The 144179-nt window shown below is 31.3% G+C and overlaps 3 protein-coding genes across 3 annotated transcripts; all 3 read left to right on the plus strand.

The window, feature by feature from the left end:
- The first annotated feature begins 27067 nt into the window (after positions 1 to 27067).
- LOC135961258 (uncharacterized) lies at positions 27068 to 27862 on the plus strand. Its single transcript, XM_065512756.1, has one exon. It carries the CDS (start codon positions 27068 to 27070, stop codon positions 27860 to 27862), a length of 795 nt encoding a protein of 264 aa, XP_065368828.1.
- Positions 27863 to 44797: 16935 nt separating this feature from the next.
- LOC135959856 (uncharacterized) lies at positions 44798 to 109445 on the plus strand. The gene is made up of 7 exons (XM_065510952.1): positions 44798 to 45645; positions 45716 to 46559; positions 57613 to 58727; positions 106438 to 107088; positions 107151 to 107429; positions 107786 to 108661; positions 108735 to 109445. Exons 1-7 carry the CDS (start codon positions 45088 to 45090, stop codon positions 109383 to 109385), a joined length of 4974 nt encoding a protein of 1657 aa, XP_065367024.1. The 5' UTR covers positions 44798 to 45087; the 3' UTR covers positions 109386 to 109445.
- On the plus strand, positions 63537 to 65268 carry angel. The gene has a single exon (XM_065510953.1). It carries the CDS (start codon positions 63603 to 63605, stop codon positions 64722 to 64724), a length of 1122 nt encoding a protein of 373 aa, XP_065367025.1. The 5' UTR covers positions 63537 to 63602; the 3' UTR covers positions 64725 to 65268.
- Positions 109446 to 144179: the final 34734 nt, after the last annotated feature.

A 144179-nucleotide genomic window follows, 5' to 3' on the forward strand; every position in this document is an offset into this window, starting at 1 on the left:
ATTTATTTCAATTCGCCACTGCTGTCACCTTGTTAAATACGACTTGAATTACACTTTAATATTGAATTCGCCTTACTTGTGTTTTTTGACAGGTTGGGTAAAAAGCAAAAACAAAATGTATGTTGTTTTTGTATTGTTGTACTTGTTGTAGGGATGCATACACCTTATATGAATTCGCCTTGACTGTAATGAAACAGCCAAGGCGTATTAACAAGGTGAGTGCGTCCCGGCAACAAATACAACAATGCAAAAACAACAGGCAATTTGTTTTTGTTAAAATGTACGTTAAATGTCAAAATCAAGGCGAATTAAAATATTACTATGTTATTTACAATAACAAATGTAAACATAAACAATGTTTGACACATAGTGTACATAAAACCACAGCGAATTAAGAAACAGCTGATTTTATGCACTCACCTTGTTAATACGCCTTGGAAACAGCTAATTATTTTTTTTATTCAGTTTGAACCAAGGCGTATTAACAAGGTGAGTGCATAAAATCAGCTGTTTCTTAATTCGCTGTGGTTTTATGTACACTATGTGTCAAACATTGTTTATGTTTACATTTGTTATTGTAAATAACATAGTAATATTTTAATTCGCCTTGATTTTGACATTTAACGTACATTTTAACAAAAACAAATTGCCTGTTGTTTTTGCATTGTTGTATTTGTTGCCGGGACGCACTCACCTTGTTAATACGCCTTGGTTTGAACCAAGGTGCATTTAATAAGGTGCCATCGGCAGCACAGCTGATTATAGAAATAGCACGTACAAATGTCAAACTACATATATAAAAAATATTCGCCCGTACGTCCGTATGTCAAACTCTATATATAAAAAATAAGTGAATTCGCCTGAATTTATTTCAATTCGCCACTGCTGTCACCTTGTTAAATACGCCTTGGTTTGAACCAAGGCAAGGTGCATTTAATAATGTGCCATCGGCAGCACAGCTGATTATAGAAATAGCTCGCCTTGGTTCAAGGCGTATTTAACAAGGTGACAGCAGTAGCGAATTGAAATAAATACAGGCGAATTCACTTATTTTTTTTATATAGAGTTTGACATACGGGCGAATATTTTTTATATATGTAGTTTGACATTTGTGCGTGCTATTTCTATAATCAGTTGTGCTGCCGATGGCATCTTATTAAATGCATTTTGGTTTGAACCAAGGCGAATTCATTCAAGGTGCTATCCAAGGCGTATTTAACAAGGTGACAGTAGTGGCGAATTGAAATAAATACAGGCGAATTCACTTATTTTTTATATATAGAGTTTGACATACGGACGTACGAGTGAATATTTTTTATATATGTAGTTTGACATTTGTGCGACCTATTTCTATAATCAGCTGTGCTGCCGATGGCACCTTATTAAATGCACCTTGGTGCTATCAGTTCTACAAATACAACAATTGGTTTTAACAAATGTCAAAAAACAAAATTAAATTAAACAAATATGTATTAAAACTTAATGTAGTGTAGATAATTGTATAATGGGGGCTTTACTTATTTATGTAAAAAATAAATATTTTGTTAATACGATTAGAATATGTAGATATTTAAATATAAAAACAAGCTTTAACAACTGTTAGAACCAAAAAGCAAATGATCAGCTGTTTGACTGACTCCACCTTGTATAAATTCGCCTTGATTTGAACTGTCAATTCACTTCTGATTGTTGTGGCAAAAATACAACAAACCCAATAGCAAAAACAACAACAGGCAGGGTTTGTTGTATTTTTCGCCACAACAACCACAAGTGAATTGACAATTCAAACTCAATAAAAAAAATAATCAGCTGTTTCATCGCAGTGACCTTTCTAAGTGTGCCCTGACCTACCTTTTAACAAAAACAAAGTACCTGTTGTTTTTGTATTGTTGTATTTGTTGTAGTGATGCAGTCACCTTTCTAAGTGTGCCCTGATTTAGTGTATTTATTAAATTACAAATGAATATACTAGGGTTCTATACCTAAAACAAAAAGTCGACTTTTCGACTATTTTTGACTTACCATCTTTTGTAAAAAATACATGGTTTCTACATTTATTGATGCGCCTTTTGTTGTTTAGTAATAAAAATTAAATTTATCAAGGCGATAATAGTTAGAAGAATGTTGTAAGAATTTTGTGTAGAAAAAAAAAATTTATTTTATAAACATGTATTTATTACATATTTACATACATATTGTTACGAAATTGTACTTGAATTCGAATATAACGATTTTAACGGCTGATTTAAAAGTAGCATAATGCTTTCAAATAACAGTGCTGTAAAACTGTAACATATCTGTGGGCATTGTTGAGTGGAAGCTTTCAGTTGATTTGATCGTAAGTTGGCAACGCTGTATTCGATTTCGAATATTCAGTTAAAGAACATTGTAGAAAGTACACCACAGATGGCGTATGTATTAGAAACCTCTAGACAGTTAAAGAGTTTTCTAGATGGTAATGCAGTGTTATAAATAGTGGCAGAGGTTGCAGTCGTGAGTGAGTTTATCAGAGACGCTTTTCGAATAAACATCATCTAAGTGCCTTAAAGTGTGTTGTGTTTTTCAAGTAAATTCGTGTACATTATAAATTGTGTCTGTAATTCTGAGAATTTATAAACGTGTATAAAAAAACATTGAGTGGCTATTTAATTCTGTTGTTGTTGTACATTTTAAAGAAATAAAGAGTTGTTACAATTTTCAAACTACTAAACGGCTTTTATTTGCAATCAAAAGTATCCGGTTTATTTAAAGGAAATAAACCAGCGTTTTGAAAAGGTTAAAACGTAACAATATATTAGCATACACTACAAAAAAGGCAAGTGTACCAAATTGCAATAATTTTAGTATAATGTTGCAATTAAATATTTTTTTAACAATCTAAAATGTCGACTTTTATCGACTATTTTCTTTTGAGATAACATAATCGATTGTTCGACTCTTTTCCAACCAAAAAGTCGATTTCGACTTTTTGGTTGGACTTTTTCCAAGGAAAAAGTCGATTGTTCGAACAATAGAACCAATAGAAAAATATAGAACCCTAGAACAATTATTTTTATTATGGGAGGCTATGAACTAGGGTTCTATAGTTGAAAGTAGGTTCGCTCCTTTAGTACCCTCTCCGGATTATCTATGAAGGATTTAAGGTGTATAGACTTTATTAGGGAAAGCGGATGGTTGATAAGACCAGACATGCAAATTATGCCTCTTAGGGACCCAGCAACCATCCCATGATGGTTTGCGGTATTCGAATTCTTTGAATTCCCGATCCCTCTCCTCCTTCTTTTCTCTTTTTATATACACTCTATTCTTGAAATTTCACTATAACTTAATCTATAGATTTCCCTTTTCTTTAATTTCTATTTCCCTTTTCCTTCTCTCTGTCTTCAGGTATTACAAAGGGAACGATTATTGGAGCCAAGTGAGCCTTACGAGACGAAGGTTTTGGACGGCTGCCTGAATACCATACCATAATCGATTGTTCGACTTTTTTCCGACCAAAAGGTCGATTTCGACTTTTTTCAGGAATAAGTCGATTGTTCGAACAATCGACTTATAGAACCCTAGAACAATTATTTTTTATTGCCCTATGTCTCCACTTAGCAATGTTTATTGCTAAAAACAAGCAATAACGTCGGCAGAACAACAGCACAGCGATTGCTTTAGGTGGAGAAAACGTTCGTCACAAATATAAAATTTTCAACGCTAGAAGTTCTATTAAAAACTGATGTGTATTTTGCTTATATTTGGTGTTGAATGATTTTTTCACAAATTTTTTTGTTTTTTTTTTTACATTTGGTACTTAAATAAATTAAATATGTATGAATTAATCGCACTGAATCATAGAAAGAAGAAATTTTACATTATGCATTAAACATATTCAAGACAGCAGGCTACCAACTTCAATCTGTCAAAAATAAAATGCACACGTTTATATGGAGACGATTATTTTAACGACAGCACAGCTACACGGCCACACGACTACTCATGCCAAGGCGAATTCATACAAGGTGGTGGCAGTTCTACAAAAACAACAATTGGTCTTAACAAATGTCAAAAAACCAAAATGAAAAATTAAACAAATAAGTATTTAAACTTAATATAGTGTAGATAATTCGATAGTGAGGGCTTTACTTATTTATGTAAACAATTAATATTTTGTTAGTAAGCTTAGAATAGTAGATATTTAAATATAAAAACAAGCTATGAAAGTTGTTAGAACCAAAAAGCAAAAAAAAAAAATTATCAGCTGTTTGACTGACTCCACCTTGTATAAATTCGCCTTGACTCATGCGGATGTAGCCGAATTAGGCTAATTTCTATTTTTGTCAACTACAAAACAGAAATAGTGTTGCTAATATAATAAAAAAATGTAAATCAAATTAGTGCTTAAAAAAATATATTTTTTTACTTAATTAAGAGAAGTTTCTGATAACCATATTGAAATAAATTAATAAAAGGTACATAATTAATTATAACCATATATATATTTTTACTCAAAATAATTGTTTTAGTCTTAATTACTTTGGAATTTTGTACGGTTATGTTTTATTAAAGTGGTACCACTGAATTATAAATCAGCTGTTTACTTTGTAGCTGTCGTCTTTAAAATAATTCAGTAGCTGCCACACGACTACAACTGTAACCAGCAGAATTTGTGTTCGTGTAGTCGTGTAGCCTGTTGTCTTGAATGTGTTTAATGCATTAATGACAACTGAACTGACAGCTTAGCAATAATTGCTCAGGCAATCAGTAACCCCATGTCTCCACGTAGCAATATTTATTGCTAAGCTCAAGCAATAACGTCGGCAGAACAACAGCAGAGTGATTGCTGATTGCTTTAGGTGGAGAAAACGTTCGTCACAAATACAAAATTTTCAACGCGAGAAGTTCTATGAAAAACTTTAGTGTATTTGCTTATATTTTGTATTGCATGATTTTTTTCACTAATTTCTTTGTTTTTTTACTTTTGGTACTTAAATAAATTAAATATGTATAAATTAATCGCACCGAATCATAGAAAGAAGAAATTTTACATTAATGACAACTGAACTGACAGCTTATTGCTTACCCTAGGTCTCCACGTAGCAATATTTATTGCTGCAATTGTCAAATTTGATTGCGTCAATGAAATTTGCGAGTGTAGACCGCAAATTGCCATATGTAGCAATCCATTGCGCAATGATTGCTCTGCTGATTGTCTGAGCAATTATTGCTAAGCAATAAGCTGTCAGTTCAGTTGTCATTAATGTAAAATTTCTTCTTTCTATGATTCGATGCGATTAATTCATCCATATTTAATTTATTTAAGAACCAAAACAAACAAAAAAACAAAGAAATTAGTGAAAAAATCATTTAACGTAAAATAAACCACAGTTTTTCATAGAACTTCTCGCTTTGAAAATTTTGTATTTGTGACGAACGCTTTCTCCACCTAAAGCAATCAGCAATCACTCTGCTGTTGCTCTGCCGACGTTATTGCTTGAGCTTAGCAATAAAAATTGCTACGTGGAGACATAGGGTTAGCAATAATTGCTCAGGCAATCAGTAGAGCAATCATTGCGCAATGGATTGCTACGTAATCAAATTTGACAATTGCAGCAATAAATATTGCAACTTGGTGACTAGTGTCTATAAACCGGTTAACCGAAAAACCGGTTTTTCTTCGAAATCTCGGTTTTTTGCGAACCGGTTAATTTAAAATGTTGATTTTCGGTTAACCGGTTTATCCGGTTTTTATCACTCGGTTAACCGGTTTTTAAAATTTAGGTTTAAAACTAAGAAATCTCATGGTTTTGTGCATTTTTTATATTTATTGTACAAACATTATTGGTCTGATTTGAAATCTAAACTGCTGATTTACAATATAAACCTATTTAGATTGATATTTTTAAGAATTACAATGATTCTAAATAGTAGAGGACGATGAGTTTACTTAAAAACTTTTTCAGAATAAATTGCACATAATGAAACTATTGAATGAAATTAAATTCCGCAGAATTCTAGAAGTTAAGCAAAATCTTAACAATGATTCATTATAAACTTAGTGATGATTTTACCAAACGTCAAGTTGAATTTGATGTGCATACCTTCTTTCAATCAATTTGACTTCATTAGTGTGTTTTGTTCTTAAAATTTTATTTTATTATTAATTTCGTTAGCTTAGTGTACAAAGTCCTTTTCAGAAATAACAACGTTCCAAAATCCATAATTTGAAATATTTTTGAAATCTGATAATGGAGCTTTATTAATTATTTGGTGTGATTTATAATGACAAATAATCACAGCTAAGAAGAAATGCGTTTACATCTTATAGGTCCTTTTTTGGGACTTGCTACATTTTCTGTTCCATATCAGAAAAATTTAATGAATAAACCAATAATTAAAACAAGTATATTATATATTTAGTAACATATTTATACTCAATTCCATTTGACTGAGATAATAATTGTGAAATTTTTACAAAATAAAATGGACTTAGCACCTTTGTATATTTATAGTTATTTAATATTAACCATTCCTGACTAATAAAAACTAAAAATTTTAAAGCTGTATACACTTTATTGGACATTTTATGTTTTCTACATATATATGACGGTTAACCGGTTTAACCGGTTTTTTCGATGTCGGTTAACCGAAAAACCGGTTTTCTAAAAAAGCCCAATTTTCGGTTAACCGACAAACCGGTTTTTTAAAAAGTCGGTTTTTTATAAACACTAGTGGTGACCTGTAGTGCGATTTACTAACTTTTAACGAACCGACAATCGTAATGTTTATCGACATAAATAATCGCTTGCAGTAACGATAGTGTGATTCAGTAATTTATTTTTAGCGATTGTTTAAGATATGACATCTCTGTCTACAAAATATCAAAATAAGCGAAAAGCAGAAAATTTGACACACAATGAAATGATTAACCAGTGGTGTAGTGAGTACAATGTTGACTAGCAATCGGAAGGTTGTTGGTTCGACACTTGTCTGCGACTTACATTTTTTTTATTTATTTTTTTAGTAAATACATAATTTTATAAATAATTCTACTAACAAAACAACTCATTTCCGGCCAAAATGTATAGGATTACTTTTGGGACATCGCGAACAAAAATAAGAATTAGAAACTGTGTGAATATTTTTGTCCCCCTTAAAATCGAACTTCGAAACATTAGATAATTATTTTTCTGAAATGTGCTACCTTATGTTTAGTTTTTCCATATATTTCCATAAGTTATATGTAAATAAATATTTTTGTTGAAATCGGCACGAATGTTGGGGCCTTCGTTTAAAAAATATGGACGATTAAAGATAAATCTGTATGCTGTGTGAATATTTAAGTCGGCACTGTACATACTAAAAATATAAATACTATTTACGAATTACATATAGGCACAAGCTTCATGGTATAAATATTTGTCGCAGTTTTTCCAAAAATATTTTGCCTTACACAATATTTTACGTTGCAGATACACTCTAAAAAACGCATGTAAATTTACTACTATAAAGTATGTAAGTTCATGTAAAATTACAGAAATTGCGTAAATTTAGGCACAATATGCTTATCAAATATAATTAAATATTTTTGTCAGCAAATATACATACAAAATATAGTATTTTGAATTTTGGTAAACATGTTTATAATATAATAAACATTTTAAATTTATAATTACATACATTTTGTGTAAAGTATATGTTTTAGATACAAAGTGTGTAATCTTACTTACTTTAATAAAGTAACATCAAATTTGTCAAATTTTTATTTCTAAAATAATAAAAAGCTGTAAACATTTCAATATTAAAAAATCCTGTCAAAAAAATTAATAAAAAATGAAAAATAACAATTTCAATAGTGCAAAAATTAATAAATTAAATGTGAGTCATATAACAATATATCGAAACAGTTTATGCCCACATAGCAGTCGAATAATTTCTTGTGGACTCGTGTGGGTGCTAATTTAATTGCTTAATATTTACAGCTTACATACATACATGATTGTGATGGCTGAGATCTATGACGAGTCTGTTCTGCAATAATGTTTAAAAGAAATAAAGGTTTGGTTTCAATTGCGAACGGTCAAAAGATAAGATTGAGATGTCCACGGATGACACTAAGAATAAAATAATATATAATTGGCCATTTCACAAATGGTAACAAAATAACTAAAAGTAAGCCACAAATCAGTATTCCAATTCCATTACTGAGAAATATATTGCTGGACACATGTTTTTTTCTTTAACAGCTCCTCTACTACAGAAGTTCTGGTTAAATACAGAAATTGTACAAAATAGTTTTTTAAGTTCGATGTTAATGGCCGCCGCCGAATACGAATCCCCAATAATTTTAATTTGTATAGTTCTTGTTTAATTTCAATGTCCTTTAAAATTCTTGAAATAGGAATCTTATGGTTTGTTCAATATATAGGTAAATAAAACATTTTGAATGTATATATACACGTTTTGCGTATAGTTTTATGCAGTTTAACTGTAACATTACATATTTCATATGTTTTTTTAAACACATAGTAAGTAAAATCACAAAAATTTGTATGTTGCTAAACATTTTTTAAAAATATAAACAATTGTAACTTTACACACTTTGTGTTTAAATATTTGAATTACTGTTGAATGTGTATTTTTACCCCAATTATAGTAAGAGAAAAGTTACCTACTATAAATGGTGTAAATTTACAGGAAAATTTATTATGCCCAGTTTTTGACTTGTTATTTAAATACGTATTTAGTTAATTTTTACTTAAATTTAAATGGTATTTAAATACAGTTTGAGTTTTTCAGTGCTATAGAGTGATAGAAGACAAAATGAAAATTTTTCATTTTTAAAACATATGTATATTTTTGGTTAGCAAAAACAAATGAAATTGCTTGTGTATAATATACAAAAAAATTACTACAAAAACCTCATACATGCAAACAAATTGCAGCGTGAAACCCATAAACTGCAAACGATATGCGCAGTGAAAAATTCAAACAATGAAAATATGGAAGATGCTAAAAGTAGACTGCCAAACCATACGAAGTTGAAAAATGTAAAATACGAAATTGTGCGAAGATCAAAATGTTTAAAGCGAAAATGTTTATTTTTAAAATATTTCCGCCACATATATGGTTTTGTTTTGCCGCATATAGTCATTGAGTAGAAAAATGTGAAAAAAACTATGAAGTTGATTTGGGTGTACGAAATAAAAAATTGTATTGAAATTGTGTTAATAAAGAATTTTAGTGCAATAAAATATAAGTTTTATTTTTTGAGGTATGTAATTGTATGTATTGTGAAAGATAGCAATGCAATGAAAAAACATTAAATAAGATTCTGGACAAAGGTTAGCGGAGGATATTTTTGTATTTTTTGATTGATTGTTTGATTTTTTAATACGAATTCAAATGTATTCATGCTGGTGGTAATAGGAGTCCAGAAAAATTAATAAGAAAAAAAATAATTTTGTATGTAAAGCGGTTAAAAAAGGATATATAATGCAACAACAAAATGTGACAACAACAGCCAAATACCATAAATAACAGGATCAGTCATTTTATGAATAAAATCTATCATAAAGTGTTGTATATTCAAATGTTTCCTTTCGTAAAATTTGTAACAGGAGAACAAACAAAAAAATAAGCAGTGTAGAAAATAATTGTGCAAGAACAATTTTATGTGAAAGATATATGTAAATGCAAAAAAGGCACAGGTATAAGTACAACAGGAGCAAAAGGAAATTAACTGCAACTGATATAAAATTGCTGTATGTGTGTACATACAACAACAATTTATGCAAAAATCATAAACAAATACATAAATAGGTTCAATCGTGATCGTGAGTGATTTTGTAGCAGGAGAAAAAAAGATAACGAGGAATGATAGAAAATGTAAGCATCAACAAAAGAAAGGAAAAGAGTTAAGGGTGGATTAGCCGACTGTAATGTAGTGTAACCTTAACGGAACGGAACAGCTGATCCTTTCTATTGTGTGTAAAGTAGTTAAAGCAGTTATAGTGACAAAATGTAACTTAACTGTAACCACAGAATATACAGAAGTGTCAAATTTGACGTTTCAAAAACGCCAAATCAGATGTTAGGGCAGTTCTCATAAAAAGAGATAGCAATATATTTTGTACTACAATATCAGTGATGTGTTAAAGCAAAACGCTATATACAACACGAATTTGGTAGACAAAGAAATGTGAACAAAACAAACAAATAAATTTGTAAGACAATTTTTTCGTAGTCTGTGGCACCAAATTTTTTAAAATGGAAAATTATAAAAATGTGTGTATTGTTTACGTGTAAATTTAAATGCAACAAAATTCATGGTTGTTTTTTACATTTGCAAAATAAAACTCCACATGTACAATGGCAATTAAAAGTGAAATATTACAAAAATAAATGATTGCATCAAACTAAATCGGAAAGAAATTGAATTATTGCGGCAGAAAATTAAGACTAAAAAAAAAGGAAAGGGCAGTTACTAAAAATAAAACAAATATAGAACTATATTATTTTCTGTCTCGTGACGCCTCTGTATACTTTGTGACTGTAACGTCTGAACCTGTGAAAAACAGAATTTCTTTACGTTTCTACGTGACATTTACTAACGGTGTTGCCAACTTGCTGATTTTAAAAGTCTTGTATGAAAAATACTTATGCTCAGAACGCTTAACAATATTTTCAATGTTTTAAATATTTCAATGATATAAATACATAAATAAAAAACAAAATGTAAGAAAAGATAAACTCACTGTTTATTGTTGATGTTTTGTTTAAGCTTTGATATTTTTACAAATAAGGCTTGAGTGTCTGTAATTCTCATTCACTCTATAGTTTGATTTGTATAATATCTTTAGTTTTTCTAAAGCCTTTTGGGAAAAGGTTTCCTGATGATCTGGCCTAAGTAACCAGTGAAATGCGCATAGTCCACTTTTACAATGCAGAAATTGAAAGGCAGACATACGAAGCTTGATGGCGAGGCTTGATGAAGAGGTACAGTGTGTATTACTTATTATACAAATTAGTTCATACAGGCATTTATAAAATGTATACTAATAATAGTCGAAAGTAATAAGTTTGAAAATATTAAATTATTACAACTTGCCTTTATGTTCGAAATAGTGAAGGTGAAACTTTAAGCAATAGAAAAAGGTACCCTTAAAGTTAACTATTACTATTACGAACATAAAGGCAATTTAATTAATTAATTTTTAAGTTATCGGACCTTTAATAAATAAAGTCTGTAAATGAAGTCACTTCGAAGCACTTCACAATGATGATGAATAATACTATTACCAAAAAAGTTTAATATTTTTTTTTTAAAATCGCAGAAAAAAATTATAAAATCGCTTGAACAGTATTTAAAACAATTGTGTTGATAACACTTTCAAACAGCTGTTTAAATTTGTTTGTTTATGTCAAAATCATATGACACGTTTTTAATGTTCTATAATTGCACTAAAGTGTTACGTTAAGTCAACATTACGGTTACATTACATCAACGGTCGGCTAACCCAGCCTTTAAAAAGGGATAGAAAATGCAACAACCAGATTATGAAAGGACACATGCATGAAAGCAAGAATAATTTATCACTACAAATGAATACAAAGAGGTTATAAATAACAGGAGATACGAAATTCAAGAAAGTTCCTGAAAATATAATTCTGCAATGAAGAAAATTTTACTGTATACAAATATCAAGTGAGAGCGTAAATGATCGACTTTGTTTGTGCTTTTAAATCAGTGATGTTCAAAAATAAAAATGAAGAAAGTTTTGATTTAGAATTTATGTCAAATAAAACCAATTTATTGAATGTAATTTAAATTTTAAGGAAATGAAAAAATATACATTGTAAGTCCGAAATTCTCTTAAATTTTGTATTTAGTTTTGACTTTGTTTTATTGAGCTCAATTGTAATTGAAACGCGTGTGTTTGCTATGCTTCGAACAGAAACAACCAACAACAATGCCTAATAATTTTCTGAAAAAAATGACGATAGTCCGCCACATGTGTTTTCTTCGCATGCTCAGCGATGAATGCACAAAAGTCTTTAAAAGAGAATAACAAATGTGTGTAAATTTTGCAAACTATTGTTGTAAGGCGTCAGGGCTGTCAGATGTGGCGATTTCTCGCCAAACGTGGCTATTTTTCATAGCCTTCATAGCCTGTCTGTCTGTCTGTCTGTCTGTCTGTCTGTCTGTCTGTCTGTCTGTCTGTCTGTCTGTCTGTCTGTCTGTCTGTCTGTCTGTCTGTCTGTCTGTCTGTCTGTCTGTCTGTCTGTCTGTCTGTCTGTCTGTCTGTCTGTCTGTCTGTCTGTCTGTCTGTCTGTCTGTCTGTCTGTCTGTCTGTCTGTCTGTCTGTCTGTCTGTCTGTCTGTATGTCTGTCTGTATGTCTGTCTGTCTGTCTGTCTGTCTGTCTGTCTGTCTGTCTGTCTGTCTGTCTGTCTGTCTGTCTGTCTGTCTGTCTGTCTGTCTGTCTGTCTATCTGTCTGTCTGTCTGTCTGTCTGTCTGTCTGTCTGTCTGTCTGTCTGTCTGTCTGTCTGTCTGTCTGTCTGTCCGTCTGTCTGTCTGTCTGTCTGTCTGTCTGTCTGTCTGTCTGTTGAAATCAATTTTCTGAAGGCCCCAGATAACTCCGGGATCCAAATCTTCAACAATTCTGTCAGACATACTTTCGAGAATTTTGCTATTTAAAATCAGCAAAATCCGTCCATAAATAACGGAGATATGAGCAAAAATCCGAGACAACCTCTGAAAATTTCATCAAAAAACACAATTATACAACTATACGTTTGTTTGGTTGTGTGTTGGTTTTTTTGACAAAAAAGCAACAAAACGTATGTTTTTTGATGTGCATGCTTTGCGTATTTTGTTTTTTTGTGTTTTGTTTATTTTGGCGTTGTTGTTGTTTTTTATACAACTAAACGTTTGTTTGGTTGTGTGTATGTTTTTTTGACAAAAAAGAAATAAATCGTATGTTTGGATGTGCATGTTTTGAGTATTTTGTTTTTCTCTTGTGTTGTGTTTCTTTTGGCGTTGTTGTTTTTTATACAATAAAACGTATGTTTGGATGTGTGTTGGTTTCATTGGCTTGCGTATTTTGTTTTTGTTTTTTCTTTTGGTGTTTTGTTTCGTTTGGCGTTGTTGTTGTTTTTTGTGTTCTTGAATTTATGATGCTGTACGCTGAAAGTGGGCAATGTACATACATACATATATACTAATTATAAAAAATAATAATACATCCACAACAAAGGTGAAGGGTATATAAGATTCGGCATAGCCGAATATAGCACTCTTACTTGTTTCTTCTAAAATGTTTAAGCCGTCATTTTAAAATAATAATAGAAATATTGATAACTTAATATGCTCATTAAAATTGGCTATTGGTTCGACGGATTCTTTGGAATCAGGAATGTATCGATTTTGGCACAGAATTTGAAATGGAATTACAAAATATAAAAATGGAGGAATATGATGTAGAAATTTTAAAAGCAAATTGTTTTTTGTACTTAAAAAAATTCGAAAAAAATTTTTCTACAAAAAATTAAAAAACAATTTTTGCAAAAAAAAATTAAATATTTAAAATTTTTATTTTGAAGTATAATTTGGTGAAGGGTATATAAGATTCGGCATAGCCGAATATAGCTCTCTTACTTGTTAAAGTATGTATATAATGAATTTTCAATATTGAAATGAAATGGAAATTTTCGGTAGTTCAAAATTCATTAACTTTATTTTTCAATCCAAAAGTATCTGCAAGTATCTATATGAATTGCAATGGTCAAAATTAGCATATATCAATTGGACTCAGATCTTTAAAGGTGAAATTATAACAAACTTTATAGTTTACAATTATTGAGATGCAGGTGGAACGGCATTGGCCGTTCTTAATATGTTAATTTTACCAACCAGCAACGCTTGCTTTCTACGCTATATGAACTTTTAGATTCATTGATAAGAATAGTAAGTTATATGAATGTTAATAAATTTTGTTGCAATTCATTTGAACCTACAGATAAAATGTTAAAAAATTTTAATTCTAATACAATGTATACTTTTGATATCAATTTAATATAAATAACTAATGACTAGATTTAAATTAGTATGTATGTATTTTACAATAAAAAAACTCCAAAAAATTATTTTGGCGATATTTGGCGATTTTTCGTTTAGCTTTAGGCGATTGAGGTAAAAAAAAATCTGACAACCCTGTATGGCGTGAACATCGCTGTTTTAAAATTTAATTTTTTTTAACAGTAAATATTTAAAATCAAACTAAAATTTAAATATATGTAAGTATGGATGTGTGTGATGTTCATCCCATACAACAGTGATGTTCACCCCATACAACAATTGTTTAAAAAATGTACACACATTTGTTGTGCTCTTTTAAAGAGCGTAACAAATGCCTCTTTTTTTAAAGAAATTCATTGAGCATTGTTGTTGGTTGGATTTTGGATGAAGCATAGCAAACACACGCGTTTCAATTACGATTGAACACAAAAAAGACAAAGTCAAAAATAAATAAACAATTTGAGAGAATTTAGGCCGTATAATGTATATTCTTTCATTTCCTTAAAATTTATATTACATTCATTTAATAAATTGGTTATATCTGGGAAAAATTCTAAATCTAAACATTCTTTATTTTGTTCTTATTTTAAGTGTTTGACATTATGTTTGCTGGGTAGCTCTCTCACCAATACATCTTCATTTTTGAACATCACCCAGCGGGAAAAAGATGCAGTATAGAGGCCTTTCTAAAGGCCTTCTTTTGCAGACACAAGGACTTCTAGCCGCATTGTAAAATCATTTCAATTTTACACGGTGTGTCATTGCGAGCCAATGCCTTGCGCACTCGCTGCTGTTAGAGGGCTGAGAGAAGGCCTACTTAGGAAGGGCTACTAGAAGGCCTACTTTGCAAGGGCTTCTAGAAGGCCTAATTGGGAAGAGCTATTAGAAGGTCTACTTTGTACAAAAACCTGTTATTACTGATATAATGAAAGGCCTGTAGAGGAATGCCATATGGAATGCCTAGAAAGGTAGGACTACTGCAAAGCCTGCAAAGTCTTATGGAAGGGCTACATGAGAAGACCTAATAAAGTGGCTAAAAGAGAAAAAAAGCATTAGAATAAGGCATCAAAGGACAGCCTATGAAAAGTCGTACATTTTCAAGTTTTATAGAACGTCTACCATGGAAGACCTATTTTGTTTGTTTAATTTTTTGAAACATGATAATTTCTGATTACATACTAACAAAACAACAAAAATAAATAAGAAGCCACATCAAGCAATTTATTGTTGTAAATTTTGTAAAGAGAGTTAATCAAAGAGATGCAGAGTAATTTATTTTTTGATGTAGACTATTTTTATTTAACCACTTGTTATTAGAAGGGGATTCATAGGCCTTCTTGAACACCTTCTAAGAGCAGGCAGTGTGGAATGAGTATCGGATCTTTAAGAATGTGCAAGTATGCCTTTTAGAAGGCCTACAAACTGAAGTCCTATCATTTTTTCCCGCTGGGCACTGTTTTAAATCAGGGAAAGGCAACCTATACTATTGTATTAGTTATACACTCTCTCCGCTCTCACCACGAATCGGTGTTGCCAGTAAACTTTCGTCGCTTTTCCCCAATTAAAAATCTCATATTGTTCATCATACATCTTTAAATGTTGGGACATATTTTTTTTCACTGGCAACGCTGATTCTTAAATTGTCCGATAAAAAACGATACACAACCTGCTTGTTTGAGTTCTCAAGCTAGACTGATTAAAAGTTGTTTATTTCTCTACAATGCGTGTGCACACGTACGTAAGAGAATAGTAATTTTTTTTGTTTTACTTTGGTCTGAACTGTCAATTCACTTGTGGTTGTTGTGGCGAAAAATACAACAAGCCCAAAAGCAAAAACAACAACAGGCAACTTTGACAGCTCAGACCTTAAACCAAAAACAAAATTGCTTGTGGTTTTTGTAAATGTTGTATTTGTTGTAGTACTGTCGCTACTTTATTAATTTACTTTGCACTCATTCATATGTATCCATTCGTAGTATTTCTAACAGGAGAACAAAAAAACAAATAAGCAACAGAGAACAAATTATGCAACGAAGGCACAACAAATTTTTTACATAGGCAGGAGAAAAAGGAAATACAACAACAACTACTTAACTACTACCCAGTGTTGCCACCAAGACAATTATAAACTACACATGCCTCATGCCAAAATTACACATACGAGAAAAAATTACACATGCAAATAAATTTTCGTGATTTCAATAGGAGAAATTGTCTAAATTGTCATGAATATAAAAGGTTTGTCACAGTGAACTCTGGGATGTTTGGACCAAATACGTTCACTTTATTTTAAATGGACAATTTTCACTTACGGTGATTTTAATTTATCCAGGAATTGGATTTTTTAGTGAACTTTTCTAATTTAATGAATTCTTGAGATCAGTCAAATATGTCAATCCCAAATACGCCTTTAACAATTATTAATCATGTCCATTTTAATTTATTCCTAATTTATATTAAGTGCTTTGAAATCAGTTTTGTTTTCAGTTTCAAAGATAAATATTTTTTACTATTTGTTTAAAAATTATAGCTCTGATAATTTTCCTTCCCAGTAAATACTTTACCATAAAATCTTGTAACGTTTATATTTTTAAAATTTGTAGTTATAAATTTGAAATAAAGCTTCCAAAATAGTAAGTCAATTTTATTGTTTATTATTTAAAACACAAACCAGAAACCACACAGACAATAGCATAAACTCAAAACGGTTCTTACGGGTATAAAAAATAACTGGAAACAATTTGTAAATAAATTTTTCTCACACAAATTCCTACGTTCTTGTTTTTATACCCTTCAGCTTCGTGAGAAGGGTATATATAAGTTTGTCATTCCGTTTGTAATTTCTACATTTTTCATTTCCGACCCTATAAAGTATATATATTCTGGTCTGTCTGTCTGTCTGTCTGTCTGTCTGTCTGTCTGTCTGTCTGTCTGTCTGTCTGTCTGTCTGTCTGTCTGTCTGTCTGTCTGTCTGTCTGTCTGTCTGTCTGTCTGTCTGTCTGTCTGTCTGTCTGTCTGTCTGTCTGTCTGTCTGTCTGTCTGTCTGTCTGTCTGTCTGTCTGTCTGTCTGTCCGTCTGTCTGTCTGTCTGTCTGTTGAAATCAATTTTCTGAAGGCCCCAGATATCTCCGGGATCCAAATCTTCAACAATTCTGTCAGACATACTTTCGAGAATTTTGCTATTTAAAATCAGCAAAATCCGTCCATAAATAACGGAGATATGAGCAAAAATCCGAGACAACCTCTGAAAATTTCATCAAAAAACACAATTATACAACTATACGTTTGTTTGGTTGTGTGTTGGTTTTTTTGACAAAAAAGCAACAAAACGTATGTTTTTTGATGTGCATGCTTTGCGTATTTTGTTTTTTTGTGTTTTGTTTATTTTGGCGTTGTTGTTGTTTTTTATACAACTAAACGTTTGTTTGGTTGTGTGTATGTTTTTTTGACAAAAAGAAATAAATCGTATGTTTGGATGTGCATGTTTTGAGTATTTTGTTTTTCTTTTGTGTTGTGTTTCTTTTGGCGTTGTTGTTTTTTATACAATAAAACGTATGTTTGGATGTGTGTTGGTTTCATTGGCTTGCGTATTTTGTTTTTGTTTTTTCCTTTGGTGTTTTGTTTCGTTTGGCGTTGTTGTTGTTTTTTGTGTTCTTGAATTTATGATGCTGTACGCTGAAAGTGGGCAATGTACATACATACATATATACTAATTATAAAAAATAATAATACATCCACAACAAAGGTGAAGGGTATATAAGATTCGGCATAGCCGAATATAGCACTCTTACTTGTTTTTTCTTAAGATTGGCTAACGTTACCCCGAAATAACTGCAATTACCGTTACCGATATAATAGTTTATACCGTTATCTGTAAATACCGTTACCCTTATTCTATAAACAATTTAAAATTATAAAAATACAAATTTTCGATTTTGGTTATTACAAATTGTTATTGGAGAAACGTTAATTTCCAAGATAACGAAAATTAACGTTTTTCCAATAACAATTTGTAATAACTTGTAAAAATGTACATTTATTGAATAGTATTTGTTGTTTTATATTTTTACATGTTAAAAGTCTTATATGTATATAAACTAAAATTTAGTTTCTGTTACCAATATTACGCAAACAAAACTATCACAAACGCCGAAATATCCATCTGAAAAACCAAACATAGCAATCTCCAAATTACTTATCGTATTTTTCTGCAAACCTTAATGTTAATTTAGTTCAAACTTGATTCATATCTTCATCTTATATATAAATAGACCAAACGTTTTTTTGTGGTACACTTTTAAGTATGTTATTGTCCACCAATATTAATAAAACATATTGTTTTCGAATTTCGGCCACCGGGATTTCCTAGTACATATAATTCCATTATACTGAGTAACAAGCGAGTACAATATAATAAATATGAATAAATTTAGAGATACTGGATTTGTATTTATCAACTAAAATAGAGGATATAGCTACTTTCCCTCATATAAATGTACATATTTATTTCAGTCGGTTTTGAAATCTGAACAATCCATAAGTCATTCATTCAATTAAAATCCAAAATATAGACAATATATTTTGGATATAATTGGAATTTAAAATTACACATGAATTACACATTCACTCAATTACACATGGGCTACACATCCAAGTTAAAATTACACACAATAAGTAAGTAAGTAAGTAAATCATTTATTGAGTCTTTTCTTTTTCATTCTTACAGAGTGAGATACAAAATCGACATTTTAACAATATAAAATCTTAAAACTATATTTGTCTCGTTCTAATACACTTTAAAAGATAATGCAACTTGCTGAAAAATATATATGTTACTAACATTGAACTGTTAAATTGATTTGCAAACAATGCTTGCTCCCGGCATTTACAGTAACCAACAGAGAAGACTGTTAAACAAAATAAAAATTAAAACTAAATAACACTTAAAATTAAATAAAACAAAACTGTAAACAATATTGTCAAACAGTGAACATCGATATCACAGATTCTCCTCATAACCAATAACGAAATGTATTCACATACATTGTATGTGAAAACAAAATTCAAAGCATAAAAACGGAATTCAAAAATTCAATTCATTAAACAGTTAAAGTAAAAAAACAGTTCAAAAAACGAAAGTACAAACAAGTACAAAATATTTTAAATATTAAAATAAATCAGTGAATTATATAGAAAAATATATGTCATCATTGCACATCATCCTTATAATAATCGTATCATTATGTATTCATTAGATAAATAAATAAAAAAATAAAAAATAATCCGTCCTCAGCCCCTATGGGTACCTGGTATGGCCCTACAATAGAAATTCGGCAACGTGAATGGATCGGGGTCGGTATTCAACGGCTCCATAGCAATACCAATCGGCGAGAGATACTTATATCTTGTCCAGTCCGTAGACTTCTCTTTCTCATAGATGTCATTCATCAGGGCATTGTCATGAAGACCAAGATTCTCCACAAATTTCCTTTGGAGGTCGAAGGCATACCTACACAAAGGTTTGACCCCCGACTTGGTATATATATACGAGTTGGAGTATCTCTTAGTCAAGGTTTGAAAATTTCTCCCAATGCATTTACGTAATATTCCCCTCTCACATATTTCTAATTCCCTTGCGACTATAGGTGAAATAGAAAACCAGATCGGAAATGCATATATAAGGGCTGATCTGATGGCAACTTTGTACAGAAGGATCTTTGTGTTCTGGTGAAGATATGGACTATTAAATAAAGTGGAAAACATACCAGTTATACGTTTAGCTTTGGTAAGAAATATTCTTCCATGATTATTAAATTTTATCAGCTTATCAAAGTTGACGCCAAGGTACTTTATTCCAGATTTGAATGGAATTTCAACTCCGTTGAGAGAAAGATTCAGAAGTTTACTTTCTGGAACCACGTAATAAGGACATTTACCTGAAGCATTTCTTAAGCAAGTGGCCTCCGATTTTGCTGCATTTATTCTGACGCCCCACATTCCATAATAATCATTGATTGTGCCAAGGTGAAGTTTCGCGTTATGTAATGCCTGTAATGGGGATGCATGGTGTGAATATATTAGGCAGTCATCCGCATATAAGATGGCCTTTGTGTTTCCTACACAGTGAGGAAAATCGTTTAGAAAAAGATTAAACAAGTATGGTGCTAGTACACTCCCTTGGGGTACACCGCTTTTTACATTGTCAAAACCAGAAGTTGAATCGTTGATATGTACACAAAACCTGCGGTTTGTGAAATAACTTTCAAACATCTTCACAAGAAAAGGATCAACATCAAGCTCAATTAGTTTGTAGAGAATTCCCGCATGCCAAGCTGAATCAAAGGCATTTTCAATGTCTAGGGAAATGGCGACGGTACATATCCTTTCCCTCAGGTTTTGGATGACATCATTGTGGAATTTCAAAAGAGCATGTTGTGTAGAATGATGTTTTTTAAACCCAAATTGGAATGTTGACACAGGGTCAATCACAAAATCATTTTCCAGTTTATTCTTGAGAATGTGTTCAAATACTTTTCCGATATTTGACAGCAGTGATATTGGACGAAAGTCTGCAGGGTTGTGACTGCTCTCCTTCTTCTTTATTGGCAAAATCTTGGCTGATTTCCATGCTGTAGGAAAATAATAATTGTTAAGGCAATTGTTAAATATTATAGTTAATAATTTTAACGATGTGTCAGGGAGCTTTTTTAGAATAAAATTGGAGATTCCATCGATGCCGTAAGATTTTTTGTTATTTACTTTCTTTACAATTTGTTTAACGTCGTCAAGATTGGTGAAATGGTAATTGTCAGGATTTAATAATGAGTTTGAGGTTATGTCAAAAGAATAAATATGTTGTGGTAAAACTTCCAGCGTAGAGCAGATACGGGAAGAAATGTTGTTTAATGACCTTTCAGGAATGTTTTCACTGTAAACTCTGCTATAATATTCACGGAAATGATCTGCAATGCTTTCTTCATCGGAAATGGCAATGTTGTTGACAATTATTTGTTGGCAGAATGGGGACTTTTTTTTACCAATAGCCTCGTAGATTTGCTTAAAGGCAGTTGAGCCAGGTTTTATTTTTTGTAGTTTGCTACTAAATATGTTGCCTTGTTCTATATTTATAAGCTCTTTAATAATTGTTCTTAAAAGTTGGATTTGTGATGAAATAGTTTTATATTCTTGAGATACGCGATTTCCTGTACGATGGAAAATTTTCTTCAGGTCACTCTGCCATCTATGTTTAATTTTAAAAAACTTTTTAATATTCTCAGATATTGGGGCTTTGTTATGGTTCAATACAATCTTTTCGGAGTTAGCATTATGTATAGAAGTTAGAATAGAGTTGTATTGCGATATCAGGGAATCTATTTCAAAATTCTGAAGATTCATATATTTAGATGGCATGATGTCATTACAGGCAGCTTCCATATCTTGACGAAAAAGATTCCAGTTTGTATTCTTGTACGATGTATAAAAACGTGGATTATTTAATATTAAATCACAGCGTCTGAGACCCAATTCTAGTTTGACTGGAAAATGGTCTGAGAATGAGGGTAAGGTTGAAACTCTTAAGTTTTGGGAATTAGTATCAAAGAGATGAGGGCTTAACAGGAAGTGATCCAAAAAAGACGCTCCATTTGGATATGACGGTTTGTCGTGACAAATTCGAGTCACTTCAAGTGAGTGGTCTAAGAGCCAGTTATATAAACATTTTCCGTTAGCATTATCCAAAAGATCACCCCACGAGGTATTTTTTGCGTTCAGGTCACCGCCAAACACAAAACCGTCGAATCCACTGGCCACTTGTAGGATTTTTGAAAGGCCATTACTTAAAGCGTTGACTGGAAGATTTCCGGGAATATAAATTGACCCAATTAAATATTTTTTGAGGACGTTATTTGTATTGAGTTTTATTTCAATAAAATTACAAAAGAAGCCCGTATCGCCAATGCTAATACGACTATAAGCAATATTGTCCCTTATGACGATTGCGACTCCGATGGGGGAGTGGTCGTAGACAAAGTTATATCCCTTAAGATAAACTTTTCGATTTACACTTAGGCGGCATTCTTGTATGAAGCCAATGTCAATTTTGTTATAATATAGGGTGTTATATAGATTGATTTGACGATTTGTATCCACAAGTGATCTAACATTGAAAGTTAAAAAGTTAAAAAATCTATGGTCCATAAACGCTTTTAACTTTGGAAAGTAGGCTTAAAAAAACTTTTTTTGCCTCATTCTTTGACATAGTTTTGTAGTCCGAGAGAAATTTATTTATTTCATTCTCCAGTGATATTTCTTCTGGTTCCAAGAAAAGGTTGGCAAGCTTTAAAAATTCATCTATAACATGAGTTTTCTTCTTAAAGGAGTTATCAGCCTGAGTTGGTTGCGTTTTCAACATACTAGCAAATGACTTACCAGGCGAGACTAGGGATGAATTAATGACTTTGTTAACATTAGCATTTGCAGTATTTTTGGCCTCTTTGGCTTTCTGTATACGCTCCTTCTTGCCAGACAGATATTTTTTAAATGCAGGGCATCCTCGCCAGTTTGCCGGATGACCAGAATTGCCACAGTTAACACAGCACGGTTCAGAGTTCATTGAATCATTACGAGGACAAGAACCTGGTTGGTGGGATTCATTGCATTTAACACTGAATTGCAATTCCGAGAGATATGTCCCCAGTGTTGACATCGGTGACATTGGATATCCTGTTCCTTTCTCTTTGGTTTTTCCCATAAAACTGTTTGATTCATTAAATATTTAATGTTGGCTATATCCCCCAATTTCTTGCCTGGAATCAAGGATATTAGAAATAAACCAGTATCCAGGTTGTTTTTCCTTGAAAAAGAAGTTGAAAAATTTGTTACCTTGGATACTGTACCAGGAGCCTGATTATCCAGAGCTGTTTTGATATCATCTACCTCGGTTTTATAATACAAACCACGAAGAACTAAGGATATTTGTTTAAATTCCTTTGGTGTAAATGAGTATGAGTTTATTTTCTTCTCTTTTAGAACTGCCATCATTTCTGTATGAACTGAAGCATCTGACAAATACAATTTACTTTTGTGTTTGTTAACATTCTTTATTTTGAAGAATATTTTTGGTGATTTGGCATCCAGTTGTTCGCAGAGGTGTTTTACATTTACATCATAAAGAATTATTGGTGGGCAGAATGATTTACCAGGTCTTGGAGCATCCTTTGAACCAGAAGCCTTATCCTTCGCCGCATTTCTGTTGTCCGTACAATGTCCGTGGCCATTGTTCTGTAACTCCAAATTAGCTAGGCAAGAAAATTTATTCTGATTATTCGGATCAAACGTCGCAGAGATATTTCCGTTCAGACGCGATACGTCCACGTTAGCATGTGAGGATCCAGCACCATCCAATCTTGGCCTTTTACCATTATCACCAACAGGCTGTTTGAAGCTAGTCCTGTCGTCGTCAACATCCGTCTCCATTCTAGAGCAACAGACACTCTAATCTCCACACCAGTACAATATCAAATATAATCCACTTTTTTGCGCTATCCACTTGTTGAATCACAACTTTGCAAAGGGAATGTCATTACACACAATATGTGTAATTACACATGAAGTGGCAACACTGCTACTACCTCAAGTAATTTTGAAATACAACTGTTGTATGTGTGTCCTCTAGCTGCATAAAGCAACAACAACACATTCAAAAAATAGGAACAAATACAAAGCAAAGGAATTTCTAGACATGTGGTGGAGTACCGTTGCAATTAATTGCATTTTGTTGTTTCTTTACTGTTAATGTAGAAAATTAAAAAGTCAACAACTTGTGCAATCTGAAATGCAATAAAAAATGATCTGTAAAAAAAATGATCTGTAACGGTATTCAACAAAAAATAGTTCTACACAAACAATGCAATAATAATATCATCCGCAATCCTTTGCTCATAACCTTCTTGAATGTACTTTCACTGCATTCCTTTCCTTCACAATACATATTTTTGTTTAGCATTCTATACTTTTTTTTATTTTACTCCTGTTACAAACGCTCAGCCAATCATACTCATTTGCATTTCAGATTACACAAGTTGTTGTTGACTTTTTAATTTTCTTTTTTTTAACCGCTTTACATACAAAATTATTTTTTTTCTTACTAATTTTTCTGGACTCCTATTACCACCAGCATGAATACATTTGAATTCGTATTAAAAAATCAAACAATCAATCAAAAAATACAAAAATATCCTCCGCTAACCTTTGTCCAGAATCTTATTTAATGTTTTTTCATTGCATTGCTATCTTTCACAATACATACAATTACATACCTCAAAAAATAAAACTTATATTTTATTGCACTAAAATTCTTTATTAACACAATTTCAATACAATTTTTTATTTTGTACACCCAAATCAACTTCATAGTTTTTTTCACATTATTCTACTCAATGACTATATGTGGCAAAACAAAACCATATATGTGGCGGAAATATTTTAAAAATTAACATTTTCGCTTTAAACATTTTGATCTTCGCACAATTTCGTATTTTACATTTTTCAACTTCGTATGGTTTGGCAGTCTACTTTTAGCATCTTCCATATTTTCATTGTTTGAATTTTTCACTGCGCATATCGTTTGCAGTTTACGGGTTTCACGCTGCAATTTGTTTGCATGTATGATGTTTTTGTAGTAATTTTTTTGTATATTATACACAAGCAATTTCATTTGTTTTTGCTAACCAAAAATATACATATATTTAGGCAGCAAATGTTTTAAAAATGAAATATTTTCATTTTGTCTTCTAGCTGCAACGTAAAATATTGTGTAAGGCAAACTATTTTTGGAAAAACTGCGACAAATATTTATACCATGAAGCTTGTGCATATATGGCATTGGTTTATAGTTTGTATATTTTCAGTATTCAAATGTAAAAAACGTTTAACTAATTTTAAACCCTGGGTATGTTGATAGTGGCGCTAGCAACCACATGATTAACACCAACAAGCATTTGTATAACGTACACAACATAGAAGACAAGAAAGTCGTTGTTGCTAACAAGAGTGAATTGTACGTTGAATGCGCTGGCGACGTCGACTTAAGTATTTTAAGTGGATGGAGAAAGAAAGAAGTAACGGTTAAAAACGTTGAATATGTGCCGAATTTATGTGCAAATCTACTTTCTGTAAGGCAAATGACTATGGACGGTAAGACAGTTATTTTTGAAGGGGAAACTTGTAGTATATTGAACAAAGACAACAAACTTCTTACATCAGCTACAATTTACAATGAATTATACCGTATAGACAGTGAGGCACATTCAAAGGAAAGTAACGTTTTTGTTGCTAAGAAAGATCTACGTTTATGGCACAGAATAATGGGACACATTAGTGATAGCAATTTAATTGAAGTGAAGAAATCGTCTTTGGGTATTCATTTTGAGAATGAAAACAACGAGCCTTGTGTGATCTGTGTTAAGGGTAAACAAACCAGAAGACCAATTAATGACGATGGAACAAGGGCCACAAAATTATTGGAACTGGTGCACTCCGATGTTGTTGGCCCACTTGATGTGAACTCTTTTTCTGGCGCTCGATTCCTGGTTACTTTTGTGCCCGGAACAAAATGGCACAGCCGAGAGAATTAACAGAATCTTGATGGAACGAGTCCGATGTATGCTAATCGACAGCGGTTTAGACCATCGTTTTTTGGCCGAGGCTGCAAACACGGCATGTTATTTAATTAATAGGGTGCCTTGCCGTGGTGAGAATAGAAGTCCCGAAGAAATTTGGTCTGGTCGACGCCCTAACTTAAAATTTCTAAAAGTTTTTGAATGCCCTGCTCTTGTACACGTACCAAAGGAAAAACGACGTAAGCTGGATAAGAAATCGATTGAATGCATCATGATGGGGTACAGTTCCGAAAGTAAAGCCTACAGATTGTTTAATCCCGATGACTATAATATAATTATAAGCCGTGATGTGGTGTTCTTGGAAGGAAGCAAGGTAAACATGGATGAGAAAAGTGAGTTTTATTATCCAGAATTACTTCAAGAATACGATAGTGTCAATTCAGGGGAGAGAGTCATCGAAGTTGAATCGACACCTGAATGCCATCCCGTTCAAATCGAATCCAACACTGAAACAGAATGTGAATCAGATAACAGCACTTATGATGACTCTGTTGAGTGGTCGTCACCTTTAGTATCACCCCTGGAAAGTGATGGTGGTCAATGGGATCCAAACCCATATGAGGCACAAAATTCCTGTTGTGGAGAATGTTCGTCGGTCTGATCGTATTGCCAACAAAACTCAAAGATCGACAAATTTTTGTGCAATACAGTATATTTCTGATGATCCAGGTACAGTGGAGGACGCAATGTCGTCAGACAACTCATGTAAATGGAAGGCTGCAATGAAGGAGGAAATAGAATCATTAATTAACAACGAAACGTGGGTGCTAACCGACTTACCACCAGGTGAAAGGGCTATAAAATCGAAGTGGGTGTTCAAAACCAAAAGGGATGATCATGGCAATCTCATACGATGGAAAGCGAGACTGGTATCTGAATGCTTTTCACAACGTAAAGGAATCGATTATACGGAAACCTTCTCACCTGTTGTCAGATATGATTCTATTCGATATTTACTGGCGCTGGCTGTTAAGAAGGACATGTATATACATCAAATGGACGCAGTGAGCGCTTATTTAAATGGTACGCTGAAGGAGACTGTTTATATACAACAACATGAAATGTTCGACGATGGCTCCAAAAAGGTGTGCAAGCTGCAGAAGTCAATATATGGTCTGAAACAGTCAGGTCGTTTTTGGAACGAGACAATAAACAACGAATTGCTTAAAATGGGTCTTGTGAGAGGTGAGGTCGACCAATGTGTGCCACAAAGTAGGTGACGGTGAAATGTTGTATGTGGCTATTTATGTCGACGACGTCCTAATTTTCTCCAACAACCTAGAGGCGATAAAGTTACTGAAGTCAAGGCTAGCCAGCAGATTCGAAATGAAGGATATGGGAGAGGTATCGTCTGTGCTTGGCACGAAAATTACAAGAGGTAATGGCTTTATAAAAATAGATCAATCCCGCTATATATGGGATGTCTTGCAACGTTTTGGAATGGCTGAATGTAACCCAACCACGACTCCAATAGATTACAATCAAAAGTTGTCTGCTAGTATGTCTCCAGAAGATGATGAGTCTAAGCGGAACATGTCAGAAGTACCATATATGCAGGCAATTGGTTGCCTATTGTTTGCGGCCCAGATTACCCGACCCGATATTTGTTATGCGATAAATTTCCTTAGTAGATTTGGGATTAATCCTGGCAGACCACACTGGGAAGCCGTTAAACGTGTAATGAGGTACTTGAAGGGTACAATCGACAAAGGCATTGTTTACAAAAAGCAAACGGAAGACGAGATAAAAGGTTTCTGTGATGCAGACTGGGCCGGAGATGTTGACGACCGCAAATCTACAACCGGCTATGTTTTTGTGTACCAATCAGGCGCTATTTCGTGGTCAACAAGGAAGCAGAAGACAGTGGCATTATCTTCGACGGAAGCCGAATTTATGTCACTAACAGCTGCTATACAGGAATCAGTTTGGCTGAAACGTCTAGAAGCTGAACTCAACCCTGATGTCAATGAAACTATGTTGCTATATTGTGACAACAAGGGGGCCTTACAAGTCGCCCTTAATAATAATTATTCACCAAGGACGAAACATGTGGACATAAAAGCTAAGTTCATACGCCAGAAAATCGATGAGAAGGAAGTCGCTTTGGAATACCTGTACTAACGAGATGGTTGCCGATGTATTTACTAAGGCTGTTACTCCTCAGAAGTTGGACTATTTTGGAAAATGTTTTGGCATTTATTAACTAACCCACATGTTATTTTATAAGTTAAATTAATTTGAATTGAAATGTTAATTTTTGTTTTTGATCTCTTATTTTATTAATTTAAAGAGTGCATTGGAAAATGTTTTATCTTGGAAATATTTCATTCAGGGAGAGTGTTGAGAATGAACGAATATTTGTACGATATACTGTATTTCTCCTGCACTTTATTTTGCATACTTGTTATGCTACTCTATACTACTCTTTGAACTAACGACTTTACATTGTAAGATCGTTCGCAGTTTAATAAATGTATTTAAACCAACAATCTAAACATATATAGACAATTCTAAATTAGTACCCAAAATTGAAAAAGTATTTATTTTTATCAGTCCCCTCACATTTTCCGATAGATTGGGTATATACAAGTAAGAGAGCTCTATATTCGTCTGTGCCGAATCTTATATACCCTTCACCAAATTATACTTCAAAATACAAATTTTAAATATTTTTAAGTAAACATAATTTGTGTTTTTTTTTAATTTTTTGGAAAAAATATTTTTCGAATTTTTTTTTTTAAATTTAATGGTTTTTTATTTTTTTTTATTTGGTTTAAAAAATATTTTTTATATAAGAAATATTATTGAAATATGTTATATTGCGTTTTTATAGGATATTTTAGCATTTTGAGTAATAATAAATTAGAATTGTAAAATTAATATCACAATATATATGTACAAGAACTTGCAATTGTACAAATTGTAGTTTACAAGTGCAAAAAGCTACAAGTGTTGTGAAAATTTTAATTTAACACAATTCATCAGCACTTGTAAGAATTAGAAATGTAATTGTAACTTGTAGAATTGTAGTTTAGTGAAATAGGCCCCAGGACTATAATATTATGAATATGTTTTACTTAAAATTTATAACAGTAAGGAAATTGAGCACATTCGCCAAAATATGGACAAAAAATCAGTTTTTCTTGAAAATCGAAAAATTTATATCGCAGGTAAGGAAAACGTGTAAGAGGTATTGACATAATTTTTTCATATTATTATTCCCTATTATGATCTCAATAAATCCCAATGTGATGATCAAAAAATTCTGAAATTTGTAAAATTTTGAAAATGGAGATTCGAAATAGCCGTTAAAAAAATATTTTTTTTGGCCATACCTGCGAATAGGTTAACGGTATCCTACGAAGACAAAAACTCACACACAAGTAAATACGGATATATTTTAAATAAAAATTAGCTTTTATTTTAATTTTTCTCGAAATATGTTAATTTGTTTTCCTAAATTTTTTTGTTCAAGTGGCCTGAAACACGTTAATGGTCGGGCGAATTTGTTTTAACATTTTTTAAACAAATTTTGTCATTTATATCTCACTACAACGATAATTACGTACACATTTCGATTATTTTGCAGAAGTATTTATTTAGTAGCAAAATTTTTACAAAAACTGAAAAAATTGCATTTTGGCGATAATACTGTTTTTGGGTCATTTTGTCCCAAAGGAGATACAGGGTTAATTTCCAAACATTTTTTTAATTAATATTCATTAATATAAATTGTTGAGGTTGTAAGTCTAGATACTTAAGCTACGTATACACGGTTGTCATATTCTTACAATATTGTCAGAACATGCTCATAAAATGGTTAACAAAACTGAAAAAATAAATTAAAAACATAAAAAAATAATAAAAAGTGTCGTGAACATATTGAAAACGGAAAAAAATAATAAAAAATTCGTTACTGCTCTTCAATAGTTCTTGAATTTCATATATCTAAAAAAATAAATGTATGTTGTTGAAAAAAAAATTATATTATAGGTATATGTTTGTTTTGGTAATGTTTTTGACAAGTTCAGTATAGTTTTACACCAGTGATGTTCAAAAATAAAAATGAAGATGTATTGGTGAGAGAGCTACCCAGCAAACATAATGTCAAACACTTAAAATAAGAACAAAATAAAGAATGTTTAGATTTAGAAATTTTGCCAGATATAACCAATTTATTAAATGAATGTAATTCAAATTTTAAGGAAATAAAAGAATATACATTATACGGCCGAAATTCTCTCAAATTTTTTATTTATTTCTGACTTTGTTGTTTTGTGTTCAATTGTAATTGAAACGCGTGTTTGCTATGCTTCGTCCAAAAACCAACCAACAACAATGCTTAATGAATTTCTAAAAAAATGAGACATTTGTTATGCTCTTTTAAAGAGAATAAGAATATGTGTGTTGTTACTCATCGCGAAAGCACAATGAAATGATCATTGTTTTACACAAACAAAATGCCTGTTTTTCTTTTTGTTTTTGAATTGTTGTAGAGTTGCACAGACCTTATTAATAGACCTTGGCTTTACCTATCCATGTGGCCAAGAATGTTTAATTGTAATTGCCTTTATAAATGTTGTGAATTTGTTTTGTCCAGAATGTTTCATTATTTTGTTAAGTATTTTTGTTTGTTTTCTTTAGTTATTTAACTGCGTTAAGGGCACCATACACTATCAAAATGCTTGATGTCACTTTCGTGTACGTGTAATTTGATGTTTTGATGTACACTTGATTGATGACTCGTCAATCTGCATTTTACTTTTGATTTTGTGGTGTTAACACCAATAGCGGGAATTATATTTAATTTTTATTTGCACAAAAAAAATGTATTTAAAAATGTCAATATCGGATGCAACTTTAATTGCAATAACGAGAACATGTTGAGAATAAAGAAAAAATCAAAAATAATAAGCGAAATATGTAATATAAAAAATTATTCTCTTCATCCGACACACTCATCAACCTAACGCCTTGAAATATTTTTGTAAATGACTTCGTGATTGATGAAAAAACACCATACACTATCAAAAAGTGACATCAAGCATGCTAAAAATCAAAATGTTTTTGATTTTCCATCAAGCGTTGTCGGTGTCACACATACAAACACATTTTCACTAATACTACCATAGTGCTTGATGAGTATTTTGATAGTGTATGGTGCGCTTTAGCATCTAATAATTATTTGTCTGGTAAATTATGTTTATTTTGTTCTATAGTTTTGTTTATTTTGATTGTTCAATGTTTGTCATTGTTGATCTGTCAAATTGTGGAACATGAACATTGACAGGGTGATCCCAATATTATTTAAATAGCCTTGAAATTAGGGTACCAAAATACATACGATAATAGGAAGAGAATTGTGAATAAGTTAAATTGAATATATTTCTCTCTTAAAGAATGGCAACATTTCAAGGCCATGGCTAAAGGTACAATGACCCAAGTGTCCATTATTCTGTATGTTTTTTTTAATAGTATTTGTTGGTTACTGTTACTTTTCTTGTGTGAAGTTTTGAAAAGAAAAGTATAGGTAATTGAAAACATAAAGATAATTAAGGTTACAGTACACAAGTAGCAGCTACCAATAGACATTCAAATTAAAGAAAAATTTAAATTGTGATAGTGATAGTGACCAGAGATTTTTTTATTAAAAGGACATATAGCCTGCTGAGCTATCCTTAAAGCTTATAATTAAAGTCAACAGACACAAGTAAATCCAGTGAGAATTAAACTGAAGGAAATATGAAAACCAATTTATTTTAAGGAATCAATTTAGTGTTATTAAAATTAGATTTGTGCCAGGTGATTGGGAAGCCACACAGCGATGTTATAAAGGCCCAATAGAATCATCATTGAGGCCATTAAACAGTTGAAAGTCAATATTTAAAAATCGATAGAAAATTAAGGAAACAAGGAAATATTGTGGAAATAAAAGTATATAATATATTGGTAGCCCGTTGAATCAATGAGAAGATACGCTACCTACTTGTGGAAATATTGCATTCCACAATTGTGAAAGTAATTGGGAAGCCTAGATCAGAACCTAGAACATAGACCAGAACCCATACAGATAAAAATAAGATCCAATAAAAATCCCAAAAACATATATTTATAGTAAAAAAAGCATCAGGGTAGTACAAGTTAGGGTAGGTTAAGTATAGGATTTATTTAAATAGGTTTAGTTAATAGTTATTAAGAAATTTGTTTTATGTTTATTATAATTTGTTTGTAAAGCGATCTAACTAAGGAAGTTTTAGAAAATATAGCGCCTCAACATACATCCTTCAGGGAGCTCCTTTAGGGAGCTATCAGAGTGAAAATTTTGTTTGTTTCATGTATTAGTTAGGTATTTTTTTTTGTTTAGTTTTATTTACATTTAAAATAAGGTTAATATTCAGATTAGGTTAATGATAATAAAATTTAAGCCAGTTATATGAAAAACCCACAATATTATTATAGTTAGCATATAACCAAATATATAATTGGTCAATTCACAAGGTCTCTTATCAGTCATATTGTCATAATGTCTTAATATATCTCGACTCGGCAGCTCGGCTTAACCGACACTTAGGCATTCGGCGAAGGTCTCTACTGGTTGGTTACGATAACAAAATAAACATAGCATACAGAGTACTATTATTTTAGGACATTTTTTTACTTGAAAAACAATAAAAACCCATGTGAAATATTAGGACATTATGACAATATGACATGATAAGAGACCTTGTGAATTGACCAATTGTGTGGATATTTTCACTGTCTGAGAAGACAAGTGATTTTGAAAGAGACAAATAATTTAAAAAGTTTACAAAACATTTAAGCAAATTGTCAAATTTAACAAATAGGTTCAAAGACCGCTCGATTTAAACATAAACGTTTGCAAATTAGAATTTTAGAGAAAAAAGGGACAAATTTTAATATTTAAGACATTTTAGTTATAATTTTTTTTTTTTTTTCATTTATTTATTGTATCTTCATTATTTAATGAACTAACAATAAGTGGTTCAAATCTTATATCTAATAATTATTATTTAATTAGTCTAGCCAGTGCCGGACGAAAAAATTTTGTATTCATGGTTGTTTTGGTTAAATTGGCATTCTTCCTTCTAGATTAGGTCTGCTGTGTCCCTCCTTCTTAATCGAGTGTGGCCACGGTTATCTAATATGTTGCGGGCCAGCGGGTTTAGGTGGACTTCAATTTTTTTTTAAATATTTTTGTCCATTTTTCGAGATTTCAGTTTTTACAATGGGCACGTTTAGATCTTTGTGTATATTCGCGTTTTTGATATACCAGGGGGCAACTGTAATCATTCTTAGAAACTTGTTTTGGCGTCTTTGGATCTTTTCTACATTTGACGCTGAGGCCGTGCCCCATAATTGTATGCCATAACACCATATCGGTTTTATGATCATGTTATAAAGTAGAAGTTTACAATCTAAAGTAAGCGTAGAGTTTCCGCCAATAAGCCAATTAATTTGAATTGATTTCAATTTCATTTGAGTCAACATTGCATCTATATGACTTTTCCATGTAAGGCGACGATCGAGATGTATTCCGAGGTATTTCACTTCCGATTGTTGAATTATTGTTTGGTTATTGATATGAATAGGGGGGCATGATTCTCTACTCAATGTAAATGTTATGTGTGTACATTTTTGCTCGTTGACTTTAATTTTCCATTGTTTTAACCATTTTTCTAATTCAAATATGTGGTTTTGTAAGTAACGAGACGCTTGTTGAGGGTTTTCATGAATGCTTAGAATAGCAGTATCATCAGCAAATGTAGATGTATGAGTGCGATTGTTAGTTGGCATATCAGACGAATATATCAAATATAAAAAAGGTCCCAGGATACTGCCTTGGGGGACTCCAGCCTCAATGGGTTGTGCAGTACTTAAAAAGTTTCCCTCTTTAACCTTAAAAGTTCGACCAGTTAAATAGCTTTCCAACAGCTTATGTGTGTTTGCGGGTAAATTTTGTTTGTATATTAATCCAGCATGCCATACCTTATCAAACGCTTGAGAGATGTCGATGAAGAGTGCGGAACAGTATTTCTACAAGTCTATGGGTTTGTTCGATAGTACTGTGTTTTCTTCAAAATCCAAATTGATGATTCGGAATACAATTGTTTTCAGTTAACATCGGGTACAACTTGTTCATAAGTATCTTCTCAAATAGCTTTGATATATTAGACAATAGGCTGATGGGTCTGTACGATTCTACTTTTGTGTGATCTTTTCCCGGCTTGGGTATCATGGTAACAAGTGAAACCTTCCATTCTGGAGGATAATATTCAAGTCGTAATATAGCATTAAAAATAAAAAGAATTATTTTTATTGCTATCCGGGGTAGTTCCATAAGCATCTTGTTGCTGATCTTGTCGATACCAGGCGCTATCTTGGGATTTAAATCAACAATAGCATTTTCGATCTCTCGAATCTCAAAACGTAGGGGTACGGCTGCTCCAAAATGAGGTGCAACAGGTGGCAACTCAATTGCTTCGTTTGATGTGTTAAATAGTTATTCAATGATTCCATTTTTCGAAATTCCAAGAGCTTTTTAAGTCTTTTTATACAATCTTTAAGCATCGATTTTAGTTGGGGGGATCTGTGCAATTGCCACTCTCTGCGAAATCTTTTTTCATTTAAAAGCCGTTCGACATCTGCAGAATTAATTCTATTATATCTGATTTGTCGGGGGGTTTGGGTAGCATGTTGAGCAGCCAGTTTGAGATTTTTATCGAAATTGATAAGAGAGTGATCGATGTTTTCTGGTGTTCTTAGCGGTATGTTTTCCGAGCAATGTGTACTGAGATATTTTTTATATTTGAGCCAATTTATTCTTGTGCCTGCCATCGCTAAATTACCAGTCGGGGATACAATTTCTAGGGGGCTCAATAAAGTAACAATAGTCATTTCTCTAGGGATATTTTTCATCACGCTAAAATCTATAACATCCGGTATTTTTCGTGGGTCAGTAGGCCAGTAAGTAGGTTGGCCGCTCGAAAGCACATTCAAATCCATTTTAGAAATTGTATCGAACAAAACACGACCTTTAGGGGTAATAAGTCGTGATCCCCAGAATGTGTGTTTAGCATTATAATCGCCAGCAGCCAGGAAACGGGGGTCTAGTGATTTAAAAAATCTATTATATTGACTTTCTGTAATTGAAAATCTAGAGGGTGAGTATATCGATGAAATCACTAAGTTTCGATGAAAACCTTCAAGACAGATTGTAGTAGCTTGAAGATAATCTTCGCAAAAATCACACATTAAGTAGTGTTTGATTCGAGTTTTTATTAAAATTGCCGAGCCTCCGCATGCTCTACCTCTGGGATCTTTGGTGTCATATATTACATATCCATTTATTCGAAAGGAACTTCTGGACGTCAAATGAGTTTCAGAAACCAGCATTACATCAATTTGTTGGTTTCTTAAAAAATATTCGAGTTCGTTTTTGTGTTGGCGTATGTCGTTTGCATTCCAAAAATTTAAGTGTAAGTTTTATTTAATGTTTAGTTTAAGTGGTTTTATGTTAATAAATATGTATGTTTTAGAAAGAAATTTAATATAAATATGTGTTACTAATTGTTTGAAAAGTTACAGGTACAGTGGGCCGAAGAAAAAGAGAGTAAAATGGTATGGTGAGTTGTAATATCGAATGATATAGGGGTCATTTAGGAACATAAATGACTATGGTAGGGTGGGCAACGTATGTGGATGTAACATCTAATCCACTATTAAACTTCATGATGTTCTGTTTAGGTCTAGTTAGTGTAATTTTTGTTTGTGTTAGGTATTAGTGATAGGATTTGTTTTTATTTGTTTATTTGATTTTTTGTTGTTGTGACGATCTCGAGGTGATGTGGATGCGGGATGGGTTCCCACGCCAAAAAAAATGAGCTGGTCGAGGCGGCATCAAAACTCACCAAGATGGAGAAAGAGTTTCGTAACAATAAATGGCGACCAAGAGAAATTCGACAACATAGAATTCATATTCAATTCTACGAATATGTATTCAAAGTTGTAGAAAAGTACGTGTACAACAGCTAAACGTATAGCAATGGAAATTAGATTTTTTTTATATTAACAGGAAATAGCGAGAGATTTTTTTTAGTTCAAAATCGTCCTTAAAATTAACAATAATTAAGTTTGCGTATTTTGAACTAGTTAATGACGAATCATATTTTGTAGGGAAAAGTTTAGGATAGTGTAGAAGAGAAAATTGAAAGGGAAATAGATTCAAAATCGTCCTTAAGATTGATGAGAATTAAGTTTGCGCATTTTGAATCTATTATACACAATACAAATGTGCTGATTTTTGAGATTTTTTGTTTGCACTTTGTATTGGAGATGGTAAAAATAAGTCAATATTTGTCCTAAGAAATAATATATAAACTTATTTGTAAATTTTGAATTATTTTAAACCGAAAACATAAATCGAAAATTGTCCTAAAATATTTAAGTTTAGTTTACATATTTTTGATTTATGTTGATGGAAAATAAATATTTTCAGTAACATCATGGATTAAAGGAAATACGTTATATATCAACAACTCCCATTAATACTCTCTTTTTCAACTGAAATGCCACTGTTCCTGTAATTTTTTTTATATGAATTGTTTTTAGATAAAAAATTGTTGTATGTTTTATGTTATGTGTTGTGATTTGAAAATTTATAATGTTTATTTATGTTCAGATTCATTGTCAAAATTATAGTTGTGTTTTGTTAAATGTAATAAATGTAATAATAGTTTAGTGTTTGTTTAATTTATGTTTAGTAATTTTTTTATGAATTGTTTTTAGTTTAAAATTGTTGTCTGTTTTATATGTTATATCTGTGGAAATATTGTTGTGTAAAATCGTATAATTTGAAAATTTGTAATGTTTATTTATATTTAGATTCATTGTCAAAATTTTAGTTTCGTTTGTTAAATGTATTAAATGTTTTATGTAATAGTTTAGTATTTGTTTATTTTATGTTTAATGTACGTATTACTCTTTTATAAACATTTAAAAAAGAAAAAAAAAGGTAAACAAATAACTCCGATATTAAATTTTGAATATTGAAGGATAATAAGATAAAATACCAGATTTCCAAAATGCCTGTAGGAAGAACACCAATGAATGTAGGGGAGGAACCTAGGGAAATAGGGACATTTATAGATATGTCAGGAACTATTATGACACCAGATACTCACCGTTCTAGCAATAAACCGGCAGAAACACGAAAAGTAGTTCTCGGTCCACAAACCGGAGCAGTTTCAAAAACATTCATTCCTCAGAAAACATACAATTTTCCACCTCCAAACGTCCTTCAAACGCAAAAAGGCTTTTCATCGGGTAATAGTCCAAGAACTTATGCTAATAGCTGAAAATATAAAATGATACAGATCAGAACTAGAGGACAAATTGGATTTAAAAATTCAGGAAAGTTTGGAAGAAGGTTTCTCTTAGATGATTAGGGAGATACAGAAAATGAACATTGTAGGAAAAACAAGCGATGGTATAGAGTCTTTGGCTATTGAGGAGGGTGAGAAAAGATAAGGCCAAATAGAAGGAGCACCCACAAAGAGGAAGCCAGAAACTCAGTCATATCCACAAAAAAGGTTAGATTTTAGGGAATCAACTTCTAATGTGAATACACCTCTGGAAAATGTTTCCCCACAGAACCTTTATGCAACACATAAACAAATCAGAAATCTTATAGGTGTAGATAAATGGGATATAAGTTTCGACGGTAAAATAGATAAGCTATATATAGAGGATTTTATTTTTCGCATTGAATACATTGCCAAATACCATAACATCTCATGGCAAGAGTTACAAGGAGAATTTCATAAACTTCTCAAGGGAGATGGCAAGGATTGGTATTGGCTCCTAGTACAACAACGACCCATTGAATCGTAAGATGAATTAAAGAAAGCTCTTAGAGTACAATATGGTTCTGTTCGAAGCAAGTACGAAGTGCTAAGAGATTTTGAGGAACGTCGCCAACAACCAGGAGAATCAATAGACGATTACTTCCAGGCTATGAGAAGGTTAAGGGCAAGGTTAAAGGATCCTTTACCGGAATACGAGGTCATACAAATATTGAAAAGAAACTTACGTCAAAGTATTTCTCAAATAGTATATTCGGTACAAGTGTTCTCTGTAGAACATTTGCGTGATACGTGTAAGGAAGTTGAAAGGAATTATTTCCGTAAGCAAACATTCAACGTTCCACAAAACCGTTTTTTACCACCTAGGAGACAAGTTGAGGAAATGGAAATGGGAATAGAAATGGAAAAAGAAACTGAAATAGTAGAGGAAATAAAATATAAATCCGACAGTACTTACAGGAAACCTAATAACATTAATACTTACAAAACACTTTGCAGGTTGCCAGGTCATTTGTTTACTGATTGCCCTAGTGCTTAGAGAAACTTGTTTTGTTATAGTTGTGGTCTAGTGGGAGCAGTTACTCCTACCTGCCCTAAATGTACGGAAAACAAGATAGGGAGTGTGACGAAAACGGCGAAGTCACGCTCCACACAAACTTGAGCCGAACAACGAGGAATGTAGGTGTTCAATGTAGTTTTAGTGAACCTGAAGGAAACAAAACAGACGATAGGAAATTAGTTATAGCAAAGGAAAATAATATCGAATCAGTACAGGATAATAGAATCAATAGCAATATAATAGGGACTTATGACGAGCGTTTGAAAAAATATATGGAAGTTAGGAATAGAATTTTTAATGCAGATAATAATGATGCCAAGATAAAGGTATTAGTTTAGTTTTTAAGGAAAGTTTAATCAATTCTGAGGAACAAGAAGAATTTAAATGGAAATTATGGATTCCTAGTTCATTAAAATCTACATTAATAAAAGAGGCTCATGAACCAGAGGACAAGGCTCATGGGGGCATTAGCAAAACATTACAACGTTTGAGAATCAAATATTATTGGCCTAAAATGGTAACATAAGTCAAACATTTTGTTAAAAATTGTACTAATTGCAAAGAGACTAAACCAATGAACATGATATTGAAACCAGAAATAGGAAACAAGTAATAACAGATAGGCCTTTCCAGAAAATTTATATTGATTTTCTTGGTAAATGTCCAAGATCCAAAAGTAGAAATACATACATTTGTATAATAGTAGATCATATGACTAAGTTTGTGTTTCTAAAAGCCATGAAAGAAGCTACGACTGCCATCAGAGCATATCTTCAGAATGATCACAGAGAATGGGACATTAATTTACCAAATATAGAACTGTTTTAGAGAACATCTTGGCATACTGCGACTGGTTGTTGTCCTTTTTCGAGTTATTTGGACAAAATGTGTTCACATGCGGCTCAGACTACAAGTTAGCCAGACAGTTAAAATCTTTAGACGATAATGAGATCATAATCGAAAACTCCGATAGAATAAAACTGATAAGAGAAAGAATAAAGGAAAACCTAAATAACGCGTATGAAGAAAGTGCCTTAAGATATAACCGTGGAGCAAGAATGGTAAAATTTTTCCCTGGACAGGAAGTATTCAAAAGAAGCTTTATATTAAGCGACTTCAAGTAAAATATTAACGCTAAGTTTTGCAGAAAATTTTCAAAATGTAGAATTTTAAGTGTGCCCTGAGTGTGACTTTCGTTGTGGACTGCCCGGCTAACTCTTTGTACTGTCAAAAAGAAACATGAAAAACCGAAATCATGTTTGTTTTCTTACCCCCCATTCTTCTCTAACCCGTGCCCCCTAATCATCGACAAACATGAAAACAGACAAAGTAAATTAATAAAGTAGCGACAGTACTACAACAAATACAACATTTACAAAAACCACAAGCAATTTTGTTTTTGGTTTAAGGTCTGAGCCAGGGCACACTTAGAAAGGTGACTGCATCACTACAACAATACAAAAACAACAGGTACTTTGTTTTTGTTAAAAAGTAGGTGAACTGTCAAAGTTGCCTGTTGTTGTTTTTGCTTTTGGGTTTGTTGTATTTTTCGCCACAACAACCACAAGTGAATTGACAATTCAAACTTAATAAAAAAAATAATCAGCTGTTTCATCGCAGTGACCTTTCTAAGTGTGCCCTGGTCTGAGCTGTCAAAGTTGCCTGTTGTTGTTTTTGCTTTTGGGCTTGTTGTATTTTTCGCCACAACAACCACAAGTGAATTGACAGTTCAGACCAAAGTAAAAAAAATTGTCAGCTGTTCTACTGAGTCTACCAAGGCGAATTTATACAAGGTGGAGTCAAAGGTGCATTTAATAAGGTGCCATCGGCAGCACAGCTGATTATAGAAATAGCACGCACAAATGTCAAACTTCATATATAAAAAATATTCGCCCGTACGCCCGTATGTCAAACTCTATATATAAAAAATAAGTGAATTCGCCTGTATTTATTTCAATTCGCCACTGCTGTCACCTTGTTAAATACGCCTTGGTGGAGTCAGTCAAACAGCTGATAATTTTTTTTTTCGCTTTTTGGTTTTAACAACTGTCAAACCTTGTTTTTATATTTAAATATCTACATATACTAAGCTTATTAACAAAAAAATTATTGTTTACATAAATAATTAAAGCCCTCACTATTCAATTATCTACACTATATTAAGTTTAAATACTTATTTGTTTAATTTTTCATTTTGGTTTTTTGACATTTGTTAAGACCAATCGTTGTTTTTGTAGAACTGACACCACCTTGTATGAATTCGCCTTGGAGTCTACCAAGGCTTATTAACAAGGTGAGCGCATAAAATCAGCTGTTTCTTAATTCGCTGTGGTTTTATGTATACTATATGTCAAACTTTGTTTATGTTTACATTTGTTATTGTAAATAACATAGTAATATTTTAATTCGCCTTGATTTTGACATTTACCGTACATTTTAACAAAAACAAATTGCCTGTTGTTTTTGCATTGTTGTATTTGTTGCCGGGACGCACTCACCTTGTTAATACGCCTTGGAGTCTACTTTATAAATTTACTTTGAAAACAGACGTCTGGGCAAACATGAAAAAAAATCATCATGTAAATTGCGTGTTAGTTTCAGTCATTCATTTCTTGAAGGGAAGTCTAGCAAGGTTGCCAATTTAGCCATTTTCCGGCTAAATCTAGCGATTTTATTTTCATTTACCCATAAAAAAATGGCTAGATTTAATCTAGCCGGAAGATCTAGCAATTTTATTTTTTCTTAGCCTTTTTTATTTTATAATTTTCTTGAACATTTTTGAAATTTTTAAAAAAATAAAACAGTATTTTTTATTTGTTTAATTTATCAAAAAGGAAAAAAAAAACAAGTAAGAAAGTATGGTCGGTCAAGCCCGACCATATAATACCTTACACCAAGTAAATGAGTAAAAATATTTTTCTTTTAAAATATCAATAATTTATATTCGTGAGTGATTTTCGGAAGTGGGCCTTATATGGGAGCTATGACCAATTATGGACCGATCACCATAAAATTAGGTCGTGTGATTTATGTCTATATTAAAGTTAACTATGTTGAATTTTGTGTGTATACCAACATTTTTAAGCGATTTATGCACGTTAAAGTGATTTGCGGAAGCGGGTCTATATGGGAGCTATGACTAATTATGGACGGATCGTAACAAAATTTGGTGACATGAATTTTGTATATATAAAACTTATTTGGAGCGAAATTTGTGTAGATACATAGATAAATTAAACATTTATGACCGATAAAGTCCAATTTCGAGGGGACATTTGTATGGGGGCTAGGTGAAATAATGGACCGATTTCAGCCAGTTGCAATAGGCTTGGTCCTTGGGCCCAAAAAGTAATATGTACCAAATTTGATCGAAATATCTTCAAAATTGCGACCTGTACTCTGCGCACAAGGTTTACATGGACAGCCAGCCAGCCAACCAGACAGACGGACATCGTTTAATCAACTCAGAAAGTGATTCTAAGTCGATCGGTATACTTTAAGGTGGGTGTTAGACTAATATTTTTGGGCGTTACAAACATCTGCACAAACGCATAATACCCTCCCCACTATGGTGGTGTAGGGTATAAATATTGGTATTACAATGTTTATCCCCATTTCCTCAATCTCTGGTTATTTTTTATCGTGACGATATACTGACAGTTCTCATACAAAAATTCTATTAATTGGAAGCAGGGCGAACTTAGAAAGGTGACTGCATCACTACAACAATACAAAAACAACAGGTACTTTGTTTTTGTTAAAAAGTAGGTGAACTGTCAAAGTTGCCTGTTGTTGTTTTTGCTTTTGGGTTTGTTGTATTTTTCGCCACAACAACCACAAGTGAATTGACAATTCAAACAGAATAAAAAAAATAATCAGCTGTTTCATCGCAGTCACCTTTATAAGTGTACCCTGGTTCAAGGTGCATTTAATAAGGTGCCATCGGCAGCACAGCTGATTATAGAAATAGCACGCACAAATGTCAAACTACATATATAAAAAATATTCGCCCGTACGTCCGTATGTCAAACTCTATATATAAAAAATAAGTGAATTCGCCTGTATTTATTTCAATTCGCCACTGCTGTCACCTTGTTAAATACGCCTTGAAGTATATCCAAAGTAAATTAATAAAGTAGACTCAGTAGAACAGCTGACTATTTTTTTTACTTTGGTCTGAACTGTCAATTCACTTGTGGTTGTTGTGGCGAAAAATACAACAAGCCCAAAAGCAAAAACAACAACAGGCAACTTTGACAGCTCAGACCTTAAACCAAAAACAAAATTGCTTGTGGTTTTTGTAAATGTTGTATTTGTTGTAGTACTGTCGCTACTTTATTAATTTACTTTGAGTATATCGTTACGAAAAACTAAATTACGATAAGAAATTTGTTTGCTTTACCAAGTGGACATTTCGCTGTTTGTGATAGTTTGGTTTGCGTAATATTGGTAATAGAAACTAAATTTTAGTTTATATTAAAGACCAAGGTGCATTTAATAAGGTGCCATCGGCAGCACAGCTGATTATAGAAATAGCACGCACAAATGTCAAACTTCATATATAAAAAATATTCGCCCGTACGCCCGTATGTCAAACTCTATATATAAAAAATAAGTGAATTCGCCTGTATTTATTTCAATTCGCCACTGCTGTCACCTTGTTAAATACGCCTTGTTAAAGACTTTTAATTCCAACATGAAAAAATATAAAACAACAAATAGTATTCAATATGTAACTATTTTTACGAATTAGTATGCATTTTTATTGGAAAACGTTAATTTTCAAAATAACCCAAGGTTGACTATCGATTCTGAACGGTAACGCTATTTAGGATTACATATTTCGATAACGGTGATTTAGCGGTAAAAGTTTTGTTTGTCTTATTTCGGTAACGGTTATTTAGCGGTATTTCGGTAACGGTATTTTCACACTGAATTAAATTATGAAATAAATTTACAAAAATTTAAAAATAAGTTGACAATGTTGGTATTTTATTATATTTTAAATTCTGTAGATATCAATAAACAAAACTTTTAAAATCAAAATCAAAATTTTTTATTTTTATAATTTTTTATAATAATAAAGATAATGGTATAAACGATTATATGGGTAACGGAAATTGCAGTTATTTCGGGGTAACGTTAGCCAATCTTAAGAACAAATAACTGGAACGTAGGAATTTGCGTAAGAAAAAATTATTTACAAATTGTTAATAGTGATTTTTTATACTCGTAAGAACTTGCTATTGTCTGTCTGGTTTCTGGTGTGTGTTTTAAATAAAAAATAAAATTGACTTACTATTTACTATTTTGGAAGCTTTATTTCTACTTTATAACTACAAATTTTAAAAATATAAACTATACAAAAATTATACATTTATTTACTTACAAGATCTTACTGGTAAAATGTTCATTTACTTTTTCCTATTTTTGAGTATTTTTGACTTCGTCTAGATCAGGGAAGCGCGAAAAGAGAAATTGTAGTTTGTGTGCATGTATGGGTTAAAAATAAAAAATCCACAACAACATCAAGCAACAGAATGAAATATTTGTATTTTTACGCTCTATTGTTTGCAACTAAATGAGTTATTTGTGTTTTTTACGCTCTTGCTGTGTGTTTTGTTTACTGTCGGGTTGTGTACGTGTAAATTCACGAAAATTTTCGTAATTTCAACAATATGAACGCCTACCAATGGTCTAGATTAAGCCTTTTTTAAACTGAAAACAAAAGGGATTTCAAAGCATTTAATATAAATTAGCAAACAATTCAAATTCGAAAGGAAACCGTGTGCTATTTTTTAAAATATTGTTAAATTTTTAAATAAATGTAACAATTTCCAATGGAACTATCTCCGAAGGAAAATAGATTTATATTTGTTAAACGCGTATTTCGGATTGACATATTTGACTGATCTCAAGAATTCATAAAATTAGAAAAGTCACGAAAAAAAATAGAGATTAATACTTTAATACCCCTCATATATCCAATTCCTGGATAAATTAAAATCACCGCAAGTGAAAATTGTCCACCATTTTGTCCATTGACACTAAAGTGATCGTATTTGGTCCAAACATCCCAGAGTCCACTGTGTCTAACCATTTATATTCATGTACGTTTTAAAAATCTTGTATTCGAAATAGGAGAACATTTAGGCGATTTCTTTTTTTTTGTTTTATTTATTTCATTGGTAATACATGTGGCCTATTGGCCAATAAAAATAATATTACCAGTATTTATATATACTATGAGGCAAATGAAAAACTTAAAATATTTGTTTACATAACAAAGAGAGATCAATATAACATCTAAAACATTTTAACGACTCCAATACACATATGAAAATATAATCCAAATTAAAATATTGTCCAATTAATTATTGACTACAGTATTGTCAAATTGAGAAATTCAGTAAGTCTTCGTTTAAACGTTGCCAAAGATTTCTCCTATTTGCGATCACGAAAATTTATTTACATGTGTAATTTTTTATCGTATGTGTAATATAGATTTGAGGCATGTGTAGTTTATAATTTTGTTTGTGGCAACACTGCCACAGAGCCAAATAAATTTGACAGTTGTATTAAAAACCAACAACCAAAACACACAAAAATAATAAGTGGTTCTGCTGGCATTACCTTGATAAAGGCAAATTTAAGGAAAAATCAGTTTTGACAAGAAAAATGCGCCTGCATTTTGAAATTATTTGTATGTTTGCCGCATTAATTTAGTTTTGAAGATTATAATAAACGTGTGTTTTCATAATAATTATCGCTTACATGTGGATATTGTAAAATTCATTGTATGTATGTAGGTACATAACAACAATTTGAATGCAATCTTCCACGGTGAAAGTGCATAATAAACATTAAAGTATCTCAATAATTAGAAATACACATTTAAATATAATATGACAAACACAAAAACTAGAAAAACAAGTGGAACTTGTAAAGATTCGGTGCACGTCAACAACAGTACAGATTTAGGTGCTGGTGAAAACGAAGACCACACTAACGAAATCGGTGGCGGGCATTGGATGGATGTTACTGACAATGAATGTTTAGCGGGGAATGATGCAAATTACAGCAATAGTGATGAAGATACAGAAGATGCAGATGAAATTGTTAACGATGGTGATACTAGTACATCGTTTAGTTTGCAAGAGTGTATGAATGAATTTCGAGCACGTCGAATCCGACGTACATCTTTATCTCAGCATCGTCAAGAGACTGAAAAAAGTGATACAAAAAGCGGTAAAAATTGTCAAGAAACTACCGAACTAGATTTAATTAACCAAAATCTGTGCAATAAGGAACAGGAGCGTAAATGTAAACCATGCCAGAATGGATTCTGCTATTGCTTTACAAGCGATAGCGGTGATGGTGGTGCCAATTTGGGTGGTTGTCATGCATCTCGAGGCTTGCAGACTAGAAACTCTCGACGCAACCGACGGTCGGATTGCAGCCAGGTGTGTATTGTTTTATATTGCCATAAAGCAAATTTCCTATAAAACCGTTTTTAAAATTTTTGTTTTTTAGTTTTCAAATACTAACAAAAGACATACAAGAACTTTAAGATCTAAAGAAAGGGTTAAAGAAGACATTTCACTTCCTTGCAAATATCCGGAAAATAAAACAGATGTAAGCTGTGTTAAAAGTACAATGACAGCAAGAAATCAATTAACAGCTATAAGTTGCCTTGAGACTAGTACAAAGGATGCTCCTCTTATACACATAGTACAAGAACTTCGAGACAACTGTGTTATATCTAAAGTCAGAGTAAATAAGCATAAGATACAATTTCAAACTCAAAATAATAAAAGTTCGAATGTAAAAGAAACACACAGTACAGCACAGAAAAATGCTCACTATAAGGATCATACCAAATTAAACAAAGCAAATATTCACAAGAGATCATTTCACAGATCTGCGCCTGAAAAATTTACCCCAACTGCACCAACATTAGAGAAACTATCAGAGATGGAAATTCCGCAAACAACGCTTGACATTAAATCTTCCCAAAAAGAAGCAATTAAAAAATGTTCCGAATGCTGTGAAAGACGTCGAAATGTAGGGGGACAATTATTGCAGAAACGATTGTCGAACTCACAATTTAGCTATAAGCCCAGAAATATTAAACAGGCTCCACCAAAGCCACCAAGAAGTTCTCTTATTTATGACGATAAATATTGTGGATCTTCTGCCTCAACTTCTCCATCGGTGCGTGAAGCTGAACGAGTGGTAGATATTTTCTTAAAACAAAAAGGTTTTACAGCCACCGTTGATGCTACTACTAACAACGACATAAAGTCAATGAAAATCACAGAGAAAGCAAATAAAACAAAACACGTCGAATATGTTAAAAGGAAATCCTATCCAATGAGTAAGTTATGTTAAAAAATTAACTTACAATTATAGTCAGTAAAACGAACAAAAATTTTGATTTAAATTCAAATTCATCTCAGATTTTTTAAATTTATAGTATAAAATAATTTCATGCCTCTCGCTTATTTAAGGATCTAAATAAATATAAGTAAATAGTAAATGTAAATTTAAATGTTCCATAGGGTATACTTTTGTTTTAGACATACCCGAGTTAAAAAATTGCTATCTGCAATGAAAAAATTGTATATACTGTTTAGTTGACGTTAATTCGACCATTAAAATAACGCTAATTTTGAAAACAAATATTTTCAATATTTTTCATCCAACTTTTCTAGACAAAAGATTTGTCCGTTTTACTGAATCAGGATATTACACGAGTATGTGATTAGAAGTAGTAGTAATAAATTAGATTAATTTAGTTTCCTCAATTTAGTAACGTTGAATAGTAAAATTGGTGGTTGAATATTTTATTTTTAATAAATCTTATTTAATTGAATGTTAAATTATATTTGTGTTTTTTTTTGTAGTTTTGAGATTAAACTGAAAAATTAATTTTATGACAAACATTATTTTAACAGACAGTATAACATTAAGTTAACATATAACAAGACATCGTGTTAAGAGGTTTTAGAATAATAATTTTTATTAACTCGATAATAAAAAATATATAAACTCGGGTTGTCAGTTATTCGAGTTATTTTTTTTATTTTAATCGAAGAAAAGTTTATAATTTTTTATTATTCGATTAATCGATGATTAATTTTTCAAATTAAAATCCCTACATCTTTGATATTTTCGATTGTACTTTTTTCTCTGACTAACTAACATTTTACTAATATCAGAGGTTTCTCTTTGACAAGAATGTTTGCGAACGACATATTTTTTCTTAAAAGCTTCATTAAGTACACACAGTTACTAAAGTATACAGTATTGGCCATAACTAAAGCAACCCCTCAATGGATTTTTTCAAATCATAATTTTTTTGATAAAAGCGGCTTTTTGGGATGTATTTTGTATATATTTTACTAACTAATATTGTTAATTTTAATATAATAATTATTTATGCTTAAGGTCTTTTTTATAAAAATATTTAATTCTTATTTTGAAATAACAAAAACAACATTTTTTTTCCTGAAGATGCTACACATTGATGTAGCGAAATATTGAAATAAAAATTAAATATTTTTATAAAAAAGACCTTAAGCATAAATAATTATTATATTAAAATAAATTTAAAAGGTCAAATAAAATTAAATAACTATTAATATTGTTAATGTTCATTTAATATTCATTCAGTAAAAGATAATTTTATTAAAAATTAATTTAAAATGATAAATCATATAAAAACTCAAAACGCAACGGACAAAACAAAAGCACCCTCTTATAATATGTTTAAAAATTTGACTCGGTACTGCATATTTGCAATGTGAGTTATCGGGAATAACAATGAATGGACTTAAAAATTCCAAAAGATAAAAATAAAGAAAGACGTAGTGTGCAAAATTTAAGTTTTAAACAGTTTATTGTGAAAAAAAAACAATGACAAGGAACAAGTACTCCAGTGAATTTAAAATTAAAGTTATTGAAGACTGGAAGACGGGCTTATCACTACATGAATTGAGTAAAAAATATTCAATTAACATATCAGTTATTTCCAGGCTCGTTTCATTCTGGAGGTCGTTGCGTAAAAAAAACACGATATTATGATTCCTTGATCAAAAGAGCAATACAAAAAGATCCTACAGCATCAGCTATTCAAGTACGAACAAGCAGGGTTTAATATTCAGCACCAAAATAAATAGTCTCATGTAACTACTGAACTGAAAAAAGTTTAAGTCTTCAATTTCAACAATTTGCTTACTGAAAACAGTTGATTGTGCACACACATTACAACAGCAAGCAGCAATCGATTTTGTTTTTTTCCAGCAGTCAAACAAATCAGCAGCCGCCATGTTTCAGTTTTCAACTCTACCGAACTGATTACACGACTTCAGCAGCAAAAACATTTCTGTGTGTGTTGCTTACGCATTGTCCGTTTCGACTTTTGTTTTTCGTACTACGCAGCGTAACAAAAACTGCTAGCTCGACTGAATAGTACGACTGGCTAGTTTGGCTGATTGGTTAGAATTTGTTGTTGTATACACTTTGTGAAGCTAAGTTGTATCGTATGGTTTTTGTGTTTACATTTCACAGAGAAAATTTAAATGTTGTTATTGTTAATAGAGATAAATGCAAAATTCTTATTTTTTCAGAAAAAAATTTAATATACATATATATTCGATTAACATTAAATTTGATTTCATTACATTTATAAATTTCATAACTTTTCACTATAAAAAATTAAATTAATTAATAAAATTGCATACATATCGGCTTAATATTAAAAAGGAGGAACTCGATTTTTTGTTAGAAGCAGTATAAATCGTAATATCAAATTATTAATATTTTGAAACACAATTATTTAATAAAATAAAAAATTAAGAATCAATTTAAGAAATTACATAGACGTATTTGGTATTTTTTTATATTAAAATTTTTGGGGTGATATGGTTGAAAACGTGTTGAGTAGTAGTATTATCATAAAATATTACAAATTGTATATTGAAAATATATTTATCTGATTTAATAATAACTTACATTTGAGCATTTAAGCTAAGGTGATATAAAATCGCAAATATTTTTGTTTTTGGTAACTTTTTGGTCTGTTATTCTAAAAAATCGAAATTTGTGTTGCAGCTTTATGCAATTACACAAATATGCATTTGCAGATAAAAAGGGGAATTTTGTTGTTCTTTAAAACTAAGTCAGTAATCGACTTAAAATTTTAAATATAGATATTTTTAAGTACAAACATTCACTAACAATTTAAAGGCGAAAGGGTAAAAATAAATGGTTTGGTACTTTTTTATATTTTGTTCTGAAGTTTCAAAATTTATGTTATAGTTTTCTGAATGAAAACAATATTTATTAGAAAAGTACTTTTTCGATAGTCGAAATTTGAGGTGCAAAAATGGTAGTTTATTGTTTTTTATTAGTAATATACAGGCTTATACTTTTAAGTATAGATTTATATTTGGGATACCATACTGGTATCTATGTACTAAATATGTAAATGATATTTAAGTTTTTAATGAAAATAAAGCATTTCATTTTATTAATAAATATATTCCAAAAATCATAAAGCAAGTGATCATTATTCAATATACACACAAAAAATTCTATAGGTTATATTGCGTAAAAATATAGTATAAATTTAACTAAGAGCAAGGGTAGAATGGCATTTACAAAGTTATTTAGTAAATATGCCTAAAATTTTTGTTGATTTCCTTATTCGAAAAATCAACAAAATTTTTTGTTAAACTGTAATAAAAAAATATCAATAATTTTTTATTCTAAACTAGCTGAACCCGGTCCGCGTTGCTGGCCCTTAGAAAACATATGTTTGATATTGCAAAGATTTTAATATACAGTGTCGGACAAAGTCGGTGATCCAACCTTCAATGTTAATACATGTAGTGGTATTACGGCTGGTTCCAATGAATTCAAAAATTTGATATGGAAATTTCTTATTCATGCACCTAATAGGCAAGAGTAAACAAAATTGTTTATCACAGACCGAAAATCAAGAATCTGACTTTACACTGTTACCCAAAAGGCTTTTTTGAAGATTCCGTGAAAATTTCATCAAAATCGGTCCAACCATTTTTGAGTCCATACGGAAAATTTTTATGAAATATAGTGCATTAGAAGTGTAATGTAAAAATTGGATTTTTAAATGCCCCTCCGCCCATAGACCGAATATCAAAAATCTGACTATGCAGTGTTACTCGCTGAGATATTCTGAAGATTCCCTGAAAACTTCATCAAAATCGGTCCAGCCGTTTTTTATATATATAGATGACATTAACGGTATAATGTAAAAAATACTGCCACGCCCCTCCGCCCACAGACCGAAAATAAAAAATCTGAATTTACAGTATTACCCGCTGGATTATTCTGAAGATTCCCTGAAAATTTCATCAAAATCGGTCCAGAAGTTTTTTATATATATAGATGGTATTAGCGGTATAATGTAAAAATTTGATAATGCCACGCCCCTCCGCCCACAGACCGAAAATCAAAAATCTGACAGTGTTACCCGCCAGGCTATTCTGAAGATTCCCTGAAAATTTCATCAAAATCGGTGGAGCCGTTTTTGAGTTCATTCGGAACATACATACACACATACATACATACCCACATACAAACATCCATTTTTATATATATAGAAGATAGATTTATTAATTAATAATTTTATTAAATTTATTTTTTAATAAGAAGTATTTTTAATTAAGATATAATAAATATAAGAATTTCCTATTTATTTCTATTAACAATAATAACATTTAAATTTCCTCTGTGATATGTGAACACAAAAAACAAAAAATCATACGATTCAACCTAGCTTCATAAAGTGTGTGTTGTTGTACACACATTTTAAACAACCAGCCAAACTAGCCAGTCGTACTATTCAGTCGAGCTAGCAGTTTTTGTTACGCTGCGTAGTACGAAAAACAAAACTCGAAACTGACAATGCGTAAGCAGCACACACAGAAATGATTTTGCTGCTGAAGTCGTGTAATCAGTTCGGTAGAGTTGAAAACTGAAACATGGCGGCTGCTGATTCGTTTGGCTGATGGAAAAAAACAGAATCGATTGCTGCTTGCTGTTGTAATGTGTGTGCACAGTCAACTGTTTTCAGTAACCATGTGATCAAAAACTGAATCTAGTTACTTTTTTTTAAGCATGAGACTGTAAAAAGTTAACTATTCAGTAAAATGCGACTGCTTTTAGTAGTTCTTCGAAACCCTGCGAACAAGTTTAAGATTATGCGTTAGCGAAAGAACAATCGTAGCAAAAAAAACATTTCTATCAGTTAAGAACAAGAGAGCTAGACTGAAATTTGCCGAAGAGTGTCCTAAAATGGAAGACAGTACTGTTTCTTGACGAATCCAAATACAACTTAAAAAGTTCCGCTGGAATAAGGCGTGTACGCAGACCAAAAGGAGAAAGATTGAATCCTAAGTATTGCAAAGGAACAATTAAACATGGAGGTGGCAATGTAATGGTCTGGGGTAGCTTTTCTGGTCAAGGATTTGGGCCAAATCATAAAATTTATTTGATTATGGATCGGTTCATGTACCGTGATGTATTAAAAGCTGTAATGTTGCCTTATGCCAGTGAAGAGATGCTAATTATAGGGAGCTTCCAACAGGATAACGATCCTAAGCACCCCTCAAAAGTTTGTAAGACTTGGCTGCAGAGCAATAAGATTCAAGTTCTTCATTGGCCTGGTCAATCTCCCGATCTCAATCCTATTGAGAACTTGTGGCACATTGTTAACATGAAAATAAATCGAGAAAATTGCTGTAATAAGGATCGGAAATTTTCACGATTTATTTCATGCCGTTAAAATAGCCTGGGAAGGAATATCGAAAAACGCCATAAAAACATAATATCTTCTATGCCAAGAGATGTTCTTGAGCCATCCAAAACAAAGGATTTTATATAGTATATCCTTGAAGGGGTGCTTTAGTTTTGTCCGTTTCATTTTCTACCTTAAAATATTTTTTGATTTTAAGTTACCTCTTATAGAAAGGTTATCTTTGAAAGTATATATTTGTTTATCAATACTAAACATATTAACAAATGAAAATAATACATAATAGATATTCAAAACTTTGATTTTATACAAAAAAAATACCATATGAAAAAAATGCATTGAGGGGGTGCGTTAGTTATGGCCAATACTGTACGTACGATCGACTTTTTGGGCCTTTTTTAAAAAATCGATATATTTAAATAAAATTTTGTTTCATTAACTAATACATAGTTATTTTCAATAAAAATATCGCACAAGAGGGTATTAACTAGGGTATTCAATTAATCGGATTTCTGGTTTAATCGGTTAATCGAGCAAATAATTAATCGGGTTTAGATTTATTCGGTTAATAATCGGTTAATTTAAAATTATTCGATTAACCGAATAATATCTATTTTAATTTTAAATTGAAAATCAGAGAACGAAAATAACGGGCTCACTTTCATTTCAATGGTAAATTCTCATTCGCAACCATTTAAAAATATTTTTTGTGATATATCACGGAGAGAGTGATTTATTCGAGAACATTTTAGGTTTGGGGTTGAGAGAAACAGAAAAGAAACAAACACAAATAATCTGGATAAGTAATTTATAATTTATTTTTTTCGTAAAGGTCAGCTTGTGACTTTCATTTGCGAACATGAAAAATAAATCGCAAAAATGCATTTGATGCAAATCAACGATTAAATATATAAAATTTATCAAAAGATTACTAACAAATCAAAAAAAAATTCTCATTTCTCAGACTTCATTACTTCATACTTATCATATTATTTCCATAATTTGTTAAAAATTACTAATAATATGTTATTGTATGTAAATAAAAGAGAAAGTAACAGTTATTAAGAACAAGAACAAATGAATTGTTTATATCACACCAAACCATTAAAAAACAACAAAAACGAATAAAGGTCATACCAAACCATTTAAATAAAAATCATTTTATAACTGTTATTTTCACGGATTTATTTTTATCACAAAAATATAAATCACAATTTGGGTTTTTTGGACGAGTTATTTTCGATCTCTGTTGAAAATACAACAAAACATAAAATACAGCAAAAAAGGTATTTGAGATCATTTTTGTAAACATATCGCCTATTTGCTGCAACAACGTCATAACTCAAAATCCATGTTTTTTGAACTGAGTAATATAACCTTTCATATAGTTTTATCAGTTTTCAAAAAAGTCAATTATTTTTTGTGTGAGAGTGTTTTTTTGTTGTAAACATCAAAATTACAATTCATGTTTTCTCGTATATTTGATAAGTAAAAATTTGGGTTAAATACAGATTAGAAAGATATTAACATCTACTATTTATATTTCTTAAATAGCATGATTTGTTGCAAATTTATTTAAGAAATAGTAAAATGTCATAAAACATTCAAAGACGTTTTTCTCGAAACGACTTTTTTTGAATTATGACGTTGTTGCAGCAAATGAGTTGTTTAGGGTTTTAGTGAGATCATCTGCAATAATTTTTTTTATAAAAAGAATATAATTTAAACGATTTTTTTCTTTAGATTTAATAAAACTTTTCTTGGAAAAAAACTTTCGCTGATTGTATATGTTGGAGAAATCAAAAGCATGATAAAGAATATTCCTTTTTGGATTGTTTTAGATTTTGATTAATTTAATAGTTTCGTTTAGTTATGATAAAGACCCATTTCAAAAAAGTTTCGTCTATACATGTAAATCAGTGATGTTCAAAAATAAAAATGAAGATATTTGGTGAGAGAGCTACCCAGCAAACATAATGTCAAACACTTAAAATAATAACAAAATGAAGAAAGTTTAAATTTAGAATTTTTGTCAAATAAAACCAATTTATTAAATGAATATAATTTAAATTTTAAGGAAATGAAAGAATATACATTATACGGCCGAAATACTCTCAAATTTTTTATTTATTTTTAACTTTGTTTTTTTGTGTTCAATTGTAATTGAAACGCGTGTGTTTGCTATGCTTCATCCAAAAACCAACCAACAACAATGATTATTGAATTTCTGAAAAAATTAGACATTTATTACGCTCTTTAAAAGAGCGTAACAAATGTGTTTAAATTTTTTAAACAATTGTTGTATGGGATGAACATCACTGATGTAAATACAAACAAAGTTTCAAAGACATGTAAATTAAATATGTCAGTTATTATACATACTCACTAATCATATTTTTTGGATGTTCAAAAAATATTTAATTTTAATTTGAAATTTGTATTTGAATTTAAATCGGCAATTTTAAATTATTCGAACAGTTAACCGTCCAAAATTAATCGGTTAATCGATTGAATACCCTAGTATTAACTCAATATTTTTTTATTCTCAATATTTCAGTAGATGTTAAAAACTGTTTGTTACATTTTAAGAGAATTTGTTAATGCGAATACATCATAGTAAGAAAATTCCACTTGAAAATATATTTACATTTTTTCTTAAATTGTTCCAATTATTGCAAAAAAATTTTTTTGAGTTAATACCATTTTTCTGAAAAAATGTGAACAATTTTTTTCTAAAAAGAGTCACATTTCGAATTAAAATCATAAAATAAAACAAACTTTATCAAAACAAGTAAGAGTGCTATATTCGGCTATGCCGAATCTTATATACCCTTCACCTTTGTTGTGGATGCATTATTATTTTTTATAATTAGTATATATGTATGTACATTGCCCACTTTCAGCGTACAGCATCCTAAATTTATCAAGAACACAAAAAACAACAACAACGCCAAACGAAACAAAACACCAAAAGAAAAAACAAAATACGCAAGGCAATGAAACCAACACACATCCAAACATACGTTTAATTGTATAAAAAACAACAACAACGCCAAAAGAAACAAAATACGCAAAGCATGCACATTCAAACATACGATTTGTTGATTTTTTGTCAAAAAAAACCAACACACAACCAAACAAACGTTTAGTTGTATAAAAAACAACAACAACGCCAAAAGAAACAAAACACAAAAAAAACAAAATACGCAAAGCATGCACATCCAAAAACATACGTTTTGTTGCTTTTTTGTCAAAGCATGCAATACATTGTGTTTTTTGATGAAATTTTCAGAGGTTGTCTCGGATTTTTGCTCATATCTCCGTTATTTATGGACGGATTTTGCTGATTTTAAATAGCAAAATTCTCGAAAGTATGTCTGACAGAATTGTGGAAGATTTGGATCCCGGAGATATCTGGGGCCTTCAGAAAATTGATTTCAACAGACAGACAGACGGACAGACAGACAGACAGACAGACGGACATGGCTTAATCGACTCCGCTATCTATAAGGATCCAGAATATATATACTTTATAGGGTCGGAAATGAAAAATGTAGAAATTACAAACGGAATGACAAACTTATATATACCCTTCTCACGAAGCTGAAGGGTATAAAAACAGTATCAACTCAAAATACAACCAAATTTAAATAAAACAATTTGATTACACAGAGGAACAAAATTGACATTTTGGTTTGGTGCAGCGGAAAATGTTTTTGATAAAACATGTATGGGACATTTCATAGTTTAAACTATCTTTAGTTTTTTTTGAGCAGCTCTTGCTTTTAAGATATCGCGGTATTAATTTTTTTGGTTATTATGTATTTTTTTCTCTTTTTGTTTGATTATTTCATAAATGGAGACTAAAATTAAAAGTGAATTTTCGTACTGGTATTATACACAAAATTATCTTTTCTTTGACATCATTTTTGTTTATCTAAATTTCAGAATATATTGGATGTTGAAAATTAACTTTTTTCAGTTTCATCCTTATAAGTTTGACCTATGTTAAAAGGGTTCAAAATTTTTTCACTATATACAATAAAAACATATCAATAAACTAATTTGTATAAAAATAAAAAAAGAAAACTCCATGAAAATATACTAAAATATTTGGCAAATAAATCAAAGTTATACAATATTTTTCATATGTCATTTTTGTATTAAAAAAATTATACAAATGTTACTTGAATGTTTTACACCTGCAAGATTATACATAAACTAAAGATTTATTTTTGTAGATTATTTTGATCACAAAATATCTCCGAATTTTTTATAAATTATAAGAAAAAACTAACTAAACTATCAATATTTCGGTTAGCGAACACCTCTAAAATAAAAATTTGATCTAATTTCCTGTTTTTTTTTTGTTGATAAATATAATTTCTCTTGTTATATTATTTCATTATGGCTAGTAAGATGAGATGCTGTGTTAAAGATCCTAAAATGTTTTGTTACATTTGTGGCGAATATACAGTGAATGTCACTTAAAATCGTACACCATCGTAGTCAAATTTTATTCATTAGATTTAGAAAGTTGATGTTTTGGAAATATTTTAAAATGCTATTTTTATATTGTGTGTGCTATTACCTATCAGAAAATTGGGTATAATTTTAATTGCCCTTATCCACAAATAAAAAAATTGGGTAAGACTGTCAGTGCCCAGAATATCAACGCTTCATTTAAAACCGTAAAGGTACTAAAAAATAGCAAATGATACCCTACAAAGTATTAGGATTATTTAATATTAACATTTTTTTTAATTTTTAAAGTTTTAATTATAATTTAATATAATTGTACGAATTTAAGTGAAATATGAATTTTGTGGTGTTCTTTAATTTTCATCAATATTTTTTTAACGAAATGAGGTTTTGTTAATTTTTTTGTTGAAATACATATATTTTGTTCCAATTAATAAAATGACTTTTAATTTTTTATATAATCACCTATTATTGCCTGTATAATTTCATAATATTTAAAAAAAAAAATATGTTGTACGAATTTGAGTGACACTCACTGTATGTTAAAAGATCAGCGAAAATCAATTACATACACTGTTCTCCAATTGTATTTTGCTTACTTTGTTATTCAAATTCGCAACTTTGACAATTCCTGGATATATAATGTAGAAATGAATCTAAATGTTTGTAAAAATTTATTTTTTTATATGTTTTTAATAAAAATTTTAAGATATTTTCACTAAAAACGCTGTAAATCACGTAAAATATTTATATTGATGTAGTTAGATTTAAATGTGTATTAAGAAATAAAAATTTATTTATAAAAAAAATAGTGTTTTTAGTATGTAAAATTTCGGGATGTTATCAAAATTTTTCTTTAAATTTTTAACTAATTTTTTATTTTAATTAAAAACTATGTTCGCTATAATTCCTTGAATATGCAGTGCTAAATTTTTATTTAAAATTAATTTTCATAATGCACAATAACATACTTAAAAGTGTACCACAAAAAAACGTGTGGACTATTTATATATGTATAAGAAGATTATAACTAATAAATTTAAATTTCATTCCGACAATTTTGATTGGAAACAAATATTTCTGAAGGTTTCATGAACTTCAGTGTACATACATATATCCAAATATTTATTGCTTTTTAATTTTTCAGCTCCAAAAGACATAAAAAATCAAACCGAAAATATTCTTTCAACATATCCATCACTAAGCGATATGGAAAGGGTTGTAGAATCCCAAAAGTCGGCACTCTATGGTAAAAATATCAGACCAGTGGCGAAAAATACAACCAAAGTAATGAGTATTGGTTGGAATGAAGCAAAGATCAACGATATGCTTAATTATGATGCAAATACGAAACAGAAAGAGTTTCATTCAACTGCTACGCAAGCTCAACCCCAACAATGCCCTAGCAGTAATGTAGTGGGGAATGAAAATCCGATCGGATGGCAAGTACCGCCTAGACTAAATCTGGATACAGTAGATGGTATTGTACATCATAATTTAGCATCAAATTTAGAAGATAAGAATACCCCCATAAAAACTAAGTTTGTCGACCCATTTAAAAAGACCAAGGATGCAACACGAACACAAAAATTTCTTTGGTCCGAACAGCTACGTCAGTTATCCCCTTGGTCAAACAAACAAAACATGAATGATGCCAATGAGAGTAAATCAAATTTGCGATCCAGTTCAAAAGCTTTCATTAAATCATCCAAAAATAAATTTTTACGGTTGGTGTCTCCCAAAAAAGAGAATAGAGACCGCTGTAGTGTTAAAATACGCAAAACACCTCATCGTAACGTTGGTGTTCAGACTTCATGTGACGATGTTTCCCGCCGACAACTTAATATTCGCAGTCCATACGAACATAGCTCTAGTCCACAATCTCCACCTGGTAGTTACCATTCGCCCATACAATCCTCATCCTCAACAACACATTCGCAAAACACTACTCCAAATGGCACTGAACATACTTTAACTCATTTTGATTTTTCTCGTACGGTACATTCGCCACCTAAAAAAGCGCCCCGTTCTAGTCAACGAAAGTTAAATTTTCCTCTAAATTGCAATCATGCGTGTAAAGAATTCTCTATTCAAAATGTCGACATTCGTACAACGTCGCAACCCGCAAATGAGAAAAAAACGTATCGTTCATTTAATTCAGAATTGGATCAAGATGTATCAATATCAAAAATAAGCTATATTCTTAGTAATATTCGTGCAAAACTAGAGGCTCGCGATGACCATGCTGTGCGTACATTTCTGGTAAGTTAACATATTTATTTTTGTATTCGAAAACATATTAAGCAGATGTAATTAACAAATACATATTCGGTAAATATGGTCAGTTCATAATTTTTTTGATGAATCTCATTTGTGCCGAATTTTATTTATATGATAATAAATTTATTTTAATTGAATACCCTAAGTGTAGACACATAACAAAGGCATTCCTATAAAAATTCAACATAACATGCCGTCCTACTGCATTGCTCCTGAGATAAAATTTAGACCATTGCAATAAGGTAGTATTGCCCACGTATTCACGCTCAATTTTTATTTATTAACATGTTTGTCACGTTCAAAAATATTGTGCCAACACCCACTTAAAGTATATCAATCTGCTCAGGATCACTTTCTGATTCGATTATGCGATGTCCATCCGTTTTTTCTTTAAATAATAACTTAATTTAACAAAAACAATGAAAAATTAGAAGTTTAAATCACATATGTATGTATGTATATCTATAATCTAGTAAACACTTTTTGATAACACTATTAACTGTAAAAATCTATCCATTTGCGTCAACGCTACATGACTTTAAAAGGAAGAACCCAAATGTCGAATATATTGGACAAAATGTCTGAAAGGGTTAAAGATGTCTAGTCTAGACTCTACAGTGTAATCATGTGTATACAGAACCAGAGTACGGAAATAAACAAATCGAAACGATTGCTATCGTTTTGTTTTGTACTTTTCAGTGAGTAAAACAAAAACCAAACACATACAATGAGAATGATTGTCCCATCAGAGTCATGAGTGCAAACTGTACATTAATATAAACCAGGGGTGCCCACAAGTTCCTTATGGAAGAGTAAAAACCAATACATTTAAAGAAAAGCTACTTTTTATTCAATATTTGTTGTTGCTAAAACCAATTCATACAAAGAAAAAAGAAAAAAAACTCACTTTCAACACACACATTTTTAAAATATCAACGATAAACAAAAACAAAATCTACATGGATGATCGCAGTCGTCAATGTTTACCAGCAAAGCATACGAAAGTGTTGTTGCTTTCAACATGCGTGTATTCAGTGAAGAACGACAAAAAAAATAATAAGACAAAGTTGTTTGTGTATTTTGAATTGCTAGTGCTGAGTGCTCTAGTGAGTATACAAAACACACAGCCTATAGCTAAGAGCAATTACAAAAACAAAAGAGTACCAAGACTATAGGGCTTGGGCATGACTGATATAAACGTACGCAGCAAGGCAAATTTATTTACAGGTATACCCAATTCTACAACAAATACAACTTTACCAAAAACAACATGTACTTTGTTTTTGTAAAATTATTTGCTAGCTGTCAAACAGCTAAACAACAGAAGACGGCAAAAATCAAAAACAGGGGTAAAAATAAATAAATACGTGAAATTTACTTTCAATAAGTACTCCATTCACTTTTATATTGTCAATTATTCACTTTTCTACTATTTTATATTTTTTATTAAAAGAAACAAAAACGTTAATTTAAATTAATAAAGAAATGTAAACAAACTTTGACAGCTAGAAGTGAAAAAACAAATCGAGCAAAAAATAGTCAGCTGGCTTTTCGACTTCACCTTATTAGATACACCTTGGTACGCAGCTAGAAAAGAAAAGAGTAAGAACAATATTGAAACGTTATGATAAAAAACGTTTAACAAACGTTTGGTAATTGATTTACTCATTATAATAGAGAACACAGTACAAAAAAAACAAAACAAATAAAAAATAAGTTTCTCTATCTGTTTTGTACTTAAATGTACGATTGTAACGGTAAATTAAATAATGCAGATGAGTGAAAAGCTAATCGTTTCGTTTTCTCTCTTTGTCACTTGAAAAGTTTTTGTTTTGTTTTTGCTATGTACAATACAATATAAAAATGTTGATTTGTTTTGTACATTTTGCAAACGTTTGCGAAATGTTTTGTTTGTTTTCATACTCTGTACAGAACTCTAGAGTTCTGTATAGGGTAAACGCTCCTATAGTCGGCATGACCCAGTAGTCGGCATTTTTGACTTAAAAGCTTAATAAATAAGAATAACGATAATTTTATACAAAAGTAAGATTTAACTTTAATTAAACATACACTCATTTATCTTTATGTAATGTTTAAATTTGGGTGAGATGAGTATTTTCATCTATTTTTGTCCTCATTAAGTGACCATCTTTAAACTGGTGCGGAAGTGCCTGTTTTTTAAGAAATTATTTAGTGGCAAGGCCAACTAAAACAAGTTAGTAACCATATCAATTTAAGTAATATTTTTACCAGAGTGGTGTTAACAGATAAAACTTTGTTTAAATATTACCTACAATGTGAAAGTTTTCACAAAAAATATTTTTTTTGGTTATTTTAATTGATGCCGTCATTAGGAACAAAAATTTCTATGATTTTCAATAGTCGGCATAGTGATGCCGACTTCAGGAAAATTGCTAATTTTTTGTATTAAGCTCAAATTCTACAAATTTGTTTATTACTCATCTCTCTTGACAATAGATTTGGAGAAAATGAGTTTGAAATGAGTTTACCCAATAGTCGGCACAGTTTTAATTGAGCATTTTAAGAACTGCCGAGTATAGGAGACCAAGCATCCTGAACTCGGCAGCAGCTTTTTATTTGACTGGAGATCGTTAAACAGAGTAATATTTAGAGATTCAGTAGGTATTATTAATTCTAACATCTTAGAATTCCAAATATGGACACTCCAGAAAAAAAAACCCATGCACCAATATCCTGAAAAATCCTTAAAATATTTTCTATGGGAGAGAAGGCCCGATTTCTGTATTAGGTGCCAGTAAACAATATGGAGTTCCGCGTTCAAAAATATAGGACAAATTATACGGTTCCGAAGGTCCTATGAGAATGGGGCCGCAAACAGTGTTATCTAATTCCAAAGAAAGTGAGGATTAACTTAACACGGTTCAATCAATCGTGAAGGAAGAGCAGCAAACCACACCATTTGTATATGATCTACCCGGAAAGAAATGGTATAAAGGGATTTTTAAACTGTTCTCTCTAAAATAATCATGTAAGGTACCTTAATAAACAGGCTCTTTACTAAATCAGTTGGAGTTATTAGTAGGTGATCGGCCTGAAAATGAGAAAAGAAACGGATTTGGATCTAGCTTTTGAAATAGTCAACCGACTAGCTCCTAATATGAGCGTAGAATTGATTCCGATGACATTATCGAAGAGAACAATAACTTAAAAATAAATTATCAAACTATTGAAATTGTGAGTAATCTTACCATAGAGGCAGGCACGTTCATAATTAACAAGGAAAAGTTGAAAATAAGGTAGTATCGCCAACTTTAGCTGCAGAAAATCACAATGAAACGTTGAAACCTGTTCACTACTCATCTCCAACTTTATCAAATAATTATTCAAATACTTGGTTTCAGCCTTTTAACTGTTCAAGTCCAATCCCAACAAGTTGTAGTTGTACATTTCAAATTTTTTCAAAGTTTTTTAATAATATTATGGTCACTGGGATATTGTATATGATTGCGATAACCATAATATGTTTACGTTTACCATTAACATGATTGTAAATAAATATATATTTATGGCAATCATTTTCATGATAATGATTTATCATAATATGTTGATCTCAGAATATGATAACCATAATCCTAGAACAACACAATATGTTGAAGTATTACATCATAAACATGGTTGCCACAAACACATAAATATTTACTACAATCATATGTATATATGATTGCTACAATGATGTGAATGGTAACTTAAACATAAAATAAACATAAATGGTTACCGCAAACATATACATAATTACAGTGACCATAATAGAAAAATAAAATAAACCAAAACAAATTAAAAAAGGAAGATAAAACGAGTTAGGGGCAAATGTGAAGAGGATTTGGACACAGATCCTGAGGATGATGGTCTAAAAACGTAGGATATGATATTTGCCCACAGTGGTTTCACCTCAAATGCACTAATTTATGTTTTTTATTAGTATTTATTTAAATGGCTGATATTTTAAATAAAAAATAACTTGAATTCTTTTAAGATTTTATTCTTTTCTTAATAAAAAATGCTATGCCGACAATTGGGTCACAAATTGCCGACATTAGGATCAAGGGTGCCGACTTCGGGCACAAATCGTGTTTTTTCAAAAAAAAGTAAATTGCTCAAATTTAATAAAAACTGCTTGAAAAGAATTAATTGAGTCTAAAACTATACAAATTACTAAACAACAATAACCCATTTACATCCCAATACCATGTTCGCACTCATAATGGTATCACTTTAAAAACTGAAAAAAAGTTAAACTGCCGACTACTGGTGCATTCACCCTACACATGATTTAAATGAGAGCTATCTGCATGACTTCAACTTTTATGGTTCTTTTGCAAGTATCTTAAAACAGAGTAATGTGATCCAGCCATAGTATTTGTTGTGTTATCCAACGAAATCTCACAAATAAACAAAATAAATATTAGCTAGCTCTAAAGCATATTACATACTTAGATCTTCCGCAATTCCAGAGTATATCACAAAAGGCTCTGGGAGATTTTCTAGATGATAATAAGTTACACATAAAGCATATATCCGTGACTTCATGTCTATTTAAAATACTAAAAATGTAAACTACTTTTTCACGTAGTACTTTATTTAGCTGCACGGCTGAAAATGTAACCTAACGGCATCATTGGTGTATACAAATATTCAACAGGGTGATTCAGTATTGGCCAATGTTTATCTGGCATCACCGATAAAATGCTTATTTGAATCACCCTTCACACAGTGGCACAGATGTTCGAATTTATTAGTGGAGCATTATTTTATTTGGTTTACATCATGTTTTTGTAAATAAATCCATTAACATATAGAATATACGTTTTCTTTGAAATGTTAAAAGTTTTCAATTTGTCCAGAAACGTATGCTGTGTAAATAAAATACAAAGTATAAATACAACAAAGGCAGTTTCTTTTCACATACAATTTGCAGACTTTAAATACAAACGAGTAAACAGTAAAAATTCATTCACAATGCAACGCAAATGGAACCCGAAATTAATTAAATTTGAAAGAAATAATTGCGCTTATGGCGTTCAGAATTATAAACTTTTGTCGTACAACATATTAGCACAGGATCTACTTGTTGAACATCTTCACCTGTATTACAAAATTGACAATAAATTGTTAAGGTGGGAGAGCCGTTTACATAAACTTAAAGAAGAAATGACTATTCTTGCGCCGGACATAATGTGCTTGCAAGAAATGCAATATGATCACCTCAAAGAACTTGTAAATCAGTTAAGTATTGCGAAACAGAATATGAGGTTGGAGTATGTGTTTAAGAAAAAAACTGGCACTCGAAGTGATGGCTGTGCTATTATTTATGATAGAAATAAGTTTAAATTAATATCAGAACAATATGTAGAATATTACACTGACGGTGTGCCGACACTTAATCGTGAAAATATTGCCGTTATGGCAAAATTTCAACCGCTGGAAGACATCTCTGCTACATTTGTAGTTGCCACAACACATTTACTTTACAATCCAAAACGAGAAGACGTTCGAATTTCCCAAGTAAACAAATTGATGCAAGCAATTATGGATTTTTCTGATATTTCTATGTCAGTTGATAACAAAAATCGTCTGCCCGTTATATTGACTGGAGATTTTAATTTTACACCGGATACACGCGCATTTCAATTATTAACTGGTTTACAAAAACGAAAATTGATATCTGAAAAGAGCAAAGACGTGCAATATACAGAGGATTGCTTTCAAATGGATGCAATTGACTTTGGAATGGCCAATGCCGCATCAACATATCAAGATCAATGGATAACCGTAGATTATATATTGAAATCACGGTCACAAAGAAACAAAAAATCAATCCATGTCAATAGTAAATATAAATTGCCATATGCAGACCAATGTTGGAAAAATGGTAGAATACCAAATCAATTTTTTGGTTCTGATCATTTTTCACTGGCAATTCAATTTTCTATAGGTTAAACATTTCTAATTATTTTAAATAATTAAATATGTAATAAATAATCAGTTGATAATGTAGAATAATGCTATAAATTACACTTAAAAAATACTACTACTTTTGAATACACTAAAAAATACCTGGGAAGTGTTAATATTTTTCTGGTAGAAATACACACATATTTCTCAAGATTGCTTAAATAATTCGTTGAGAAACTTAAAATTATTATATATTCAACTAAATTACTGGCTTATAAGAGCCAGTAATTTTTTGAAATTTTTGAAAATGAATTTTTGAAAATTTCATTACCAAACAGAAAACTAGTATCACTTCCCTGGTATTTATACTTCATTATTTTTTGTATCACTGTGTTATTCGACACATCTAGAATTTTTTCGGATATTAGAAAATAACTAAAACTTTGTCTTTAAAATTTGACATTATCATAATTACTTGTTTGGCATCAATCCAAGTTTTCCAAAATTGTTATAAAAATAAAACAAATTTCAAGTTTAAATTAGAGACGAAGATCTCTTTTTATTGTAAATAAATATTACCTCGTAGAATGTACATATATATTGCGTTTTTTAGTAAATTGCACGTAGTGCTTATGTCGAAGACAATTTGACAAGTGTTTTTTTTATGCTAAAATAACAAGCATAATTTGGTGGCAAACAATATTTAAGGACCCGTTAACGGTTTACTGGCTAGAATCTAGTAAAATACTTCAAGCAAAGTTGCATAAAAAAGGAAGCAACAATAGATTCTAACGTTGTTAAAAATAGTATAATACGTTTAATGTAGTTATTACCAAAAGGATGCAACCTAAACATTGCCGGCCACCTTGCATCACTAATGTATGTTGTAATGTTAATAGCATAGGTATGGATTTTAGACAGATCCATAAACTGAATGGTTTTTAGACAGATCCATCAACTGAATGGTTTTTAGACAGATCCATCAACTGACCCTTGCGGGCAATGGTTTTTAGACAGATCCATCAACTGACCATTAAAGGCATTGTTTTTATAAAGAATATAGTAAAATAATACATACTAGGGTAAATCGTAAATATATTTCAATGAGCTTTTTTAATGATAATGTAAATATACAATTCGAATGTTAGTTAAAATGTTGAATTCAGTTGTGTTTAATTCATAGATGTAGATTAATTGTAATGAAAAGAGAAATAATCAAATGACAGCAATAGGTCTTTTAGGAAATCCCGAGTTACTGAAATACCATTAACTGACAATTATATAGAGTTAACTGGACCTGTCAGTATCCAGCCGAAAATTGTTCTCTGGGCCAATAATGACCCTAATACGTCTCGTCGAATTTCCGGTAACATAATTTGCGGCTATAAATCAGCCCCAATAAGAATATCAATAATCGGCGTTTACAGAAATCGAAGGCAAATTCTCCGATATATCTGCCAAAACAAAGGCCGTGGTATTCAGTACTACAGAAGAATCCAAATCAGAGCCGATCTTCAGAGAACAAACCTTTCTCGAAACTACAGAAACCGCATTATTTACGCCAGAAACTTTAGCATTTGCAGAATGCGTGGGAAGTTTAAACCTTTTTCGTAATCGATTACTAACGAATGAACATTCAGAAGCTGAATCAATAAGAGCTCTGACCTGATACCTATTGCCATTATGTATGATATTTACTGATGCAGTTCCTAAGATAACAGATTGATTTTGACGTGTATGAAATACTTGTCGAGTTTGCGTAACATTAGTAGAAGTAGAAGGTCGTTGATAAGTCGGTGACGAGTTAGTGGGTCGAAGAACCTCAGCAGAACTCCGACCGGAAGAAGTCGTAGGCCATTCCATTTTGAATTTTCTATTGGCACTTGATGAAGCATAGTATGGTGTCGATTATCGCAAATTAAACAATTATTATTGCTTTTACAATTGCTGACATGGTGTGTCCTTGAAAGACAATTAGAACAACAGTTATTTTCGTTCACAGCTAAAATTCGGTCAGTTATTGGAAGACTTTTAAATTGTCGACAAGTGCGTAAAAAGTGAGATTGGTTTGGACATAAAATACAAGAAATATTCGAAGAAGTAACATCGTCAGAAAGTACAGAATATTTTACGTGGTTTGACTTTGTTTCCAAAACGTTACCCTTAAGATTGTTAAGACAGTCCAATGTCAGAATTCTTTCCGTCAGAAAGTTATCCAAATCTTGCTAAAGCGACAGAGCCGTCTTGTTCTTTACACTGTGTTCCCAAAGAGAAACTGTCGATGAAGGCAGTCTTTGAATGCATATAAAGACGATAATTGGGTCCCAATTATCCGTATACACTTTATAAATAGAAAGGGATGTAAGACAACTATTAATTCCGCGTTTTAAGGTCTTAAGTCCAGCACTAGTTTCCTTGTCAAAGGAAGGAAGGCTAAATAGAAGTTTCAGTTGGTTGTTAACCAACATACGATGATTCTCATACGCCATCTTAAGATCCCGCCAGGCTGTATCAAAGCCCTCATTACTCAAAGGACTTTTCAAAACAATTTCCTTAGCTTCTCCTTCGGTCTTACGTATTAAATGGCAAAGACGTTCCACATTACTAAGGCGCGAGTTAATATAAATCGCCGTAAATAAATCCCTAAAGGCCGGACAAGAATTATAATCCCCTCCAAATGCGTCGACATCGCAAGGGGGTAGTGTCAAAGTATGCCCACAATTAGAATCAACCGCTGGCGAATCACCTGCGTTCGGTACCGATTTAAATTTGCGCACCTTCTCATTAATCGCACCTAAACATTTAATATAGGCTACATATGTGACCTGATATTTAGACGCAGCTACATCACTAGGCTCTGTATCAGAATTCTCCAAAAAATCTAAAAAGGCCTCATATGTTGCCTTAACTTTCTCCCATAACACTTTTATTTCAGCGCTCTGAACCTCCAAGGTATAAATATTATGAATGTCCTCAGGAAAATCATTAAAATTTGCCTCAAAAGCAATAAGAGCATCCGATGCTCTAATGAATCTATTTAGTGGAGTGATCGGCATTTTCCTTATTCAATTATCGATAATAAATAGAATTAAATTTCTATTTAGTTACAAAAATATGTAAAATTCAACAAAAATATTTCCCAAAACTATGTTTAGTCAAACTGACCGACCGTAGGGTGACCAATACAATTGAATAAGAAGATTTAACCGTATATGTATATTTGTTATTGTAATGTACAGATGTAAATCTGTAAACAAAAAATGTACAAAAGAAAATGTAAGAAATACTAATTTTTATTTATTGTCCGTATAAATTAAGTTTTACACAAATGAAATAGTGTCACCTTTTTTCTTTTTTCTTTTAAACCGAAGAATTTAATGAAATAAAACACAAATGAAATGTGTACGTGCGTCGCGTTAATATCAAGCGAATTTTAATCACTTCACTTTAGCTCACAATTGAAATATATTTACGTACCTTATTTTATGAAAAATAAATAATAAATATGTATATTGCCGGTGGACTGTATTATTGCCAGGGGATGATGGAGTCAATGATGCCCAAAGATCCAGTACTCGTTTAAAAATCCGGTTCGAAGGACCAAATGTTTGGCATCAATCCAAGTTTTCCAAAATTGTTATAAAAATATAAAAAACAAATTTCAAGTTTAAATTAGAGACGAAGATTTCTTTTTATTGTAAATAAATATTACCTCGTAAAAGGTATATATTGCGTTTTTTAGTAAATTGCACGTAGTGCTTATGTCGAAGACAATTTGACAAGTGTTTTTTTTTATGCTAAAATAACAAGCATAATTTGGTGGCAAACAATATTTAAGGACCCGTTAACGGTTTACTCGCTAGAATCTAGTAAAATACTTCCAGCAAAGTTGCATAAAAAAGGAAGCAACAATAGATTCTAACCTTGTTAAAAATAATATAATACGTTTAATGTAGTTATTACCAAAAGGATGCAACCTAAACATTACTATTTATTGTTTTTTAACCCAAAAAAATGTAAAACAGTTTAAATAAATCAAGTGATATTTTTGCATCCATTTGATTTTTTTAAATCTTATTCACTGCTTTTTCCATACAAATATATTCTTTTTGGAAATTACCCTGTTTGACCCCTTTCACAACAACAAAACAGCATGCTAAATTTCCATCTCCTTAACCCGACATTACCTCTGGCATCTACAAACACAAGAGACTTGCGCAACTAAATTGCCTAGTGTGAAAGGTTATTTGTATTTTCATTTGTGTTCTTTTTTAAATGTCGATATTTAAATGTTATTTTTAAGCAGAAATGACTGGAATTTGAATCATATTTGGCCCTTAGGGCTTGATTCTGAATAAATGAAATAGAAATGTAAATAAAAATAAATTCTTCTATTCATTAAAATCATTAAATATTTTGATTTGTCCAAAAACGCCTTTTTTAGTTCAGAACCAATCCAGCAATAGACGATTCATATAATTTTCTTCTTTACTTTGATTAATCTGTCTCTGTGTTTATTTGATTGCTTCATTGCTTCCTAGGAAAACAATTTTGTAAAAATGGAAGTCATGCTTTACAAAAAAACATCTAAATTGCATCTAAACCCAGCTGAAAATGACATGACTAATTGGTTAGATTTTGGTGAAACATGCATTATTTTTACTTTAGCATTTCATTGGAGATCATGAGTTTATGCGATTTTTTAAATATACAGCTCTGCATTTGAATCGATGAATTTTCTACGTTTTTTCGTTGGTGAAACAGTAGCGTTGTCAGAGGGCAACCACAAATTTCTAATTGCCAGTTAAGCTGGCCACACACGGAATGATTTGATCGCCTGATTTGTGATTGAAAATTACTGTTCGTAAAATATTAACGGCTATATGCATAAAAAACCTTATTGTAGATTTAAAACACAATTTTGTTTACGAAAACTTAGCTTTAAAAACCATTTATAAAAGTATTGTATTCATAAACGTTTGTTAAAGGCACAATAACTAATGTACTGATTTTTGTCTAAGCTGGCAATGCTTCTCATTTATTTCCCCTTTTTCGTTGTTAGTGTTGCTTTCAAATAGGATAAAATATTCGTTAATTTTCATTTTTTCATTAATTGTTTTAAGTAATAATATATTTTTGAAGATAACAACTAATTTTTAGATAACAAATGTATATTTGATTCCAGTAAATTTATATTAAGCTAAAATATATTAATATACAAACGTTTTTATATATTTTATTTCAATTATTATTAAAAGTATTCGAATGACGAATATTCTGTGATAAAATAAACATCACAGTTTTATAATTTGTTTTATTAATTTATTTTTATTGACATTTTGTTAAATTTTAACAAAATCTAATGAATTTCTATGAATATTATAAAACTTTGATGTTTATTTTATCACAGAATATTCGTCATTCGAATACTTTTAATAATAATTGAAATAAAATATATAAAAACGTTTGTATATTAATATATTTTAGCTTAATATAAATTTACTGGTATCAAATATACATTTGTTATCTAAAAATTAGTTGTTATCTTCAAAAATATATTATTACTTAAAACAATCAATGAAAAAATGAAAATTAACGAATATTTTATCCTAATTGAAAGCAACACTAACAACGAAAAAGGGGAAATAAATGAGAAGCATTGCCAGCTTAGACAAAAATCAGTACATTAGTTATTGTGCCTTTAACAAACGTTTATGAATACAATACTTTTATAAATGGTTTTTAAAGCTAAGTTTTCGTAAACAAAATTGTGTTTTAAATCTACAATAAGGTTTTTTATGCATATAGCCGTTAATATTTTACGAACAGTAATTTTCAATCACAAATCAGGCGACCAAATCATTCCGTGTGTGGCCAGCTTAACTGGCAATTAGAAATTTGTGGTTGCCCTCTGACAACGCTACTGTTTCACCAACGAAAAAACGTAGAAAATTCATCGATTCAAATGCAGAGCTGTATATTTAAAAAAATCGCATAAACTCATGATCTCCAATGAAATGCTAAAGTAAAAATAATGCATGTTTCACCAAAATCTAACCAATTAGTCATGTCATTTTCAGCTGGGTTTAGATGCAATTTAGATGTTTTTTTGTAAAGCATGACTTCCATTTTTACAAAATTGTTTTCCTAGGAAGCAATGAAGCAATCAAATAAACACAGAGACAGATTAATCAAAGTAAAGAAGAAAATTATATGAATCGTCTATTGCTGGATTGGTTCTGAACTAAAAAAGGCGTTTTTGGACAAATCAAAATATTTAATGATTTTAATGAATAGAAGAATTTATTTTTATTTACATTTCTATTTCATTTATTCAGAATCAAGCCCTAAGGGCCAAATATGATTCAAATTCCAGTCATTTCTGCTTAAAAATAACATTTAAATATCGACATTTAAAAAAGAACACAAATGAAAATACAAATAACCTTTCACACTAGGCAATTTAGTTGCGCAAGTCTCTTGTGTTTGTAGATGCCAGAGGTAATGTCGGGTTAAGGAGATGGAAATTTAGCATGCTGTTTTGTTGTTGTGAAAGGGGTCAAACAGGGTAATTTCCAAAAAGAATATATTTGTATGGAAAAAGCAGTGAATAAGATTTAAAAAAATCAAATGGATGCAAAAATATCACTTGATTTATTTAAACTGTTTTACATTTTTTTGGGTTAAAAAACAATAAATAGTAATGTTTAGGTTGCATCCTTTTGGTAATAACTACATTAAACGTATTATACTATTTTTAACAACGTTAGAATCTATTGTTGCTTACTTTTTTATGCAACTTTGCTGGAAGTATTTACTAGATTCTAGCGAGTAAACCGTTAACGGGTCCTTAAATATTGTTTGCCACCAAATTATGCTTGTTATTTTAGCATAAAAAAAACACTTGTCAAATTGTCTTCGACATAAGCACTACGTGCAATTTACTAAAAAACGCAATATATATGTACATTCTACGAGGTAATATTTATTTACAATAAAAAGAGATCTTCGTCTCTAATTTAAACTTGAAATTTGTTTTTTATATTTTTATAACAATTTTGGAAAACTTGGATTGATGCCAAACATTTGGTCCTGTATTATTGCCTTGCCGGTGGACTGGCAATAATACAGTCCACCGGCAATATACATATTTATTATTTATTTTTCATAAAATAAGGTACGTAAATATATTTCAATTGTGAGCTAAAGTGAAGTGATTAAAATTCGTTTGATATTAACGCGACGCACTTAAAAGAAAAAAGAAAAAAGGTGACACTATTTCAATTGTTTAAAACTTAATTTATACGGACAATAAATAAAACACCTACTATAAAATTTTTACATTTAACAATTGTTTATCAAAGGTATTTTAAGCTATTAATCGTTTATGAATACAACTTTATGAAAATTTACCTATAATTGGTTTATAAACATTTTGTAAATGTTTATGCATATGGCTGTAAATCTTTTATTTAATATAAAATAATATTTATTATAAAGAATCTTTATTAAAGGAAAATTTCTGACAAACTGAAAAATATTTGTTCAACATAAAAACCAAGGCGAATTTACTGTACAGGTGGCGTTGATATTACAACAAGTACAACATTGCAATAACAACATTTGGTCAATTCACAAGGTCTCTTATCAGTCATATTGTCATAATGTCCTAATATATCTCGACTCGACAGCTCAGGGGCCTATTTCACTAAGCTACAAGTTCACAATTACAAGTGTTTTTGCCTGTAAAATTGTGAACTTGTGAATAATTGGGTTTCATCAAAATACAATTACAAGTTTGTGGCCACAAGTGAATTTTACAAGTCACAAGTGTACAAGTCATACTTCTACAAGTGGTTTTGTTTCACTAAACTAAATTTGCACTTGTACACGTAGAATTGTAGAAAAAAAGCTAAGGGTCGACGGAGACCCTCTGAAAAAATTTTACTAGTTACAAGTGAATTATAAATTGAAATAAAATTTGATTTTTAACTATTTTTTAATAAAAATTAGTTAAAATAAACACAAAATCCAAAAATTTTAATATGAATTAGCATTTGGTTATCTTAATATAGAAAGGCCCCTAACTCGTTTTTTTTTAAGTCGAAATTTTTTTGCTAAATATGATAGCGGTGAACCGACCAAATGATCGATCTCATCAATTTGTAAACGTGAGCCTCTTTTGGCCAGTTCATCCGCAATAGCATTGCCAGGTACACCAGAGTGACCAGGCACCCAGTATAACTGCAAGTTAGAATGTCTCGCCATCTCATTAAGAGATACCCGGCATTCATGTACCAATCTGGATGTCGAGTAGACGCCACTGTCGGTACAGATTCGGATATTCACACCAAATAGCCTATAGTACTTCATCCAGTGTATTGCCCTTTTAATCGCTGAGATCTCAGCTTGAATTACACTACATTGATCATGTAGCCTGAAGCACACCCCCTTTTTGCGAAGATGGGGAATATAAAAACCACCACCCACCCCAGCCGCAGACTTGGAGCCATCTCTATATATGACATACGTGTCCCTAGGAGAAGGAGACTCGCCCACCAACGATACAGAGAAGCGTCTGTCAATAAAGGGTAAGGGAGTGCAATAGTCAATGTTAACAGGGAGATAAGATATACTTCCCAAAATAGACGCATGGCCGGTACAACTAGACCTCCATGCTCCTACAGTACTTAACCTAACCGCCGAGTTTATGGCCAGTTGTTTGGCCATTAGATCAGCTGGTAGCCAGTGCATCATTACAAACAGAGCACGGGACGGAGTACTGCGCAGCGCACCCGTAATCATTAGTGCAGAGATTCGCAGGATTTTCTCAACTATCCCACAGTAGGTGGATTTGCTTAGAGCATTCCACCATACTAATGCTCCATACATTAGTATGGGCTTGACCACCATATGGAAAAGCCATTTCGAATTCCTAGGGCTTATTCCCCAGGTACCCCCAATGGCCCTTCTGCAGGCATAAACAGCGATAGCCGCCTTGGATGCTCTCGCATGAATATTCTGGCTCCAGGATAGCTTAGAGTCTAGAATAATTCCCAGATACTTAGCACTATCCGAGAGCTTAAGTTCCACTCCGTTAAGGCAAGGTAATGGGAACGAGGGGATTTTGTACCTTCTGGAGAAAAGCACAAGCTCCGTTTTCCCCGGATTCACACCAAGTCCACTAGCAGTGCTCCACTGGCTGAGTGTGCTTAGTGGCATTGTGATAATGTGTCCAGGTGTTTCCCAGAGACGGCTACAGGAACATCATCAGCATATGCAACAGTTTTACATTTCATGGAATCTAGTTTCATGAGTAGTATATTAATGGCAAGATTCCACAAGAGTGGCGATAAAACCCCTCCCTGTGGAGTGCCTCGGTTCGCTAATCTAAAAATAGTAGCAGTTCCCATAGAGGAGATAATGACTCTATTGGTCAGAAGTCTACCTATGAAGCAGATAATAGACTGATCTATATCCAGACCGCCTAATGCCGAAAGAATCGTCTCTGGCGTCACATTGTTAAAGGCCCCTTCAATGTCCAAAAAGGCCACCAATGCATATTCCTTGTGCTCGAGTGATTTTTCTACGAATCCCACAAGCTAATGTAGAGCCGTCTCAACAGATCTGCCCTTCATGTACACATGTTGAGACAAGGAAAGTCGGTTCGGGTCAATCGATGAACGAAGGTGCAGATCAATCAACCTTTCCATGGTTTTCAAGAGGAAGGACGATAGGCTAATAGGCCTAAAGTCCTTAGGTCTCGTATGAGAAGCCCTCCCTCCCTTAGGAACGAAGGCTACAGTACATGTGGTCCACGACTCCGGAATATGTGACCAAACTAAGCAGGCCGAATATATACGAGTCAACCAGGGTATAATTAATTCCTCATTCCGTTGCAGATCAGCCGGAATGATTCCATCAGGACCCGGAGATATCTCCTCGTTTATGAGAATTGTGACTTCAAAAAGCCCAGCAGAAGATTCCGCAGTGTTACCCTCAGATAGGGGAAAAACAGCTGATATCATATATACACAAAAATGCCAACAATATGAGAGCAGTGGTGCCAACATTTTTGAAAGGGAAATATTTATTATTAACAAAAGAATAAACAAGTAAGAGTGCTATATTCGGCTATGCCGAATCTTATATACCCTTCACCTTTGTTGTGGATGCATTATTAATTATTAATTAGTATATATGTATGTAAATTGCCCACTTTCAGCGTACAGCATCCTAAATTTATCAAGAACACAAAAAACAACAACAACGCCAAACGAAACAAAACACCAAAAGAAAAAACAAAAGCAAAATACGCAAGGCAATGAAACCAACACACATCCAAACATACGTTTAATTGTATAAAAAACAACAACAACGCCAAAAGAAAAGAAAAACAAAAAAACGCAAAGCATGCACATCCAAACATACGATTTGTTGTTTTTTTGTCAAAAAAACCAACACACAACCAAACTAAACTTTAGTTGTATAAAAAACAACAACAACGCCAAAAGAAACAAAACACAAAAAAAAACAAAATACACAAAGCTTGCACATCCAAGCATACGTTTTGTTGTTTTTTTTTGTCAAAGCATGCAATACATTGTGTTTTTTGATGAAATTTTCAGAGGTTGTCTCGGTTTTTTGCTCATATCTCCGTTATTTATGGACGGATTTTGCTGATTTTAAATAGCAAAATTCTCGAAAGTATGTCTGACAGAATTGTTGAAGATTTGGATCCCGGAGATATCTGGGGCCTTCAGAAAATTGATTTCAACAGACAGACGGACAGACAGACAGACAGGCGGACATGGCTTAATCGACTCCGCTATCTATAAGGATCCAGAATATATATACTTTATAGGGTCGGAAATGAAAAATGTAGAAATTACAAACGGAATGACAAACTTATATATACCCTTCTCACGAAGCTGAAGGGTATAAAAATATAATATTTTCAAAAAAACATTGAAATTTAATAAAATAAATATAAATTTCTTTTAATGTATGTACTATTAGAGTGCTCCAAAAAAATAAAATTGCGAATTTTGACCGTCCCCCCCTCTAGAATTGTTCTATGTATTGTAGAAACACATTGTGTAAAATATTAGGATGATAGGATAACGTTAACTGGTGGCGCAACGACGCTGAAGTTTTGAGGTGCATTTACAAGGCGAAAATATGCAATTTTTTCAGTTTTTGTAAAAATGTTGCCATTAAATAATGACTTTCAAAATTTAATTTAAAAGAATCGAAATGTGTACGTAATTGTCGTTATAATAAGATATAAAAGACAAAAATTGGTGAAAAAATGTTAAAGTTATTAAAAAATCGCCAGGCCATTAACGTGTCTCAGGCCACTAGAACAAGAAATTTATGAACAAAATTAACATATTTTGAGAAATATTAAAATAAAAGCTTATTTTTACTTAAAATATATCCATATTTACTTGTATATGAGTTTTTGACCTCGTAGGATACCGTTAACCTATTCGCAGGTATGACCAAAAAAATTAAATTTTTTTAACGGCAGTTTCAAAACTCCAGTTTCAAATTTTTAAAAATTTTGTTAAACAAATTTCAGAATTTTTTGATCATCACATTTGGATTTGTTGACAATATAATAGGGAATAAAAATGTGAAAAAAGTATGTCAATACCTCCTATAGTTTTTCCGTACCTGCGATATAAATTTTGCGATTTTCGAGAAAAACTAATTTTTTGGCCATATTTTGGGGAATGACCAGAATTTCCTTACTGTAATGATTTTTAAGTAAAACCTATTCAGAATAATATAGTCCAGGTAAATTTAAATATAGTCTGAAAGTTTTACTAAAATCGGAAAACATTAACCCTTAAATCGTGAAGGTCAAAGGTCAATTTTTTCAATATTTGGAATTTCTCATGGAAAGATAGCGAAATATTATATATTTTTGGGCCGATTTTGATGAAACTTAAGAAAAATATAAAATGAAGTCTAGTATTCACAAATAACAGTACAAAAATGGTAATTAACCCTTAAGAGTACTTGGGGTCAAAATGAATGTGTTTTTCGTGATTTTAAAAGTTGAGGGTCATTTGGACCCCAAGTGCTATTAAGGGTTAATTTCCATTTTTGTACTGTTATTTGTGAATACTAGACTTCATTTTATATTTTTCTTAAGTTTCATCAAAATCGGCCCAAAAATATATAAAATTTCGCTATCTTTCCATGAGAAATTCCAAATATTGAAAAAATTGACCTTTGACCTTCACGATTTAAGGGTTAAAGTTTTCCGATTTTAGTAAAACTTTCAGACTATATTTAAAATTACCTGGACTATATTATTCTGAATAGCTTTTACTTAAAAATCATTACAGTAAGGAAATTCTGGTCATTCCCCAAAATATGGCCAAAAAATTAGTTTTTCTCGAAAATCGCAAAATTTATATCGCAGGTACGGAAAAACTATAGGAGGTATTGACATACTTTTTTCACATTTTTATTCCCTATTATATTGTCAACAAATCCCCATGTGATGATCAAAAAATTCTGAAATTTGTTTAACAAAATTTTTAAAAATTTGAAACTGGAGTTTTGAAACTGCCGTTAAAAAAATTTAATTTTTTTGGTCATACCTGCGAATAGGTTAACGGTATCCTACGAGGACAAAAACTCATATACAAGTAAATATGGATATATTTTAAGTAAAAATAAGCTTTTATTTTAATATTTCTCAAAATATGTTAATTTTGTTCATAAATTTCTTGTTCTAGTGGCCTGAGAAACGTTAATGGCCTGGCGATTTTTTAATAACTTTAACATTTTCTCACCAATTTTTGTCTTTTATATCTTATTATAACGACAATTACGTACACATTTCGATTCTTTTAAATTAAATTGTAAAAGTCATTACTTAATGGCAAAATGTTTACAAAAACTGAAAAAATTGCATATTTACCCCTTGTAAATGCACCTCAAAACTTCAGCGTCGTTGCGCCACCAGTTAACGTTATCCTATCATCCTAATATTTTACACAACGTGTTTCTACAATACATAGAACAATTCTAGAGGGGGGGACGGCCTGTACCTAGAAAGTTTTTTTCGTCCATACAATCTTGGAGCACTCTAATGTACTATGTATGTAAAAAAAATAGTTTAAATTAAATCATTAACAAAAAATATATGTATGTATTTATAAAAATGTTCACAATAATATGTTGAAGGTCTAAATACAAAAAACACTAAAAATAGTAACAAAATCACCAATATGGTTTTTTGGTTATTATTTTAAAAACAGCTGATACGATCTTACGGAAAAACTAACTACAATATAACAGCATTCAGAACGGCACAGAACAGAAACGTTACAGAGCGCAAAGACTAATGGAGCCTTTACTGATTATATTCAAAATTGTAATGAAAGTTATATATTTTAAAGTATATATAGATATATTTTGAAGTTATAGCGGCTCAAAGTTGTAGTTTGTATGCAACATAGTGAATTTAAAGAATAGCATGGAATTTCTACATTTGGTACATTTTTTCTAACGGTCGCTAAAAAAATTACTGAAAATGCAAGTCTGAAATGCAAGGTATTGTTTACAAATATTGATCATATTATCCGTTGTAATACAAAGTTAAACTTTTTCAACAGAGACAAACTTTAGAAGTGAATTAAAAAAATATATCAAAAATTACTTTTGACATATATAAAATTCAGCTGCCCCAATTTTTTTGGTAAATGTTTTTTAATGTCACATCCCTTCAGATTCGTGATATTTTCAACCTATGTGTAGAGGTAAAACAAAATAAAACAAGTACTGTGATGAATGAATTAAACAATATATAGCAAATCGTTTCCAAAAGGAATTATGTATTGTATTCTGAGGAGCAGAAAATAATTTTTACACTTTTAAAATTCAACAAATATTGGAAGAAATACTCTCGTACGAGAAGCAGATTTGAAGCTGAGTTGAGTGCTGAGGCTAGATACTGATTTATTTAGTGACGAAGTTTGTGCTGTGAGTTATTTTAATTTAACTTATACAAATTCAGTTTGAGTAAGCGTTTTGTATAGGTTCCAAGTACAAACAATTGCAAAGGTCGACCCAAATGAGTTATGAAGAAGCATCCCAACGCACGAAAAGAAGGCGAGTAGCACAAACAATATCTGATGCACAGACAGTTAACAAGTTATCGGTGGAACAAGTATTACCTCTATATATATACATGGATCTCTCTGTTAGGCAATATAATATGATGTGAAAAGTAGTGAGTTCTATTCATGAAGATTGTTTCCCGTCTTATTACTTAATTTTAGAAGCTAAAAAAAAATTTATTCCGGAGGATATTACAGTAAAAAAAACCTTGTTTTATATGGAGGTTAATCCATTTATGTTAATAATAAGTATGGGTATGTCCTTCCTCCCATTCGGAAACAATATTTTATTGACATATTGGGAATGTTATAAGTGTTTCAATTACAAAACTACGTTATGAAAATTTAAGTTTTTGTAATTTTTTTTTTAATTTTTGAAAAAGGACATTTTTGATCCTGTAGTCCTTACTCCGAATGCTCCAAATTTGTTCAAAACGTTAAAAATGTTCCAGAAGAATGTTGTGCAAAATTTTGATTTATTTTTTTAAATTTGTTTTCAGGATATATGGGAAGGACACGAATCCTTGCACCGAATTCATCCAAATTTGGTCAAAACGTTAAAAATGTTCCAGAAAATTGTTGTACTAAATTTTGATTCATTTTTTTAAAATTTTTTAGAATTTTTAATTTTCAGGATATATGGGAAGGGCACGAATCCTTGCTCCGAATTTTTTCAAACTTTGGATTTGACTATCTTTTATCAGGTCAAGTAAGTGTGCCAAATTTCATATATGTACGAAAACTCCTTCTATTTCTGGCCAATCGTTATATGAAATCAAAACACTGTGCGTCGGCTGTTTCCAGAGATAAAAAAGATATTAAAGACTTAGAGCCAGTTTTTGAATTCGTATTTAAATATGAATTATATTTAAGTTCTATTTAAATACGAAAATGAGTTTCTCAGTGCTTTTTTAAATGATACTTAAATGGCCAACGTCGGCCATTTAAATTCTATTTAAGTTTCATAAACTACCATATGTTTTTGACAGCTGACTTTTGATGTTTGGTTTTTTTCACTCTATTGTAGTGAAAAAAAAAAACCAAACAACAGCGTCTTGCTAAAAACAGCATCTTGCTAAAACTACAATTCCGATGCAGGCCAATTGGAGATTCTTTTGTGCATTTTCCTACCAATAATTTTATTGTTTAATAAACTTTTATTTCTTATTGGGCAAAATGTATAAATTTTTGTTTTGGTTGAACAGCTGTTTTCAGCAAAACTATCGATAAATTTTTGATATTTAGTAGTGCTACCATACTTTTATCTTATTTAAATAAGACAAATTATGTAGCACTGAAAAACTCAAACTGTATTTAAATACAACTTAATTTTAAGTAAAAATTAACTAAATACGTATTTAAATAACAAGTCAAAAACTGGGCATTAGAGCCAGTTTTTGACTTCGTATTTAAATATGAATTATATTTAAGTTCTATTTAAATACAAAAATTAATTTCTCAGTGCTTTTTTAAATGATACTATTTAAGTTTCATAAACTACCATATGTTTTTGAAAAACTCAAACTGTATTTAAATACAACTTAATTTTAAGTAAAAATTAACTAAATACGTATTTAAATAACAAGTCAAAAACTGGGCATTACTTATATTTTTACCAAATATTGACAAAGGTTGTTTTAAAAATTTCTTCAAATTTAATTTTTGTCTTAAAAGAAACTTTTTACCTTATATTCTCTTAAAAATGTTATACTAATACTTTAGAAAAGTTTTGTTTACAGTAGGACTGATTTTTTTATTTTTAATTTTAATAAATATAAATACAAAATTTAACTAATAAAGATTTTTATTTCATATTCAAGGGAATTTCCACAGAAAAAATACGTAATACAAAGAAAAACCAAAAAAAATAGCCTGTGTGGATATAGAAAAGACCATAACACACGAATTTTTGTTTTCATTAAAATCTTAATAACTTTTTTTCAATTTTACATAAAAGTGTGTAAATCTATTTGTTTAAAACATCATTCTATCAAGTAAAATTTGAGAAAAGTTTATCTAAACCTTCTTTGTCGTTTTTCTCAATAACAAGTGTTTTCCGTATGGGTCAAACCATTAATATGCTGACGATTAGAGTAACAATCAGTTGTATGGAAAAAAATTTTTGTTAAAATTTTGAAGAGTGCCGGGTGGAATATTGTGACACTAGGCCTAAATGTTAAGTGCTGAAAATTTGAGCCAAATCGGGCAACGATTTCTGGACGCGCATCGAGGTCAAAGTTCAGATACATGCAAAATTTTACTGTTAATATGGAATAAATAGGTGAAACTCGTTAACTTTCTGCATTGTTTTCTAGAAATATGTAGATTTATTTATATTAACGAATATTACATTAAAAAAAAATTTTGGAAATTAGCCCTGTATCTCTTTTGGTTCAAAATGACCCAAAAACTGTATTATCGCCAAAATTAGAGAAAAATGCAAATTTTTCAGTTTTTGAAAAAATGTTGCTACTAAATTAATACTTTTGCAATTGAATGCAAAAGAATCGAAATATGTACGTAATTATCGTTGTAATGAGATATAAATGACAAAATTTGATTAAAAAATTTTAAAGTTATTACAAATTCGCCAGACCATTAACATGTTTCAGGCCACTTGAACAAAAAATTTAGGAAAAAATTAAAATAAGAGCTCATTTTTACTTAAAATATATCCATATTTACTTGTATGAGTTTTTGTCTTCGTAGGATACCGTTAACCTATTCGCAGGCATGGCCAAAAAAAATAATTTTTTTAACGGCTGTTTCAAAACTCCATTTTCAAATTTTTAGAAGTTTTGTTAAACCAATTTCAGATTTTTTCGATCATCACATTGGGGTTTATTGAGATCAAAATAGGGAATAAAAATATGAAAAAATTATGTCAATACCTCTTACAGTTTTTCCGTACCTGCGATTTAAATTTTACGTTTTTCAAGAAAAACTAATTTTTTGTCCATATTTAGGCGAATGAGTCCAATTTCCTTACTGTTATAAATTTTAAACAGTACAAATTTAAACCTATTCATAATATTATAGTCCTTGTAATTTTAAATATGTTCTGAAAGTTTTACTAAAATCGGAAAACGATAACCTTTGAATCGTGAAGGTCAAAGGTCTAATTTTTCAATATTTGGAATTTCTAATGAAAAGATAGCGAAATGTTATATATTTTTGTGCCGATTTTCATGAAACTTGAGGAAAATATATATTGGGGTCTAGCATTTACAACGACAGTGAAAAAATGGATTTTAACCTTTAAGAGGACTTGGGGTCAAAATGGTTGTGTTTTTCGTGATTTTAAAAGTTGAGGGTAATTTGGACCCCAAGTGCTGCTAAGGTTTAATTTCCATTTTTGTGCTGTTATTATAAATTCTGGACTTTATGTTATATTTTCCTTAAGTTGCATTAAAATCGGCCCAAAAATATATAACATTTCGCTATCTTTTCATTAGAAATTCCAAATATTGAAACATTTGACCTTCACGATTTAAAGGTTATCGTTTTCCGATTTTAGTAAAACTCTTAGACCATATTTAAAATTACCAGGATTATAATACTATGAATAAGTTTTACTTAAAATTTATAACAGTAAGGAAATTAGGCCTAAATATGGACAAATAATTAGTTTTTCTTGAAAATCGCAAAAATTAAATCACAGGTACGGAAAAACTGTAAGAGGTATTGACATAATTTTTTCATATTTTTATTCCCTATTTTGATCTCAATAAACCCCAATGTGATGATCGAAAAAATCTGAAATTTGTTTAACAAAATTTTTAAAAATTTGAAAATGGAGTTTTGAAAAAAAATTATTTTTTTTGGCCATACCTGCGAATAGGTTAACGGTATCCTACGAAGACAAAAACTCATATACAAGTAAATATGGACATATTTTAAGTAAAAATTAGCTTTTATTTTAATTTTTCTCGAAATATCTTAATTTTTTTCCTAAATTGTTTGTTCAAGTGGCCTGAAACACGTTAATGGTCTGGCGAATTTGTAATAACTTTAACATTTTTTAATCAAATTTTGTCATTTATATCTCATTACAACGATAATTACGTACATATTTCGATTCTTTTGCATTCAATTGCAAAAGTATTTATTTAGTAGCAAAATTTTTTCAAAAACTGAAAAATTTGCATTTTTCTCTAATTTTGGCGATATGTCAAATTTCATTCAAGGGTTTAGAGTAAGGGTTTAGAAGTTACAGATTTATTTCCATCTTTTTTTATTCTCATACCACTGTGCACCGTCCGACAAATAGAGAAAAAATTCGTTAGACACGAACCGGGTGATATACGTCTGAAACTATAAATTTAATGGAGAAAAACTGTGTTTTCAGTTTTTTATTTCGTGATCCTGTGTCCTTTTTTAAGGACTTCAAAGTCTTAAAGAAGTACATTTCTCAAAAAATATTTTAACATACTTCTACTGATCAAACAATGTCAAATTTGATGTCAAATGAACAAGAAGAGTTGGAAAATATTTTGTATTATTTTTATTTTATATTGTCGGGATAAAAAGATGTCAAAAATGTGCTTTAAAGTTTTTATCCTTTAATATCTATTTAGGTTTTCATATTATTTTTTACGAAAATAGTGCGTCAAAGACCCAATTATGGAATACCAAATACAGAAATTTCGTCCTTATAGCTTCACTACTTAAGTGTTAAATAAAACTTTAAATTTGCATTATTTTATTTTTCAAATTTTATTTATTATTTTGTACCTATCATGTTTTTTGTAGATTCTAAAATAATTGTCACTTAAAAACATCGATTAGATATTCCCAAGGTCTATTAATAAGGTCTGTGCAACTAAACAGCTGATAATTTTTTGTCCCTTTGTGTTTACATACTGTGTTTGTCAAAATTTGTTTACAATTTTAGAGCGCCATTGTATTTTTTTTTAAATTTGTTTACTTTTCTAACGTTTCGTGACAAAATTGAAAACTGAAAAAATAAATTAAAAACATAAACAAATAATAAAAAGTGTCGTGAACAAATTGAAAACGAAAAAAAAAAATTAAAATCATAAAAAAATTAATAAAAAATGCGTTACTTCTCTTCAATAGTTCGTGAATTTTATATATCTAAAAAAATAAATGTAATATACATACATTTATTTTTTTTGTTGAAAATAAAATTATATTATGTATGTTTGTTTTGGTAATGTTTTTGACAAGTTCAGTATAGTTTTACACAAACAAAATGCCTGTTTTTCTTTTTGTTTTTGAATTGTTGTAGAGTTGCACAGACCTTATTAATAGACCTTGGATATTCCTAAATATATAAATGACAATTTTTTTTCCTTTATATCAAATTAAATTGTTTATTTGTATACAAAAAAGGATTATTAAGAAAAGTGTATATTTTTGGTTTTTCGTTTATAGAGACCAGTAGTGTCACGACAAATTGACCAACAATATTCGGTCAGAATGTGGGCGGTATTTTTTCCACGGTACCGATTCTCAATTGTGGCGAGGTCTTGGTAGAATCTCTCCCCGTGTTCATCACTAAAGTCTCCTAAATTAGTGGGGAAAAATCCAGGTGGCTGTCCGAAAAATGTATTTTAAGTGACATATTGACACCCATTATTCCATAAGTATCCACTACTTTCTTAACAAAAGCTTCATAATTTGCAGATTTATTATTGCCCAAGAAATTGTTTATTACATCTTCCAAACATTGCCACGCTGCCTTTTCCACCGTCGTTAATAAATTGGGAAACTCTTTTGATTTCATTAATTTTTTTAATTGTGGTCCATTAAATACACCTAAAAATAAATATAAATAAAACTTTAATAAAAATTACACATTATGATAGTTAAACGTACCAGCCTCGACTATCGCAGCACTTAAATTTAGAAAAACAGTTTTCAAATATTCCAATGCTGCACCATTGCGATCAAGTGCCCCAACAAAATTGCGTATTAAACCCAATTTTATGTCCAGGGGAGGGAGAATTATTTTAGATGATGGACCAAGTGGCATTTGATCTAGGCTATTGATCCCAAGCTGATGACTTTGGCGATATGGCCATTTATGGTCGGTATAATGCAAATCACGTCGTCGACCTTCCCAAAGGCATAAAAAGCACTGATGTTTACAAAATCCATTCTTTATTCCCATGAGAATAGCCACCACTTTAAGGTCACAACAAACTCCCGCGGAATTTTTTATTCCGCTGCCCAAAAAAACTAAACATAGTTTTGAAAATGAAATGTCACATATATATTAAAGGCCTGCACAAGACAACATTTTGTAGAAAAATGTCTTACTTCAAAATTTGATGCTTTGTTTTGTTGTGTCGACGCGCACATCGTGTTGTTCAATGTCATCGCGCCGCAAAAACCATGTTGTACCATGTCATCGCGCCGCGAAAACCGTGTTGTGCCATGTCATGTTTATAACTATTGATGATGCTGTTGTTATGTGTGGTAGCTTGAATTGAATTGATGTTAACAAGTGTCGCATTGTTAGGCAGAATAAAATTGCATAGCAGAATGAAATTGTACATTTATTTAGCGTTATATATTTTTTTTTAAATATTTAGAACAAATAATATAAGGATTTTTAAAAAATATAAATAATAAAGTGTAACACAGGAAAAAGAAATTCATAATTGGAATGAATTTTTTAATAAATATTATTAATCGAACATGAATTTTTTCCAAACTTTTTTCATTCAGAATAAGAACATGTTCATAAATATTATTAATTTGTACATGAAGGAAATTTTTAATTTTTTTACACAAATTTGTTGCTATTTTATAATAAATTGCATTATGTAGTTCAAATATTTTTGTATGATATCCCAATATTGGCCAATATTTCTAAATGTATAGAAAAGTCTGAAACGTATACATATTTTCTCATTGTATAGCTGAAAATCATAAAAAAATTAAATATTTTCCAAGAAAAATTTCAAACATTTTTGAATAACATAAATATATACTAGAAAATTTAAATAATTTTGTTCAAGCCTTCTAGATTTTATTTGAAAACAAAAAATAGGAAAAAAAATTCTGTGAAGTTACGCAATAAATGCCCTACACTTTTTCTTCAAATCGTTGGGCAGTTGCTTTTGTTCCATTGGATCATTTTCGTAGATTTATATTTTTGTAGCAATTATGCCGCGAACGATTCAGAGACACTTCATTAAATTTAAACACGTTTTTACAACGAGTATAATAAACACGTTTGTCTTTAATATCATTAAATATATTATAAACTTCACCGTTAAGGATTTATACATTAATTTAATTTTCTTTAATTAAACACCGTCTAATAGGCCAATTGGCTTTGTTCATGAAGTTTTATTTTATTTAGCAATGTAATTATTAAATGACCCGTTAATAATATTCGAGCGGTTGTACCTAAGTCAGGTAGTATTTAAAATATGTATGTGAAACACATTACATTTTTAATTCCATGAAAATTATTGGCATTTTATGGCTTATATTCCACGTATTCCTTTTTAAGTAATAATATAACAGGTAATATTACTAAATATTGTAAAATTTTCCAAAACAACATTGAAAAACCCATTGGTGTACTTTCGTATTTTTATTTTGACCTACTATATAATATAAATATAAATTTCAGTTGTATTTTTATAGTCAACTAGCTTGACTCGGTGCGCTTCGCTAGCCCTGTAGTAGTAAAAAAAATATATAGCATATTGACGCTTCCCAGTAAGGATCTATCTTCGTTCCAAATTTCAATAAAATCGGTTCAGCCGTTTAGGCGTGATGCACAAACAAATAAACAAACCAACAAACTTACAAAGACATTTACATATATATTAATATAGATTTTTTCTTATTGCACACAATAAATACTACAAGTGAATTGAAATCATCCCTTAAAAAAAAAGGCCTCATACATGATTTAAATGACTTGAAATTATTTTCCATGTCATCCATGCATCTGTTAATTTTTTTAATGTTGTGTGTGTTATGATGTTGTTAAAATGATGCTGCGTTTGTTTTTTGTTTTGATATACATTGCCTTTGCGTGTTGCTGTTAAGTAGGTAAAAGAACATAACATGACATGACAAAAGCATCATGTGGCAATTGTCTTCGTGTTAAACAATGCAGCTTGTGCAGGTCTTTAATATATATATATTTTTTATCAATTACATTTTTCGCTGCGCCAAACCAAAATGTCAATTTTGTTCCCCTGTGTTATCTTTGAAAATGTGACCTGTAGTTTGATTAAAAGGTTTACAATCCTGAGCAGATTGGTATTCTTTAGTTTACCAATCATTACAAATGTGAAAAATATAACTGCGATTAATTGATAATGCGATTAAATGTAACATCTATGGGCTTGTTCGGAAATGCACATTGCTCTGTATCTGATGCGCAAAAAAAACATCAAACAAGCATCACAAAAATGGCTGATTCATTATCTACCAGTCAGCAGTGATGCATTTCAGAAAAGGCCCTATAATCCACTAAGGTGGACCTTATTTTTTTATTTTCGATTTTCCAAAAACGAAGGGCAATTTTGTGTGAGGTTAGGATAGGAAAAAATTTGAGCTCGATCGGTTAAAAATTGGCGTGTCTCACGAGGGTTAAAGTTCGTGAGAACATTTACAAGGGGAAAAATGCTATTATTTCAGTTTTTTTTTTAAAATTGCTGTTTAATCTCCATTATCTCATTGGTGAGTTTTTTCATTGATATGAATTCATTTAATTTTTCCACGAAAATTGTAGCAGCTATATAATCAGCTGAATATTTTTCTCCTGCTGCATTAAATTTGTGAATATAATGGCCCATAATCATAGTCAAAGACTAAAGTCGGTTCTTTTTAAAAACAACTTTAAAATAAAAACCTGCTTTTTATTAATTTGCAACTATAGTCAAAATTAAAGTATGTTTTAAATTGAACCGACTTTAACTGGGTGCCAGCGCAAATGTAGAAAATGTTTTCATACAATATACAACAACGCTGAACAGCTGACATACAAAATTAAAAAAAAACAAAAAAGGTAAACAATAAAAGTAACCGGGACAACTAAAGAAAAAAAGTAGTTTGTAGTGGAAAAATGGAAAAGATAAGATTAATATCATAATTAGGATATTTTGGTAATAATTTTATTGATAACTGTTCAATAATTGCAAAATCTCTACCAATATTTGTAACTTAAACATTTTTTACTTTTTGCCGAACATTTTTACTTGGTGAAGAACAGCTGATGCTGTTGTTAAACGAGTTAATAACAACTTCAGCTAGTTTTATATTTAGAGTCGACTTCAACGTCAGAAGTATACTTTAACGTGTCCATGATAGACCTAAAGTCCACTCTTAAGTAAAGTCGAGTTTAATTATCTTAAAGTATTCTTTATTTTTGACTATGATTATGGGCCAATGTCGCTTTTTTATTTAATTTTGAGTGAAATATTTTAGCCTTTTCTTCGCTGTTAATCCAGAAATTGGAGTTCCTTTAAATCTTTCCTTCCGGAACCATTCATAAACAGAAAAATCTACTTTTGGTTATTCAGCAGTCTTTAAAGTAGTTCGGTTTCGGTAATGAACACTCCGGTCTCGTTTTATGCGGATTTTTTTATGCGGATTCAAATTTATGCGATTTTGAAATAATTTTTTTTTTTATTTTAAAAAATTTTGAAATTTTAGATGTTTTTAAAGCTTTTTAACCATTTTTAAATTAAACCAATTTTGCATCACTGATATAGTGGTTATAGTTTGTTTTTTACAAAATCAAATTCTTAATATAGATTCAGATACGGAAAGAGAATTAAAGATTTATCGCGGACTGACTGATCTGTTTTCCGGATATCAAGAGTTGCATAAGCACCTTAAAAATTCCAAATCGCAAAAGGTTTAATGACAAATTATTTTGCAAGAAAAGAATCTCCTAAAAATTCTTCGATTTCGTCCCCTAGATTAATTCTAGTGATGAAAATTATATTTTACCATATGATGACAATATGATTATACCATGTAGTGATGAAAGTGCCTTTGAACCAATTCCAAACCGATGCAGACAATTATTCAGTGATTCAGATTAATCATACATAATTACAAAATTTCCTTAAACAATGTGTTAGCTCATTTTTTTTTTGACCATTTTCACTTTTTCTGTAATTATAAATATTTTTTTTTATTTTTATACCCTTCAGCTTCGTGAGAAGGGTATATATAAGTTTGTCATTCCGTTTGTAATTTCTAAATTTTTCATTTCCGACCCTATAAAGTATATATATTCTGAATCCTTATAGATAGCGGAGTCGATTAAGCCATGTCCGTCTGTCTGTTGAAATCAATTTTCTGAAGACCCCAGATATCTTCGGGATCCAAATCTTCAATAATTCTGTCAGACATGCTTTCGAGAAGTTTGATATTTAAAATCAGCAAAATCGGTCCACAAATGGCTGAGATATGAGGAAAAAACCAAGACAACCTCGATTTTTGACCTATATCTGGATTACTAAGACATTAATATAGACGATATGGATATCTAATGATAGATATTTCAAAGACATTTGCAACGACGTATATAAGACCATAGTAAGTTGGACCTACAAGGGGTCAAAATCGGAAAAAAAATTTTAAAATTTAAAAAAAAAAATTTTAAATTTAAAAAAACAATCGAAAAAATTTTTTTTACAAAAAATTAAAAAAACAACTGGAAAAAAATTAAATTTTGTTTACCTAAAAATATTTAAAAATTTTAAGTTTAATTTGGTGAAGGGTATATAAGATTAGGCAAAGCCGAATATAGCACTCTTACTTGTTTTTTAACGTATTTTGTTTTTATTGTTTAAGTAAATACAATTTTGTTGATTTTTTTTATGCGATTTTGTTCTGATTTTTTAATTAAAGTCTGAATTTATGCGGTTTTTCAGAATTTTGGAACGAATCATTAGTTTTTATTTGAAGCTAGAGTATCGTTTTATGCGAATTCAATTTTTGCGAGTTTTTTTGGAACGCATCTATCGCATAAAACGAGACCTGAGTGTATAATACTAACAATCCGCACTTCTAAAATTTCTAATATTAAACACGTAGGCATATGTATATTCTTCCGAATCATCGTATGCAATAGAGGGAATTCCCCTTTTTCGTTTTATTTACATTGTTCAAATTGATTGTTCAAAAATAATCGAAAAAAATTATGCTTATAATCACGGTTAATAGAGGTAATCACCCCTATCGCGAATCAACATTTCACATGAAATATTTTCCCTTTTCCTTTTTTCGTTCATCAACTTTGTTCACGTGAAAAAAATTCCCCTTGTTGTGAAATTTTTAGATGGAATTTTGTAAACAATAAACAGCTGTTACGAACAAAATCAACTATTGTGAATGTAAAGTTCATCATAATATTCCCGATAGCAATTTTCCCTTCGAGGGAAATGGATATTTCATGGGAACAAAATTTCACATGTTATTGCCGATAGGGGTGAATTACTGTTAATCGATGCAAAAAAATTAAATCGATCCAAAAATATTTCAATTTTTTTTCCCGGATGTTGCCGGTTAATCGAATCACGGTTAATCGCGGCCTCACTGTAATTGTCACTTGTTTGCTGAGCATCAGCAATTTGAAATTTCAGTACAATTTGAAACCCAGCGGACCTTTTCACACGTTCCCGTACTTTATCTCAATAGAAACTAAACTATTGGTCGGATCGCTTTGATTTTTTTTAAACGATTCTAGATAAAATTTCCTTGGAATACATGTCGGGGCGGGTATACTTCCCATGGACCATCAAGGAGTAATTTCAGTTTGAAAATGAAAAAGGTCACTGGGGTGTCAGGAATATTTGTCAGACTTTGATTTTTATTTTTTTTTGTCAGAAATAATTGCTAATTTTTGTCAGACTATGATTTTTGTGAAAAATGAATGAGAACAAGAACTATTACCAAACGATTTAAAGTTTTATTGATGAATAATGAAAATAATATTTTCATTAGTTATATAAAAAACAAAGCCAACTATGATTATGAAACGATTTAAAGTTTTATTGATGAATAATGAAAATAATATTTTCATTAGTTATATAAAAAACAAAGCCAACTATTTGAAAATGAAAAAGGTCACTGGGGTGTTAGGAATATTTGTCAGACTTTGATTTTTATTTTTTTTGTCAGAAATAATTGCTAATTTTTGTCAGACTATGATTTTTGTGAAAAATGAATGAGAACAAGAACTATTACCAAACGATTTAAAGTTTTATTGATGAATAATGAAAATAATATTTTCATTAGTTATATAAAAAACAAAGCCAACTATGATTAAAATATTAATACAAATTCAAAGTATGTTATGTATTAGGTTTACATTATTAAGTAGAGTAATATTTTCAACACTCCTTCTTAAACCTAATACTAAACATTTTAATTAATATATACTCAATTAATTAATTAAAGTTCATAAGTTTAACAAATTTCGTATGTTTAATCTTTTGTAGATTTTTTGTAAAAAATATCTGCTATCATGTTGTCTGTGCTAAGATACTTAAGATTAATTTGCTTCATGTTAATGAGTTCTCGTATGTGATGGTACTTGATGTCTATATGCTTGCTTCGGTTGTGAAATATAGCATTCGACGCCAATTTAAGAGCTCCCTGGTTGTCCACATTTATTACAACTGGAACATCTTCAATACTATCGAGTTCAAGTAACAATCTTTTTAAATGTCTGTCTGATATGACGACACATCTGCTTTTGTACAATTATTGTTACAAGCTACTTGAAAACCAGGATCAAGTGGAACAGCTGCTTTCTTACATTGTTCCATGTTATACTTTTTCAATAAAGATTTTATATATTGGGTGTTACTCACAGTTAAATCACCTGTTTAACCATCTCTGTTTATTTCCATTCCAAGAAAATGCTGTACTGGACCTTTATCACTAACATCAAATTCGGTTGATAGTTCTAATTTAATTCTTTGGATAACTGTTTTATCTTTACATGTGATAAGTATATCATCGACATATACTGCTAATAAAACAAGTTCGTTATCAACTGTCATTTTATACAAGCATGGTTCGTTATCACAGCTTGTGAATCCAATCTTCTTTAAACATAAGTCAAGCTGAGCATTCCACTCACGACCAGATTGCTTAAGGCCGTATAGGGACTTTCGTAACCGTAGAACCTTATTTGGATGGTTTTTATCAACGAACATCTTTGGCTGTTGCATGTAGACCTCCTCGTTGAGATCACCATTTAAATATGCACTTTGGTGTAAATGCATACCTTTGTTGACAGCTATGGCGAATATTAGTCTTATATTTTCATAACGTATAACAGGTGAAAACGTTTCTTGATAGTTAACACCATATTTCTGGCTGCAGCCCTTTGCCACAAGCCTTGCTTTGTACCGCTCAATATCACCGTTTTTCGTAGTTTTGATGGCGTAAACCCATTTGCAACCTATTGCATTTTTTCCAGCTGGCAAATCAACCATGTCCCATGTTCTATTTTTCATCAAAGCATTGTATTTAATCTGCATAGCATTTTTCCATTCCGCTGAGTTTTTGCAAGAAGTAGCTTCTTTTGGAGTTTGAGGAACGACGTCTATTTTCGTTGATAAACCATTTAACATATTATATTGCTTCCTAGGTCTACCAGGCATACCATCACGAATTATTTTGGGACGACCTCTTCCTCTTTTTGGTATCTCTTGAATTTCATTTTCGGCTTCAGAATTCCTGTTATCGTTAGTTAAAGTGATTTCATCAGATTCTTCTTCGTCAGCAGTATTGAATTCGCCTTCGTCAGCAGTATTAAATCCATTTTCGATTGCTTCTTCATCAACTGAAACATTTAATGCTTGGGAATGATTTTGAACTTCACTAGTGACAAAAATGATAAAATCGTCTTCGTTGTCTACATTGTTTTCTCTGCCAACACAATTTTCAAATGTATTTTCTTCAAATATTACGTCACGTCTTTCAATAACGCTTTGGGTTTCTTTATCATACAACCTGTATGCCTTCGCTACTTGGGAATAGCCAACCATGATGTACTGTTTACCTTTTGCGTCAAACTTTGCCTTTGGACGTTTATTCAAAGCTACTGCAAACGATCCAAAAACCTTCAAATGGCTAACTTTTGGCTTTCAGCCATACCAAGCTTCGTATGGCGTTTTGTTCGACAGGGCTTTAGTAGGAGATCGATTTCGTAAATACACAGCTGTAGCAACGGCTTCCGCCCACAGATTTTTATTCAGATTCGCATGTACTAACATAGATCGTGACATCTCTACTAACGTGCGGTTTGCTCGTTCGACAACACCATTTTGCTGTGGTGTATAAGCAACTGTCAACTGACGCAAAATGCCGTGTTCCTTCAGATATAAATCAAAATCTTTAGTATACTCACGTCCGTTGTCAGTTCTTAAAATTTTTATTTTTTTTCCAGTTTAAAAATTTTGAATTTATCAAAAACTTCGTTCTTTGACTTCATAAAATATACGAATATATGCCTTGTCTTGTCATCGATAAAGGTGACAAAGTATTTCGAGCCTCCTACTGACGATACGTTTATCGGACCACACACATCCGAATGAATTAACTCCAATACGTGTTCGGAACGATATTCAGTTGCTTTAGGAAATGGAATGACATGAATCTTGCTTACCATACATGTCTTGCAATTATGCTCTCTTGCTTAGAAATCTTCATACCATTAACAATACCCTTTTTTCACATATCTCCCAAATCATTAAAATTTAAATGGCCATATCGGCAGTGCCATAACATATCGTTGTTACTTACTGCAAAAATACGTTGTTCGGGTTCTTGACACATAACAAATAAGTTGTCTTCTTTGTAGGCTCTTATGGCAATATAACCATCACTATCCTTTATTTCCACACCATCAGAATTAAATGTAGCAGTATAACCATTTTCAACTGCTTTGCTTATAGTATTTTTTAAGTATTACTTCGCCTTTACCAGTAGCAGTTATTAATTTATCAGCGGCGAGAAAAATCTTTTCGTTACACTGCTCAAGAGTTTTGAATAATTTTCTGTCATTGGACATGTGAGATTTTGCTCCACTGTCAACATACCAGACATCTTGCTTAAACCCCTTTGCTGCTGCAATTAATGCACAAGTCTTTTGATCTGTCGGTCTCTTATCTCGGCAGTCTTTTGCATAATGACCTTTACGACCGCAATTGTAGCATTTGACTGTAACTATCTTATTTTCTTTTGCCCCATTCGCGTTCCAGTTCTTGGCTTTTTTATTAGAACGTGCTGCATATGGTTGTTGTCCACCAACTTCGGCATCTTGCTGTTTATTTCCTCGACGATCACCTTCTTCAAGCAATTTCAGTTTCAAGACGTGAAATGATGGCAAATTATCTCGAGTTTCCATGGCAATTATGAACGGTTCATACAAAGAAGGCAAACTTGACAACAGCACAATCACCATTAATTCATCTTGAAGTTCAATACCGACATCTGCAAGTCGTTCAACTATTTCTTGGAATTTATTTAAATACTGGGTCATGTCTTCGTTATCATCCATCTTCAGATTCATTAGACGTTTATACAGCATTACCTTCTGAATCGGTCCTTTGGGTTTGTGCACTTCAGCTAATTTGTTCCATGCCTCAGCAGATCTCGTACATTTATCGACATTAAAGTTAGCTGATATGTATCTGAGTGGAGTTAGTGTTAGGAATAGGGGATAATATTTAGGTACCAAAATGTAAGAACTGAACTATAGGTACTTATTTATTCTTCTAATGGTACTTTTTGAATTTTCTATAACAGTGGACTTAGAAACACGAAATTAAGCATATATGGTCCTAAGTGAGTGAGAATTCTAGGGGGAAACTTTTTGGTAGTTTTTCTTTATTCGAATGGTACTTTTTGTAATTTCTTCACCAATTGTTTAGGTTGCATCCTTTTGGTAATAACTACATTAAACGTATTATACTATTTTTAACAACGTTAGAATCTATTGTTTCTTCCTTTTTTATGCAACTTTGCTGGAAGTAGTTTACTAGATTCTAGCGAGTAAACCGTTAACGGGTACTTAAATATTGTTTGCCATCAAATTATGCTTGTTATTTTAGCATTAAAAAACACTTGTCAAATTGTCTTCGACATAAGCACTACGTGCATTTTACTAAAAAACGCAATATATTCCTTCTACGAGGTAATATTTATTAACAATAAAAAGAGATCTTCGTCTCTAATTTAAACTTGAAATTTGTTTGTTTTATTTTTATAACAATTTTGGAAAACTTGGATTGATGCCAAACACCAATGAATCTAGAAACATGAAATAAAGCTTACATGGGCCCGAGTGGGTGGGAATCCACAAGTGGCTTTTTGGTACTTTTTCTATATTTTAATGGTACTTTTTGAATTTTCTATAATAATGGACCTAGAAATATGAAATTAAGCGTATATGGTCCTAAGTGAGTGAAAATTCAAGCGGATACTTCATGGTACTTTTTCTTTATTATAATGGTACTTTTTCTTTATTATAATGGTACTTTTTTTAATATTCTATAACAATGGACTTAGAAACACGAAATTAAGCATACATGGGCACACTGCATTATATTTCTAATGCATTAAGCATTGCAGTATTCAGTAAATTTTTACTGGTAATGAAATTTAGATTGCATTACCAGTAAAATTTTACTGATTACTGAAAAAAAATCAGTATTCAGTAAAATTTTACTGATTACTGAAAAAAAAATCAGTATTCAGTAAAATTTTACTGACTACTGAAAAAAAAATCAGTATTCAGTAAAATTTTACTGATTACTGAAAAAAAATTCAGTATTCAGTAAATTTTTACTGAATACTGAAAAAAATCAGTATCATTAAATTGAAGTCTATTATGCATCACCGGTAAAATTTTATGAATTACATATTAATATGTATTTGAGGATTTTCGACTCACTCTTACTAGGAAAGTAAATGAACAGACCTAAAAAAAGAATTAATAATATTTATTTTATTTATTGTTAAAAAAATATTTTTGATGAAAAAAAGTTTATTTTGTTTTCAAATACATAAGTCTTATTTTCCACCGTTAGCTTTTCTTAACACCAACATTTCAAAATTTGCGTCACTTAGTTTTTGTCTTCTAGAACGATTTACAATTCCAGCGAATGAAAATAATCGTTCTACAGGGGCGGACGAGGTATTATATTTTAGAAACACATTTTTAATTGCAGTGTGAGTTTTGAAACAGTTTGTAGTCGTGTCTCGTTCGGCCAGGTATAAAATTGTTTCATGAAATTCTTAAAAATAAATTAGTTTTCTTTGGAAATAACCATTTACTATATCTGTGAACTCAAAATTTCGCTCTAAATTGGGAATAATTTAAAGAAAATCTTGGGGCACCGGCGACCGCATACGTGAAAGTGTTAATAAACAAAAAATGTAAGTAACAGTTATATTTTGTCAATTGGCCGAATTTATTTTTAAATATTTTGTTTAAAACGGCAACAATTTATATTTAAAAATAATTTACATAGAATCAGATAGCTACGCAGTGGTGTTGTCGGTAGAATAGTGGACTACAAGATTGACATCGCTGGTTCGAATCCTAGACGTGTTAAGTATTTTTTATATTTTTTTTTTTAAAACTATTTTATATTCTCAACAAAAACTTCACTTACTATCCTACAATCAGTCATGACAATTTAGCACTTTTTGTAGCAAAAGTAGTAATATGGGGATTTTCTTGAAGTTGCAACTTGAAAAAATAAAAAGTTTCGTTTAAACCAATTTACAAATTTTCTTCTCTTTTATAAAAATACAAACCACAAGTAACCTATTATTTTTTATGTCGAAAGAAAATAAAAAAATACAAAACAAAGAGTGCGTTGTTTACATGCATACATTTTGAATCGAAATATGTATATTTTGTTAATTTGTCTATTTTATTTTTTAAATTGTTTTTCACACGAACAGAAAATATGTAAAGTACATAGTATTTAAAAACGCACAATTAATAAATAAGGGGGTGGTGTTGTGAGTAGAACGGCGACCAACAAACGTGAGTAAAAATTTACTGAATACTGTTTTTTTTTCAGTAATCAGTAAAACTTTACTGAATACTGAAAATTTTTTCAGTAATCAGTAAAACTTTACTGAATACTGAAAATTTTTTCAGTAAAAATCTATTTTTACTTAAATTTTACTGGTACTGCAAAGTGCCCATCTATGGTCCTAAGTCAGTAAGAATTTTAGGGGAGACTTTTTGGTACTTTTTCTTTATTCGACTGGTACTTTTTGTAATTTCTTCACGAATGAATCTAGAAACATGAAATAAAGCTTATATGGAACCGAGTGGGAAACCACAAGTGTGGACTTTTTGGTACTTTTTCTATATTCTAATGGTACTTTTTTTTGAATTTTCTATAACAATGGACTTAGAAACATGAAATTAAGCATATATGGTCCTAAGTGAGTGAGAATTCTAGGGTAGACTTTTTGGTACATTTTTTTATTCGAATGGTACTTTTTGTAATTTCTTCACCAATGAACCTAGAAACATGAAATAAAGCTTATATGGACCCGAGTTCTAGGGGGAGACTTTTTTATTCTAATTATTATTCTAAAACATGACATTAAAACTAAAGAAAATAATTCCCGGGAATTCTCGCACAATTTCCCGGGATTGAAAGTTTCGCGGAATTCCCGTTATTTCTTGTCCCGGGAATTCCCGTGCAAAACTCTAATTGTACAACATACATACATATTACATACAATGTAATGATTGCCGACATCCTGACGAATAACACTGCGGAACAGAGATTTTGGTGCCCGAGATTTGAACTACGTTTTGTACAAGCTGATGAACCATCATTACTATGTTATACTTGTTTTTTTCCATTCAGCTCGCGTTTTCGATATATTGCGGTTTTTGTATTTTCATTGAATACCCAAATTTTTGGGTTTTTCTTCAAAATTTTGGGTATTGCAATTAAGAATGTGAAATTTTTTTAGCATGAGACTGGTCTACATAAACATATGCTTCTTTTGAGTATAATAATTCTAATGGATATTTTGGCATATTTGTCTGATCTTTCGGGAAAGTTGAAATTTGACTTTTTTAGCTTTATCCTTAATAAAATTGTGCATTATGAAAATTTTAAATAAAAATTTAGCACTGAACATTTAAGGCATTATAGCGAACATAGTTTTTAATTAAAATGAAAACTTAGTTAAAAATTTAATGAAATATTTAGATAATATCCCGAAATTTTACATCATAAAAAACTATTTTTTTTATAAATACATTTTTAGGTAGTCATTAGTCTTATTTCTTAATACACATTTAAATCTAACTACAGCAATATAAATACTTCATTTGATGTGTGTGAAGTTAAATTTCGAAATTTATAACCCTAGACACAAACCAGTTGAGTTAACAGAGTTCTGTTTAAAGGCTAACATAGCACTGTTAAACATTGGAAATCAAGGTAGGTGTATTCAAAATGGAATAATAATCACACGGTTGGACCAAATGGACCACTCACGTTGGAAACGGGAACTCATCTCCCGCTTTTTCCAAAAACTAAGTCAAATCATAAATTTCAAACATATTTTTACATTTTTTCGGAATTTTTAAAATTTACTTATAATGGATGGATGAATCTAAATTCCTGGAAATTGGGAGAAGATGGGCAGATGAATCTTGCTGGAATATTTAGGAAGGGTGTTGGTCTATTATGATCCGTGGTCATAACCTCTAACAGTGCGAGTTCTGATAGAGAAATTTGAATTTTTCGGAAATTTAAATTTCTTGGGAGGATGAATCTAAATTTCTTGGAAATGGGAGAAGATGGGCGGATGAATCTCTCTGGAATATTTAGGTAAGGTGTTGGTCTATAATGGTCCATGGTCATAACCTTCAACAGTGCGAGTTCTGATAGAGAAATTTAAATTTTTCGGAAATTTAAATCTCTTGAGAGGATGAATCTAAATTTCTTGGAAATGGGAGAAGATGGGCGGATGAATCTTGCTGGAATATTTAGATAGGGTGTTGGTCTATCATGATCCGTGGTCATAACTTTTAGCTGTGTGAGTTCTGATAGAGAAATTTAAATTTTCCGAAAAAAATTTTTTTTTTTTGGAAGATGAATCTAAATTTCTTGGAAATGGGAGAAGATGGGCAGATGAATCTTGCTGGAATATTTAGATAGGATGTTTGTCTATCATGGTCATTGGTCATAACCTTTAACAGTGCGAGTTCTGATAGAGAAATTTAAATTTTTCGAAAATTTAAAATTTCTTGGGAGGATGAATCTAAATTTCTTGGAAATGGGAGAAGATGGGCAGATGAATCTTGCTGGAATATTTAGATAGGGTGTTGGTCTAAAATGGTCCGTGGTCATAACCTTTAACAGTGCGAGTTCTGATAGAGAAATTTTAAATTTTTAGGAAATTTAAATTTCTTGGGAGGATGATTTTAAATTTCTTGGAAATGGGAGAAGATGGGCAGATGAATCTTGCTGGAATATATAGATAGGATGTTTGTCTATAATAGTCCGTGGTCATAACCTTTAACAGTGCGAGTTCTGATAGAGAAATTTAAATTTTTAGGAAATTTAAATTTCTTGGGAGGATGAATCTAAATTTCTTGGAAATGGGAGAAGATGGGCAGATGAATCTTGCTGGAATATTTAGATAGGGTGTTGGTCTATCATGATCCGTGGTCATAACCTTTAACAGTGCGAGTTCTGATAGAGAAATTTAAATTTTTCGAAAATTTAAAATTTCTTGGGAGGATGAATCTAAATTTCTTGGAAATGGGAGAAGATGGGCAGATGAATCTTGGTGGAATATATAGATAGGATGTTTGTCTATCATGGTCCGTGGTCATAACCATTAACAGTGAGAGTTCTGATAGAGAAATTTTAATTTTTAGGAAATTTAAAATTTCTTGGGAGGATGAATCTAAATTTCTTGGAAATGGGAGAAGATGGGCAGATGAATCTTGCTGGAATATTTAGATAGGGTGTTGGTCTAAAATGGTCCGTAGTCATAACCTTTAACAGTGCGAGTTCTGATAGAGAAATTTAAATTTTTAGGAAATTTTTTTTTTTTTTTTGGAGGATGAATGTAAATTTCTTGGAAATGGGAGAAGATGGGCAAATGAATCTTGCTGGAATATTTAGATATGGTGTTGGTCTATCATGATCCGTGGTCGTAACCTTTAACAGTGCGAGTTCTGATAGAGAAATTTAAATTTTTAGGAAATTTAAATTTCTTGGGAGGTTGAATGTAAATTTCTTGGAAATGGGAGAAGATGGGCAGATGAATCTTGCTGGAATATATAGATAGGATGTTTGTCTATCATGGTCCGTGGTCATAACCTTTAACAGAGCGAGTTCTGACAGAGAAATTTAAATTTTTAGGAAATTTAAATTTCTTGGGAAGATGAATCTAAATTTCTTAGAAATGGGAGAAGATGGGCAGATGAATCTTGCTGGAATATTTAGATAGGGTGTTGGTCTAAAATGGTCCGTGGTCATAACCTTTAACAGTGCGAGTTCTGATAGAGAAATTTAAATTTTTAGGAAATTTTTTTTTTTTTTTTGGAGGATGAATGTAAATTTCTTGGAAATGGGAGAAGATGGGCAAATGAATCTTGCTGGAATATTTAGATATGGTGTTGGTCTATCATGATCCGTGGTCATAACCTTTAATAGTGCGAGTTCTGATGGAGAAATTTAAATTTTTCGGAAATTTAAATCTCTTGAGAGGATGAATCTAAATTTCTTGGAAATGGGAGAAGATGGGCAGATGAATCTTGCTGGAATATTTAGATAGGGTGTTTGTCTATCATGGTCCGTGGTCATAACCTTTAACAGTGCGAGTTCTGATAGAGAAATTTAAATTTTTAGGAAATTTAAATTTCTTGGGAGGATGATTCTAAATTTCTTGGAAATGGGAGAAGATGGGCAGATGAATCTTGCTGGAATATATAGATAGGATGTTTGTCTATCATGGTCCGTGGTCATAACCTTTAACAGTGCGAGTTCTGATAGAGAAATTTTAATTTTTAGGAAAATTAAAATTTCTTGGGAGGATGAATCTAAATTTCTTGGAAATGGGAGAAGATGGGCAGATGAATCTTGCTGGAATATATAGATAGGATGTTTGTCTATCATGGTCCGTGGTCATAACCTTTAACAGTGCGAGTTCTGATAGAGAAATTTAAATTTTTCGGAAATTTAAATCTCTTGAGAGGATGAATCTAAATTTCTTGGAAGTGGGAGAAGATGGGCAGATGAATCTTGCTGGAATATTTAGATAGGGTGTTTGTCTATCATGGTCCGTGGTCATAACCTTTAACAGTGCGAGTTCTGATAGAGAAATTTAAATTTTTAGGAAATTTAAATTTCTTGTGAGGATGATTCTAAATTTCTTGGAAATGGGAGAAGATGGGCAGATAAATCTTGCTGGAATATATAGATAGGATGTTTGTCTATCATGGTCCGTGGTCATAACCTTTAACAGTGCGAGTTCTGATAGAGAAATTTAATTTTTTAGGAAAATTTAAAATTTCTTGGGAGGATGAATATAAATTTCTTGGAAATGGGAAAAGATGGGCAGATGAATCATGCTGGAATATTTAGATAGGATGTTGGTCTATAAATTTCTCTATCAGAACTCGCAGTGTTAAAGGTTATGACCACGGATCATGATAGACCAACACCATATCTAAATATTCCAGCAAGATTCATTTGCCCATCTTCTCCCATTTCCAAGAAATTTTGATTCATCCTTCCAAGAAATTTTAAATTTTCGAAAAATTTAAATTTCTCTATCAGAACTCGCACTGTTATAGGTTATGACCACGGTCCATTATAGACCAACACCCTATCTAAATATTCCAGCAAGATTCATCTGCCCATCTTCTCCCATTTCCAAGAAATTTACATTCATCCTCCAAAAAAAATAATAAAATTTCCTAAAAATTTAAATTTCTCTATCAGAACTCGCACTGTTAAAGGTTATGACCACGGACCATGATAGACAAACATCCTATCTATATATTCCAGCAAGATTCATCTGCCCATCTTCTCCCATTTCCAAGAAATTTAGAATTATCCTCCCAAGAAATTTAAATTTCCTAAAAATTTAAATTTCTCTATCAGAACTCGCACTGTTAAAGGTTATGACCACGGACCATTTTAGACCAACACCCTATCTAAATATTCCAGCAAGATTCATCTGCCCATCTTCTCCCATTTCCAAGAAATTTAGATTCATCCTCCCAAGAAATTTTAATTTTCCTAAAAATTAAAATTTCTCTATCAGAACTCGCACTGTTAAAGGTTATGACCACGGACCATGATAGACAAACATCCTATCTATATATTCCAGCAAGATTCATCTGCCCATCTTCTCCCATTTCCAAGAAATTTAGATTCATCCTCCCAAGAAATTTTAAATTTTCGAAAAATTTAAATTTCTCTATCAGAACTCGCACTGTTAAAGGTTATGACCACGGACCATTTTAGACCAACACCCTATCTAAATATTCCAGCAAGATTCATCTGCCCATCTTCTCCCATTTCCAAGAAATTTAGATTCATCCTCCCAAGAAATTTAAATTTCCCAAGAAATTTAAATTTCCTAAAAATTTAAATTTCTCTATCAGAACTCGCACTGTTAAAGGTTATGACCACGGACCATTATAGACAAACATCCTATCTATATGTTCCAGCAAGATTCATCTGCCCATCTTCTCCCATTTCCAAGAAATTTAAAATTTTCGAAAAATTTAAATTTCTCTATCAGAACTCGCACTGTTAAAGGTTATGACCAATGACCATGATAGACAAACATCCTATCTAAATATTCCAGCAAGATTCATCTGCCCATCTTCTCCCATTTCCAAGAAATTTAGATTCATCTTCCAAAAAAAAAAATTTTTTTCGGAAAATTTCTCTATCAGAACTCACACAGCTAAAAGTTATGACCACGGATCATGATAGACCAACACCCTATCTAAATATTCCAGCAAGATTCATCCGCCCATCTTCTCCCATTTCCAAGAAATTTAGATTCATCCTCTCAAGAGATTTAAATTTCCGAAAAATTTAAATTTCTCTATCAGAACTCGCACTGTTGAAGGTTGTGACCATGGACCATTATAGACCAACACCTTACCTAAATATTCCAGAGAGATTCATCCGCCCATCTTCTCCCATTTCCAAGAAATTTAGATTCATCCTCCCAAGAAATTTAAATTTCCGAAAAATTTAAATTTCTCTATCAGAACACTCACTGTTAAAGGTTATGACCACGGATCATAATAGACCAACACCCTTCCTAAATATTCCAGCAAGATTCATCCGCCCATCTTCTCCCAATTTCCAGGAATTTAGATTCATCCATCCATTATAAGTAAATTTTTAAAATTCCGAAAAAATTTAAAAATATGTTTGAAATTTATGATTTGACTTAGTTTTTGGAAAAAGCGAGATATGAGTTCCCGTTTCCAACGTGAGTGGTCCATTTGGTCCAACCGTGTGATTATTATTCCATTTTGAATACACCTACCTTGATTTCCAATGTTTAACAGTGCTATGTTAGCCTTTAAACAGAACTCTGTTAACTCAACTGGTTTGTGTCTAGGGTTATAAATTTCGAAATTTAACTTCACACACATCTTCATTTGATGTTTTTAAAATATTGCGAATTTTGTATTTACGTGATTTACAGCGTTTTTGGTGAAAATATCTTAAAATTTTTATTAAAAACACTAGCATTTTATAGAAAAAAATTAATTTTTACAAACATATAGATTTATTTCTACATTATATATCCAGGAATTGTCTAAGTTGCGAATTTGAATACCAAAGTAATCAAAATACAATTGGAGAACAGTGTATGTAATTGATTTTCGCTGATCTTTTAATATATATTCGCCACAAATGAAAGAAAACATATTAGGATCTTTAACACAGCATCTCATCTTACTAGCCATAATGAAACAATATAACAAGAGAAATTATATTTAGCAAAAAAAAAAACATTTTTTATTAAATCTTTAGTTTATGTATAATCTTGCAGGTGTAAAAAATTCAAGTTACGAACATTTTTATAATTTTTAAATACGAAAAACATATGAAAAATATTATAAAACTTTGAGTTATTTGCCAAATAGTTTGGTATATTTTCAGCGAATTTTCAATATTTTTATATAAATTAGTTTATTGATATGTTTTTATTGTATATAGTGAAAAAAATTTGAACCCTTTTACCATAGGTTAAACTTATAAGGATGAAACTGAAAAAAGTTAATTTTCAACATCCTTGCGATATCTCCAATATATCCTGAAATTTAGATAAACAAAATTGATGTCAAAGAAAAGATAATTTTGTGTATAATATCAGTACAAAAATGAATTTTTAATTTTAGTCTCCATTTATGAAATAATCAAACAAAAAGAGAAAAAAATACAGAATAACCAAAAAAATTAAAACCGCGATATCTTAAAAACAAGAGCTGCTCAAAAAAAACTAAAGATAGTTTTGACTAAGAAATGTCCCATACATATTTTATCAAAAACATTTTCCGCGGTACCAAACCAAAATGTCAATTTTGTTCCTCTGTGTAATCTTTCTAAGGCAAATTTTATTATACTTTGTATTATTAATCTTTGTGTGTAGGAAATACATACTAGAGTTGTGTAGCTCATGAATGACCTAGTTTAATTGAACGATTCACTCAACTGAGCGAAGTGAATCATTCATCATACTGAGCGTTTTCAGCTCAGCACTGAGCGTTTTCAACTGAGCACTGAGCGTTTTATGCTCATGTTTCTTTCAGTACTCATGAAAGAGCTGCACAAGCACATTCATTTGTCATCTTCAATGTTTCACATGTTTCACTTTACTCGTCAATTCTGTAACATTCTTTCGCTCACTGACATTGAAAAGTGAGTGAGTATTGTGTCCTACAAAAATAAAACGATCATTCGAATGTAGGTTTGTTATGTATGTATATGATCGTATGCTGCCGCGAATATATTTTTGCTTTGATATGATACAACGTTTGTATGAATTGTTTCAAGAATTATTAGAGTTATTCAAATTGTTTTTGTTTTCATAATTTTTATATGTGTGCTATTGAATGAGTGTGAATTTATTTATGGTATGGTGATGTAGAATGAAATAAAGAAAGAGTATTGCTACAGTTTGTAAGTATATTTCATAAAATAATAATGAAAAAGGGAAATACATAATTGTTATTGTTAAAATAATAATTGTAATTGAAATTATGTAATTAGTAAAAAAATACTATTTCAAAAATACATTAGTGGGATTATATCTACCTAAAAACATAATTAAAAAAATACAAAGTACTGATATTCTTAATTAAATTAGCAATATTATTTCAATCACTTTTTTTTAGAAAACATATATCTTATGCACTTTTTTACTATACTGCTACATCAACAGAACATTTGTCAGCTGCCATGAGCGACCTATCGTGGGTTTTCGTTGCTTTTTGGAATGACAGTTTTAGGTTATTTTTTATTTCGTAAAACAATAAAATCTTATTCCTTAAATTCAGAAATTCTATTTATGTATATATTGTTATATCATAAAATAATTAAGTTAATGTGGAAAATATTTTTATACAAATTGTATCACAAAACAATTTTTCTTTCGTATTTTTAGTAGAAATTTTGTTGATCTATATACATAAGTTGTAAAAGTCAGGTAAAAAATATATATTTTGCCAATTGATAACTAACATTATGTAAATGGGAAAACCCCCAAAAAACTGTAAGAATATTCATTTTGGTTTAGTTATTGTCACATTTTTATTTTGGATCACAATTATCAGATCATCAAAATATTTTTCCTTTTTCAAATTCCAGTTAATATCTTGAGTTTTTTGGCTAAACATTTGCTTACCATCGGAAATTAGAAATAATAAAAAATTAACTCTTTTTTCCGCAAAAATATTAGTTTAAATAAAATACAATTTGATTTTTTAAAATTTTAATCAATTATTTCACGCATAAATCTCTAATTGTCAAAAGACTGTGTGTTTTTACAACTAACAACAGAAATAATTGATTTAATTCACTACAAGCAATTCTCAAAATGAAATGGTCATTATACAACATACTGAGCTAATGAGCTAAAAGAGCGACCTAGTTCATTTCAGTGAGCTGAGCTGAAAAGAGCGGTCACTTCACTGAGCTAATAAACCCAACTCTAATACATACATGTTAAGGAGGAGTGTTGAAAGCATTTTTACTTTGCAGCATGTACGTTCTCTATTTTCCTTTTTACGTGTTCTTCATTCTTGTAAAGTAGTAACATAAGTAATTATTTCAACTCAGTAATTTATTCCTACATAAAAACACTTATATATTAATTTCAACACATCTGAGCAATGACGTAACTTAATGGTATATAATACGTTATTGATGAGAGAGTATTCCTTTGATTATTATCTTTTGTTTTGAACTAGTCTCTAAAATTTTTAAAATCTTTTATCGTCTAGAAGACGGTATTCACAAAGGTCCGTGTACACTAGTCTTCTTAACTAATTCATAAACTGATTTCGCCGCAATAAAAATCTATTTTTTTATTTATTTTTTAACTAGGAAACAGAATGTATTGATGATCATCGTTTGACTGGCTTTGATTGCCCTGATGGTCACCACAGTAAACGCATTGGGGATCTTGTCGAAATACATGAACATATGCAAACACCAGCAAATCAAGAAAATCATTTCAACGATCCAATATACTCTGAAATTGAAGATGATAGTGTTCTTATATCAGAGAGTCCAAACTTTGAAAATCACACTGGTATTCAACATTTCATCGCAGCTGATAATCCTCAAATATTGTACGCCAAAGTTAATAAGAACAATAAACGAGTATTAGAAGCAAACAGGATTCAATTAAAGGAACCAAAACCGCAAATGCCTTTGGCGAAAATCATACAGGATTCATTGAAAAATAAAAAAATTATATCAAATATTACTCCACTACCACCACTTCCAGAACCGTCTGGAGATGAAACTACTTCATATTCATCGCCAACGTCAACTGCTATACCTCTGCCACATTGCCAGTCATTAAATAATGTAAGAGTAATGGAGCATAATTCAACCCCGAAAAAACACCGAAATCTCAGCAAATCGGATTTATCACTTCATCGCAGTGAAATATTCTTGGAAAATTTATGTAGAAGTGAATTGGTGGTGGATACTGGAATTGACCGAGAAAACCTGGAAAAAGTACAAAACGTATGTAAAGCATTTTCAAACTTTAATATGACAATTTTATACATATATAACTCGTTTGCTAGGATAACAAGAATATACCAAATCGTTCGTATGTCTCAATGGCTCAGCCATCCCCTAATGATGTTTTTAGCAGGTCATCTGATAGCGAACACGAAGTTTTGTGTCATAATGATACCGTGTCTTATGAATTGCCCAATGATAATGACGATGTTGATGGTGTTGCTGAATCTATTGATGCAGATAACTCTACAACTGCTGGCAGTAATTTGGGTTTAAGTACAATTGTTCCTCCATCATCTCATAACCAAAGTACACCTAAGAAGCAATCCTTTATGACAAAGGTAGAATTTTTTATTGACTCCTATTAGTGCTGAACACATTTTTTCTTTGCTTTATTTAACAAATACAAATTAAAACCATTCTTTATCATTTAATATGTTTACGGATCTGTAACTCTGTAAATTCTGTATTAACATTGAAATCAACTATTTATAACATAGTTCATAAAAAACAGCTTTTTACTAACATTATCACTTTAATTACACTCTGTATACAGATAAACACACATCCATAAATTTATACAAACGAAAATAAAGTTGAATAAGTTTTAACATTTCTTTGGCATGGGTAACATTTCTTTCTAGTTGGAAATATCTTCACTGATTTACATATATCATTATTATTTTCATTAATTTAGGATAAGTCAAATACAGCGGAATTGAATGTTGACGTAGAGCCGATGAACATCAGTAATAGTTGCCCAAATACACCACACAAACAAAACGACCAACGACAACATCCGTCGCATTCTCTTAGTATGACTGAGGTATCCGAATATGGGACGGTATTAAATTCAAATGTAAAGGCGACCAATGCATCCCTTCGTTACAAAAGCTTAAAAAATGTATTGCAGAAATCTTTTCGAAAAAGCAAAACATTTATTAGGGCTGAAGGGAAACGTTTGTCTACATCTTTGAATTTTGCAACGAATAACGGAACAGTAAGCCCGACTTTTGCCCGTGGTAAACAATCATTTACAGAGTCGAATTTTAGTATTGAGGCCCTATTCTCCCTAAATGAATCCGCATCGGTTAGTGAACAAATAGCACAAACAGTGAGCATTTGTCGCAAATTGCCCGATTTGGAAATTTCGACGGAAATGGTCGAGGCAGAAAGACTGTTATTATTTTCAACATTACGTCGAGAAAATAAACAGAGCCCCTCGTCGACAGCAACAAAGAGTCAAACCATGAATCAAAAGCCAAAGATGCGATTTTTTATTGACGATATGTTTTTGCCTGTACTCTCCGATGTTAATCAGGATATATTTTTTAATTATTTTTATATTGTTACCTTTGAATGCGGAGGTGTTATTAAGTCCACACAATCGGCTGAATGTGTGAATGGCACAGCGGTGTTTCGAGACTGTGGCATTGAATTCGTGCTTTGCTCGGAATTGGAAACAAACACAGAAGAGAAGCAATCTTCCTATAAGCACAACGCTGTAAAATGTAATATTTTTATGCTTCGTTTACGTAAAATATCTACAATTTCAATAGAGCCCAGGAAAAAAGTAAGACAAACTAATTTAAATTAACTTTTAATTTTCATTTAATATATGCACATATTACTATGTTTCTTTGCAGACAATAATTGAGGCTTTAACACAAAGTCCTTCCACAACATTGATGTCGACGTCGTCATCATCATCCTCCAATGATGTCGTTTCAAGATTCCGTTTGCACGCAACTTTCACTATAGATGCTAGTGATTTTGTGCCTTACGAGTATGTGCATCAAGAATCGAACAATGCTGATCGGATTTGTACACGTGCGGCAGGCTTTTGTACCATACCCTTAACAGCTCGAACCAAATCCACAAATTTATCAGGACAACTACGCTTAAAAGGACGAGCAGAAGTACGTTTTCCAAAACGTGTGTTTGGAGGTTTTTTAAATGTCGAAGATCCCCATTCACAACATAATTGGAATCGACGTTGGTGTACGTTGGATGGTATATTTTTTTATGTGTGGCAAGATGAAAGTAGTCTGAATATGACACCCCTTCTAGTTCTTGATTTGCGGGATACTAGACGTAATACAAATTACCCTTTGACTTGTTCACCAAGAGAACTTTGCGCACGTCCTCGCTCATTTTGTTTAGAGTGTAAAAAACATGAATCTTGCGAAGATGTATCCAACTTCACGGTATTTTTTGCAGCCGAAACACAGGAGAATTTGGATGACTGGCTAAAGAACTTAAATATTGTGATGGATTTCATTGTCACATGGCTATAGTAAAAATACATTAATTTTAGTTATATAATTAAAATAAATATTAAAGTATGGGAAAATGGCGTACAGTTTGTATTATTTGCAAAAAAATATATACATTGTATGTGGTTAATTAATTGAAATTACACATGATATATGTACACTGATGGACGAAAGTCACCGCCATTTCCCTTCAGAATGTTTAAAGGACTACCACGTTATAAATATAATTGAAACACAAAATTTTATTTTTTCAGCAAAAACAATAATTCAATTTGACTGAAGTATCAGTTAAAACAAGTCTTTTTAACTTAACCTAATTTACAAATACGTACCGTGGCGATCCTTTACACATCCTAAAGAGGAAATGGCGGTGAATTTTGTCCATCAGTGTACATAGAATATTGAAAAAAAAAAAAAAAAAAAACGTTATTGTTTTATACCATGTTCACACGACGGCATTATTCGTCATTCACGCTCTCATTCGTCATTCAACCCCCAATTACGAACTGAATTACATGATTCGCCATACAAAATTTCAAGTGCGAATTACCTTGTTCGTACGTAATTCAGTTTGAATTACCTTATGAATTACGAACGAATGGCTGTCATCTCTAATTTTTATCGATTATTTATGTATCAAAATCAGCTGTTCAAACAAAAATGTCAAAACAAAATAAAGAAAAAGATTTTTGTATTAAATAAATAAATTAAAAGAAATAAAAAGTCTGATTAAAGTTAAAGCAGCAAAGCTCTTCCATTCTTTCAGCCCACACCTCTAATAAAGCCCGCTCGCTACCCTGGTCCCACTTGCTTACACTTTTTCTTTTTTCTAATACTGAAAATAATAATAAAATTATATTTGTTTAATTAATAATGCTACAATTTTATGTTTTTACTTACCTTTTTTATCCATTGCCAAATTACAAATTTAAAATTCGCACCAAACAAACAAAATAAACAAAAAAAACAAAACATGTAAACAGAAGAAAAAAAACAAGAAGAAATAAATGTCAAACTGAATTACGAATGTTGTCGTGTAAACAGGTTGATTCGCAATCGTAATTCAAAACGCGAATTAAGTAATTCAGACTGCCGTGGAAACATGGCATTAGGATCGACAACTTGTTTGTGAAAATGTTATATTCACCCTTATTCTAGTTGTCATCACTTTCTGTCGACATCACCTCGACACTATTTTGGTATTCTGTAATCGTGTTGTGTCGACGTCGGCTGTTTATCGAAAAATGCAATAACAGAAAACACACATCTCTAATATTTAAGTCAGCTGATTCATTTTGTTTTACATTTAAAACAAAAAAACTTCAGTCGTGGAACAGATCTGAGTTGAGAAACAGCTCGCGCCTCATCGTCATTATATCTTAAGAGCGGTCTGGCCGATTTTTGTTGTTTGGCTTTCGAGAGTTGTGCGTCTCACCTCGCATTGGTATTAATTTTATCCGTCGCATAACTGTTTTCACAGTTTTGAGTCGTTTATGTTAATCCACATGCGTTCGTTTTGTTATAATCTTGATTTGAGGTTATGAGAAGACACAGTTGATATACATACATATTTTGTGAAGAGAAACCTGGTTGGAGGACCATTCAAAACTCATTGGAGGAGACCCATTAAAACCAGAGTATGAAAACAAACAAACCATTTCGCAAACGTTTGCAAAATGTACAAAACAAATCAAAATTTTTATATTGTATTGTACATGAGCAAAAACAAAACAAAAACTTTATAAGTGACAAAGAGAGAAAACGAAACGATTAGCTTTTCACTCATCTGCATTATTTAATTTACCGTTACTATCGTACATTTGAGTACAAAACATATAGAGAAACGTATTTTTTTATTCGTTTTGTTTTTTTTTGTACTGTGTTCCCTATTATAATGAGTAAATCAATTACCAAACGTTTGTTAAACGTTTTTTATCAGAATGTTTCAATATTGTTCTTACTCTTTTCTTTTCTAGTTGCGTACGTTTATATTAATGTACAGTTTGCGCTCATGAGAAAAAACAATACAAAACATAATGGGACAATCATTCTCATTGTATGTGTTTGGTTTTTGTTTTACTCACTGAAAAGAACAAAACGATAGCAAACGTTTCGATTTGTTTATTTCAGTACCACATAAAACTCATTTTTGATGAAAATCTGGTGGAGGACCATACAAAACTCATTAGTGAAGAATAACATGGTGGAGCACCATCTTATTCTTCATGGGACTATCTAATAGCTGGTCCAAAGTAGGCAACGCATTAGATTCACATACTGGTTACATAGCGTCAGTTACCTTACTAGCTTTGTAACTGGTTACTTGATCAGCTACTTGACTAGTTATTTTAACACGTACATGTCCTAAGCAGGGGTTCAATTGACTTTTTTGATACAATGTGACTATCTGATAGCTGATCGAAAGTAGTCAACGCTTCTGGTGGGTAAAATAAAGTGCAGTACAAAAAAAAAGTATGAAGTGACTTCTCCATATGTTACTAAGAGACACTAAAGTGACTATTAACTTCATGCTATGTTACATGGGATACCAGATGCTTAAGCAAAAGTAAAAATAAACTGTATGAGAATTATATCAACACAATTTGTATAAAACCAGTTTGTACGAATTACTCACAAAACGTTTAAAGTGACTACACTCCAGATTACTTAGACACTTAAGTGTCTATTGTCTTCACGCTAGATTACTTGGGATGTATAAAGTAACCAATTGTCTTCTCTCTGCACTACAAAGTGCACACACGTGTCAAATGACCAAAATATATAAATTGAAGTTAGCCAAGTGATAAGAAATTTGTGACAATTACTGTCTTTAAGGGATACATTGACTACTTGCTTAACTGCTGGGTTTAATAGTTTGCCATTTAATCTTAAAGTAAAAAAAAATACTTTTTTATTATTATTTTAAATTGTGATAAGGGCGTTATTTTTTAAAAATGTTTATGATTCAAAAAAATAAAGAAAACAACTCCGGCAACATTCTGATATCTTTAAACATCCAGATAATAAGTGCCGCCTTTAAGAATGTTCTGGAAACAATATCGCCTTATTTGAAAGATGGAATTAAATCATCATATATTTCAAAAACAATAAAATTGGCAACAACATTAAGATTTCACAGGGTTCGTATCAGGTTAGTGTTGGAAACGATTTTAATTTGAGTTTGTCGCAACCTGACGTTTCTAAAATATTGCCCGAAACTCTGGATGCTTTAGAAATGAGAGTTTTTGGAAACAGAATTGGTCTTTTCCTTTTCGGAGTAAATATTCTTGTTGAGGATTTCAGTTTGATTTCGCGATGAAGGTCCAGGTATCTCTTGTTCAATGGGGGGCATCTATTGTGTCCAATTCAATAACGTCAGGCACTCCTTCCAAAAATCCTGCTGATTCTGGGATCTCAACATTGGACACCTTGCATAACACCTTCCGGATTTATATGTTTATTAAACTGCCAGAGATTTGCTACATCTTCCTCCAAAGGGGTGAGTGCCAACTGTTTAGATATATCGCCAACTGTAACATTACACTCACTTCTGTTAGTTACCATTTTTTTTAACTTTAAATTTTGAATCTCTCCTTACCTAAAAAATATGATATATTTATATCACCTTTATTCTATTTGGCGTCGTCGACATCGTCGTCAATATTGAGTCAAAAAATTCTGTCGAAAGTTAAAAATTGTTATCGATATCGGAGAAACATATACAATGGAGTCGGGATAGAGTGAACTAATTAATGCAAGGTCTGTTCACTTTATCCAATAAATTCACTTTATCGAGACTGAAAAAATAATAAAAAATCATAAAATTTTATGTCAAAAATGTACATTTTATTATATTTTTATAAAGGAACAAATAAATCATTAATGGTTGCTTGTTTTGTACATGTACTTTTGGCTTTTTGTACTGCTAAATCACGAAATTTGTAAAAGTAAGATATTTTCATAATATTTAGTATTGTTCTCAGCCCAGTCAATGGCTTTTTAAAATTTGAACAGCTTGAGTTGCTGCTTTATACCCTTGAAGCCAGCCTGCGCTTGAATTGAAACCTCCTGATCGTGTAACTGGTGTATTTTTTTTGATTTTGCCTTAAGCATTTCTCCACTGGCAGGCAAATTTTTACATCGCTGCTTTAAAAGTCAATTATGAAGCATTTTTTCGACGCTGGGACATTCCGCTTTTCGCAATTTTTTTTTATTTATAGCACTTTTATTGTGGCATAGGATTCCACTTTGTATTTAATTAATGCCACATATTGTGGACTTTGCTACACCAAATTTATTTGCTAGAACTGTAACTTCCACTCTATTGTCCATATCTTTAATTATTTCTTGCTAAACTTTTATAGTAAGATTTTTTTGGCTTATACAGCAATAGGCTCAAACAAAGTCAAAAATCTCAGAAAAACCAAAACAGAAATAACGGTGTTGTATAAAAAATGTGTGTAAAAAAATAATGAAACTTAGTTTAAGTGGTATAATAATACTGATAAGAGTCATAACTGTCTGTAGACAAAAAATAACAAATAAAAACTTTTGATTTTAATTTTTTTTGCAAAAAAAAAAACTAAAGTTCACTATATAGAGGTAGGCGATGTTCACTCTTTAGAGTCTCCAATGTAAAAATTTATGTGTTCATACTATCCAGTAGTTCATATTATCAAGTGTTAACTTTAACCCGACTCCACTGTACCATTTTTTGACTCAATATTGACGACGATATCGACGACGCACAGTGCTTTGTCCCCATATAACGATGGGACAAAAATAGAAGGAGTTGTCGTAGAGCTTTGAAATTTGGTATGCCAATATAAAATACCTTAGTTAAGAAAAATTAAATCTTTGGAAAAAATCGGACCAAGGACACGCCTACCTCCCATATGTGCCAAAAATATAATTTTTAGTTTTGGCTATATAGTTGATCTAAAAATCATGAAAATCTGCATTTGTTATACGCTCTAATCTTACAATCTTTCTCTTAATTTTTATTGTGATTGCAGAAAGGATTCTTGGTCCTGCCTATATCCTTAATTGTGAAAATTCTATAACTTCAGCAAAAATGATCTGATTGTAATGAAAGTTGGTATGTTTATTTGTATTTACTGAATAACTTTTTGGGTGGAATAAGATTTGTCCGTCCGCCAGTCTGTACGTCTCACAGTGCTTTGTCCCCATATAACGAATGGACAAAAGTGGAAAGAGCTTGTGTAGAGATATGAAATTTGGTACACTAATACTCTTTTGCATTGATAAAGAAAATACAAACCAGTGGAGTTATAAAGAGTTTTCGAGTAAAAATAAATTACTCTCCATCTGAAAAATAACAAAAAAAAAAGTACTCTAGCAACAATTTGTAAAAATAAGTTATATTTTATTATAAATCAATTTAAAACATTTGTTTTGTGATATTTTACTTCTTTTCTTTGCAAAACTTGTAAATTGTATTAATTTTCAACTTTTTAATTTTGTTTACATTTGCAACCATATGCTTTAAACATATTTTTTACTGGACAAAACATATCATGTCACTTTTAACACTCTCTTGCTCTTTCCTTACAAGTTTTTAAAAGTAAACGAACGGAATCCCGTAACTTCCAGTGATAATATTTGTACATATCAAGTACGCGAACATAACTATAGTAAATATTAATAAACATTACAAACAATATTTAGCTACTCCAATGAACCAATTATTGAAAATAACAAAAAACGTCAAATTTTTAAAGAAAATTTATTCAAAATTTAAAATACATACATAATCACCCCTATCGTGAAAAACATGTGAAATTTATGTTCCCATGAAATATCCATTTCCCTAGAAGGGAAAATTGCTATCGTGATATTCCCCTGAATTTTCATTCACAATAGTTGATTTTGTTCGTAACAGCTGTCTATTGTTTACAAAATTTCATCTAAAAATTTCACAACATGGGGAATTTTTTCACGTGAACAAAGTTTATGAACGAAAAATGGGAAAAGGGAACATATTTCATGTGAAATATTGATTCGCGATAGGGGTGAATTTGTACAATTGATATTATAATTTAAATGATTTAATTTAATTTTCAATTTGGGAAATTATTAACATTTTATACTAAAATGAACCATAATAAGCATTTTTTAAAAATAATTTATTTCAAAGATGCGGCAAAAATTCCGTTAATTTTATTTTTATTTTGAATAAATAAATGTATTAGCTGTAAAAAACAGTAACAAAATACTACATTTTACACACATTGTTTATATTTTTCACCAAAGTGAGATATTTTTTAATTTTTTATATGCAATTTTTAAAGCTATGTAAAAACATTCTAAGGCGTTTGTGAAATGATAGCAATGTTCTATGGTAAATTACAATTTTCCTATGGTGGAAAAATTTTATAATTTTGCCAATTGTCTAGAAAATTCAAAATACTTAAGAACAAATTATTTGTTTTTCACTCTTTCTTGATATATTTTCACTTTATTGAAAATTTAAAAATTAAATACAAATGCAATTAGAAAAATATTTTTTAGTTTTGTATATTTTATTTATTTTATGTTTGTCAAATATTTCTGTTCATTTGTCAAAATTTTGTGTAGCCCTATGAGCTAATGAAATTTTATTCACCTCATATCTATCAAAAATATACTTTCCCTCATACTTTGCTACAGTTTCACACACGCCCTAAGAGTGAAATTTCACAACAATTTTTTTGGTTATTGAATGTATACATAGTTATTTAAAACATTAAACCAAAAAACATTTTTTAAACACCTAACTTTTTATAATATTTTTTGTAAATCTATCTTCAAAAGCAATTTCATTTCCCTGAAAAAATTTGACTTTAGAGCCCTCTCAATAATAAATACAGTCACAGGGTAACATAGAGACGAGGCGGAATTGTCAAAAACCTAAGTCTGTTGTCAAAAACCTATCTCTTGCAACAACAAAATACATGCTAGTCAATGTATTTTGTTGTTGTATCAGAAATATTATTTGTTGTATTTTTGTTTGACAAATCAGAGTGTCTCGTCTCTATGTATAATTCTCTATGAATATAGTCATATCAAAATAATTTTTTGATACGTACAGTGAGTGTCACTCAAAATCGTACAATATATTTTTTTTTTTTAAATATTTTGAAATTATACAGGCAATAATAGGTGATTATATAAAAAATTAAAAGTCCTTTTATTAATTGGAACAAAAAATATGTATTTCAACAAAAAAGTTAACAAAACCTCAATTCGTTAAAAAAATATTGATGAAAATTAAAGAACATCACAAAATTCATATTTCACTTAAATTCGTACAATTATATTAAATAATCCTAATAATTTGTAGGGTATCATTTGCTATTTTTTAGTGCATTTACGATTTTAAATGAAGCGTTGATATTCTGGGCACTGACAGTCTTACCCAATATTTTTATTTGTGGATAAGGGCAATTACAATTATACCCAATTTTCTGATAGGTAATAGCACACACAATATAAAAATAGCATTTTAAAATATTTCCATAACATCAACTTTCTAAAACTAATGAATAAAATTTGACTACGATGGTGTACTGGTGTATATTATTTGTCTTCTTAGCTTTAAAATTATATATATCTTATTAAAATTTGGAAGAAACAAAATGTACTTTTTCGCAGCTTATCAAAAATTGTTTTTTTTTGGTATTTTTATAATTAGTCAGGGTTGAAATCTACTAGAAACAATCAAGTAAAAAAAATCTATTCGTTTAGAAGTTACAGATTTATTTCCACTTTTTTTCTCAGATTCCCCACAAAGGAAAATATATACGAACCCTAGGCTTCCACTTGTGCAATACCCTGGGATTATCCCCCATATTAATTTTAATAACGATATATTTGATATGGCTTAAAATTTTTAAATTTTTAGTCCACAGGAGTCCTTAATGTCTCTTGAATTCATTTCAACAGGAGTCCTAAATTAGTTATTATTTCATTTCAATACTCTTATGTGTTGTAATGTGGCCGGCAATGTTAAAGTACAAATCCATTATTTGCGGTATTTTTTAGCTACGTGTAAGTCAGAGATGTGCATTAATACCATTCAAATGACATATTTATTATTTTGCAAAAGTGAATACATACTGAGTTATCACTATACTACATAAATTAAACGAATACTGTCATTGCATGATTCATTACAGCAAGTATTTTGTTACAAAAATGCAGCAAATCATTCACAAATGCAGCAAATCATTTTTATAACAAAAAACAACAAAATAAGCAACTCTCCCTTTGTTTACCTTAATTAATCTGAAAATTGAATTTCAATAAATTCCGTTTTAAACAAATTCGAATTTGAAACTAATATGACAAAACGATTCAAACAAACACATCACACCTTTTGTCGTTTTCAAATCATTTTTGCATCTAAATCGTTTTTCATCATATACCTGAATATGAGTGTTTTGAACATACGCTGAGTTTTTTGAGTAAATATACACTTTCCTATATGAGTATGCTTGAATTCATTTAAGGAGCATTTTTCATGCATATTTATATTTTTTATAATACGGAAAACGCCATTTTCAATATTTTTTATTATTTCGGAGTTCAGTGTATCAAAATAAGACGAAATTTATTTCTTCAACCACGCGCCAAATATTATTTAAATCAAATTAATGCACTGATTATGTACTATGCATTCAACTTATCATCGAGCTCTTATGAATCATTTGAATACTTTGCATATGATTCAAAACAAAGTATAACAAGTAGTTCAACTCTTTGACAGCAGTACCTAACTCTATACATGTGTTAGTGAAAAAGTACCTAAGTCTAAATATGTGTTAGTAACAAAAATGTACATGTGTTGGTTCCTTTTTAATTTTCACCAGACACACAGAGTTCTATAAAAATGTTTAAATTTTAATTTATTTAAATTTTGTTCTATTTTCAATACCAAAAATTGAAACTGTTCTATATTTTAAACCTACCACAAACAAAATAAAACGTCAAAATTAATAAAAAAAAATATTTTTTAGTTTGTGCGAAATGGACGTGATTCGGAAAAGAAAAAGTGCTAAATGTGTTGAAAAAAATTATAAAATAGTGTGTGTTAGTGAATTTACGTGTATCAAACTATATTTATTCGACAATTTATAGTTAAAATCTCGAGACTTTTGATGTGTATAATTCTCTCACAAGGGTGTTGAATTTACACCAGTGATGTTCAAAAATAAAAATGAAGATGTATTGGTGAGAGAGCTACCCAGCAAACATAATGTCAAACATTTAAAATAAGAACAAAATAATGAATGTTTAGATTTAGAATTTTTGTCACATATAACCAATTTATTTAATGAATGTAATTTAAATTTTAAGGAAAAGAAAAAATATGCATTATACGGCCTAAATTCTATTTAATTTTGTATTTATTTTTGACTTTGTTATTTTGTGTTCAATTGCAATTGAAACGCTTGTGTTTGCTATGCTTCGTCCAAAAAAAACCAACAACAATGCTTAGTAAATGTCTGAAAAAAATGACGATAGTCCGTCGCATGTGTTTTCATCGAGAGCTAAACGATGAATGAACAAAAGTTTTTAAAAGAGCGTAACAAATGTGTGTAAATTTTTCAAACAATTGTTGTATGTCGTGAACAGTACCCGTATATGTGAGAGAGTAATTTTAAAAAATAGAGAGTTGGACTACTTGTTATACTTTGATTCAAAACTCAGTAATCATTTTTGAGTTGTTATTGCTAACCAAAGTATACCAAGTAGTCCAACTCTCTATATTATAAATTTACTCTCTCACATATACGGGTACTGTGTAAATTCAACACCCTTGTGAGAGAATTATACACATCAAAAGTCTCGAAATTTTAACTATAAATTGTCCAATAAATATTGTTTGATACGCGTAAATTCACTAACACACATTATTTTATAATTTTTTTCAACACATTTAGCACTTTTTCTTTTCCGAATCACGTCCATTTCGCACAAACTAAAAAATATTTTTTTTTATTAATTTTGACGTTTTATTTTGTTTGTGGTAGGTTTAAAATATAGAACAGAGTTTCAATTTTTGGTATTGAAAATAGAACAAAATCGCACAAACTAAAAATATTTTTTTTTATTAATATTGACGTTTTATTTTGTTTGTGCTAGGTTTTAAAATATAGAACAGAGTTTCAATTTTTGGTATTGAAAATAGAACAAAATTTAAATAAATAAAATTTAAACATTTTTTTAGAACTCTGTGTGTCTGGTGAAAATTCATAGGGCACCAACACATATACATTTTTGTTACTAATACATATTTAGACTTAGGTACTTTTTCACTAACATATGTATAGAGTTAGGTACTGCTGTCAAAGAGTTGGACTACTTGTTATACTTTGTTGCTAACGGTATTTAAAAACTGATTGAGAAAATGGCAATCAATTGTGAGAGCGCAAGCATTGCAAGCAATATTATTAGCCACATGTTGATGATACCTCTGGACACGGTTTCCGGTATCAATGACAGGGAAAGGACCTGCTACATCCATTGCAATCCGTTCAATTGGGGCACCGGAGTTGTACTGCTGAAGATGTCCACGACTTCTGCTGTTATACATTGTGGACAATTGGCTAGCCAATCGGCTACTGCATGCTGACACCCAATAAAAACGCTGTTTTAACTATTCTAGGGTTTTGTCACACCAAGATGACCACTGGGATCGGCATGTAATTCTTTCATTACTTCGTTTTTTAGATTTATCACCGTTTTGCAGTCTGCACTTTCCCTATATTTCTCTCATTTTCAGCGATGACCTCGATATTTCACACCTTGCTTATTTGCGGCTTAAAAATTAATTTCGCTCTTTCTTGTGCCAAAGCTTCGCAAATGATGACTCTCGTGTGGCATAAACCGCATGTTTTACATCAGGGTCATGTTTTACATTCATAAATGCCTCAATCTTAAAATTATCTAATTACGGATGGTTTTCGTCGGGATATGTAAGCTGCATCAAGAGTTTGATTGGTATGCTATGGAGAACTATGGCTACATTTCTTTTCAAGACCAAGATCAATTCTATAGCTTTTTATTCATTGTTCCATAAGTTTCTCTTGGCAACTGTATCAAACTGGAACTTGAAAATAGCAAATGGTGCCATCAAAACTAGGAACCTTTATTTAAATCTGGAATAATTCTCACCGGTCCATCTTGGCATTGAAGATTATTCACCTTTATTTCCAGATCATGCAGTTTTTTATCTACATCATTCTCTAAATCGGACACCTTTTTGTCCGAATATTTCCATAATTTTCTAGTCTGTGGCTCTAGAAAAATCTTGAAATTTTGCATCAATTTCATCTAGGAGTTTCTCGTTGTTGCCTTGAACTTCAGCTAACAATTTCTCGTTGTTTACTCTAGAATTTTCTTCTTTGTAATCAAATTCGTAAGTACTGATATCAATATCACGCAGCTTGCATTCATCAATCAGCCTTTTTTGCAGTTCTGCCTTATTACCGGCTGTCGGTAACTCCAACTTACTCAACATCAACCAAGAGGTGCCAAACGTACTGATCTGCATACCCTTCACCTTCGTGAGAAGGGTATATATATATAAGTTTGTCATTCCGTTTGTAATTTCCACAATATAATTTTCCGACCCTATAAAGTATATATGTTCTGGATCCTTATATAGTCGATTAAGCCATGTCCGTCTGTTAGTTGAAATCAATTTTCTGAAGACCCCAGATATCTTTGGGAACCAAATCTTCAATAATTCTGTCAGACATGCTTTCGAGAAGTTTGCTATTTAAAATCAGCAAAATCCGTCCATAAATAACGGAGATATGAGCAAAAATCCGAGACAACCTCTGAAAATTTCATCAAAAAAAGACAATTTATTGCATGCTTTGACAAAAATGCAACAACGTATGAATGTTTGGATGTGTGTTGCTTTCATTGCTTTGCGTATTTTGTTTTTTTTTTAACAAAAAAGCAAGAAAACGTATGTTTGGATGTGTGTTGGTTTTATCGCTTTGCGTATTTTGTATTTGTTTTTTTCTTTTTTTTTGTGTTTTGTTTCGTTTGGTATATATAAGATTGTAAACTTTTTAAAAGTTTTCTTGATATATTTAGGATGCTATAGGGTACTGCTACACGTTCAATATATATTGACCGCGATCCAGTATCGCGATATATATTGAACGTGTAGCAGTGCCCTTACGGTGAAAGTGGGTAATATAGATATATACTAATTATTATAAAAAATAATAATGCATCCACAACGAAGGTGAAGGGTATATAAGATTTGGCATTGCCGAATATAGCACTCTTACTTGTTTTCAATTGTACTGTTTTATTCACAACACCCAAATCAGTACGCAAGAGTACTGTTTTCACACTTTGTATTGTTTTTTTTTTGTTAAATGGTGTTTAATGCAACAATACAAAACATATGTATCTCTATTTTAAAATTTTAGAACAAAAAAATTCTATGAATCAAATTCCGAAATGTATTGCTGAATCGTTGACGTCTAAATTGGAAGATCGAAGTTTAAACTTGGCCAACGTCATAAGCTTTTGTACAGATAATGCAAATGCTAATTTCGGATACAAAAAAAGTTATTTTGTTGAGCTTAAGAAAAATAATCGGTGTGTCATATCATTAATAAAGTATTTTTAAATGGATTGAAATTTTTAAACTCGATTAAAGAATATTGTAATCAAGGTTTTTAATGAATTTAGCTCATCAACAAAGAAGTCTTCAAATCAAAAAGAAATGTTCGAGTCGTGTGAACTAGAATGGAGCGAAATGCTTCAAGTGCCGACACGATGGTTTAGTTTAACTCCAGCTTTTTTGAACTTGAGACTTCAAAATCTTACTTGGGATTTGTCCACAATACACGTACTGCATTGTTATCATCAATTAAGAAATTAGAACAAAACAATTTAATTATAATCGACGTTTATAAAATAGTTAAAATGCTTCGTGACAAATTTGAAGAACAGTAAAATTAAAATTATTATTGAAGATCGATTTAAATTAAAAAATAACAAATTTTAAAAACTGAGTATTTTCAACATTTTGTGCACAATTTTTTAAGGATTGGCGCATATTCAACATATTTATGACTGCTCAAACAGTATTCCGGGAGACAATTGTATGGGGCTAGGGGAAATCATGCACCATTTTCAATACCGACATTTTTCAGGCCGACATTTTTTGTAATATAATAAAACAATACTTTTTATTTTTAATATTGTTACGTTTTAACCTTTTCAAAACGCAGGTTTATTTCCTTTAAATAAACCGGATACTTTTGATTGCAAATAAAAGCCGTTTAGTAGTTTAAAAATTGTAACAACTCTTTATTTATTTAAAATGTACAACAACCACAGAATTAAATAGCCACTCAATGTTTTTTTATACAGGTTTATAAATTCTCAGAATTACAGACACAATTTATAATGTACAAGAATTTACTTGAAAAAACACAACACACTTTAAGGTACTCAGATGATGTTTATTCGAAAAGCGTCTCTGATAAACTTACTAACGACTGCAACCTCTGCTACTATTTATAACACTGCCATCTGCACTCTAGATTTCTCTTTAACTGTCTAGAGGTTTATAATACACAGCCATCTGTGGTGTACTTTCTACAATGTTCTTTAACTGAATATTCGAAATCGAATACAGCGTTGCCAACTTACGAACAAATCAACTGAAAGCTTTTATTTAATAATGCCCACAGATATGTTACAGTTTTACAGCACTGTTATTTGAAAGCATTATGCTACTTTTAAATCACTTCTCCCATAGGCGGCTAGTCGTTCTAGATGTACGACCTTCATTTTAGATCTCGGGCTCTTTTCTTTCTGTATTCTGTACACCACATCGTTTAATTTCTTAATCACCTTGTATGGTCTATCCCAATGGGTTTGTAGTTTGGGAGACAGTCCCTTCTTGCGTTGTGGGTTATACAGCAGTACAAGTTGGCCTTCATTAAATCCCTCAGAATTCGCTGCTCGATCGTATCTGGCTTTCATTTTGTCGCTGGTCATTTTTATTCGTCTGCGTACGAATTCGTGAAGTTCGTTAAGGTCATCTTGCTCTTGGGAAGTGTTTTCATTATTTGATGAGGGCTTAATACCGAATTCTAAATCACCAGGCAACTTGAGTTCTGTCCCAAAGACAATTTTTGCAGGTGTTCGAGAGGTCGAGTCATGAACAGCTGACCTGTATGCCAATAGAAATTTTGGTATGTGTTCATCCCAGTCCTTCTGGTGTGCACTGACCACTTTTCTTAAATATTCCTCCAGGGTGCGATTGAATCTTTCGAACATGCCACCAGATTGAGGATGCACTGGCGTTGTTCTGGTTTTTCTTATTCCGTATAAATCGCACATTTCCTTGAATACGGCGGATTCAAAATTTCTACCCTAATCCGAGTGCAACTCCATTGGAACACCATAGCGACACACCCAGTTGTTCACAAATGCGCTTATAACCGTTTTAGCTTCCTGATTGGGTATTGCATATACCTCTGGCCATTTGCTGAAATAATCCATAACCACTAGAACGTAACGGTTTCGAGCATCACTGACAGGGAAAGGGCCTGCTACATCCATCGCAATCCGCTCGAATGGCGCACCTGAGTTATACTGCTGAAGTTGTCCACGATTTCTTCTTACTGGGCCCTTCGCTGCTATGCATTGTGGACAATTGGCTACCCAATCGGCTACTGCTTGCTGACAACCCACCCAATAAAAACGTTGTTTTAGCTTCTCTAAGGTTTTTGTCACACCAAGATGACCACCGCTGGTACCGTCATGAAACTCTTTCATTACTTCGTTTATTTTAGAGGATGGTACAACAATTAGATTTGTCACTGTTTTACCGTCAGCACTTTCTCATATGCGGTATAAGCAGCCATTTAACAATTGTAGACTATTCCATAGGGCCCAATATGATTTCATCATTGGACTTTCGGCCGATATATCATTGCGGGCTGGCCTTCTGCCTTCTTCTTTTGCCGATATTATTTTAGACAGTATGGGGTCATTTCTCTGCGATACAGACCAATCTGCACTGGACTCTATATGCATTAGTCGAACGTCAATGACACATTCCTTTCTCTCGGCTTTTGCGCAATGCTTGCATTCCACGTTGCAAGGTCGTCTTGAGAGCGCGTCCGCATTGCCGTGTTTCAAACCCTTCCGGTGTTCGATGCTAAAGTCATAGCTCTGAAGCCGCTCAATCCAACGAGCCAGTTGTCCTTGAGGTTGTTTAAATTGCAACAACCACCTGAGGGCAGAATGATCGGTTCTCAGTTGGAAGTTCTGTCCATACAAATACTTGTGGAAATGCTTCACACACTCTGATACTGCCAGGAGTTCACGTCGCGTTACGCAGTAATTTTTCTCAGGCTTGGAAAGTATTCGGCTGTAGTAGCGTATAACCTTTTCCGTCCCGTTGATCACCTGCGAAAGCACACCGCCTATTCCGTATCCACTCGCTGTCTAGCACAAACTTCGTCCCTGGGATTGGATATGCCAAAATTGGTGCTGTACACAACAATTCCTTTAACTGAAGGAATGCCTGTTCTTGAGATTCACTCCACAGGAACGCTCGCGACTTCTGCGTTAGCTCATGTAGGCTTGCGGCAACACTGGCAAATTCGGTACAAATCGTCGGTAGTACGTGCAAAGGCCTAGAAAACTGCGCAATTCGTGAAGATTTCTCGGACGAGGCCAGATCTTTACGGCTCGTATTTTATCCCCATCTGTTGATATGCCGTCTGCTGTTACGCGATGCCCTAAATACTTAACTTCTTTCTGGAACAATGCACATTTCTTTACGCTAAGTTTTAGTCCAGCCGCAGCTATTCGTTTAAGGACTTCTTCAACGTTTCCCAAGTCATCGAAAGACTTCCCCATGACAATTATGTCATCGAGGTACACCAAGCATGTCTTCCAGTGAAGTCCTTTCAACACATGTTCCATTAAACGCTCGAATGTGGCTGGAGCATTGCAGAGTCCAAAGGGCATCACATTAAACTGCCAATAACCACTTTGCAAGTCCAATGTGGAGAACCATTTTGTTCCAGCTAATGTGTCCAGGGTGTCGTCAATTCTTGGTAGCGGGTAGCTGTCTTTTTTGGTAACGTCGTTCAGCTTTCTATAATCGACGCAAAACCTAGTGATCTTTCTTTTTCTAACACAACAGGCGAGCTCCAAGGACTTGAAGATGGTTCGATTACTCCATCCCGCTCCATTTCGTTAACCAACTCCTTCACCTCACTTCGTTTTGCTAGAGGAATACTTCTGGGTGCCTGCTTTATGGTTTTCGCTTCGCCAGTATTTATTTGATGCTTTACAATTGCCGTTCTACCTTGGCTTTGACTTTTGCGAAGACCGAGGTATGATTCTTCAGAAGGTGTTTGGCCTTATTTCTATCGGGCGGCGCTAATCCTCCTACCCATTTCCCCACATATTCCGCTAGTAGCTCGTGTTCCTTGGTGGATTTATTGGCATGTTCCGGGTTTTTCTCGCAATTGATTACTGCCTCTGCTGAAGTGCATCGACCTATTTCGGAATTTGGCTTAACGACTTTTTCAGAGCTGGACGGGTTAAGCACTATTACAGGAACTATTAACGAGGGCTTTTACTGTTATAAGATCACTTTTTATTTCTGCTGGTTCTACCACCCACAAACTGTTGTCCTCACAATCTCCCTCCATACAGGCCCATACTAAAGTTTCTGACTGTGGTGGTAGTCTCAGATGCTCGACGGTAACTAGCTTTCTTACTTGAGTCCTATTTTCATATCCGACGTCAAGGGGTATTTCCACATTTCGCCAAATCATAACCTTTTGTCCCATATCCAAAGTAATGCCATGACTAATCATGAAATCAGCACCAATGATTACTTCGTCCACAATATCGGCAACAATAAATACATGATTGACGCTAACATTGGTAATGGTTACTTTCACATTTACTTTACCATAGACAGTGGCTGGCTCCCCAGTAGCTGTGCACAGACTTACCCCACGTAAGGGTTCAATTGTGTTTTTGACTAAATCGGGCTTGACGATAGACTGTGATGCCCCAATGTCTATAGTAAAAACGTGCTTCTGACCGTTTATGTACCCACAAGCAGTAAGGTTGCTATTTTTCTGCTGAATTACGGATATGGAGATTGTGGGGCCCTCAGATGTGGGAGCCAGTTCTTGCCCCATAGCGCTAGCTCGTTTTAGTTTAAAGGTGACTCTTGTGATGAACTACGATTCGCCTGCTGCTCGTTTCTTGGCGAAACAGATCTGGCTCGTTTTCTCGATGCTTTGCAGTTTCGCTGAATATGACCAGTTTTTCCGCAGTTATAGCATTTGATTTTAGCTTTACCTTGCTTCTCATTTAAAGCCTCTAAACTGCCTCTTTTATTTCACTGACTATATTTCTCTCATTTTCAGCTATAACCTCGATATTCCGATCTTGCATATTTACGGCTTAGACATTAATTTTGCTGTTTCTTGTGCCAACGCGAATGAAACGGTTTCCGCAAATGTTGACTTCCGTGTGGCATAAACCGCATGTTTTACATCAGTGTCACGAAGCCCATTCACAAATGCTTCAATCTTGAAATGGTCCAATAACGGATGGTTTTCGTCTGGATATGTAAGCTGCATCAAACGTTCGATTTCTGCCGCAAAGTCTTGTAGCGTCTCATTAGGTTTTTGTACTCTACCACGCAATTCCATTCGGTATATTTCTTTCATGTGTTCTCCACCATACTTACGTTGTAGAGCATCCATTATGTCATCATAGCTATTTCTGTTACTTACTGGTACGCTTTCAAGAACTATTGCTGCGTTCCCTTTCAAGGCCAAAATCAATTCTATAGCTTTTTCTTCATTGTTCCACATGTTTCTAATGGCAACTGTATCAAACTGGAATTTGAACACATTAAATGGTGTAGTGCCATCAAAACTAGGGGCCTTTATTCTACTATAGGATTCTGGAATAATTCGTACCGCTCCTTCTTGATACTGATGACTATTCACTTTTGTTACCAAGTCGGACACCTTTTTGTCAATTTCATCCATTCTGTTGTTAATAACTGCTCCTTCTTGACATTGAACATTATTCACTTTTGTTTCTAAGTCCGAAACCTTTTTATCAATGACATCCACTCTGCAGTTAATAACCTCAGACATTTCCTGAATTTTCTCATCTGTTACTCTAGAAGATTCTTGAAGTTTCGCTTCCATTTCCGCTAAGTGTTTAATAGTTTCTTTGACTTCAGCTTTAACCGCAGAACGAAGTTTCTCATTGTCGGCAAGAAGTTTCTCATTGTTGACTCTAGATGTTTCTTCAAATTCTTCTTTGACTTCAGCTAGAAGTTCAGTTTTAACCTCCGCAAGCTGTTTCGAATTTTCGTTCAATTTCGCTTTAAGCTTTTCAAAACGCTGGTTTATTTCCTTGAAATAAACCGGATAAAAATTGTAACAACTCTTTATTTATTTAAAATGTACAACAACCACAGAATTAAATAGCCACTCAATGTTTTTTTATACAGGTTTATAAATTCTCAGAATTACAGACACAATTTATAATGTACACGAATTTACTTGAAAAAACACAACACACTTTAAGGCACTCAGATGATGTTTATTCGAAAAGCGTCTCTGATAAACTCACTAACGACTGCAACCTCCGCTACTATTTATAACACTGCCATCTGCACTCTAGATTTCTCTTTAACTGTCTAGAGGTTTCTAATACATACGCCATCTGTGGTGTACTTTCTACAATGTTCTTTAACTGAATATTCGAAATCGAATACAGCGTTGCCAACTTACGATCAAATCAACTGAAAGCTTTTATTTAATAATGCCCACAGATATGTTTCAGTTTTACAGCACTGTTATTTGAAAGCATTATGCTACTTTTAAATCAGCCGTTAAAATCGTTATATTTGAATTCAAGTACAATTTCGTAACAATATTAATATAGGGGTGGAGCAAACATTTACGACAAAAATTGTGTAGTTTCAATTGCAAATAACTTTTAAACTTCATTACCAATTTTTACATGATTGGTCTCATAGTAAGGGCAATGTACGCTTTCCTAAAAATCCTCTTGCTATGAACATGGCATATGTACTCCATACAAAAGTTATAAAATTTTCAATTTTGTTATGGATTTATCACGGTTAAATTTATTTTAATTCAATGCATTAGTTTTTGCTTTGTTATATTTTTTCTTATTCATATTAACGAAATAAATAGTTTTTATTGTAGAATTTGATGTTTTTGACGTTTAACTAAAATCCCGAAGTCCTGAAAAATCCCGGGATCCCGGGATTTACATTTCTAAAATCCCGAATCCCGGGATTTGTAAAACCCAGTCCCGTTTGACATCCCTAGTTTTTACACTTACGTACATTTTGGCGTAACGTATGGAAGATGTTGAAAACTTGAAAGATTTGTTCACACTTGCAACATCTACCATCAGTAAAATTGCAAAAATATTAAAAATCATATTGTTTTTATGAAAACAAAGTGAATTGAGACTGGTTTTCTTTTTTATAATATCAAATTAAATAAGAAAATAATTTCACAAACACATTACAAACTAATAAATGTCCTCTCATTATTATACAAATATTTGTTTACATTTTTTTAATATAAATGCCATTTTATTAGTGGTGACACTAAAATAATCGAAAGATGTTAGGTGGAACGAAATGAGAGAGGAACATTTTTTAAAGATGTAGAAAGATGTTGGCACTCAGCCCTATGTAGTTATTATGGGAAGATGTTAACATCTTTGCAAATTGATTGTAGATGTGCGCTAGTGTAAAAACTAGTTTCCAAAAATCCGAAGAATTTCAAAACCGCGGTTTCGGTTTTAAAAAATTGAAAACCGATCGGTTTCGGATTAGAGATAATTTGTTAAATATTAATGTTATAGAAACAAAATCAGTATATCATAATATATGAAATGCTATACAAATTTAAAATTCAAGAGGGTAAAGGAAAATTGGTACACTTTTTTTTTAATGGTACTCTTTTAATATGTATTTTAAATTAGTAAGCTTATATACATTAACGTTGGCTAATATGCTTCTCAGTAATGAAATAATCAAGAATTGGGGGCTCAATGGTATTATGATACAAAAAAGATAAAAAAGGACAACTAAACCAAACTAAGGAGTACTTTTTTGGTCTTAAAATTATACTTTTTGAATGTTCTATAATATTGAACATAGAATAAGGAAATTACTTTGATTTCAAACTTGACGTTGGTTCAAGCAAAATTGTTAGGCACACATGATTCTGAATGAGTTAAAATTCACCAAATGTGACTTTAGTGTTACCTTTCTTTAGCATTATCTATAATAGTGGTCCGAGAATAAAGATGCTGAGTGGGAATACAAAATGTGGGTATTTATGGTACTTTTTTATTCTAATAATACGTTTCAAATTAGATAGAATCCACTTTACAATGAATCAATTAACGTGGAACTAGAGACATTTAATCCTGAATTAGTATTCATTCACAAAGGGAGACTTAATAGTATTATTTCTTTCTTCCAATTGGGTTAGCGAAGCACAAGCAGCTAGTTCTCCATACTTTTATCGGATATTTGAAAATAACTAAGTCTTTGTAACAAAAATTTTTAAATTAAATAAATAAACAGCCACTATTTATACACAGCATCCACTATTTATACACAGCGCCCTCTTCCTTCCAGTAGCTTCATAAATTATCTTAACGAATAAAACTAGAATGCAGAATTCAGCAGCTTCAATGTTAATGTTAGCAGCTTAAACATTCAGTGTTGCCATACTTACAAACAATGCTAATAACTGCGTGCTATCAACATTGTTGATAAGTTTATAAACATGGCGAATGTTGCAAGCAGCCGTTACATACCGTTAGTGAATGAGCAATTTCATAACAATATGTTTGAATTCATACACAATTTGCATGCAATATATGAAAATGTGGTTTTAAATAAACGAATTGGAATTGGCAAATGGAGAAGATTAACAATAATCTTCATCCGAGGATGGCTAAAAAAAACCGAGCTTTTGGGTCACAGTGGGAAAATAAAAAAGTGCAAATAAGTCTGTAACTTCTAAACCGATTTGAATATTACCCACGACTATAGAGGAAGTGCGGCTGATCGTATGTTTTGAATTTGGACTTTGAAGACTAAGGTGGGGCAAAACCTCAAGGTTCCAAATTTTAAAATTAAAAATTATGCTATGAAAAACGAAATTGGTGAATTGTTATTGACAATCCAACAATTCCCAAAAAACGTTTAAAAAATCCAAAAATGGTATTTTATAGATTTTTGACACTGTTGACGGTACTGAGGTCCGGGCTATAAATTCCCTTTGCAAAATATTTGTGAACATATGAACGGCTGGACCGATTTTGATGAAATTATCAAGGAATCTTCAGAAAAGCCAAGCGGGTAACACTGTAAAGTCAGTCTGTGGACGGAAGGGCGTGACAAAATCAAACTATTATACTATACTGCTAATGAATTCAACAAAAAAAAATTATTGTATAATTGTTGATCATTGTTGTTGTTTCTTCAATTCTTATAGTCAGTTCAGTAATTGTTGTAAAAGAAAGTTCTTATTCATGCAAGAGTTAGGCTTGCCAGACGTACTGTTTTCAGCAGTACGCGTACTTTTTTTTAGTTTTTGTACTTTTAACTGCATAAACCCTAAAGAAGTACGCAAATGTACTTCTTTTTAGTATCTGTACTTCTTTTTGTACTTTTTTTGTCTACCTTTTTTGTACTATCACCATAATTTTATAGAGGTAAACATGTCACTTAAACGACAAATTTGAACAACAGCAGGATGAAAATTGGGGTTTTCTATGGGTTTTTAGCCGAACGTATATGTAGCAGTTGCAATAATCAGCAAGAGATTTGTCTTTTTAAAAAAACGCTCAGCAGAGTTTTTATTGAATATAAGTACTTATATAAAAGGTCGTTTCAATTTAGAAAATAATAAGTTTGAAAAACTTAAAATTTTCCATCTTAATTACATTATTTTCAATCAAAAATATTGATTTAGATCAACTTTTTGACGAATTTACATATATCATTAAAAACATTTATTATTTATTTATTTCATCTACAGATAATTCTTACAGATTACTTACATTAAATTAATTGTACAATATAAATAAGTTTAATTTAAATCTATTCAGACTGACATTTAATATAGGAGAAATACTATTACATAGTTTTAGACATCTTGTAATTGGCTCATTTAAAGCATAATTTGCCCTATGTAAAGTGTCCTCAAAAATGCGGTTTCTCCTCATATCTCTCGGCGGATTAAATAATGTAAAATGTTCACAAATTTCGGTACATAATATTTGACCAGACAAAACTTTATAAACAAACATTACACAACAACAAGATCTGCGATCATCCAATGTTTGAAGACCAAACAATTTCCTCTTAGATGCATAAGAAGGATCATTAGGCCAACATAATAATGTAAAAGCTAAGTTTACAAATTTTTTTTGGATCCGTTCAATACGATTAGATTCCTTTTTATAAAATGGACTCCAAATAATTGAGCAATATTCCAATAAGCTACGAACAAGCGAAATGTATAAGGATTTAAGAGTAAAAGGATCCTTAAACTCCCTTGAATTTCTTCTTAGAAACCCTAACATACTATATGCTCTAGATGTTATGTAGTCAATATGATTCACAAATGACATTTTAACATCAAAAATAACTCCCAAGTCTTTAAATTCAACATCACGTTTGACTTCAATTTTATTTATTATGTAATTAAACATAATAGGGTTTAAACTACGCGTATAAGAAATTATACAACATTTTGAAACATTAATATTAATAAAATTTTTAGAACACCACTCTGATAAGTGATTTAAATCGGTTTGTAGTTTACTACAATCATTCACATTAGTTACATTTGCAAATAATTTCATATCATCTGCAAATAAAAGACATTTTAAAAATTTAAAAATTTGAGGCAAATCATTAATAAATATTATAAATAATAAAGGTCCAAGATGAGTTCCTTGAGGAATACCAGAATATGCATCAATTAATTTATTAGAATTAAAATTTCCAAGGGCAACATATATTTTCCTGTTCACTAGAAAATTTTTAAAAAACAGTAAAATATTATTGGATATGCCAAAATTATTTAATTTATGCAAGAGTATATTATGATTAACGGAATCAAACGCTTTAGCAAAGTCTGTATATATAACGTCACATTGTGACCTGTGTTCCATTGAGTTAATTATCTCATGGGTTACTAAAGCCAAATTAGTAGTAGTAGATCTACCTGGAAAAAAGCCATGTTGGCAAGGAGATATTGAATGTCCAATTAATTTAAAAAGTTTATCTTTTACAATTTTATCCAGAAGTTTGGCAAAAGTACACTGTTTGATAATAGGTATATAGTTGGTTACCTTACTACGATCGCCAGATTTAAAAATAGGCACTATAGAGCAAAGTTTCCAGTCACTTAAAAACAACCCATGTTTAATACATTTGTTGAATAGAAACAGAATTGTTTCCGCAATTTGTTCGGAACATTTTTTAAAAAATATAGGGGGATAATTTCCGACAGAAGCTTTAGTATCATTACTTAATGAATTTATAGCATCAACTACGTCCTTTATATAAATATCAAAATTATGATCAGTATTACAAAGTTGACCCTGGATATCAAAAATATTAGAATTTTGTTGACTAAATGTGCTTTGAAAGTAATCCGCAAATAATTCGCAAGATTCCTGATTGCCGTTGGAAGATGTATCTTCATAAAACATACGTTTTGGAATACGATTATTATCTTTTTTATTATTAATAAAATGCCAAAATGCAGAGGAATCATATTTTATTTTCCATTTTGGAAATATACTGTTTATAAAGAAAATTTTGCAAAAAATTAAATTCATTTCTTGCTAAAATAAAATTTGCACGATCAATGTCGTTACCAGATTTTTTAAATTTCTTAAAAGCCTTATTCCTTATATTCTTCATGTGACATAACCTAGAATTGAACCAAATAGGTTTATTATTTAGTTTGGGTTGAAATTTGAGTACATTGTTTGTAATTGCAGCATCAAAATTGTTGCATATATTGGAATAAATATTATTTGGATCGTCGGAATTATAAATTAAAGACCAATCCACATTCTTCAAATATTCAATTAGTCCAACAAAATTTGCCTTATTAAAATTATGTTTTTGAACCTGACTCAAGAATTCTTTATCATAAGTAAAAAATTCAAAGTTAGGAGAAACCGGATTTGGAGACAAATTACATGATGTTTTTAAATAATCAGTAGCAATATTACCTGTTATATTATTACTTAAAAAGGAATGCGTATTCCACGCATAAGCCATAAAATGCCAATAATTTTCATGGAATTAAAAATTTAATGTTTTTCACATATATATTTTAAATACTACCTGACTTAGGTGCAACCGCTCGAATATTATTAACGGGACATTTAATAATTACATTGCAAAATAAAGTAAAACTCCATGAACAAAGCCAATTGGCCTATTAGATGGTGTTTAATTAAAGAAAATTAAATTAATGTATAAATCCTTAACGGTGAAGTTTATAATATATTTAATGATATTAAAGACAAACGTGTTTATTATACTCGTTGTAAAAACGTGTTTAAATTTAATGAAATGTCTCTGAATCTTTCGAGGCATAATTGCTACAAAAATATAAATCTACGAAAATGTTCCAATGGAACAAATGCAACTACCCAACGATTTGAAGACAAAGTGTAGGGCATTTCTTGCGTAACTTCACAGAAATTTTTTTCCTATTTTTTGTTTTCAAATAAAATCTAGGAGGCTTGAACAAAATTATTTAAATTTTCTAGTATATTTTTATGTTATTCAAAAATGTTTGAAATTTTTCTTGGAAAATATTTAATTTTTTTATGATTTTCAGCTATACAATGAGAAAATATGGGCTAAATTTACTGCATTTTTGAAATTTAATTATATTATTTACGTTTCAGCCTTTTCGATACATTTAGAAATATTGGCCAATATTGGGATATTATACAAAAATATTTGAACTACATAATGCAATTTATTATAAAATAGCAACAAATTTGTGTAAAAAAAGCAAAAATTTTCTTCATGTACAATTTTATAATATTTATGATGATGTTCTTATTCTGAATGAAAAAAGTTTGGAAAAAATTCATATTCGATTAATAATATTTATTAAAAAATTCATTCCAATTATGAATTTCTTTTTCCTGTGTTACACTTTATTATTTATATTTTTTAAAAATTATTTGCTCTAAATATTTAAAAAAAATATATAATGATAAATAATAATAGTTCTCAGATTTTCACAGTTCAGCAGTTGTGTACAATTTCATTCTGCTATGCAATTTTATTCTGCCTAACAATGCGACACTTGTTAACCCTTTCGCTACAAGTTTTTATTGGCAGGTTCAAAAAATCTAATTTTTTGGATTTATGCTACTATTGACCCTAGAAACAATAATCATTAAAAAAATTTTAAAAATTTTTACCCCAAATGTGTTTTTTAGAATGTATCCATATGGATACAAATTTACTATAAGGGAAAGAAAAATGGAAAAATTTTATTAATTTGATATTAAAGTTTTTTTTTATTTATTTTTTTATTTATAAACATAAGATAAATTTTTGGTATAAAATAAAAATAAATAATTCATGCAGTTAAAAAACATAAATACAATTTTGATTAATACATAAAATATAATAAAATATAATTTATTCCATCGATAAATAATGATAATCCTTAAAACAATTTCTGGATCCATTCGGTACACATAGAAGAACATCACACTTGGAACATTTATATCTTGTTTGACCCTTACAGTCCTTATATTTACATCTGCCTTTATCAGTCACATGTTCCGGCCAATGTTGGTTTCCGTCATATCGCACAGAATTTGCTGGAGTTATTTTTCGACTTTTACCGGATGTTGAAGGACTTACTGAAATATCATTTGAGCACGCTTTTGGACGCCCACGTTTACGAGAGCATGCTTGCTGATTGGATCGAGCAATGAGGCCATTTGCAACGTCATTGCGAAAGCTCAATAAGTCCATACATTTATTTTTGATATTATTGTGTTCGTTGTCCATTTTGTACTCTAACCAAGAGTTACAAATAGCCATATCAATGAAATTATCATAAATTTTTAGAGTCCACTTTGTAGATCTAATCGAAATTCTGTACAAAGACAGAAGGAAATCCATTTTGTCTACGCCACCCATATTTTTGTTGTAATCGGCTATTATTTTTGGCTGTGTTATTTCAATATTTTTTTTTTCTACGACGGAAAATCGGCGCACTGAATTTAGGGGTTCAGAACCATGAATTGAAGACACTAGTTGAACAATTCCTCCGTCAAGCCACCTCAGAAGTATATTTCTTCTGAGGTGGCTTGACCGCTCTATGCGATAATCAAAACTTCCACGGCCTTGTTTTTTTAAATCTTTTTCTGATTGTAGATCAATTTTTCCAAATCTATTTCCTCTTATGGTTCCTGTTGACCAAATTCCTTTTTCGCGTAAATATAAAACTAAATTTAATGTTGTGAAATAGTTGTCAAAATATAGTTTGTGATTATTTTGCTCAGATATAGTTTTTGAAAGATGAATAACTATATCTGAGCAAAATCCAAAAGACGGTTCACTTATAATTGTTCCTTTTCCCTGATATATTTCAAAATCATAAACAATGCCATTCGAACTACACAAACAAAATATTTTTATACCCCATTTTGTAGGTTTCTTTGGCATAAATTGCCTAAGTGATGTTCTTCCTTTGAAAGGAACCATCATTTCGTCAATACTAAGATTTTCATCTTTTTGAAGAGAATACGATTTTTGAGTAAACATATTTATAATGCTACGGATTTTATATAATTTATCATTTTGAATATCATTTGCTGAAAATTTTAAATTATTGCGCAATAAGTGAAATCTAGTTCTAGTCATGTTGTCTGGAAACGAAGGGATTTCCGTACCAATTGTCCAGTACATTTCTAATCTAGGATATCCAATTGTACCAATAAATATCTGTAACGCTATGAATTTTAGAAGTTCTTCATAACTCATATTTATAGATTTTCCATCTCTTATGAGAGAAAATTGGTTTGTCCACGAAACAATATTTCCAAGAAAATCTTCATTAAAATACTCTAAAAAATATTCTACAGGTAATTTATTTACTTTCTGTTTCTCTGTTTCTGAAAAAATATTTTCTGGACAGTCCCACGTTGTCTTTTTCCAACGAAATTGATCTACTTTTTTCGGTTCAAAACTTTTAGAAGTTGAAAGATTGTTCTCAACTATTCCTGTTGAGCATCCTTGCTCGGCTATATCTTTAGATATAGTAGGATGGTTATTATCATTGTCTAGATCAATATCTTGTATATTTATTTCATATGGGCCCTGCCGAGAAAGCTCCTCCAACATAAAACTTTGATTACTTTCAAAAGCATCAAACAAATTATTAATAATATCTGATTCCTCCGTTTCATCATCAGAAATATCGGAATCATCGAAATTAGTTAAAATTTTTTCAATTTCAGAATCATTTATTTTTCTAGGCATTTTTTTATTTCAACAAGTACAAGCGTAAATGAAAATAAACGTCTGTACCGTATCAGCATGTGAATTCAAATGACAATGTTTGTTTATTTTTTACACCAAAACGTTAATTTGTATCCATATGGATACATGCAACTTTTAAAAAATTCCTACGGCTTTCGGAATTTTTAAAACTTATAACTTTTAACGGAATGGATTAAAATGAAGATTTCTGTAGGTGCTTGATATGTTTTCATAAAGAAAAAAACAAATTTATGTATATTTTTAGTATAATAAAAAAATCAATTTTTGACCAAAAAAAAAAAAAATAAAAATCTTTTTTTTTAAATAAAAAATTTTTGAATAAAACCTATAACAAAACTCATAAAAAATATTTTAAATAATTAAAAAGGTCTTAAAATAATATAAACTAAAAAATCCCAAACTTATTTTTTGTCCTGGAGAGTGTAAAGTGCTCCTAAAGTTACGTGTATCCATATGGATACTATGTAGCGAAAGGGTTAACATCAATTCAACTCAAGCTACCACACATAACAACAGCATCATCAATAGCTTTAGACATGACATGGCACAACACGGTTTTCGCGGCGCGAAGACATGGCACAACATGGTTTTTGCGGCGCGATGACATTGAACAACATGATGTGCGCGTCGACACAACAAAACGAAGCATCAAATTTTGAAGTAAGACATTTTTCTACAAAATGTTGTCTTGTGCAGGCCTTTAGTAGCAACATTTAGAACATTTGAACTATGTGCTCTTTCACTGCGATGAGAAGTCTCAGTGTTACAAGAGGTTAATGACCGAACATCCACATCATTATTTGGCCTTGAATTATCTACGTTGTTGTTAATGTTTGTAAAGGGTGGATTAGCCGACTGTAATGTAATGTAACCTTAACGGAACGGAACAGCTGATCGTTTCTATTGTGTGTAAAGTAGTTAAAGCAGTTATAGTGACAAAATGTAACGTAACTGTAACGTCTGAACCTGTTAAAAACAGAATTTCTTTACGTTTCAACGTGACATTTACTAACGGTGTTGTCAACTTGTTGATTTTAAAAGTCTTGTATAAAAAATACTTATGCTCAGAACGCTTAACAATATTTTCAATGTTCTAAAAATGTTTTAAATATTTCAATAATATAAATACATAAATAAAAAACAAAATGTAAGAAAAGATAAGCTCACTGTTTATTGTTGATTTTTTGTTTAAGCTCTGTTTTTTTTTACAAATAAAGCTTGAGTGTCTGTAATTCTCATTCACTCTATAGTTTGATTTGTATAATATCTTTAGTTTTTCTAAAGCCTTTTGGGATGATGATCTGGCCTAAGCAACTAGTGAAATGCGCATAGTCTACGTTTACAATGCAGAAATTGAAAGGTAGACAGACGAAGTTTGAATGCGAGGTGTTGAAGAGGTACAGTGTGTATTAAACAGGTTTAGGTTAGTTCAAAAGAAAATGAGAAAAATGTCTGCGTTTCAATTTCTGCATTGGAACTAGCATATCCCACAACAATAAATTTCATTCCCACAACAGCCAGTTCTACGCACCGGAATGACCCGAGTTCACTCGGCCAAGGGCTGTCAACTCAGCAATCACTGCTGCTACAACAACAATAAATGTCAGTGAATTTATCAATAATTGCAAAATTTAGCACAATTCTTACTAAAAACTAAATTTTTTTATTGTTATTTTAATATTTAAGGTAGGGTCACACATGACAAATATTTGACGAAAAAGACGTAACCACTAAATAAAATACATTTGAATTCTTTTATTTATTTCAAAAACTTATTTTACTTAGGATGATTCAAAACAAAAAAATTAGTTTTATTTTATTCCATGCTGTTTGATCTTACAAAACACTTGTAAGAGTGAACACGTCAAACAAATTTGTGCTAAAATTTGTGCCGTGTGTGACCCTACCTTTACTTATTATACAAATTAGTTCACACAAGCATTTATAAAATGTATACTAATAATAGTCGAAAGTAATAAGTTTGAAAATATTAAATTAATATTTTGTATAGACAAATTAAATTAACAAATTAGGGCCATTATTACAACTTGCATTTATGTTCGCAATAGTGAAAGGTGAAACTTTAAGCAATAGAAAAAGGTACCCTTAAAGTTAACTATTACTATTACGAACATAAAGGCAAGTTGTAATAATGGCCCTTAGTATAAAGTACAATACAATATTAATGAATTTTTAAGTTATCGGACCTTTAATAAATAAAGTCTGTATGACAAGGTAATAAATAATATTTATAATTGTCTCCTAATGGGTTAATGTAAACATATATGAAGTCACTTCGAAGCACTTCACAATGATGATGAATACATTATGTGTAAAAAAATACGGTTTATATGTAAGTACTATTACCAAAAAAATTTAATAATTTTTTTTTTAAATCGCAGAAAAAAGTTATAAAATCGCTTGAACAGTATTTAAAACAATTGTGTTGATAACACTTTCAAACAGCTGTTTAAATTTGTTTGTTTATGTCAAAAACATATGACACGTTTTTAATGTTCTATAATCGCACTAAAGTGTTACGTTAAGTCAACATTACGGTTACATTACATCAACGGTCGGCTAACCCAGCCTTAAGAGTATTTTTAATATTTGTTAGCTCTCCGGAGATTTTAAACACTTCATCCGAAAGAGTTTTAACTTTTGATAATAATCCAAGGTTAGCAACACTAGAGCAAGAATTACATAGCCAAAATAAATTAGGCGAAATGTTTATAATGTTTAAAATGTTTTTGAATATCCATATCATCAGTGATTTGACCGGAACAAGCACCACACACTTCGTAAGGCATTTTTACAAATTTTATGTACAATAAAAAATAAAAGAAATAACGTCCGTACTCTTACGCATTCAGCTGAGAACTGAGAACGCATTTGCTGAAAACATTGAAAAAGAAAAATCTGCAGAAGAAAAATGGAAAGAATTCTTAAATAGTGGATCATTTCCTAATTTTGAAAAGATTTGTTGATTCGCCTTTTCAATTCCTTATTCTAATGCAGCCAGTGAACGAATTTTTAGTTTAATGTATAATTTTTGGAGGAAGGAACGAAATAAACTTTTAATAAAAAATTTGGAAAGCGAGTTAATAATAAAAACAATCTTTGAATACAGTTGTACTGAGTTTTTCAATTTTTTAATAACCGAAAAAGGTAAAAATGAAATTGTACAACAAATACAAAAAAGTGAAAAATATTTATAATTTATTTAAATGTATCAGTAAATTTTAAAGTTAATAATTTTCAAAAATTAAAAATGTATATATGTATTTACTTATATCAAAGTATACCATTAAAATTATACTTTTTAAATTAATTTTGAAGTATTAAACAATGAAAATTAGTTTTTGAGTTTTTATTCAGTTAAATTAAGAAACCAATAATACTATTATAATATAAATTGTTTTTAGTCTAGTCTGAAATATATATAAATTCAAATATATTAAATTTTCATTTCATTTTTCATTTTTTCATTTTTTTTTATATTAAATAGAAATATGTAGTTATGATCTCTTTTTTTATGTTCTGCATTGTTACTGTTGTGAACTATTTTTTGTTAGTTTTTTTATTGAATTAAATAAATTTTGAAAATAAACAATTGTACTTCTTTTTACTCAATTGTACTGCTTTTTAACTTCGATGTACGTTTTTTGACAATTTCAAATCTGGCAAGCCTAGGTGCAACAGGTGGCAACTCAATTGCTTCGTTTGATGTGTTCGGTGTAAATACTTTTTTTAAATGATTAACAAACAGATTCCCTTTTTCAGTATCATTTCTTGCCCAACCACCACTTGAATTTCGCAAAAAGGACTTACATATAACGGGTCTTTTAAGACTTTTTGTTGCTCGCCATAATGAGTAATCCGATTGCGGCGTTGCGTCCAGACTTTCTAAATATTTATTCAATGATTCCATTTTTCGAAATTCCAAGAGCTTTTTAAGTCTTTTTATACAATCTTTAAGCTTCGATTTTAGTTGGGGGGATCTGTGCAATTGCCACTCTCTGCGAAATCTTCTTTTTTCATTTAAGAGCCGTTCGACATCTGCAGAATTGATTCTATTATATCTGATTTGTCGGGGGGTTTGGGTAGCATGTTGAGCAGCCAGTTTGAGATTTTTATCGAAATTGATAAGAGAGTGATCGATGTTTTCTGGTGTTCTTAGCGGTATGTTTTAAGAGCAATGTGTACTGAGGTATTTTTTATATTTGAGCCAATTTATTCTTGTGCCTGCCATCGCTAAATTACCAGTCGGGGATACAATTTCTACAATAAAGTAACAATAGTGGGTGAGTGATCTGAAGATAGTTCCAGCGAGGATTCAATTTGAATCATTTCTCTAGGGATATTTTTCATCACGCTAAAATCAATAACATCCGGTATTTTTCGTGGGTCAGTAGGCCAGTAAGTAGGTTGGCCGCTCGAAAGCACATGCAAACCCATTTTAGAAATTGAGTCGAACAAAACACGACCTTTAGGGGTAATCAGTCGTGATCCCCAGAATGTGTGCTTAGCATTATAATCGCCAGCAGCCAGGAAACGGGGGCCTAGTGATTTAAAAAATCTATTATATTGACTTTCTGTAATTGAGAATCTTGGGGGTGAGTATATCGATGAAATCACTAAGTTTCGATGAAAATCTTCAAGACAGATTGTAGTAGCTTGAAGATAATCTTCGCAAAAATCACACATTAAGTAGTGTTTTATTCGAGCTTTTATTAAAATTGCCGAGCCTCCGCATGCTCTACCTCTGGGATCTTTGGTGTCATATATTACATATCCATTTATTCGAAAGGAACTTCTGGACGTCAAATGAGTTTCAGAAACCAGCATTACATCAATTTGTTGGTTTCTTAAAAAATATTCGAGTTCGTTTTTGTGTTGGCGTATGCCGTTTGCATTCCAAAAACATATTCTTAGGCAGTTCATGGTCTGTTAAGCACAGCCTGCAATAACATTGATTGCATCTTAAGCATTTCTTGCATCATGTTACTCATTGAGTTTGTAAAGTTATTTACCGATTGCACAAGAGTTTCTATTGTAGATTCTAGTCGGGTAACATTGAAAATTGGCGTTTGCTCTCTTACCTCTGGGTTCAGATTTTCGTTTTGGAGTTGACGGACTTGCGTCTGAGTTTGGTTGTTTCTAAGTACATTTGCATATGTTACTTTGTTGTCATATGTCTGTTGCAACGGGGGGTAGTTCAAATTGATGTTATTTAATGGCTGAGCGGGGAAAATCGTCGGTTTCTGGCTTTGTGATTTTTTAACAATTGAGTAGACAGGACAGCCCCTGTAGTTTGCTGTGTGGTTACCTCCGCATTTTTTTTTATTTTAGGATCATCTTTGGATTTGTTACATTGGAATGTGTTATGCAACTCCCCGCAAATAACACATACTGGTGGCAATTTGCAATATGCCTTGGTGTGTCCATATTCTTGGCAATTCATACATTGGACGGGGCCAAATCGTTTGTGTGGTTCTTCTATCGTAATCTTACGATGCAATATGTACTTTAGGTTATATATGGGATGCGTTTAATTTTTTTCAGGTTTATGTCACCGGGTTCAAGTTCAACACGGAAGAGTGGTTGGGGTTTTTTTTTCGCGATTTCTAATATTTATCACATTTTTTGTCTTAAAGCCTTTATCTTCTAAGATTTGCTTTATTTCGAGTGGTTCAACATCACAGTCAATACCCTTTATTACAACTTGTAGACCCTTGCTTCCTTTCAGCTGATAAGTGTAAAAACTTTTCTTTTGAGTTTCAAAATATGTTACAACCTTTCTATAATCGTTTTCACTATTGACCTGTATTTTAGTTTCATGAATCGTGCCTTTCTTGATTGGGATCAGGCTCTGAACCAGTGAATTTGAACTATTTTCTCTCAAGTAAATAGGGGGTGGTTTTGTAGAGGTAATTTTATTTACTGGTTCATCTGTTTCACATTCCAGAATAGAAAAACGATTTTCATTGTTTAGTCTAGCAGGTTCACTATCCTTATATAATTTAGCCAAGGGTGCCGCTTTCGAAGACTTGGGACTTCGTGCCCGTTTTAATACTGTAACATACCGGTCCATTCCAACCTGTATTTGGGATTTATTATCTTTATTTAATGGTTGACTAATCTTGGGTATAGCGCCGCTTAATGGGTTAATTTTATTTGTAGTCGGTGTGGTGGATTTCGTTTCTGAAGCTGATATAGCTAGCACAGTTTCAGGTGTTAATAAATTATTTGCATTTTCTGGTAACTCCAGATTAACAGCTGTTGGGTTTTCTTTCGTTTGACAATCATTAGTTGTTGACAATGCGGTGGTACAAGAACGAGCACTGTTAACTGGCTTGGCGGTTAAAAACAAGCTGTCATCTATTCTTCTGTTTGTTTTGTTTATATTTTTTTCTTCTGCATTAACTGCAACGTATGCATCAAGGCGAATTTATACAAGGTGGAGTCAGTCAAACAGCTGATAATTTTTTTTTTCGCTTTTTGGTTCTAACAACTGTCAAAGCTTGTTTTTATATTTATATATCTATATATTCTAAGCTTATTAACAAAAAATGTATTGTTTACATAAATAATTAAAGCCCTCACTAATCAATTATCTACACTATATTAAGTTTAAATACTTATTTGTTTAATTTTTCATTTTGGTTTTTTGACATTTGTTAAGACCAATCGTTGTTTTTGTAGAACTGACACCACCTTGTATGAATTCGCCTTGGTATGCATTTCTGCCGTTTACACTTATGTGCTGTTTTTTTATAGCGAATGAGCGTTTTGAGTGGACGTTTTACATGTATTTTGTTTTTGTTACAATAACAAAACACATGTTAAATTTCCACTCAAAGTACTCGTTCGCTATAGAAAAACAGCACATTAACCTTCGCTCACTGTTTTCGTTAAAGAGACTCATTAAAGAGTAGTTGTAAATACTTTAGTTAACACTCTTGATCTATATTTCTGTGATCATAAGCAATAACCACCTAAGTCGACTTAAGAAAGATTTGAGTTATATATGCTACATTATTCTGTTCATAGAACTGTATGTATACGTGAAATCCCTACCTTCCTAACTTTCTTATTTAAAAAGTTATTAATTAGAAACATATTGGCTTAAGTCCTAA

Source organism: Calliphora vicina, chromosome 5 (genome assembly GCF_958450345.1).
Source record: "Calliphora vicina chromosome 5, idCalVici1.1, whole genome shotgun sequence".
In the NCBI taxonomy this organism is placed as follows: Eukaryota; Metazoa; Arthropoda; class Insecta; order Diptera; family Calliphoridae; genus Calliphora; species Calliphora vicina.

Coding starts and splice junctions, on each gene's coding strand:
- LOC135959856 (XM_065510952.1), top strand. CDS start 45,088: ATGACAAACACAAAAACTAGAAAAACAAGTGGAACTTGTAAAGATTCG. Junction 45,646..45,715: donor GACGGTCGGATTGCAGCCAG/GTGTGTATTGTT, acceptor TTTGTTTTTTAG/TTTTCAAATACTAACAAAAG. Junction 108,662..108,734: donor CAATAGAGCCCAGGAAAAAA/GTAAGACAAACT, acceptor GTTTCTTTGCAG/ACAATAATTGAGGCTTTAAC.
- angel (XM_065510953.1), top strand. CDS start 63,603: ATGTTAAAAGTTTTCAATTTGTCCAGAAACGTATGCTGTGTAAATAAA.
- LOC135961258 (XM_065512756.1), top strand. CDS start 27,068: ATGAAGGATATGGGAGAGGTATCGTCTGTGCTTGGCACGAAAATTACA.